This window comes from Uranotaenia lowii, unplaced genomic scaffold (assembly GCF_029784155.1).
Source record: "Uranotaenia lowii strain MFRU-FL unplaced genomic scaffold, ASM2978415v1 HiC_scaffold_34, whole genome shotgun sequence".
In the NCBI taxonomy this organism is placed as follows: Eukaryota; Metazoa; Arthropoda; class Insecta; order Diptera; family Culicidae; genus Uranotaenia; species Uranotaenia lowii.
The window spans coordinates 609-144,787 of record NW_026598245.1 but is presented as its reverse complement, the minus strand read 5'-3'; the positions used below and the strand labels follow the sequence as shown (position 1 = coordinate 144,787).

The 144,179-nt window shown below is 34.5% G+C and overlaps 4 protein-coding genes and 2 non-coding genes across 7 annotated transcripts; 2 read left to right on the top strand and 4 right to left on the bottom strand.

Annotated features, from left to right (window-relative positions):
- Nucleotides 1-37,749: 37,749 nt before the first annotated feature.
- LOC129759951 (acyl-coenzyme A diphosphatase NUDT19-like) lies at nt 37,750-39,651 on the bottom strand. Its single transcript, XM_055757535.1, has 4 exons — nt 39,400-39,651; nt 39,131-39,342; nt 38,725-39,076; nt 37,750-38,324 (listed from the first exon to the last, which is right to left on the bottom strand). Exons 1-4 carry the CDS (start codon nt 39,496-39,498, stop codon nt 37,896-37,898), a joined length of 1,092 nt encoding a protein of 363 aa, XP_055613510.1. The 5' UTR covers nt 39,499-39,651; the 3' UTR covers nt 37,750-37,895.
- A 13,071-nt stretch (nt 39,652-52,722) lies between these two features.
- Nucleotides 52,723-54,050, bottom strand: LOC129759952 (uncharacterized). Its single transcript, XM_055757536.1, has 2 exons — nt 53,705-54,050; nt 52,723-53,648 (listed from the first exon to the last, which is right to left on the bottom strand). Exons 1-2 carry the CDS (start codon nt 53,868-53,870, stop codon nt 52,879-52,881), a joined length of 936 nt encoding a protein of 311 aa, XP_055613511.1. The 5' UTR covers nt 53,871-54,050; the 3' UTR covers nt 52,723-52,878.
- A 254-nt stretch (nt 54,051-54,304) lies between these two features.
- On the bottom strand, nt 54,305-54,411 carry LOC129759954 (U6 spliceosomal RNA). The gene has a single exon (XR_008740261.1). It is a non-coding gene; the product is annotated as a U6 spliceosomal RNA (small nuclear RNA).
- Nucleotides 54,412-54,496: 85 nt separating this feature from the next.
- On the top strand, nt 54,497-54,603 carry LOC129759953 (U6 spliceosomal RNA). The gene has a single exon (XR_008740260.1). It is a non-coding gene; the product is annotated as a U6 spliceosomal RNA (small nuclear RNA).
- Nucleotides 54,604-61,318: 6,715 nt separating this feature from the next.
- LOC129759950 (uncharacterized) lies at nt 61,319-143,144 on the top strand. Of its 2 annotated transcripts, XM_055757532.1 has the most exons (4): nt 61,319-62,103; nt 92,001-92,316; nt 92,425-92,700; nt 141,721-143,144. In XM_055757532.1, exons 2-3 carry the CDS (start codon nt 92,039-92,041, stop codon nt 92,639-92,641), a joined length of 495 nt encoding a protein of 164 aa, XP_055613507.1. In that variant the 5' UTR covers nt 61,319-62,103; nt 92,001-92,038; the 3' UTR covers nt 92,642-92,700; nt 141,721-143,144. The 2 variants fall into 2 exon arrangements, with proteins under 2 accessions (XP_055613507.1, XP_055613508.1); XM_055757533.1 differs by lacking the exon at nt 92,425-92,700 and having other exon boundaries at nt 61,359-62,103.
- On the bottom strand, nt 72,696-79,704 carry LOC129759949 (uncharacterized). Its single transcript, XM_055757531.1, has 2 exons — nt 73,370-79,704; nt 72,696-73,305 (listed from the first exon to the last, which is right to left on the bottom strand). The coding sequence occupies exon 1, from the start codon at nt 78,761-78,763 to the stop codon at nt 73,430-73,432; it is 5,334 nt and encodes a 1,777-aa protein (XP_055613506.1). The 5' UTR covers nt 78,764-79,704; the 3' UTR covers nt 72,696-73,305; nt 73,370-73,429.
- Nucleotides 143,145-144,179: the final 1,035 nt, after the last annotated feature.

Sequence of the window (144,179 nt, the reverse complement as noted above, 5' to 3'; positions counted from 1 at the left end):
CAAATTACCTCTCGTATCTGACAATTATATTTTCGGAAATGTTCACACACAGACGCCTAAATAACAAACAACAAAAGCGATTTTTTGAATTATGTGTTCAATAATTGGTACCAAAAAATTCTTGAATAAAAAGGCTTAAATAAAGGTTTTCAAACAAATTTCCGCTAGAAAACATATCGGTTCAAAACTTTGGAACAAGCTAGTGTAGCTATCAAAATTTCATCCAAAAATAAGTCGTTATTTTTTGTGGGTTACAAACTCGCTGAAACTCAAAGATTATTTTCAATATGTTATGTTCTTAGGCATTAATTAAAATTTAACAAGATTTACGCACTTGTCATTTTAGAATACTGTTTTTTTTTGTATCTGGAAGAATACAAAATCGCTAAAAGCATCAAACTTTTTATTTTCAGTTAATATACATACACCAATTACACTAGTTTACAGCATTTTATAATTAACTTAACAGAATTCTAATGTGAAATCGGGCGCTGAATCCGAAAATGAAATAAAAAAAAATCTCAGTAGAACAGTTTTTCAGTTATGCTCCAAATATGAAATTTTGGAAATTTAAAAAAGTACTTGTACTCAGGTTCAAATATCTCGGAATTCATAAAATTAATTTAAAACCTCTTTTTCGCATATCAAAGGTGAATAAATTTTCTATCGATCATTTGAACTTCAATTTTGCGTATTAAAAAAAACGTATTTTTCCAAAAAATATTTCGTTTCAGCGAATGTTTGAGACTCGAAGGTAACATTTCAAAAACCTGATTATCTGTTGGCCTTAATTACTAATTCAAAACGAAGATTTCAAGTGGATTTTTATAAATATCGGTTGAAAATTGAAGAAGTGGTGTACTTATCATAGTATAGGAAGAATTAAACATGGTAAATCTCACTCGCTCCAAGTCAAAACAAATTATTAGCTTACCAGAAGGTCACATGTCAAATTTCAGAACGATCTGGCCATGGGGAGGGGTTGCTTGAGTCTCATACGTGAATAGTATTTCAAGGTATTTTGCTCGGGAGGAACAAAAAATACTGGTTTTTCATTGATCACTTTTTTCTCCACAAGCCGATTGCTTTTTATGAATATTTTTTTAAAGTCTAACTAAGACAAATATTTCACTTGAAGACTGCAACACGCTTGGACTTAAATAAAAAAAGTTATTGCGGTTCAAATATTGTATTTTGGCAGGAAATTCTCGTATAGAAAGCAATGCGTGAAAAGTACTCATTGCGTGTTAAACGACAATTTTCGGCTAAAATACAATCTTTGAACCACAATAACTTTTTTGTTTCAATTTCAATCGTGTTGCAGTCTTGGAGTGCAATATTTTTCTCAGTTTAGGCTTTAATAAAATTATTCATTAAAAGCAATCGGCTTGTGGAGAAAAAAGTTATCAATGAAAAACCAGTATTTTTTGTTCCTCCCGAGCAAAATATTTTAAAATACTATTCACGTTTGAGACTTAAGCAACCCCTCCCCATGGTCAGATCGTTCTGAAATTTGGCTTGTGACCTTCTGGTAAGCTAGTTAGTTTAAAAACCCGGAAAACTCGAAAATTTCATTATCGGATTTCGCGCCTGATTTCACATAAACAACTATAGTTCAATCAGTAAAGTTCACGATTTTTCAAAATTTTGTAAACTTGTGTTACACGTATTCGGAAAAATACACTTTTGTTGCAAGTTTGACAACTGATAAAGCAAAATGTTTCGGGATGAATCATTCAATAGGATATAATATCCTCAAAAATTATCGGTTAAAAATGACTACAGAGGACAACTTCTTCATTATGGAACAGTTGAACTTACAAATACTCCAAGCCTGATCGGTCCGGAGTATGATTGAAATTTTGATAGGAGTACCTATGATTGAAATTTTGATTTATTGGAATATTGTAAATGGAATACGTTCTTCCATGTGCGTATTTTACTCATTCTTCCACCTGTGGGATTCAGGACAAAATTAAGTTTCGTTCAATAACGCTTATGGCCCCATACATGACTGATTCACATAATATTATAAATAATACTAGATATTTAATACTATCTTATCAATGAAATATCTTTAAATAATGATTTTGTTTAAATTTAAAGGAAAACTATCGCAAAAATTTGTTGTATTTAGTGAGTGTACCAGATACGATACATAGAATAAAATTGATTAAGGCAATTTAGGGCTCAGAAGATCTTGATGAAAATATATCTTTCCAGGGTAATACATTTTTTTTAAATATAATAGTGACTTTGAGTAGTCTCACAACATATATCAAATCTGCAGGAAACATTCCTTAAAAAACCATAATAATAAGAAATATGCGGGGAATTTGAGATCCATACGAATTGAACTAATTAAACAAGGCCAAATATAAATTTGTTGTTTTGTTGTAAAAATTTAAGAAACAAAGCAATTCAAAAAAAATAAAGTTTTTGTTTTAAAGTTGCCACTTGTAATCATTTTTTAAGTTTCTCATAGATTAACTGAAATATCATTAAAAAATGATTTAAAATAAGGCCGGAACAAATTTCAAATCCTTCTTTTGTCACTCGGAGTTGGAACATCGCGAGGGGGGGGACAAAAAAAAAATAATGCGAAAAACAAATAAATTGGAAAAAATTGCACGGAAACTTGTATGCAACAAAATTGCATACTATATTGTTGCTCAAAACCTAAAAATCCAGTATTTTTTTTATCGAATAATTCAATGAAATCAAGAAAACAAAAGGTGAAATAACTCCCATCTTCTTAAATTTGTTTTTTAGTCTTGTTATCTTTCAGATATTGAAATTTTTTATTGGAATTTACATAAATTACTTCAAATGAGGGGGGAAATACCCTCGGGTTTTTGGAAATTTCGAAGGGGAGGAGGGGTGACAAAAGAAGAAATTGATATTTGTTCCAGCCTAATGAAAATACGTGAAACGTTTATAAACTTTCATATGCATTTCATAACGTTTATAATTTCAAGCTCTGAATATTTTTTCGCTGTCGAATAAAATCTTGGGTCCTCACAAGGACAAAAGTTTGGAACTTTATTTTCTAATTAAAATTAAAAATGAAAATGTTTTCAGGAAACAAAAATTAAGAATAAAAAATCAAAGACAAACTTAATATCTAATAGCTTACTAAGAAATACGATCAATTTATTTGAAAATTTAAAAAAAAAATCATACAATAATATTCTGTGAATCCATTTGAAAATGCAAAAAAATATGATAATCAAACACATAAGTTTTTTGAAAGCAATTGTTTCCAATAAAAACTTCTTACAATTTAGAAAAATTATTCATAAAATTCATAGCTCAAGGTATGCTAAAGGAAACAGCATTTTAGTGCCTATGTTATTTGAATAGATTCCAAAAACTTCCTGATCTCGAATCTTTACACAGATTTCGTCTATCGCCTCTAGTTTTGGTGATATATAGATAATAAGATCAAAGATGAATCAGTGATAAATCAAATCAATCATTGATAACAGATAAACTAACAAATCTACACGAAAGTAAAAAAAAAAAATATCCGGTTTTTTTAAATACTTTATTTGCATTTGGAGGAAAAATATTTTGATCAAGATAGTGATGAAAAATCTTAAAAGTTTAATTCTACAGTTTTTAAAATTAAAAAGATATCGTAACAATCATTGCTGAAATTACTGGAAAAAGTTTCCAAAAAAGGTTGTTGTTTCAAACCGACTTGTTGATGTCTACAATTTTATTTTGGTTGAAACTTTATTAAAAATTCGTCGAAATTCTTTTATAAAATAGAATGAGGAAAAATTAACAAAAAGAACACTTGTTTAACTTTTTTGTAGAAGTCATAAAAACATTGATTTAATTTTTTTTATGTTTTTAAGTTTTTTGAAAAAAGTTCCGAAATCTCTTAAATGATTTTTACATATTTTTAAATGTTATTTTAAAAAGATGATAGAAGAAAAATGATTGCTTAATTGCTTAAATTTTATTGAATTTAACAAAAATTAACTCAAAAGTTCTTTGCACCTCGAAAAAATGTTAATTTTGTTACCTTGTGTAATTTATAAAAACCCTTTTGAATGCAGAATTGAGCTGAATGCTGAAGAACAAAAAACTCAAAGTAATATAGTAAACAACATTTTTTATAATTTAAGTGTTCAAAAACAAAAATTTGCGATTTGGGATTTTAAGCTAATTCTGTTGATTCGTTAGTATCAAACGCTTGTCATATGGCTACCAATTTGTTGATGAAAAATAAGTATTCAATGAATGAACACTGTTTTTAAAATGTTACCTAGTTTTCCCTGAAATATCTGAAGTTCAGAATCACAAGTGCGTAACCGTTTGCAAATCCTAATATTGCTTTTCTTTATGTTTAGGATTTCCAGTACATCCGCTGAAAAATGAAGTCTGTGAGAACTTGAATGCTGTAATCTTATGTTATGGCTTCTAAAAACATATTTTGGCACACATCAAGTTTATGCTTTACAAAAACAGATACGGATTTTCTTATTACGAACGTAACAGGTAGTCAATTTTATAAGAATGGGCTCAGCACCTGAAGGTCCGGTAGTCTTGAACGAAATTTTGATACTCTTCTTCTTACATGGCGACCGTCACAATTCGTCAATTCGATTTTGATGAAATAGCCTCAGTTATCTCCAAAATGGCTCTTAACAAATTCAATAAATAATTTGGTTTTCTCACTAGTTTTCGTATCCGGTTATCCGTTTTTTGTATAGGAAAACACATCAAACATTTGGCTGCGATTTTATTGTCCCTACTTGTCGCGAATACCAAGTTAAAAATTACTTTTTTAATTATTCAAGGGAAATTGTTTTGTTTTAATATGAAATAAACTTTTTTTTTGCTGCCCGCTAAATGTATGAAATTCACGCAGGTCACGAGAGGAAATCCTATCGTTTCCTCCAAAAGTTCGCCTCTGGTCCTGCCTTCAAACGGCTCAGCGCACTCTAACCTTGCCTGGTTACTCCTTACTCCTCGCCGTTCGACGAATGTCCGTTGCGTCGGTAACGATTCTTTTTTTTAGAAAAAAAATATCTATCTAGCGAGCTAGGTGCTACCAACCCGAGAATGCCGAGGCGGGTTGTGTAGTATGTAAATAAAAAGACGACAGGCGAAAAAAAGCTGTGGCTGTGTGTTGTTCGACATTGAAGAGCTGCTAGCTGGCTGCTGCTGCTGCTGCTTCTACAACACCATCATGTTCTACTCCTCGTCGTCGTATAGTTCTCCGGCATCGGGCTGCAGCAGCTCCCCAGACTTCTCCTCCTCTGATGGCCTATGGCAGCTACTTGATTTGGTTCTGGCCCGGGCCGGGTTGAGGGTCCACGGGGGAAGGTCTGTCGAGGGTTAGGTTTTGGAGCAAAGTTGGCTGGCAGCCTGCCGGTCGATCAGTCGGTCGTCGGGCGTCGGTGTGGGAGAATGTGGAGCAGAAAGCAACGCTAAAAAAAATCGTCTCTCGGTAACGAATTTTTATTTTCTGGGAGAGCAAACGCGGTTTTCACTCTTTCCATCCCAAATCGCCATCTATTTCAAAAAAATAAAACATATCTATACCGCCAGGTTTGGTTGGCAGACACAGTGGGATTCGATGAATCACATGACAGTACTAACTAGTCGTCGGTGGTTGACATACGCTGCAAATCATTTGAATACAATGTCACCGTACAACGAGGAAATCAGAGCTGTTTTTCTAATTCAATGACAGTAATAACAGTCGGCTCATGGATGCGTTTATCAATCTATTTGAAATTTTCATGTTAAAGTACCTACTGTAACTGTATCTTGGACTGCATAACATTTATTTTAAATTTCTTTTTTGTATAGTGAGGGTGAATAACTTTTCTATCGATCATCTGAACTTCATTTCTGCTTATGATCAACAGTGTTGTTGATATAAGTGATGTAGTAATAGACAAAATAATAAAAAATGCAGTTTTTCAGAGAACATTTTGTTCTATCGACAATTTTAGTCTCGATGATAACATTAAAAAAATCTGTGTGTTTCTGTGGAACGTAAATTTTAATTTAAAACAAAGATTTCAAGTGGTTATTTATCTCAATCGGTTGAAAATTGAAGAAGTAATGGTAATTTAATTAAAACTGTAATATTTGCATTTTTGAATAATTCAACTTTTATGTATGTTATGTATCTTAGTATAGGAAGTTTTAAATAAGATAAATCAGACTTGCTTCTAAAATTGATCATTAACTTAACAGAAAAATACATGCCAGATTTCAGTAGGGTCTGACCAGTTGCTTGAGTCTCAAGCGTGAATGGGGTTTTAAGGTATTCTGATCGAGAAAAGCCAAAAATACTGGTATTTCATTAATAACTTTTTTCTTCACTGACTGATTGCTTTTAATGAATATATTTCTTAAAGCCTTGATTAAGACAAATATATCTCCCGAAGACTGCAATACGAGCATAACTCAAAAACTGTTCTACTGAGATTTTTTTTAAATTTCATTTTTGGATTTAGCGCCCAATTTTATACCGTCAACTGGGGCAACATGCAACAATTTCAACTTCAATAGCTTCTTAAAAACTTATGTTCACAGTTTATCCTACCCCTTATGCCTCAAAAGTTTTAAGGATGATGAGACATCAAATTGGCGTAGTTAGAAAAATTATTGGTTTCTTTAGTAATTTTTAATTTTCTAAAAACATGCGACTTTCACCCTCCTTAGAAAATGAAGTAACATGCACAAAAAATCGTTTTTAATGAAAATTCTTATGAACAGGTATACAAATTTATAGTTTTCAATGTATTGGCGATGCCTTACAGACCATCACGCATGAAAACACCAACGGCATTAGTTTTTTTGGTCTGTAAAATCTAATTTTCACATTTTTTCTAAAAGTAATGACGCTGCATACATTTAGGGGTTAAATAATACGACGAAAAATTCTAAAAGCTGAAATCATAAAAATAAATGTTTGGATGAATGAAATTTCAATGTTTACAAACGCGTGATGCATATTCCAGCACATGGAAACGAGATTTACAAGGTGTTTTTTTTATTTGCATTTTGTTGCATTTTACCCCAGACACCTAACTGAATTATAAGAATATTTATTTAATAAAGTTTGGTGATTGTTCGAAAAATATTTTAACACCAACAGTGATGTTATAGCATGAGGAATCCATTAAAAAGTTTGTAGGTAATATTATCAAGCCAATCCGTCATACTGGGTAAAGTTTTTTTCGGCATCGAAAAATGTTAAAGTTCGACATTTATTGCTCGATTTTTCAAATTTTATATTAAAAATCTTTAAAAAATTAGTTTAAGATGGGAGAAATGATGTCATCATCATTTTGTATGTATGTATGTATGTATGTATGTTGGTAATCCACCATGGGTGCACGGATTCACCGCAGTTCCTGCCAAAGTATGGGTTCACATACATTCCTTAGATTATTAGGTTCGACAAATCTCCAATGCAGCGCGCCACCATACCCGGACCCCATGGCTTCGTATGAACTGTTATGTGGTGAATGTATTGCGTGTGTTGATGTAGGTATATTTTGGAAGAACGAATCAATCAGGTGGGCTAGTTTACTTACAGGTATTCCGGCATCCGTGTATATACCTGGCCAGCTGGCAACTGATTGAACATTCCAATTATATAGTCAGTTATATATAATGAAAAACATCTTACCTGTCGGCCCGCTTATGGGATTCGAACCCAAAAGTTTTTCTTGCCGATACCGGGAATCGAACCCAGTACGCCTGGCGTACCAATACCAGACTCGCGCCAGCCTATCCACTAGACCACATCGGCGCTGATGATGTCATCATCATTTTGTTATCATTAAAAGGTAACTTTTTTACAATTCATTTATTAAAGAATTGATTCAGTGTGGTGGTATATAAATGTTGCATCAAACCTCGCTGTTGCATGATGCCCCGTTTGACGGTATTTAAAATGTGGGTCAGTCGATGAAGTTCATGATTTTTTTTAAATTTTGTAAACTAGTGTAGACCAACTACACTATTGGTTAACAAAATTTATCTTGCAAAAAAAAATCGCCATATTGTATACTCTTGCTAAATCTTTCAGCCACTATCCGGCTGGAATTTAAAAAATCTAATAAGTCTGAAAAATAAAAAACACATTGTCAGCTTTTTTGTCAAATTTATGCTAAATAACCTACTGACCGAATGATTCGCTTTAAGAGATTTTTTTCTATTGGACAACATCAAACTACGAATTTTTTTTTAAGTAAACTCTTAGAAATAACAAAGTTCCGAATCTGACAGGTCGATTGTTGCTTTCCAGCAATACGGATCAATTGCTGGAAAATTTCCAGCAAAAAAGAACAAGGAAAAGTCAGCAAAAATTTCGATTGCTGAACGTTCCCAACGTTGTTTTTTTGCGGAAAATCTAACGAAAATTTTAGTGTGTACATTTTTTTATCACCTCCTACGTTGAAAATCAGAAAATGATTCACTTTATTTGATTAAGATGACAGCTCTTCTATTTTTTTTAAATTGCAACATAGAGATTAAAATCCTAATTAACAGTTTAAGTATATGATGAGTAAATCGTTTTTTTTTTGGTATCAAGTATCAATTATACATGAGTTTCGTTTGAGAAACATTGAAATTGATCTATCACATTATGTATAATTTACTTCTTATCATCTATCCGGAGAGTTTTGTTTGGTTGTTTCGATAATATATAATTGTTTTACTTTATCCGGTACCTACAGCTGTATTCAATTTTTATTCTTGGGCTTGAATTCGCGGACATCGGAACTGAGAGAAATGAGCTATATCACATAATCCATCCAGAAAGATGATAATAGCATTTTGTTCGTTTTTGATTTTCTGCTGATACTACAGATCAGTTTGAAAGTTTGTTTTTATTCGCTGTTATTTGTATTTCCAATTAATTTTACACGGATCACCTTTTTGCTCTAAACGTTCAAAATTGGAATCTATGTTAATTTTGCTGGTACAATGCACAAGATTCAAATTCAGATTTAAGGTTTTACAAAACTAAGTTTTGAAGTTATAATATCAAGAAATCCTTTTTTTTCTACGATATAAGAGAATTTTGATTACCGATACTTAGGATAAGCGTTTTCAAAACATATATGTTTGTTTTGTTTTTTTTTTATTTTATTTGGGATTTTAAACAAAACATACAGATATTATTAAGGTTTGATATAGGTATTAATAAACATTTTCAAAAAATGTATGGAAAATGGCCAAACACAGCAACTTAAAAGCGCGTTTTTCTTTTAAATTAGCTTTTATGCACTTAAACCCCTTTGGCTCCATGTGTTCTGAAAATGAAATATTTTATTTAAGGAGTGTATTCGAGCAACAAATGCCTTGTTCCTTGAATAATTTTTGAATGCATGCATGGAAATTGATAAAAATGTCAGAGAAGCTACCTAGTAATGTAGTTTATACGAGTACAACATTTTTGTGACAATCTGTCAAGTGGATTTTGAGATAGAATCCAGCTCAGAAGCTCATAGGAAAAATTGTTTTGGGTAGGTTCGAGAAAAGTTCAGGAAAGTTCCAGTGGGAGATTCAAAAACAGCTGGAAATCAACTTTTCTACCAAGATTCAAGTGATGAAGTGTTTTAGGAGTCCTAACAGTCTAACAGTGAGCTAAAATTTGACTGAAAGTTAAGATGATTGATTCCATTAATTTAAAGGAATTTGAGATGTTTTATAAAGCGCAATTCGAACATTTCAATAGGGAAAGTGATAAAAAAGATATTTTTTTTTGGAATGGTTCGTTTAGCTTGCTTAGGTAGCTTAGCTTGTTTGACTACTCATATCCACCTTAAATCATTTAACCCGAAATGCTTCACTTGTATTACTTTTCAAACATTGTAATTCTTTGATAAATTGAAAAAAAAAAAAACATATTAAATTCATTTAGAGCTCCATGATCGCTGGCGTGGCTAAGTAGAACGAGTTCCACATCGCCAATGGTTGCTACTCCGTGATTGATCGAGGCCATAAATTTTGTGCAAGGCCAAAAGAATGCAGCTTGGGATTAGCAATTCGTTCTCAATGGACAAAACTTATGCTCTCCCTTTAGAAAATGATCAATAACTGCGCCGGCCACGTCCTAGTAGTCAATGAGGGATGAAGGAAGGATTGTTAGTAAGATACTTTTTAGGATCAACCATAGACCTGTATTCCAGTTTTCTTCAAAACCATGTTTTGGAAAATTCTGAAACAATGATCAGTTAGTATCACCAGCTATAGAAACCGTCTATACGTCTGCGAATCTATATTCAAGTATCTCAGTAAAGGATTGTGTTAGTAAGGGAGAGGTTATCGATCAGGAATCATTTTTGGAAAATGGTGCGATCTTAGTTTTACCTACATCTCCTATGCTCCTCGATTTTCCTTAGGAAACTCCTATTCTATCTTTTATTAGTTTATTATTTATTATAAATACATTTCTTTAGGAAACTCCTTTTAACATGTGCATAGCATTTTTATTTTAAAAATTTAAAAAAAAATGAACACTCAAATCATTAAAAAAGTGACCAATCAAATTTCCACCAACCTAGCTATTTTCCTCACTATGATCTCTCACACACGACAGATTATCAAAAAGACTCTTGAAAAGATATAACAAATACACACCAAAAGAAAACATGGTATGAGGAATCAAAAAGTTGCAGTTGACGCAATCTGAAAACACGTTGAATTTTGAGAAAGGTTTGCAGAAAATTGCTTTGAATATCTTTGCGATTCGTTACCAATATATGTCTCATATTTTGTAATTCAGAGTTTAATTTTTCAGCCTTCATTGTAGCCTTTCTACAAAGATGAATTTAAAAATATTTTCTTTGGAAGAAAGTTACTTATTTATGTCAGTTGGATATTATATGAAAAAAAAAATAGAAAAGATAGGGTTTGTTGTAATCCGATTCAAAAGGTTATTTAAAAAAAAACATCTAAAAACATATCTCCACTGAGTTTAAGAATTTGGTAGGCGGAAACATTGTCGATTCTTCTTCATCTACATAAAAATCACCAATAAATAAAAAAAAAATCAATGAATATTTTGAATGCAATTCAAAATATCGCTAAAACGAAAGTTTTGATCATGTTCCTTCATGACATTACAAATTTTTATGCACTTCGATATTAAGTGATTCCTGCAGATTTCGAATAAAAAACTTCCAACGAAAGGTTTCAAACCAATTTGACAAAGTTTTACCAGGTTTCAACTTTTTAAGTAAGAAATATGATACTTATCTGTCTGTGATTACTTCTGACTTCAGTCGATACCATCCGATTTCCTGATCCATAACGATTTCACCTGAGAAGCTGTGATCCCTTATTTTTATGCGGCCGCCACTTGAGGAAAATCTTCGCTCTGCAAAGCTTTGTCCGATCTGCTTTACCTTAATTTATAATCCATAACTTATAACTTAGAATTATAAATTTTCAATAAAGTTCGGCTTGAACAATTTTGCTGTCAAAAGAACTTCGTCTAACTTCTACGAGCATCGCCTACCGAGTCTCTTTTGGTATGGTTATCAGATATGACTGATCTTCTAATGCGGTTGCCGAATCATGCGCAAAATAAATAAGCTTTTCATTTATTTGCACAACATTCTAAATTCAATTTCATAGTTATTAAAATGTTTTTTTTTAAATAAAATTGCAACTTTTTTTTAATTTGAAATCTTAATAATTTTGTTTTTAAATTAGTATTTTAATCCTTTTTATTACTTTGAATGACTTCATAAGTTTATAACTTAAACCAAAAATGTTATTTTATATATGAAATCTTCGCTGTCCCTTTTTTAACGTGGAGAGGGTATCAAACTGTCTTAGAAACTGTTTTTGTAACTAAATAGCGTCACGGGACATTTATTTTACCTATCCGTTCTCGTGTTATTGTACAAAATGTGAGAGATCCCCCCTCCTCCATTTCTTCTTTGCTCCTAATGGAAGGAAGGGGGGTCTCATAACATCAAAAAAAAAACCCTTCTTTTATACAAATACGATCCCATGTCATATACGGCTCCATTCTCGATAAGTTCTCGAGTTATTTTAAAAATGGATGACCCTCTCCCATTTAATATATCCCCTCTGGCAGGAGAAAGGGGGTTTCAAACCGTCGAAAAACATTGCCCATACACAAATGTGCTCCCGTGCAAAATTTCCATTTTCTCGCTTAGTTACCGAAATATTAAAAAAAATGTATGAGTGACCCTCTTCCCACTTTTATCGTTCCACTGAATGGAAGGAGGGGTGCTAAACCACTGGAAAAACATTTCTTGTGCTATCCCCTACGTGGTAGGAGGGAGTCAATATAAAACATTCCGTGTATTCAAATACACTCCCATGGCCAATTCTGTTCCCGTCTTCTCTAACTGTATTCCCAAATGAAGGAGAAAGAAGTCTCAAATAAGCAAATAACCATTTTTCGTATCCAAATACTTTCCTATGCCAAAGTTGTTTCCATTTGCTCGATAAGTTCTCGAGTTATACGATAAATTGTGAAGGACCCCCCCCCCTCTCTCCTTCCTATCACGCAACTGGAAGGAGGCAGTAGTACCAAATATTCACTGAAACATTCCTTGTGTTCAAATACCCTCCCAAGCCAAATTTCGTTCCATTTGCTGGGTAACTTCCCGAGTGATGTAAAAAAAAGTATGTGAGCAGGCTCCTTCCTCAAGATGTTCCGACTTGAAGAACGGAGGGTTCTCACAATATCATAGAAACATTTTTCGCTATCAAATACTTTGCCTTGCCAAATTTGGTTCCATTTGCTTGATTATTTTCCCAGTAATGGGAAAAATTGTGAAAGAACCCCCTCCCCACTTTCTGTCCCTTCACTGAAAGGAGAGAGGGGTACCGAATATTCATATAACTGTATATCGTACCCAAATACTCTTCCTAGCCAAATTTGGTTTCGTTTGCTTGAATAGTTTTCGTGTTATGCAATGAAAAGGAGTTAAAGACCCCCCCCCCTCCTTCCTGTTTTTCCAATGGAAGGAGGAAGGGGTCTGAAATAACCATAGAACCATTCCACAACCCCCCCATGCCAAATATTGTTCCATTAGCTTAATTAGTTCTCCAGTTTTGTAAAAAATTGTAAAATAGGCCCCCGCCCCCCTTCCTATCTCCCCATAGCAAGGAGGGAGGGGTACCAAATATTTTTAAAAACATTCCTCGTACCCAAATACCCTTCCATGCCAAGTTTGGTATGATTTGCATAATCTGTTCTCTAGTTATGAAGACTTATTACTATTATTTGAGAGACCCCCTCCCCCCTTCCAGGAAGAGGGAGGGGTCCCAAACTATAATAGGAACCTTCCCCGGCCTCCTATACCCTCATATGCCAAGTTTCACGCAAATCGGCTCAGTAGTTTTCGAGTCTATAGGGAACAGACAGACAGACAGACAGACAGACAGAAATTCATTTTTATATATATAGATTAGAAATTGTATTACCGCGACTGCGGCTATTTCCGTGCAGCTAAGCGATTTTTGTTTTTCAAGGCTGTGTAAAAATTGAAATGAATGATTTAAAAGGTCACAAACCCACCATTAGTTAGGATTTTGTATGTACTTTAAAGAAAAAAATATCGTAGTTGATGATATATACGAAAAAAGTTTGGTAACATGCATCTGAAAAATGTGTTTCGTGCACATAATTCCGTGCACTCAATCTTGCATGTTTTTAATTCCGTGCACTTTTGCACCTAATTCCGTGCACTCTGAACTTTGTTATTTATCTACAGTTTGTGTTGATTAAATAAATGCGATGACTTTCAAGCTATAATAAACCTGGTAATAAATCTGGTTACACCCCAGCCCCTCCCTTTTAAATACTTTTGTAATTAGTGAATGACCCCGAAGAAAAATATAGTGAACAAAGTATTGCGGACTCAACTTTGCCTTAACGCTTTGCAACACCAGAAAGTGACGTTTCAACCGAAGAGTGCTGGCGTTTTTATTTTTTCTGTGTAAAGCATAAAATGCTGTAGGTATTTGACAGCATTGTGCGTAAGTTCAATGTCTACACGATAGCATAAAATTATGTTGGATATAAATAACTTTTCGCATAGAAAAAAGCATTTTTTCAGGAAAATGCACGGAATTATGTGCCGCACGGAATTACCCGCAGTCACGGTATATATTTGTTGTATCGCTAAAGAACTTGTCAACCAATTAGACAAAATTTGATATGGGAGGGTTTCTGGGTTCAAAAAATGGCATGATTAAAGGGCGAACACGAACTTATTGCGACACATTCAACAAGGCCTAACTTTTTTATCATTGGGACGACGAAACGTATATAAAAGCCGATTTTAAGCCGATTCCAGGGTTTTAATTTTTCACCAACAAGAGCAAGTTTGATGTGGATGACAAATTTTAGAAAGAGAAAATTTCGAAATTCGTCTCAAAGTATGTCGTCTGGCAGGTCATCTGCTCTTGCGGACTGAGGAGTGAGCCTTTCGTGACAAAGGGCACAGTTACTAAATGGCGAGATCAACAAATCTGAGTGAATCGAGAAGCGCCTTTTGCCGTTCTTGCAGCAGCACGACGAAGCTCCGCTATTTTGACCAGATTTGGCATCATGCCACTATTCTAGAAGTATTCTGCAGTGGTATGAGGCCGATTCCGTCTATTTTGTTCCAAAGAACATGAACCCGTCAAACTGTCTGGAGCTGCGCTCTGCACAGCAAAAATTATTTCCTGTAAAATTTCGCAAATGTCCTGTAACAAAAAGGAGCAGGACATTTACCGTAATTTTTAAGGTCGAAAACATGATTACGTGACATTTAATTTTAGTGTACTACTTTTTGACAGGACATTTGCTGTAACAATAAATGAATCTTCGTTTACCATTAAGGAAAACAATTTAAAATTACAGGTTTTGTTAATAACAGGTGATTTATTTTAAAGGTTGCAGTTTTCAGTGACACATAATAGTAATTTTTTTTGTGTGTGGAGCAGAACTGGGCAATAATGAAGCGGGAACATCGGAAGAGCGAGAAGACAGTCAAAGACGAGAAGGACATGTTAAGAAAATGAAAAATAAAAACTGAGAAACTGGTACCGGACGAAATTGTTAAGACTTTGATGGAAGTCATCAAGCGAAAATGCGTTCAATTTTAAACTCAAGCCTCCATTTTCTTTTGGTTTTTGAAGTAAATATATATACAGTACCGTTCATAATTGTATAGAAATTGGAAGCACGCGAACTGTCACTTCGACATAGAACTTCGATAACTTTTTACTCTAATGATATTTTTTGATCAAATTTTCTGCGTAAGATAAACTATTACATAACAAAATTAGAGATTTCTAAAGTTTGTGTGGCTTGAGATACAGTAGTTCTACGAAAATCGGACGTTTTGAACTTTTACCATTGCATTATCTCAGAAACTACGCTACGCATTTGATTAAAATTTTGCAGAGTGATTGTTGAAATATTAAGTAAGCATGTTGAAGTTTTTGAAAAGTTCTTTCGATGCGATCAAAAGTTACGCGAGGTACAACATTTTAGGCATGAATTAAAAAAATGGCATGGGAAACGAAATGTTGTGATATAATAGTGTGATAGTTTTTGATCAAATTTTCTGCGTAAGATAGATCATACGCAGAAAATTTGATCAAAACTATCATCAGAGTAAAAAGTTATGGATCTTCAAATTCGAATTGACAGTTCGCGTGCTTCTAATTTCTATACAATTATGAACGGTTCTGTATATGAAACTACTCTAAAATTTTGGTTTGATTCTAAACATTATAAGAAAATCGACATAACATTTTCGGTGTCGCAATAATTTCATGTTCGCCATTTATGATAGACGCCCACCTCCTTCAAGTAGTGGGGGATGGTATGGTATAGTGCATGAGCCCTCCCCACTTTGAAAGCGAGAGGGTGGAGAAGGGTGTACGTTCACATATATTTTTGCACAATAAAAAAAACATGAAGCTTATAAAATGATTATAATTTTAATGGCATGTGCGGCGGAATGAAAACTAAAGAGAATTTATTTTATAGAATTTGAAAGAAAGGTGGATAGACAGGCATTAGTGCGCCATTAGGAGAAAGCTTGATAGGTGTTGAAATTTTAAGGCTAGAGGGCATGTTGATGAAAAGCTCGAGCTCGTTTGAAGTGTGCGTAAAAACACGCTCTCAAACCATTGGGCTCGCTATACATGGGAATTCTCTTTCTGGGTTTCTCATGTATAGTTAGATAATGCAGAGCAAAGGCGGGAGCAATTCATGGGAGCTTTTCATCAACATGCCCTCTAGCCTAAAATTTCAACACCTATCAAACTTTCTCCTATTGGCGCACTAATGCCTGTCTATCCACCTTTCTTTCAAATTCTATAAAATAAATTCTCTCTTGTTTTCATTCCGCCGCACATGCCATTAAAATTATAATCATACAAATTACGGCGATTAAAATCATATAATGAAGCTTATAAAAACAAAGAAAAAATTTCAGATCTTGAAAAACCAGTTTACAGATCAAGTATCACTGAATAGAATGAAATTATCTTTGGATTGCGATTCGAAACTCCAGCTGCAGTTCCCATTTCATTATGGTTGCTTCTGATTAATACTGAAATTTATTTAAAGTATTGCATACAAAAGTAATGCAAAATTAAACATTTTTTTTACAAATTTCATTTTTTTTAAAAAGTCAGCTAATTCTTTGTTTCAATGAAATAAATATGTAGATAAATTGCAATTTGAACGATAAACATCAAATTTTAATTCATCCAATTAAATTTGAATTTGGAAGGAATAATTGATTCATTATACGATTTTTAGCTTTTCGGCAAGTTTTGTGAAACGTGTCAAGGTCGTAAAATGAGGTTTTAGTAAATTATTATTCAAATCAACTTTCAGTTAAAACTAAACTTTTTAAATTCTAGAACACTCTCGCTCACTGTGCCGTGCTCGTTGGGCGGTTAGGTGGGTGGTTTAGTATTGACCTCCACCACACTACTCTCCTAATGTCTGCGGGCTGGTTGGCAGTTTGGCGTGGCCGCATGCACACCCTTTGATCGAAAAAAAAGACATCTCGAATGAGCAAAATATAGCGAAAAAAGTCCCATAACCATCAACTGGGTAGCTACATGAAACCACAGTGTCTATGCATAGTAAATATGTGATAATAGGCTGAAGCCTCAATCTAGAGTTTGGTACAGCATTTGGAAAGTTTGGCCCGGGATTACCGGGCAGCAGCATTCCCTCGGAACTTACCGTGCAAATTGACCGTACAGGTTGTGTTGTTGCCACGATCTAGAACCACTACGCTAGTGGCGGCCATAATCGATTTATTGTACTGGAATTTTTCCTTTTTCTTCCGAGGTTTGGCCTGATCACACATATACGCCCGGTTTTTGTTCTTACGATCGCACCGCGGAAAAATTTCTTAGAAACGTGTGCCTTCGGGGTGGACACAATCCCAGTTGGTTGAGGCGTTGCACCGGAAGTAGGCCGGTCAGCTTTCGGTTATCCCACTGCTTCCTAATCCGGAAGGGTCACTAAGCTCCTCTGAACTGGTGAAGCAGGTAATCCGTTTGTGGGTATCCTTCTAGTATGCTGCTGTTGTTCCTTTCTCCTCCGGAAAAGTCTAACAATTCAACATTCACACTCGCGGCGGGCCCAATTCCACCGAAAGGGGTGGCCTACGGACAAGGACTTTCTAATTGTAGAGCTGCAGCCGAAAAAAAACGATCAACCGATTATAGACAACAAAAAAACACGGCCCCGATAGAGTGTGTAGGTACACAAACTGCTGTGGAGCAGCACTAGCAGCAGTGAAGGAGCACGAGAGTCACCGCAAAAAACGCCTCGAAAACCACACGCGCGAATCGCGAACTGTGCGTCTGCACTGGAGCACAACACCGGACAGAATGAAACGCCAAAGCCGGGAGGAATTGGTTCTTCTTGGTTCCTCTGAATCGCGCCGAGCTGACTAGCTACATGGCTACATAGCCTGTGTTTCGGTGTGTATAGTACGGTAGTAAAAAGGTTAGGTCTCTCGAAGAGTTCGCTCAGCAGTTTTTTTTCTATTGCAATAAAAATGCTTTGGAGAGCGTTCGTTGTGAGAATAAATAATATCAAATCGGCGGCGGCGACGTCGATGATGGCGATGATGATAGTAGGCCAATAGTAGGCAACATGCTGACAAAAACACATGCTTTGCAAGTGGGACGATCGAAGCGAATAGGTCCTACGCTGTGTGTGCGTACGGCAACCTAACCTAATGTTGTCCGCCGGGAGAGGGTTGGTCAAAAATATTCTTGACAATCGACAATTTCGGCATGCTGAGGTTTGCTTTTTGAATTTGCATGTTAGTACCACGTGGTCAGTTGAATATCATTAGATTATACCGCATAATTTTATACCAGTTGAATATTATATTTTTGATAGATGACTTCTATCATATAGTGTGAATAAAATGGACAAATCTAGTCTGAATAAATTAATACTAAACTTACTTCATTTTATCACATGGCACATTTTCACTATGATTAACATGGAAAATTTGTATGGAAAATTTCAATTTTCTTTTCACAACCAAAAAATCTTGGTAAATCTTGAAAGCGATCCATTCATTACTAATTTGGCGCAACGAGTTTATATTTTTAATGGGAATTGGCAAGAAATAACATTTTTTTCTAATGAACGTAACGTACTCCAAAAACGATAATCGATGTTTCACAAAAAAAAAATTCAAAACATTTTTGGTTCAAAGCGTTTCAAATTGCGAGTTTAGAATTTGAGTACTTGGATTGGACTCGTTGGATTTGTAATTTATATTCTGACATGATAATATCTTTCTCCAGGAAAAACTAGTCTTCTTCTCATATCAAAAATTTCTTTCTTCGTGGTTCAAATATCCGGTTTAGACCCAAATTCCGAACAAATCTAACGAACCGATGCACACTGGGGAAAACGATACAAAAAGGTGATCAAAATTATTTACTACAAAACAAAGCGTTTTAGACCGATCATGTCTTGAGAACAATTTATCTACATTACAAGTACTTTAAAATAAGCTTTTGATAAAAGTGTTTGAATCAACTATTAGTGAGATAGAATAATTACTTTTTGGAATTATCTTATTAGAGCTACTATGTCTTCAGCAAGTATTTAGATTGTAAAAAGTGTAGTTATTTGGTTGAAGACGTCAACATTGTAGAAGCTTACCATAAAGAGTTAGAAGGGTTAAAAAATTGAAAATACTTTTTTTCAGTTTTTTTAACAATATCTTTCCAGGTAGAGCTTATATAGCTGTTAAATAAGTTAGAAAGAGTTTTAATTTACCTAAAATGGAAAAATTTTGAAGAACATGAAAGTTTTTAGACTGAAACGAGATAGGTATATTTAAAAAACTGAGAAAATAGCTGTTTTCAAACAACTGTATTTTCTTAGTTCGTTTATAAAAGTTTATAGTTTTCAACTTAAAACTGTTTTCTTTGTATCTTCATAATTGATTTAAGCTAGTGATTTTTAACGGTTTTTAAAGAAAAATATTAAAACTGATAGATATATAAAACATTTAGAGCATTATTATTATTGTTATTATCTTTCCGTTTGTTACTATTCTTATTTTTATATTTTCATTAGAACAATTTTAAATTTTCTTTTATCTGAAATTAAATTTGTACTCATAATTTTCATAAATTGTATTAATTACTAATAATTGATAAGTTTAAATCCATTTTTAATGAACAAAAATGATCATTTAAAAACAATTGAAAAATATTTCCCTGAAATAGTTGAAAACCACTAGCTTAAATCAATTATAAAGCTACAAAGAAAACGGTTTAATGCTGAAAACTATAGATTGTTATAAACATTAAGTCTGGCTATTTATTATGCAATCAAAACATTAACCGAACTCACCAGAACTAGGAAGTATTGTGACTACGTCTATTCGATGAATTAGGTAGAACCCACATAAGAGAACAGATTGTTCAGTAAGCGAATAAGAGCAACTGACAGATTTAGGGAACCAGCAATGTATTGTATAGGATTGAATAAAGTTGTTTTTCATCTGAGCTATCAACCGAACCAGACCAATTTTCTTGTTCTTCTGGAATCCCCGAAAATCAACCCATAACAAGTGGCGACGAGAAACAGCACGTTTTACTTTTTGGGTGTGATAAGGTTTTATTATGGCGTGGAATAAGCGGAGTTGCTGTTAACTAAAAAGCAAAAGTGTTAATTTTGAAAATTTATTTTGCTGTTTCTTGGTGTTTTTGCTGCTGTTGACTAGCTGTTGAGTTTGTATCATTTGCCTGCTGTAAGATTACCGCTGAATCGGTGCCATTTTCATAACCACGTGTTTTTATTTACTGGGCTTAGAAAGAGCCTTTTGTGCAGTAGGTTGATAGGTTTTTGACCTACTTTTTACGCTGATTTTTTAGTCATCATGAAACAGAAATGGCGCTCTCGACGACCACAGAGCAGTTTATACCGGGAAGCATTCCTTTCAGTCAATATGTCTAACAACCGAAATATACCTGAACCGAAATATAAGACATAATTTTTAGCTGTATGTGGCACCGAAGTCTATTCGCGTGTCAAAGCTTTATTTCCGGAAAGGGGCATTGAGCAGCTTACGTACCAAGAAATAATTGATGAGCTAAAAAAGTACTTCGACAAAAAAGACTCTGAAGTAATGCAGAGTAACGAATTCTGTACGAGGCGTCAGCGTCCTGACGAAAAAGCAATAGACTTTATTTTAGCTATAAAACAATCAGCTGAAAATTGTCATTTTGGGGATTTGAAAGACCATTTCATAAGCAATATGTTGTTTATCGGAGCGTACGACGAACAATTACAAACAAGAACGTTTCATGAAAAAAATCTTACTTCTAGTAAAGCTGAAAAAATTCATTTAAATAATGAGCAAACTTTGGAAAAATTACGTAAACTAAACAACAGTGAATCAAGACCAAGTATTGTAGCTCGTTTGGGTCGCAGTGATAGACCTTGAATGATAGACCTTTTCATCATTCACAGACTCATTCAAAATTTCGTAACCGTAGCAGAAGTGACAGCAAGGATCGTTACGTGAGATTTGAGACAGGAGTGCAAGTGGAGATTAATCAAGAAAACAAATTTATGTACATTCATATGTTCATATTGCAAAAAAAAGGTCATACAATACATTTCTGCTACCGGTTAAAGCGTCGAAGTCCGAAGACATATTCTTCTAATCATCGGTCGAATTACAGATCTTCAGTTAATTTCATAGATTCTCCAAAATCTTCCGGATCTAATTCCGGCTTATTTAAGCGTTTGAAACATTACTAAGCTTCTGATTCTGATTCTGAGGAGGTATCTTGTTTGATGACATCTACTATAAATAAATTGAACAGACCCTGCTATATTGAAGCTTTAGTTAACAATCGTAAAACGACATTCGAAGTGGACGAAAGTTCAGGCGAAAGCGTCATTTCATTTTTTAAAAAGAATTTCCAAAAAATCCATGTCAACCCCCTGTAACATGCGTTTGGTAGGAATCGACGGGAAAAAATTGGATGATTTAGGAAAATTTTAAGTAGAAGTATGGTTGAATGGTTTGCTAAAACAGGTTAACCTTGTAGTGCTGCAGTGCACAATTGATTTTGTGCCTTTAATGGGTCGGACTTGGCTTGACGTTTTCTGTATGGACTGGAGAAATGCCTTTAATAAATCATCTGTTCCGGAGAAATACATCAAAATGCTGAACGAGGAGGAGATAGTTCAGGATTTGACGAGTACTACTCGGAGGAAGAATCCTATTCACCGAAGAAGACCTGACACCCTATATTAGAAGATCTGACGAAGCCTCAGATAGAAATTCTTTTTTTTTTCTTTTTTTAACGAATTGTCACCGTTGGTTATTTTTTATATGATAGTTTAATGGCATTGCGGTGAACGTTATGCTGAAGAATTTTTGATAGAAGAATTAAAGATCGGAAAGAAATGACGGATAGATAAAGCAAGAAAATTTACAGATGTTGAAATTGAGCCAAGAGCATATTTTTATGCTTTATCTATCCGTCATTTCTTTCCGATCTTTAATTCTTCTATCAAGAATTCTTCATCATAACGTTCACCGCAATGCCATTAAACTAGCATCTGTCAGATAGAAATTGTACGGTGATGGACATACGCGGGAGTAAGACGAATAAGTCGTACAGAAATTGATAGAATAAAGTAAACAGTATATATTATCCTAAGGATAAACTGTCCCTCCCACTTCTAAAGATGCGTATGGGGTGGAGGAAGGACCAAAATGGGCCTGTGGGACCATCACAAAAAAATCCACTTAAGGATCGTTCGGTAAGAGAACAAGAGCAACTGTCAGATTTAGGGAATCAGCAATGTATTGTATAGGATTGAATAAATTTATTTTTCATCTGAGCGATCAACCGAACTAGACCTCATTTCTTGTTCTCCTGGAAACCCCAAAAATCAACCCTTAACAGGAAGTTACAGATGTTCGAAAACAGCTATTTTTTCTCAGTCTTTTTTCAATATATCTCGTTTCAGTCTAAATACCCTTAGAAGGCATGTTCTACAATACTGTTCTATTTAAAGTGGCTCAAAACTCTTTCAAACTTATTTTACATGTTTAAGTTCTACCTGAAAATACATTGTTAAAAAACTGAAAATTTTGAATTTTTTTTGTATGTTTTTTTAACCCTTCTAACTTTTTATAGTTAGCTTCAACGATGTTGACGTCTTCAACAAAATTACTACACATTTACAATCTAAAAATTGCTGAAGACATAATATCTCTAAAATGAAAATTACAAAATATATTTTTTCTATCTCACTACTAGTTGATTCTATCATTTTTATCAAAAGCTCATTTTAAAGTACTTGTATTGTTCCCAAGACATGATAGGTCTAAAACGCTTTGTTTTGGCGTAAACAATTTCGATCACCTGTTTGTATCGTAATTCTATGTGTGCAGTGGTTTATTAGATTCAATTCAACTTATGTAACTATGTAAAAATGTTTCTATTCTTTACTGTTTTGATTGAAATATTACAAACGCTTGTAAAAAATGAGTTAAGTAATTAATTTCATTACCTCTGAATCAAATTAAAAAAAGATCAAGCAATTTCAACATCAGTTATTTCTACAAAAACCTTGAATGTTTCAATTTTTATGGAAGTTAGTTTTAACATGAACCTTAAACTCTTTATTGAAATTATTGGCTAGTTTTATTCTTTTGATTGGAATATTTTATACAAAAAGAAATCACAACTTATATAGGATTCCAAATTTAAAAAAAAAGAAAGCAAAGTGTTTCACTTAAACATTTCTACTTAATATTCGAGGCGTTCTTTCTCATCAAAACCGTAGAAAAATAATTAGTTCGTAGTTTCTCAAAAATTGAACACACACTTACGTGAGTATTTCCTTAGAAATCAAAACATAAAATTGAAAATAAAAATCGTCTAATTCCCTGATTCCTATAAAGAGAAAGAAAGACTACTGGAAAATGCAAAAAAACTGTGATCGAACTCATTGGAATTATATTTTGACTACAATGTTTTTTAACTAACTAAATTAACGATAAGCATTTCAAAAGATCATCAACTAAAATTCAAGATGATAAAATTGTCATTGTCAGAAACTATTTCCCTCTCAACTTTCACAGTTAACTGATGTATTCATTAAAGTAATCGTTTGGAGGAAACGAGGAATGAACCTTGGGCTAATGATTTGTCAATCTTTAGAAAAAAAATCAATTTTCTAATCAAAATTAAGTTAAGTTAACTTTGAATCAACTCGTTTTAACAAAAATGACCATCCTCAGTTCGGCAACTAATACAAGCTTATTAGATTGACCCCCCGAAAAAACGGGAACGTTGTTGGCAGAAAAAAGTAGGTGCTTTCGGCTCGAAATCATCCGAACAAAGCCCCAAAAGGAAACCGGCAAGAAAAAACTAGACTCTCTCTCTTCGGTGGAGTCATTCAACCAAACCACCGACAGCAACCACTCTCCCCAATTGCCCCGTCGTTGTCGTCGTCGTCGTATGACTGGGTTACCTTGAAAATGCTCTTTCATAGAATTTGGCAGATTTCAACTAATAGGTACAATTTCCATCATCAACCCATACAGAGAGGGTCCGTTTCTTCCGAACTATGATTTCAGCAGGTGGCTCCGGTGGTGATCCTTTGAGGAATCACTGGCTGGGTACCGAGTGGGTGGGTGGATGGTGGAAACTCTATGGACCAAGTATAAGAGAGGAAAAACACACATCGAGAGAGGGTGGCTAGGGTTAGATTCTGATGCATCTCAACACATACTCATACAGCCGTTGTTGTTGGTGTGGCGAGAACCCGGAGCAAAACAAAAACCCGTGATGAAAAACTAGGTGAAAAAACAAACGAAGCTTTCGGCATGTGCGGGCTATTCTCCGCCCCTTTTGCGCGAGATTGTGGAAAATCGCACGAGAGGAGCTAGCGAGAGCTTGATGTGGGAGCGATGCTGTCAGCTTGTGCAAGCACAGCGTGGAAAGTTTGAAAAGTATGCAGCCAACAAGATGTGAGATTGGTATTTGAATTGATAGTTTTATATTCATTATTTTGTTGTTCAATTTAACAATATTTTAAAACAGTTTTAAATGGATTTTCTACGAATACAGTTTGAAAAACTGTATCATAACATTTAATGACTCCTACTAAATAAACCCTCTCGGTTAATCAGATAAACCTAATATGAAATTCTATTTTCTTAATGTTGGAAAACTGTGTCAATATGTTTAATAAGGTTACCTGTAGTTGATTCCGAAAGTCCTAAAAAAGGTTTCTTATGTAAAATGCTTGTAATTTCAGACTACTATGCTGTTTTTAGCTCAGTATATCTAATCAGTCCTATGTTAGTGAAAAACGCATTGATCACATGGCATGAACAAATTTTAATCTATATATATAAAAATGAATTTCTGTCTGTCTGTCTGTCTGTCTGTCTGTTCCCTATAGACTCGGAAACTACTGAACCGATTTGCGTGTCACTTGGCAGGTGGGGGTATTGGAGGCCGGGGGAGGTTCCTATTATGGTTTGAGACCCCTCCCTCTATCAATAAGGGAGGGAGGGGCCTCCCAAACAAAAGACAATTTTTTGCATAACTCGAGCACCCATCAAGCAAATGGTATCAAAATTGGCATGGGGTGGTATTTGGGTACAAAGAATATTTCTATGAATATTTGGTACCCCTCCCTCCTCTCAGTGGGATTATAGGAAGGGGGGAGGGGAGCTACCTTACAATTTTTCATATAACTCGAAAACTAATCAAGATATTGGAACCAAATTTGGCACGGGAAGGTATTGGGATACGAAAAATATTTTAATGATTATTTGAGACCCCCCCCTTTTTTTGCTGAAAGTGGGAGGGGCCTCTTTCATATTTTTTTACATAACTCAAAAACTAATAAAGCAAATGGAACCAAATTAGGCATGGGAGGGTATTTGGATACGAAAAATATTTCAATGATTATTTGAGACCCATCCCTCTTTCCAGTAGGGAAAAATAAAGGGGGAAGGGGCCTGTTTTATAATTTTTTACACATCTCAAAAACTAATTAAGCAAATGTAACCAAATTTGGCATGGGCGGGTATTTGGGAACGTGACAAATTCTAATGATTGTTTGAGACCCCTTCCTTCTTTCAGCGGGGAGAAAGGAAAGAAAGAGGGGAGTTTCATACAATTTTTACTGCATAAATCAAGAACTACAACAGCAAATGGAACCAAATTTGGCATGGAACGAAATTTGGGTACGAGAAATGCTTCTATGAATATTCGGAATCTTCACTCCTTCAAAGATGTGGATGAAAAGGGATGAGAAGAGGTCTCTATTACAGTTTTCAGTATAACTGTTGAGTTGATCGAGCAAATTGAACCATATTTGACATGTGACGGTTTTTGGATACGAGAAATGTTTCTATTATAAATTTAAGCCCCAACTTTTTTTTGAGCTGAAAGATATAAGGGGGGCTTCCATACAATTTTTTTGCATAATTCGAGAATTAATTGAGCAAATGAAACTAAATTTGGCATCAAAAAAAATTTGAGTACGAGGAATACTTTTTCTTTGTGAAGCAATTCCTTTCTTGCAGTAGGATGATAGAATTGGGAAAATAGGAAGGGAAGAGAAGGCTTACATTTAACTTTTTTTTATTAAATCCGAGAAATGGAGAAAACTTAACATGGAAAATCATTTTGCTATGATTCTATGCATATCTGACACACCATCCTCCTTTCAGTTAGTAGGTACATAGGAGGAGGGAGTTGAGCCCAATACACTTTTGTTACCATAAGTTCTCAATTTATGCAATCAAAACCAACAAATGGAAATAAATATGGCATGGGAAGGTACTCGGTTACGAGATATGTTTCTACGAATGTTATAGATCCTTACGCTTTACAGTGTAGAGAAGGGAAGAAAGAAGAGGGCTCCTTTTAAATTATGTTGTAAAGCTTAAAAACTTATCAACCAATTAAGTTATAATTGATATAAGAGGATTTTTGGACACGACAAAATGTGTATGATTATTAAGGACCACGACCTCCATTCAGCAGGGGGTGAAGGGAAGGAGAGGAGAGGCTCGCTTATCAGTTTTTAGCATAAATCCAGAGAATATCAAGCAAAAACAATCATATTTTATAAGTTAGATTGTTTGCGTACGATTAATGTGAGACTCTCCAGACAGATCAAAATTAACAGATCTTTTACACAAATTTATAGAGCAAGATTCAGAATATTAGTTTAAGTTATCTTTGTGTTGCAATTCGAAACTCCAGCTGCAGCTCTCATTTTATAGCGGTTGCTTATGAATTATGTTATAATGCCAATAAAACAATAAAAATTTGAAAATTTTTTGAAAATATCATTTGATTTCGGAAGGTGTAGCAAAGCACACCGGGTCAGCTAGTGGAATATAAAGTTCCACAAATAAAAAATCAAACAAGAGTTTGCGACTTTACAGAATCTCTATACTATTTTTTTGTGATTTTTCTTTCAAATCCCGTTGAAATCAGAAATTCAACAAATTGATGCTTTTACCAAAGTTAATAATAATAAGAAATTTTGAAATTAGACGGGTTTTGAATGCTAATATCAGGCAGGTCTAATGCCTCTTCAAATATCGATATACAGTCGAACATGGATAAGCGAGAAACCTCTTTAAGTGAGAATGTTAAACCTCTAGAAGCTAGACTTTTTTCCTGGTTAGACAAAGAAAATTTATGAAAAATAGCTGACCCGGTAAACTTCGTTTCACTCAACTAAACTAAACTTTTATTTAATAAATCGTTGTAAAATGTTTTACTTCATCTAAACGCTTTTAACTTCTTCGCGCTCGTAAATCAATCTTCATGAAAATCGTCATAAAATTGTTCGAGTTGTGTTCCCTTTCAAGTTGATTTTGATTGGAATCCCCCTTCCATAAAAATTGAGATTCTCGAAACTATTATACAAACCATCTCTGACCCGAAAAACCCTCGGATACCGAATTTCACTTCATTGCGACCGTACGTTTATACGTTTTACCGTCGTGGTGCGAAAGGAATCTGAAATTTAGCCAAAACGATAAGAATGAATAACCCAAGTAACATTTAAGATTTTACAAAACTATCGGTGTTTCTTGGATTTAACTTGTGCATCTTTGATCAGATTGAATGTATTTTTTTTATATCAGATATTCAGAAAATATTATACGTGTATGATTTTCTCTGGTTTATATCTATGTACAACATCAGCATTTATTTGCTCAAACCCTCTATGGTAGAGAACCTGGATTAGTGAGAAACGTCTATTAGCGAAAAAAAAAGATTGGGCCCCTGGACTCTCGCTTATCCAGCTTCGAATGTATATATGAATGGATGTCTGTCTGTTTTTTCCTGTCTGTTCCCTATAGATTTGTAGACTACTGAACCGATTTACGTGAAACTTGGCATATTGAGGTGATGGAGGCCGGGAACGGTTTCTATTATGATTTGAGACCCCTCCCTCTCACAGGAAATGGGAAGGGGTCCTATAAAACGAAAGACAATTCAGCACCAACATGAGAAAAGGGTATAAAAGACAAAATAAACAAAACCCGTTTTCAGTGGATTCAAATAGCCCAATAGGAGCTCTACTTAACACAAAAACCGTTTTTAGCTTTTCAGTTTTCGTAAGATTTTTAATGCAGTTTGAGCAAAGGATCTAAAAAATTTAGTGCCATAAAATGACATTATCCTCACACAGATTGTTTTTTACACCCTTTACTCCACAACAAAGCAAACGGTCTAGATGCAAAACATTAAAAGGGGAAAAATGCGGAAAGCTATTCACTCACTCCTGTAGCGAGAACCATAAGCCTTTGTCAAAAAATAGGGGAAATTTTATCTTCATCTCACTCACACATATGAGACATACAGTACAAAGCAAAGGGTGTAAAAAACAACTAGGCGAATTTCATACTCCAGCTAGAATATTTAGAATGATCCTACGCATCGTTTTGACCATATAGACTTGGAAGATTCCTCGTGAATTTTAATTAGCGATTAAAAAAAGATTGCAAAATTTTCAAACGCGTTTTTCTCGAAACGTCATAAATGAACATAGACCCTTTTCACGTGTTGGTGCTGAATTGTTTGCATAACTCAAGAACCGATCAAGCGAATGGTACCAAATTTGACGTGAGAGGGTATTTGGGCACGTGAAATATTGTTGAGATACCTTTCCCTTTCTAGTAGGGAGAAAGAAAGGGGGAAGGTGTCTCTCTTACATTTTTTTTACATAATTCAAAACTAATCAAGCAATTGGGACTAGTTTTGGTATTGGATTGTATAAGGATACGAGAAATGGTTTCATGATTATTTGGCCACCACACCTCCTTCCAATGAGGAGATAAAAAGAGGGATGAGGGCTCCCTTACAATTTTTTGGAAAATTGGAGAACTAATCGAGTAAATTAAACCAAATATGGCATGGGAGGATATTTGGGAACGATAAATGTTTTTATTTTAAAGTCCTTCCTTGCAATGGGGATATAGGAGAGGGACAAGGGGCTTCTTTGAACCTTTTCGTACAACTGATAAATAAATGAAACAAATGGAACCGAATTTCACATGGGATGGTATTGTGATATGATAAAGACTTCCCTGAATCTTTGGTATCCTTTTACCTTTTAGTGGGGAGATAGGGTGATTAAGGGGGGTTCCTGCTATATTGTTCACATAACTGGAAAACTATTCAAGAAAATGGAATACGAGAAATATTTTTATGATTATTCGAGACCCCTCCCTTCTTCCTTAGGAAGATAGGAAGAGTGGAGAGAGGCTCCTATGCATTTTTTTGCACAATGCGCGAACTTATCTAAGGAATGGAGGGTGTTTGAATACGAAAAAATGGGTAAGGCTATAGGAAACGCTTACCTCCTATAAATAGTGGTGGATGGCAATGAAAAAGCGAGAGGGGAGGGCGCCCCTACAGCTTTTTTTTCTCATAAATCGAGAAGGGACCAGAAAGGTTGTTTGTGTACGAATAATTTTGAACGCTATCTTTTTTCATCCGCATTTCCTCTGCAACGAAGAGGATTTTTCGAAAGGTTGAGCCAAAGTCAGCCTAAAACTCGATTTCTTTTTCCAACTAACCACCATCGGTGACGGATCACGGAAATAAGTCAGCAGCCCATGGGCCCGTAATCGGAGGCCCGAGTCGCCATAGTTGGATGCCTGAGTGGCAAGGATCGGAGGTGCAATGAGACCAGAGTCACTGTTTGTCAGGAAATCCGTAATTGTTATTAGTTTAAGTTATCAAGGTTGAAAAATACAGTCCAATAAAGTTTATTTTTTGAAAATATGTGTGTTCGGTTTTAATTCATCAAAGAAAGGTCTGATATTATCGATTTATGCCATCAGGGGTGATCCTGAACACCATTAAAATTTCAGATCTGTTACCGTTGCGATATTCAACTCATTTAAGTTTGGCTTAATTTAATCTTTCTTTACTTTTTCCTTTAAAATAAATATAAATTGGTAATTGTTATATGTTATTTGTTCATTTATAAATATTATCAGAGCAAGATAGTTTACTAGGTTTAAGAATGCAGGACTCACAAGAACAAAACTTGTTAACAGAGGCACACTTAAACAAATACACGAAATGGAGGTACTAGAATGGAACGACAGAGAACGCAAAAATAAAAATATTTTTGTCCAGAATTAAGTGGTATAATTTGTATGGGTCAAGAGGATCTACCGATAACAAGAAAAAGAAGATTTCTTTCCGCTTTAGCCGCCAAGACGTAAGGATCGTGATAAAGATCGTCATTTCTTTAAAATCTAACCTAAAAACACAAAAACAGGTTAAAAGACAAAGTTAAAAGTCTTACATATCTAACAAGAAACGTGCACAGCGGAAAACAAGAAGTGATTGTGCGAGAGTACGAATCAGGTAAAGCGCGAGTTAAAGGAAATCCCGGTAGCCCTCGTTGAAGACTCATAATTTGTCATTTCCACTAGGACCCAAAAGTCTAATCTGGTCCATGCATTCTGGGACTTCGTCGAATCGTCGAGGTCCGCATCTGGTACTGCCATTGAGACCAGAAGAACAGGCGCCCATCCGGGACTAATTGCATTCCGTGCGCCATCGGTAGGCTGAGCGGATTCAACGGATCCGTTCCGGCCTGAGGAGCTGAAGAGGAATTGGCAGAGTTACCGCCAATTCTCGACAGTTGCCTAGCCACATCATATCAAGATCCCAGAGCGTTCCGAGAAGTACCATCACCAGCGAAGGCCGGCCCAACGAAGTACACGATACACGACACACACAGGTATTCTAATAAAAAAAACTTTAAAACGCTAATTTTGCAGAGATAGTGTGTTTAATTACTCCGAAGAGTCCGCGATCAGCAATTTTGTGAAAGCCGACCTTGAGGAGCTCCGTTCCTGCTCAAGATCGAGCTAGCCAGAAAAGAAGGCCTTGTGTGCCCACCCTCCACTGAGTCTCCAGAGGAACGACCAAGGACTCGAGGGCTTAGGTTTGGCCCCCTCTGGTCCAGACAGTAATAGATCTTAAAAAAATGTCTAGCTAATACTTATAACTATTTATAACAGATATACATTTTTTTTCCTGTAGGGGAGAGCCCACTGCGACCAGTAGTTGATCTATTGTGGTGTTTACCCCGCGTTACTATATGCTGTCAGGTTCACCTGCACTATTGATTGGAGTGACAGTTGATTGCTGACTAAGCATTTTATCACAATCGGGTATGATATCAAAGATGTATGATATAACCTTCTTAGGGCTGATATGCAACCATATGTCTTGTGCGCTTATTAACTTTGCCCCAAGTACACGCTCTCTCCTATTTAGGAGGGCGCAGCAGTTGCATAGAAGATGCTCTGCAGTTTCTGTTTCGAACCCGCAGAACCGACAGTCGTCGTTTTGAATAATGTTTATCCTTTTGAGATGCTGTTTTGTTGGACAATGTCCGGTCAAGAGACCTGTGTAAGTACTTGATTCGTGCTTACTTAAGTTCAACATGTTTTTTGAGAGTCGTGCGCTTGGTTCAATGAATCTTTTTGCCTTAGTTGCTCCCTCCGCTGTTTTCCAGTTGGAAACAATAGTGGTGCTTTTCCAGTTCTTGAGCTCCATAGTCAAGGCACTTCTCGATACTCCGCAGAAAGGTTCAGGTCCAATCAGCAGTCCCTGAGATCCTTCCCTAGCTAGTTGGTCTGCTTCTTCGTTCCCTAGGATACCACAGTGGCCTGGTACCCAGAATAAAGATACTCTGTTCCTTATAGCCAGGTTTCTTAGTGCAACTATACACTCCCAAACTAGTTTGGAGTAACATGTGAACGTACTTAGTGCTCGGAGAGCAGCCTGGCTGTCAGAGAACATGCAGATACTTGTGTACCTGTATCCCCTTTTCAAACAGGCTAAAGTGCATTCTAGAATTGCTTGAATTTCAGCTTGGAATACTGTTGGTCAGTTTCCCATAGGAATTGAGATCCTGAGCCTAGGTCCGAAAACCCCTGCCCCAGTTCTTTTATCCATTTTTGACCCATCAGTGAAGAATAGGATCGATCTGGAAGGAACCGCAGGTCCACCTGACTCCCACACGTCCCTATCATTGATAGTTACATTGTATGGTATGTCTAGATTGAAAATGGGCTCCATCCAGTCATCATTTTTCACAATAAGTGAGTTTAATTTAAATTTCTTTAGGATTTTGAGGTGTCCTGTAAGATCTCCTTCATAGAGAGTTTTGTGTTTGGAGAGTCTCAAGGCACTACGTTCCGCCTCTAACTCAATGAATTGATGTAGAGGCAGAATATTTAGTAGTGCATTTAGAGCCTCATTCGGTGTGCTTCGCTTTGCGCCAGTTATAGCTAGCGTTGCTAGTCTTTGGAGCTTCGCTAGTTTTTTCTGGGCAGTAATTTGCATAGTTTTGGTCCACCATACTAAGGAGGCATAAGAGATTTTGGGTCTTATAATAGCTGCAAATATCCAGTAGATAATTTTCGGCTGTAGTCCCCATTTTTTCCCTACTCCTTTGAGGCAGACCCATAGAGCTGTTGTAGCCTTAGAGATTACATGCTCTATCGGAGGGTTCCATGATAGCTTTGAGTCTAGTACTATGCCTAAATATTTCACTTGTGATTCGAGGTTTAACACTTCCCCATCTAATGTTAGAGGTTTTAGTGTAATTTTTCGTCTCCTAGTGTAGGCTACCACAGTAGTTTTGGAAGGGTTTATGTTTAGTCCCTCTTCCTTGCACCAAAATAGTGCGTAGTTGAGTGCAGTTTGCATTCTATCAGACAGCACATTCTCATGTTTTCCCCGAACTATAATAACTACGTCGTCTGCAAAGCCAATAACTTCGAATCCCATGGATACAAGTTTGTTTAGGAGGTCGTCCACTATCAAGGACCACAACAACGGTGATAGAACCCCGCCTTGGGGACATCCTTTCGTTGGTGTGGCTTTGATTGTAAGTCCTCCCAAGCTTGCATAAATGGTTCTGTTTATTAGCATCGCACTAGTCCAGTTAACAATTGCCGAGTGGCATCCTCGTCTTTTCATAGCTGTTTCGATTGAAGTGTGAGATGCGTTGTCGAATGCCCCTTCAATGTCTAAAAAAGAAGCGAGTGCTATTTCTTTTGCCTCTACAGTCTTTCCTAGTTTTTGTGTAAGGGTATGTAAGGCCGTAACCTTGGACATACCTTTTTTGTAAGCGAACTGGAAGTTGTTTAGCTTACTTAAGCTAAGATACTGCGATTTAATATACTCGTCAAGTATCTTCTCCATTATTTTCAAAATAATGGACGTTAGACTAATAGGTCTGAATGCCTTAGGTTATACATACTAGTATATCTGGCCTTTATTAAGAAAAAGGTGGTTAACCATATAAAATTCAAGTTTTTAATCATTGAAACCTTAAATCAAAATCTTACAGAGAAAATATGAGAGCTTAATACTCATGTGGTAAAAAATATCATATGAACGGAATATTACCATTAAATGCATCCCTAACTTTGTTTTATGCTTTAAAATGTGTGATATCTAAAATTTTACAACAATTCACCTAAGACGTTCGTCCATCACCAACTTCTACCATTTTGAACGAAATTATACGAAAATATTCCAAGTGGAACTGAAATATTGCTCAAAGCATAAATATGCGCCTTCTACCCGCCTGGTTTTGGAAATCGGCTTTTTCGACTATTTTTGTTATAAGATCATTATTCCAAAACAATAAGAGATGTCAACTTAAAAATTGCTCTAAACTATAGAAAACAGATGCCTGCTCAGGTCAGACACCTGAAATCACTCATTTAGTATTTTTTCTGGAAAATTTGCATGAAGATTGCTGGTACTTTTTATGGTTCTGCTCTTCGCTGTTAGCTTTTTTTCGTTCTCAGAATGCTTTAAGTTCATACAAATTTCAATTTCAGTGTATGGAATTATACATCCGTCCATAGGAATGAAATCGCCTGCTACCCCGAAACCAACCTTATATTCTAACCGCTTCAACTTTTGATCGTGTTGATTGATTTTGATGAAATTCGGCCACATACTAGAATGTACCTTTTTACATAATCTCACCATGTTTTAAGATGAACACGTAAAATTTGACAAATTTACAGCTGATTTTATGAGGCAATTTTTCTTAGTTTTACTAGAATAGCTTTATCTCTCTTCCTAGTGTCAGCAAAATATTCAAAACTCATTGAATGAAAAGTTTTTAAGTTGATCTAGCTTCAGACAAACTAGATCATAAGCTTCATCCAAGAAACCAAAAAAAAAAAACTGGTAGGGAAAAAGCATTCTATCAAAGATGGATTTCATTCTTTTTCGAATGAAACTGTATATTACAAAAAAAAACATATGTTATAATAATTTCCTAGAGAATTATTAGGAAGAACTGAAAAATCAAAAAGTATCCTAGGAGTATTTAAGCAACAAATTTACTGTGTAAGTTTAATTCAAACTTTGAAGGACATTCTTTGCTTTAAAAAAAAAGCACTGCAGTAAGATATGTTCACACTAAGTGTTTCCAATTTCTAGCAATTGCTGAATGCGATCTGCAAAGTCTATAAATCTATAAATACGAAATATAAAATATGGTAATCAAATGTTTCTACGATTTATTGAATAAATATGCTGATATCCTGCAATTGAGTCTGCTGATTTTCAGTAACCGAGTTCGTCTTTTTCAACAGTTCAAAAAACTAGAAATCAAGCTGAAAAGTCAAAATTTTGCTCATTTTCCTTGAAAAATTTCCGTTTGTATGTTCGTTTATTGGTGTATTTGTCCTTAATAGGCTCCGTTGTCTTAAGACCTAGAGAGTTGAAACTTGGCAAGGCGCATTGGGATTCGGAATGATGAAAAATGTTTTCACATTTGAAAATGAAGACGTCAATACAAAGCGAGCGCTGTTTTAGCGATATTGAAGTTATAATATTTTGAATTGAGATGAAAATTTACAAATGGCTGTTTAAAGGACAAATTAAGGGTTGAGCTTAGGCCATATTTACTGTTAACTATATTTGCGAGTTGAGATAATAATTTGCAGAGGAGGAGTTTTAAGGGAAGAGGTTCTGATTTTAAGTGACAAGTTTTGGGTCAGGGGGCGGTCAAAATTGTTCGTCTATAATAATTGTTCACTGTTGTAATATTTTCCTGATTATGCATCAGATTGAGATGAAATTTTGTACATGAGAAATTGAAGAACAACAATTTCGGACCGGGGGTCGGAAAAGAGGCGTCTACATACGTTGTTCATTTCATTCATTTTGATGAAAATTTGCATTTGGGGGTTTTGCCCCAATCTATTACTGGTATCATATAATTTCTGAACACGGACAAGGAAGTTAGAAAAAGATGAAAGAGATTCGTCCATGTAAAGAAAAAATATTCCTGCAATAATATCATGATTTTGCAACCGATCAAGACGAAAACCCTCTCAACGGTTTTTTAAGATGGTCAAGCGTTTCTTCTGAATTTCAGGTAAAAACACAAGAAAAGGGTCGTCTTTAAACTCTCTAGAAAGTTTTATGCATTACTGTAGAGAGTGCATTGCATTCAATACCCAAATGCAAACTCATCTTCTCGTTTTAGTGGTATAAAGAAAAACGAAGTTCGTATAGAATCAGCTTGTTATCTTAAAAAAAAGATCGGCTTAAAGCATTTGAGGTGTGCGAAATTTATGAGGCTCACTTATTTCAGGTTCATTAAGACGGTCCTCGTCTTCACAGTACGAAAAACGCTTCATTATTTTAGTTAAAACATTTTTTTTTGTGTAAAAATCAAAACATCATTATAATTTTTTTTAAATGAATATGGTGGGATGTAAGTCTGTAGGCTATTCTCGATTCGCATGATTCCAGCAAGCAAGTTCCTTAGAAGTTTTTTACGTGGAAAATGTCATGGAACGCAAAAACAATTCATTTTGATAGACGATCAAATAAGGTTTTCCTCGTAGATATATGTATAAATAAGAATGCAATCCAATGGGTTGACCTTATATTCTCTCTCGTTCTATCTAATATTCATTCTGCTAAAGCATGGATCACTACAAATCTGGACGCACTATTTATTTTACCATAGTGCTCCTAGTTGTCGGATCTGGAATGTTTTGGCAGCACTTTGTAGATTAATGTTTCTTCTACCAGTGCTGAAAATTTCATTACGATTCGTTTTGTTTCAAAAAAGTTACATGTGATGGAAGCCGCGAGATGAAAATAAATTTTGAACACCCACGTCAAAAACCCGACGTGGTCGGGTTCAAAAATCGCGAAATCGTTAAACATTGTCAAATCAACCGTGTGTAGCGTTCTCAAACGTTTCCGTGGGATGCGTACTATAAATCGGCAGGTTCATACCAAGCGTTATAGTGGACCTAAGAATCAGAAACTGCATTTGAAGGTGTTGAGAACGATCAAGGAAAACACAGGGTAGTCGGATTACGACATTGCCAAGAAATTCAACGTCGACCGGTACACCGTCAGAAGGATAAGTCTGCGCGAAGGAATATGATCCTATCGGGCCAGTAAGTAACCAAACCGGACATTGAAGCAGAATTTAGTAGCCAAAGGACGTGCCCGCAAGTTATACAAGAAGATTTCAACGAAGTTCGACGGATGCATCCTCATGGATGACGAAACGTACGTGAAGATGGATTTTGGGCAGCTTTCTGGCCAAAAATTATGTAAAGCCACTGCAGTGGTGCACTGCACTGGTCATGGTGATGTCCCCGGCAACTTCAAATTCGTTTTTGCTGATAAGTTTGCAAGAAAGTGTTTGATCTGGCAAGGTTTTTGTGAAAAACAAGACCATGGACTCCGAAATTTACAAGGAGGAATGCCTGAAAAACTTTTTTTTTCGTACATTAGATCTCACAAAGGACTAGTTAAGTTTTCGCCAGATTTGGCAAGCTGCCACTACAGCTAGGAGGTTCTACTGTGGTATTGGGCCAACGGGTGGATTTTGTCGAAAAGGACATCAACCCACCCAACTGCCCTAAATTCCGCCCTATCGAAAAATTTTTGGCAATTGTCAAGCAGAAGATGAAGAAGAATGGTAGGACGACTCGGGAAGCAACAGAGATGAAGAGATTGTGGAACAAAATGGCCGCTGAGGTCAGCGAATAGGGTGTTCAAACTATAATGAGTGATACTCAACCAAAAGTTCTAAAATTCATCAAAACAACATCGGAATAATTTTTTTATTATTTTTCCTTTAAAGTGCAATAAAAACCCTACATTTCAAGTACAAAACATTTTTATTTCGTTTACATAGCTCCGAGATAGACCCGTTTTAATGCGTCCAGATTTGTAGTGATCCATGCTTTAGGGTAATATTTTTTAATGGCTTATTTGCATTGTATTCAAATTTCGAGTTTCTTTATACTGCGGTGAATTCATTCATTAAAAATGCCTTTTTCAATTTAAGAAACCTCTATAGTTCTGAGACCATAATATGAGTTTGTCTTGTAAGACGGAATGTTTGAATCATGGCCATCTAATGGTTTTTAAAAGATGGTTTCATTCAACTTCAATACGAATTTTCATTTTGCCATTTTGAAAACCCCAAAGGTTCGCTGGTCAATCCAGGATCACCTGATTTTATTGGTAAAGTGAAGTAGACTTTTATCAAAGACTGAAATCATGCTCAAGTAGAATATAAAAGGACTGTCGTTGAAAAAAAATCAACTTCGGGAGAGTTGGACTTCAAATGAAAAACAATTGTATTCCCAATTATAAAAGGTTTATGTATATATTTTCTACAAAGGTAAACAAAACACCGAGAAATAAATCATCTTTGAATCTTATTGCTTCTAAAATTGGTTATCCACGTCGACAGTTTGTAATGCCCATCGTTGTTGTTTTCAACATACTGAAGATTACAGTTTTGCTAAATGCTTGTTATCCCCGTGCAAACTCAAATGCCCATTGAAAGGAGTTACCGTTTGGAAATATCGTTGCGCATGCAACCCAGTATGTTCCGTTCGATGCAAGTTTTGATTTTGGGACCGAAGTTGCTCGGCTGTTAGATTTTTGAACTTATCCAGCTCCTCCTTGTGCGGGGTAATGTAGTCGTAGTCTTGAGGGTAGAGATCATCGCCCGGCAGCAAGAACACTGCCGCATCCGAGCATTGAAGCTGCACCGGGCAAAAGAGTGGACTTCCTAGGTTGTTTCTGGCTTTGGCAAAGCTTACGATTTCATCGATGTCATAGATATGGCTCAGTCGAGTCATTTCGTAGCACTGCGGCGGAGCAAGCCATATTTTCTCTTCTCTGTGCGCTTGTAGAAGTCCTTGGGGGGTATCCCACTGTAAGGATATAAATTAATATGTAGACGGATATGAGGTATTGAAAGGTTTCTCAATTTTATGAAGAGATTAATCACCGTAATTTAAGATTGTTACTTAATCTATCGGCCACATCGGTGAAAATTGATCTCATTTTAAGTTTTTGTTTGTTAACACTACATTCTGCTTGCGGGGCCAACCATGGCTTGGCCTACTAATGTGTTGTGGTAGATGCAACTCTATTTATATTTACCACTTCAAAGTAGTTGGCGAGTAATAAAATTCTACCCGCTCATTTTCATCATCTTTCATTTCTTCTAACTTTTACCCGTCTATAAAATTTCATAATCTTAAGATGTTTTTACAAAACGGACATCACTTTTCACCGATAAGGCCGATTGAGTAACGAAAGGTTACTTACAAAATGCTCTTGAACTTCATGGGCCTCAGGAACAACTTCCGTTTCCTCTTCCAGTGCTACTAGATAAAAGACAGTTTCGAATCTTCGTTTGCGAAACATGGTCGGTGTCAACCAAACAGACCATTCGTACATGTTGAACACATCCGGCACAATGCTTGTGCTTTCACAAAGCTCCATAAATGGTTTCTCGTTATCGTGAACCCATTTTTGCCAGGAAATAATGTCAAAGTTTTTTACAGCCTTGCTGTAACCATTTGCGCTAGGTTTAGAGTTCTCTTGACCAGAATGCCCTAGAAACACTCCGAGCTCTTCGAAGGATTCTCGCAAGGCAGTTAGGCGTAAGGACAAATTTCTGAAAAGTAGATTGAATTTAATTTAAAATCCTGAATTGGTATACGACATTCACCTGTCCAAAGCATCTCCACTGTCATTTTCGAAAATAAACGGTCTTGGGCCAGCGATATTTGTCACGTTTTTCAACAGGTCATCGGAAATGCCATGTTTTTTGAAGAACCCATTCCAATGAGGTGTTTCGTCTTGTTTATCGAACGCTCCCCCAGGGAACACTATACTATTCGGCATAAACGATGTTTTCTCGGTACGTTTGAAAACCAACACCTGATAAGGGTAAACAAGATTAAAAAATATGACCTTTCAATTTTTGAATTAATTTACCTTGTAGTTGTAGTTGTTTTTAGTCCCTGCGTGAGTGCCATCTCTAGCGAGAATCAGTAAACTTGCCGAATCACGCCAATATTTAGCAAACTTTCTCATTTTTTAGGCGAGTATTAAATAGGAACAGAATTAGGAACCATAAAACTAGTAGATGAGGACTTATCAGTGAGGTCACGTAACACACTGTACCTGGATCGTTTGTGTACTGATTAAAACTGGTTCGCATTTATCAGAGACATCAGTATCGGTGTATGCGTGTGTGTTTTTGTTTACGTTTTCATCAACTGTTTTGCTCTGTAGAGATTTTAACTCTACACAAATGAACTGCAGACCGAAAAGCTAACGAGCCTATAGTAAACTAAGAGACGAAATGTCACGATTGGAATTTTTCCTTTTCTGTCAGTGTCATCCCAATCGAGCAGAACCAAGCAGTCTTAAAGGCAGCCCTACAGCTGGGTTGAAAGCTCATTATTTGGAAAGGGATGAGATGGCGCCTCTTTGTTTACAGTCTCTTTACGAAAAGCCAACCGCTTCCAGAATTGCTGGAACAGCTTCATTCTTGTCCTCTCGGTATGATATCAAATTCAATTTTCATCGCCGGCAGAATCCTTTGATTTAAAAGCCAGCTCGACCAGAGATTGTTTTACTTTTTATTGAAACAATCAATCGTTTTTTTTTTTTCAAAATATCATACACAAAGCCGACTATCGGCACTGAGATTTTCTTTCTTAGCTCAAACAGGGCTTATTTGACGTTTGAATGTCACCTAGCCTATTGACATTGGTAAATATTCTAAACAGCTTAAAGGCACTGAAATGCTGAAATAGAGCCCAGATGCAGCTTATAATAGTGTTTATTGGGTGGCCCTACTTCCTTAGACTGCCCGTAATACGAGCGCTGTCCATCATTAGAATGAAGAAGAAGAAGACCAAATTATTATATGGCACTAGTGAGTATTATAAAAACTGGCAAGAGCTCTTTAAAACTTCGTTATCAAATTCAGCCAACTTGTAATTGACCCATTCCAAGCACCCCTCAACTGGAGAACCGATTTTTATTTTTCATTATTCAAAATTAAATTGCATAGCGTTAGAAAGTTTATTTCTTGAGTGTCATTTTCCATTAAAAGAGTTTCAGCTACCTTTTTGAGGAATTGATTATGTTAAAGCTGAAATTTCAAAATTTTAGTATAAAATTAAATTGATTTTTGCAAATACTCTTTATTTATAACATAACTTTGTCAAAAATCTAGCTATGTCAAAAAAAATATTACAAAATGATGGTAGAAAAGCCATCTTTTAAGCATGATATAAGATAAATAACAGTTACTGCAGGTTTACGCTCTAGAATCGTAAATAAAGGTATCTATTTTTAAGCGTTGTGACGTCACGAAAATTCTACTGTTTTAAAATTTATGATTTACATAAATTTCACATATTGTCGAAATTTGGAGGTCTCTTCAAACTTTTTGAGTGCAATTTTATGCAATTTTTAGATTGAAAATCGGTTTAGCAGGTTGTGTGTTGCACCCGGGTAAAGAATGCGTTGTGACGTCACGAAAATTTATTTACTTTTTTTCGAAAACGTTCAAGACTTTTTACTTCAAAACTAAGATAGTATTTCTTCAATACAAGTTCAACACAACAATGTGCTTCTATAAACGAATTCTATTATCAAGTTTTTAAAGAAAATATTTTTTTTTTGCATTAATTCAGTTGTTTTTAAACATTTCTAATAAAACATATAAAACAGCGCTTAAAAACTCTTGATTCAAGAATAAACAAAGCATCAAACAAATGAAATCCTCATCGATTTTGTAAAAGAATATTTATGAATCATAAAGCTGGTAGTTATCTGTGATTTGAATGAAAATCTTGCAAAAGATCACGTTCTTCATATATCTATGTTAGAATGAAAAAACACCGCTAGTAACTTCTATTTCTTTCTGGCATTATGTTCAAACAAAATAAGTTCCATGAAATAAATGTAATGAGATTCAAAAAATCTTTCAACATGGTAAACTTAATAGATCAACTTTTTTTTATTAAAAAATTCATAAGATTTTCATATAAAATTAATTAATCAAATTAATTAAATTATTTTAATAAAAAACTGCCCTTATTGAAATTTCCACCTCAAAGAATGTCACTAGAAAATCCAAATCGAACCCCGTGTTCACATAAAATCTCACAAAAGAGACTTTGAACTGAATTACAAAATTAAATAAATTCAAATATGTACATGGTCTCATCCAAAATTTGGGTCAAATTATTCTAAGGAAAGGGGTTGCGCAACACACCTGAAGTTTGTATGGAATTATGAAGATTTTGTTCGGCAGGATATAAAAAAAACCGTTTTTCGTCAATAATTGAGGTCTTTATCAACCAATTTTTCTTCTAATTTGAGTATTTTAAAGCTTTGATTATGACAATATTTCATCTGAGGAACGCGTTTCGATTAAAGTTATCATAAAACAGCTATAACGTTCAAAATCAACGATTATTCAAGTATTTTTTGTATTTGACCCACCAGAAGCTAATTTTTGAAACTCATAAACATTTTTAACTAAACCATTGTCGAAATGGGATCTTGAGATAAACTATTTGTCATACTGAAAGTTTTGTGAATGACTATAATCAAAACAAATCAACCGATAGGGACTTTAGAAATTGGTGCATAACTTGGTTTTCATGTCCTTCAAAACCCAATTTTTCATAATTCCATTCAAATTTTCGGCTCATTGTGCCCTCTTTTTCCATGGGCCAATCCCCAAATTTGGCACTGGACGTTGTGTTAGGCCTAGGATCTATTTAAGCTTGCAATTTAGAAGATTTTCATTAGATGGCTAATTTAGGCACTCTAGTGTCGATTAACTATCTTTGAAAAGATCGATGGCTTTGAAATTATCATTTATTTTTCCTTTCCTTTGCAACTAAAGATTAAAAAGATTCAGAAACATAATTCAACGCTTTTACGAATAAATATTTCCTAGTTTTAGTATTGTCCTAAATAATATTCACATGATCGCACAAAAAAACTTCGAATAAAATTGATGTGAGCAGTGTTGCAAACCTTATCTACTTATAAGGGCCTTTGAGATTTATTTCCTTTTAATTTTTAGGAATAAATGGATCGATTTCATCATCAAATCACATTATTTATTAAGTTTTTAAGCATTTTATGTAAATTAAGCATTCATTTTAAGATTATACTTTGATTTATTTTATGTAGCTAACCAAAAAATTTCGTGACGTCACAACGCTTTGCAAAACCCTCCTTTAAAAAAATGGTGCGATGTGACGTCACGAAACTGAATCTTTCTAAAATAAATTGAAATCAAAATTTAAAAAAATCAAAAACAGTGATTTGTTGATTGTAATGAATCGATACTTTCCTGAAATTTTCATAAAATTTGATCGAATAGAAGAGTAGAAAAATGCGGCGTTGTAAAAAAAAACTGAAAAGTGGAAAAAGAGGCGCGTTGTGACGTCACGATTTCTTTTGCTTATATTTTGTTAACTATTTATTCTATACAAATACTTTTGGTTTCAAATTGTAGAGAATTAAATTTTGACCTTATAACGTACAATTTTTAACAATGTGCGATATAACCTGTAAAACTTACATACAATATACCAAAAAAGTGTTTTGCAAACGTTGTGACGTCACGCTGGAATGGGTCAATTACTTCTTTACTAAATTTATATATCGCTTTTGGGTTTGATATCTTCTCTCGAGAAGGTTCTAGAGAGAAAAGTATGTTAGACTTGATTGTACTACCTTCCTGTGTGAAATTTTTTTTTACATTTTGTTGTTTGTATAATTTGAGTTTAATATTATTTTTTCATTTTTATTCTGCTTATATACTATCAATTTTTTGCTCAAAACTAGTGAAACTGCATGTAAGAGAAGCTCTATCTTGAAATGAATGTTCAAAATCTTAAGTGAACGTTCAGTAAATCCAACAAAAGAACATTGAATTGACACATTAATGATTTGAATTTTGTTAAGAATCAAATAGTTTTCTTACTACCAACACGAACCACCAGAGCAGTGGAAAAAAATGCTCCTAACCATTAATTCATCTGACGAGCTTTAAATTATTTGTTTGAACTACAACAGCACAATTCTCTCCTTGGTTGAGTTTTCAATTTGAAAACTTAAAGCTCTACACACTAAAGCTGTGATAAGTGCTAATGCCGCATTTGTTTTTACCCTGGTGGTCCACTAGTTGTTCACTAAGTGGTGTCAAAGCGTGAACACAAATAAGGCATAAGAATGCAATTTCCCCCTCAGGATATTGACTCTCTGAACCACAGGGAACTGCTGAAGTTCAAATAAAAACCCTCTCGAATTCATTTCTTCTGAAAACCGGTATTACGAGAGAACTTCAGCTGTCAACCGTTTTCTGTCGCGCCTTTTACTGTCTATCTTTTTTCATCTTGTGCATATTGTGACGCAGCGTTTCCGCTTGTGCAATGGATTAATTTTGGAAACTCGAACAAGTTACAAAGAAGATAAAAAACGATTTAGTTATCGGCCATAAAAACACTTTCCAAGTAACGAGCCATAACCAAAAGCATCATTAGAAAAATTAGGGAAAATATGACCTGTGAGTTGTTTATTTTCTTTTAAGGAAAGATAACTTTCACAGCTTGAATTATTTCTTTAAAACTTATATTCCGATTTCTTTTCTTGCATTGATACCATGGATACGATAACGTGTGGCCAGATAAGTTCGTTCGGCCAGAAACAGCAGGAGTGACTGAAAGGAGGTGGGACGAACCGTTTGTTCCGAAGGATTCACCGGTGAAGTGAGAACTTGAAAATAACCGCTGGAATCAACATCATAAACTTAACCATGTGCAGTTGATATTTTTTAAATAACTCATTACTGGTTGAAAGTGTTATTTTCTGCTCCACAATTCTGTATTTTTCAAGCAAATATCGAAAGTGAACCCGTCTTGAGCCTACAGGAAAATTAGGGAACTTCCTGCAATCTACAGGAGAAAACCGAATCGAACCTACAAGTATGTTTGACTATTGATTTCCTGTACTGTTTTGTTGTCCTGAAATCGTTCTGTTATTTTCAGCTGCCCAAAATACATAACGAAATCGTCCCGACTACAGGAGAAAAGATTAAGTGTGTACACACTAAGATTGTAATTATTCCGCTCGGAGCCCCAATCCTCTGAATATCGGGAAAACAGCTCAAAATGACACTTGATTTGTCAAAACAAGACGTTTTACTGGGGCACGGAGAAATTGCTAACCGATTCTCGTTGCACTCATTTTTTTTTCATGAAATTCAAAAGAATTCTTTTTCGAATATACAGGAATTCGTTCAAATTCATTGGCAGCGATTCCCTGCAATATGTAAATCGTGAGAAACTGTCACTGTTTTGAGTTTGTTTCGGAGCATTTATTCGCAGAAACGATTTTTATCGATTATTGATTAATCTTTCATGAAATGGTGTTGCAACCGCAAAAACGGCGCAAAGTCGTGCAGCAACATTCATTGGCAAAAGTGTCGCCAAAGTCAAAAGTGTTGGCGCGAAACTGGCAGTACAGTGTGACGCTTAAAATTTCATTTTCATGATCGCTATTGATTTCTGCAATGGACTTCAAGATGCCTGATCAATGAGATTTAAAGTACAGTTGATTTAAGAAACATGTATATGTTGCTTGAGCAGGTAATTTTCTATAAAAAAAAGTATGATTGACAAAATAATTAATGTTTTGCCTGTTTTTTTCATGATTTCCAGGCGAAATATCCTGCAAATGACACCAGAGAGTGCAGACACAAATTTGCGCCTGATGGAGAATGAGTTCGAAGCTGGAGTTCATTGCTGAATAGAAAATAGAGCCTCCATGAAAACATTGAAAATTTTGATCCCGATCAACCGACACCTCAGTGTTAAGTGTACAGCAAAAATTGAATAAATATTCCACTTTCTAATTTGAATTTTTTTTGTTATTCCTGAAAAAATATCTAAAATCTTTGTATATAGCGAAAAGAAGTCGATTTGGCCTACAGGAATACTTCAAAACTTCCCGCAAATTATAGGACAAAACCATTTCGACAATTCAGGGAATTTGGCAGTTGTTTTCCTGCACGTTGTTGCTATCCTGAAATAGTCCTGCAATTTCAGCCGTTGAAAATAAAGGATGGAATTGTCCTGATCACAGGAGAAAAGATTAGGTGTGTACACACTTAGATTGGAAATTTTCCCCTCGGGATAATGACTCTCTGAACCACAGGGATATGGATGAATTTATTCGAAGTTCGTATGGGAACCCTCCCGAATCTAGGGACACTTGATTTCTCCTGATATTCGGGACATAATAATCACGAATTCACAGGCATCTAACTTTTGTCCTGTATTACGAGAAAACTTCAGCTGTCAAAAGTTTTCTGTCGCGTTTTTTATGTAGTTCATCCTTTTCTATCTTACGCATAACGTTCCGTATAATTTTCCCTTTCTCAGTAGAAGTCGTAAAGCTAAAGAAGTGCGTGTGGCCGCAAGTCGTGCGCATGGATCATTTGTTTTGAAGGATCAACCGACGGAGTCTCAAAGGAGCTTAACTGTATAGCTTATTTCGTATCAATGTACCCCTAAAATCAGCTAGATGAACGTGGTGCAGAACCTGGTAATTTTCTTCTAAATTAAATAAATAGTATAAACAATGACATTTTTGTTGTTTGTTTCCAGGTAAAATGCCGTCCAACACCATGGAATGCTAAGATCAGCAGCGACGTCGTTATTTTATTAACTTAACTACTTCTCATTAAGATTTATAAATATTCTAGTGATTCAAAATAATAAATATGTTTGAAATTTTATGCATTATTGAATTCAATGTAAACATCGAAAGAAAACAGTCCTGAGCCTACAGCATAGTCCTAATAATTTCCCTGCAAATCACAGGAGAAAGCCGTTGCAAGCCTACAGGACAATTTGACAGTTGTTTTCCTGTAGTGATTTTCTGTCCTGAAATCGTCCTGTAATTTCAGCTGTTGAAAATACACGACGAAATCCTCCCGACCACAGGAGAAAAGATTAAGTGTGCACACATTAAGATTACATTTATATCGCTTGGGACCATGTTTCTCCGTATCATCTCCGTTTCTGCTCAATTTAAACGAATTTCGAAAGAGAACTCACCCGAACTGCGGGATGTCTTATCTCTCCTGAAATCCGAGACAAACTTGCTACGAGAGTACAGGAGCTCTAACCAACCCCGTGAGTTCAGGACAGTGTTCTCCTGAATCGCTGTAAACACATTTCCTGTCAAATCTCTCATCTCTTTCTATCCTGTTAAAAAAACAACCGGATTTCTTTTTCTTTTCAACCAGTGCACAAAATAAAAGCCCGCGAAAGAGTTCAGTTTGCCTTTTTTCCTTGCGGTATCCGTTCGTTGCTGTTAATGAGAAATAGTGAAGAATCATAGTGAAAAGTGAAGATTCAACGCAAAACTTGCGTTGACTGCATGGTCGGCATATTCGGGTGCAAGATTTTACAATCCGTTTGCTGACATGGAACGGATCACAAAGATTAGAGCCCCTGCATGGTTCTCACGGCGCATCGGTAAGTTTCGCTGCCATGCGGCGTTTTAGTAAAAGTAAAAAAACTTTTCTTTTTGTTTTTCAGATTGACAATCTTGTTTGAGTGATAGTGAAAATAGCACCTTACCAAATATGGCAAATAAAAAAATCGTTAAATGGGAAAAATAAATTAAAATACTTTAAACAAGAAGAATTGACGGTGCACGATATACCACAGAGAACAGACGTACAAGCTCGAACAAAAAATCGTCAAAAAAGTGTGTAAAATTTCAAATGTTATCACCAAAAAGCACGTTAGAAATCGACTACAAACAGTGTCATCTATTGCGCCGTTCAAAAGTTGCAAATCAACTTTAAAATGCCCAGTTTTCGAAAAGGCGTAATCGCAAAAAATCAATCCAATGTCTCAGTAAAATGGACGGCTTTTAACTGGGCGAAATTTAATTTTCTTTATTTTTACACTATTACGACAGTTAAGATAACTAACAGCTTTGGTATAAGTATTCGCACTTCGCACAGTAATTTTTGTTAAAAAATGCATCACCTAGGTCCAGTCAAATACAAGAACATTCTTGACGATCAGTCTCACCCAGCAGTACTGTTTCTAGGCATATCAAACCTTAATCAGCTTTGTTTTGACAGTCTTCTTTGGTCTGTTTGGAGACATCTGGTGGCCCAGCCAAAAAACAAAAATTTGTTTAAAAAGGGTGTTGGAATTTTTACCCAAGTTTCATGGGCTAGCTTGTACGTCTGTTCTCTGTGGTTATACATATACTTACAAAAAAAAGCATAGTAAAACTATTGAATCTGTGGTTTAAATGAACAACAGGCAACCATATTTTTGAGTCAAATATGTTTTGTTGTTTATAATACCTTACGCATAGCTATTTTACTATGAGCTCAATTTGGCTGCGCGTAGTAAAATCGACTGCGTTTTAGCGTTTTAGTAAAATTGTCAATGAAATGATGCATTGTTTTACTTCTTGCCTAGTAAAATTTTTATGTTACATGATGAAACTAGTACGTGTTATGATAGAGATTAGTATGCGCGAGGAGCTTGATTTAAGTAGTAAAATTACTATGTATGTATGTATGTTTGTTTATTTGCATGCATGCATTAAAAAATTATTTAAAACATTAATTTTATCGGCTATATCGGTGAAATTTTATATTACCAATAATGTTTCATGTGCACTTTTACAAAATTGATGTAATAATTTGCGTGGTTGAAAATACTATAACGCAGAAATGGTAAAATTATCATCACAACGTCTTTGGATGTTGAATAATGTGAATTCAACAAAGAAGTCATTGGTTTTTCTTAATAAGACATTAATAAATGTGTATTCGTCTTTCAACCTTTCCTGAAAAAAGGAGTTTCAATTGTACTTTGTTTCAACAGGAAGAACGTTTGGTTTACCTAAAAATCGACCCAGCAAGATGAAAGCAACGGCGCATAATCGGAATAAATGCAAAGTACGGAGAACAAGGCTTGGCTATTATTAAAAATTTAAGTAAGTAAATTGTGGTCATTGAAACTCTGTTGTCGTTTCAGCCTATGACAAAAGAACTTTTGAGAAAACCCACAGGAGTCTAATAATAAATTTTGTTCCAAATCAGTCAAAAAAAAAAGCCACCTTGAAAACAAACATGTCATATTGACTCAAAATTCATATGATTTAAGTTTGACAAACACTTAAGAGGATTTAAGGGTCAGAATTCTAGATTTATATATATAATTACTAGCAGACCCGGTAAACTTCGTCTTACCATTTTAAACTTGGCGTCTATTTCATTTTTTTTCGCTGTTTGACTTAAAAAAAGCATCAAATCTTGAGTTGTTAATCGTCTCGCTTTCTTGAACATGTCCTAGTTTTTAAACGTATCAATCTTTTCCGTTTGCTAGAATTGGCCTGCTCAATTATATCGGAATCAAATCTAGGAATTTTAACTCAATTCTACGGGTCTTTTAACTGATTATTCAAAAAATATCTCCAATCAATTTTACATACATCTTACATGAATCCTTTTAATTTACATTTCTTTGATTCGGATGCTTTGAATATTGCCGAATGATATCAGGTATCAGCTTCCCGTTGCAAATTCAATTTTTTCAGCACTCAACGTTACCATCAAACTTGGTAAATCTCATGCTTAAAAAAATCCACTCTTTATAACTTGTTCCATAAATAACATATGTTGATTATCTATGTTTCATTTATTGTATACAATTTAGTTGATTGACTCCGCTTTGCTCGAGTTCACTTTAAGGTTTAAATCGAAATCAAAAATTTCTCATTTATTGGAATTTATTGCATATGAAACTTTATGGAAGAAGAATTTTGAATATCAGGACAATTTTTGGAGTGTTTGCTCAATATTCTGCCTAGCGCAGCACTTTTAGCTCCCGAGTAGCTTTTGATGGTATATTTTTTAGAACTGAAGAAATAAAAACATTAGAGATGATTTTTTTCAAACCATTTTCAAGCAGCTTCACTTTCCTCACATTTGGAAGCAGTGGTTATTTATATCCATATTTTCATCAAAATCATGTCCAAAAAAAAGGTTCGCCTATTTTTTTTAGCAAAAAATGCTAATTAAATCAAGAAGTCTTGATTTATTGGGTTAATATTCAAAGAAATTTTATTTGGTTTTGAAAGGAGAAAAGATATGATTAAATTTTTTGTTATTCAACCGAATTAAAGCATTTTTATCTTCTTTTTCATCCTTTAATACATACCTGCCAATATAAACCATTGTTGTCTGATTTAAAATTTTCCTAAACAGTGTTAAAGGTGATTTGCTATTCTGTTTAAGATTATGTGATTTTTCAAGATTCAATAAGATTAAATTGGAACGCAGGTTTTAAAAAATTTAATACATAAAAAAAAACTAATCTTTTAAGGCCACGATGATTTCATGAGTTCATTCTTTTTTTCTGGAAATTTTCATGTAAATTTACCTCGACATTTAAAAATTTTAAATATCCGTTCAGATTTAACACTCGGGATACCCTATCTGACTATTTTAGAGAAAAATTGGAATATGTTTCATGACTTAAAGGCGCATTGCCACTTGTTTCACCGTGCGAAATGACAGGAGTTAATTTTATTTTCAACATTTTTAGATCATAACAAAAACTTATAAAAAAACAAATTCAGCTTCTGCTATCAAAATAATTATGCTTCTGGAATATCAATCACAAAAAAAAATGTCAACAAAAAATCGGATCTAAAGTCTCACCTACGTAATCAAAATATGTTAAACACACATTTATGTAAAGTACGTACTTGAATTCTGTGTAAACAAATAGGGAACCTGTAAACGGTTTTTTGGTGAACGATTTAAAAAAAAAGTTAAGTTTATTTAGTCAGATTGTTTATTTGGGCCCAACCATTTATAAACTTAGAAATCATGTATACATTTTTTGTAAATGTTGAACGTTCTCACTTCATTGCATTCGGCCTTCAAATGAACATCAATCTTATATAATCCATTTTAAAGGACAGGCTCTTGTTCAATTCATGTGTCTGTTCATTTGCAACGGATTTTGTGGTTGTTTTATAAATTTAATGGCGCATGATACAACTTCTGTGAAGCACATTTGTACATGTTTGAAAAATATTTCTAGCGTTTTGGATTATAAACCAAGTCTTTCCACTTTTCTTTTTTCAAATGTCCACAAAGAGTCATACCATTATTTCATACGTATCAGTACTAAATTCATATTATTTAGACAACAATTCTTTCTTGAAATAACACGAATTGAAGTTTTAATTTTTTCAAATAGTTTGAATGGTTTTGATTTGATCGGCAAAATATTAATCTGGGTCACATATGGGCGTCATTCATTACTACATATGTGCTGTACAAATGATCTAGGAATCAAGAAGAAAAAACACATCTAGGCTTCATGTGGTCACCACATGCATCGAAATTATGCTTGGTTGAGAAATGCGCGCCCAAAATTTCTCACTAAACAGTATGCTATGCCATAGTTACTAACCTCCTACGACGTTTGCTTGCGACGCCTTGACCATAGAGACGAAAAACAAACCGCCCACCCGGCGCCCAAAGTAAAGAAAATCTTGATAAAAAATGGATGTCATGACTTTTATTTGATTGAAAAAACTACAAATTTAATTTTTACGGACAACTGAGGTGACTTTTTGTTAATTTTATTCGATATAAACCGATTCGCATGGCTACAGAATATTCTAAAAATAATTTCATTCAAATCGTTTTGGTAATTTCGGAGGAGTAGTACTACAAACACCGTTACAAGAGAATTTTATATAATAGATTTGTTCTATTTCACAGAAAAGATTGGAGCTATAGAGAGACCGAATGCTTTTTTTTTAAAGCAAAAATTCAGAAAGTTATAGAAGATAATATTTGCCTTATAGGTGGCTTCTGTATTGCGAACCTGCAAAATTTTACAGAAAATGCCCTGTATGAAAAATGTACCTGTTTAGCCCGATTGTATCTTAGAAGTTGCCTTTTTTTAAAGTTGGGTTACACTTTCTTACAGGGATAGCATTTCTGCAAATCTATCGATGCGCACTCTGGAATCGATTCCGATTGCGTACTGTTGGAAATATTATCCAACAAACAAAATCGACTGTCCAATCAGTATGGTCAGTGCTCATAACCTGCAGCTTGTTGTATACGACGTTACTAGCTAAGAAAATCCGATTATTCAAATGTTGATCAAAGTTGCAAAACTAACGTGACAAATAAAATAAAAAAACATTTTTTTTTTGTTCATTACGGTGCTTGTGGCCACCCGTTGGAGCGGAAAATCAAATTAGTAAGCAGCTTCATCAAACATGGAAGCTTCTACAACGATTAATTCAAGCAGTTCCCGAATTTGAGTAAACTTTGTTAATCTCTTGCTATTGAATAATTTAAGATTAATTGTTTCATTGGTGTGGCACCAATGCCTAATCCAGCCTTCAAGGGCTTACTTTTTTCGGGGAGGTCTTGATATTTTTTTAAAATAGTTTCAAAATAATGTTCAATGGAAAATTTTTATTTAATTTTTAAGCATCAACAGAAAATTTAAATTATGTATTAAAACAGCATTTTACTTTTCATTTTAGAATAAACGAATGAGCTGTGTCAATACGTGAGAAATTGTCTTCAAATCTTTTTATCTCATGACCGAAGAAACGCAGTTCAGTTTTCAATCCTTTGCAGACTTTTTCACACAAAGGCTTCTCACTTCAAGGCATATAAAGAATCTTACCGGAAGCAGGTTTCAGAGCCTCTGTGTGCAGTCCTGGCTATTTATGTTGATTCAAGATACAATTATGTGGGGTCCACAGCTTTTGGAGCACATCAGAAAGACAAAATTTACATAAAACATGGATGACACTAAGAAAGAACTTAACAATTGCATTATAAGTTTTCTCTTTAAAAGCAACATGCCAATAATTTCTGGAGCAGAATGTAAAATTTAAGACATGTTCACAGGGATGTTTGGAGGATCCTTAAACTCTTTAAACAGTTCAACTTACTCTGTAATATCAAGTTTACTACAACGACAGCAACAGACAGACCAAGGCTCAAGAATTAAAACAGCGCCAACCTCACAAAATTAACGTGTGGAACTAATGGGTCGGAAAAAACCCTCAAAAGGCAGCAGAAGCTTTAGTAGCGCTTGAAACACCTTCAAATCAAGTTTTTGTGCTCTGGCGCTAAAATTACACAAAAAAATCTTTCAGAAAAATAACGACAACCGAATGACGATAGACCTTAATTTTTATTTACATGATATACCACCTACTCCAGGGTAGAGCAGTTCTATAAATATACTAAAAATACACGGAGTTAATCAATATTCGTTCAGCACTTGAGATAAATTTATGTCATTAAACAGAAAAAATGGGCACATGTATCAGCAAGCCCTTCTAACTCTGTCCCTGCTGCTGCCGGTTGACTAATCGCTGCAGTTGATCCTTTTTAATACTGGTGATCGCTTCACTGAGAATGATGTCAAATTTCAGTGCCAGATCTGGATCGTTCTCCTCCAGTGCGTACATTGTTTGTGCAATTCGTTGTCCCAGTGTTTCACAACGGGACCAACTTTGCTTCCGACGGTCGAAATCTTGCAACATCGGGATGAATTTGCTGTCTTGTCGGTTTTGGTGGTTATTATATAGGGGTTCGTGGACGAAAGCTGAACTTCCAGATGCTTCCATCTGGCGATGATCATCGGGATAGCTTTCGATCCTTTCCACATCATCTGGAGCAGTTTCAGACCCAGCATCTCGATTCGAAGGGGTGTTGTTTGAATCAGGAAAACAATCTGAGCTTTCGTTAAAGTGAGCTTCACTCGATTCGTTCTCGGATGGATCCCCGGAGAGCTGGTAGCTAGGCGACGTTGGGGAAGAAATTGACGAATGCAGGTTCGACTGATTGTGCAGATCCGGATATTCAACTTTGATTGTTGATGCCAGATCTTGTTTGACCATGGCCATTAGAAGATCATTATGTCGTTTGAATAACGTTTTAGGTTTGGCCCATCGGCGATCCCGGGAAAACGAAACGGTATCGAGAAACTTGAGCTTCTCGTACAAGCGCCAGCTTTCCGCTTCGCAGATACTTTTTGTCTCTCGAAGTTTTTGCTCTCGTTTGTATTTTTCTCGTAAAGCGACAAATTTTTTGTAGGCTTCTTGCGCTAAAATGAAATAGCAGTGAAAAATACATCAAGACGAAAACTTGACTAATTATTACCACTTATATTGAAGGCGGCACCGATTTCAGCCCATTTTTGATGCTTAAGCTCCTTATTCCGATAGCAAGCAAGATGAAGATTCCATAGAATCGGAGTTTCCTGCACCAGTTTGATGAACTGCTCATTGACGGTCGAATCTTCTGGTGTATTTATTGCTATACGCATTTTGAATTTTGCTGAAGCGGACACTAACTAATCGTCACATGAAAGTTTTACTTGCCGAATATAACAACTTGTAATTTTTCTTTTATTCCGATGTTAGGTACAAATAAAAAAAAACTAGAACATTTTATGATTTTCTATGTCGAAAACAGTGCAAACGCAAACGAAAACATTGCAGGTAAAAAAAATCTGACAGGTTTCAACTCAATCTGTCAAAAAGTCTCCACTCATTGATTTTGTACATGCAGGGCAGCACAGCAGGCCCAGAGACCAAGAACGAATGCACTCTGCCGGTATTTCTTGTTTGTTATGGTTACCTGCGGCTGCGAAGCTTCTAGTTTGAAAAGAGTCGGTGATTTTAGTATAAATTTCATTTTGATTTACATTAATCTGAATCTATTTTTTAGATCATCCGGTGAAGAAGCAGCAGCCACCAAAAAAATGTGGAACGCTTCACGATTTTGCGTGTCATCCTTGCGCAGGGGCCATGCTAATCTTCTCTGTATCGTTCCAATTTTAGTATATGTTCAGCCGAAGCTTGAACGATTTTAAACGTTGATGAGTAGAAATCGCTAGAACCAAAACCGTTCAACGGAAGTATATAACGTCGTTTTCCTATCCAAGGTATCGTTCAAGCTTCGGCTGAACATATACTAAAATTGGAACGATACAGAGAAGATTAGCATGGCCCCTGCGCAAGGATGACACGCAAAATCGTGAAGCGTTCCACATTTTTTTGCACCTATCTGTTCCAATCCAAAGCTTAACACCATAACTTCTTATCCCACTGACCAATTTCGAATTATTTTAAAAACTGAGAATAAATCTTAACTGTCTAAATTTATCGAAATTGGAATTAAGAAAAAGTTCAACCACTCTTTATAAATCGTACTTGGAAAAGATTATGAATGTTAAATTCAGCACCTTGAACTGAATTAAAAATCTGAATCTCTTCATGGAAAGGATGATAAAAATGTAAACTCCCTTTAAAAACTAAAGGAATTATGATATAAACCTTAATTTTAGAATCACATGAGGATTTTATTTAAGGATTTTACACGAGAAAATATGATTTCAAATTTGTCCCGTTTCTGAGGAGTTCCTGTTCTAGGTTCAGAATTACATCTATACACTGTGACTACTTTCTATAACCACACCCAAATTTATTGCATTTCCTCATATTCCGATGTTAAGTAACAATTTGCATATGTCTGTAGGTGAAAAACAAGAACTTTACATGGTTAATTTCGAATTTATGGTTAAAGAGAAGCATAAATTTTTACATTATTGGATGTCCACTTTCTAAAACCGCTCTTAAATTTTTGTACAAAGTTTGTAGGCTTATTTGATATTTTTGGCAGTTAAGGTCAATAACAGTAAGTTTTGGCCAAAACCAACGAGGGATTCAGAAAATTCCTAAATTTACTCTCACAACCGAAATCTACTAATTTTCCGTTCTATAGGATGGCTATGAAGATAGCTCAAAAGAATAATTTCTTGTGTTAAATTTTCTCAGCAATCGAATCTGTCGTCTATTTTGGTTGAAACATTTCGTTACTAACCTCAACTGCCCTAAAACATAAAAGAAGCCTAGAAACGCTATACAAAATATGAGTGTGGATTGAAAAAGTGGACATCCAATAATTTAAAATACTCGTGTTTTTTTAGCTCGCTGATTTAAACCACAAATTAGAAATAAAAATTGCCAAGTTTTTGTTTTCCAGGTACCACATGTACATTATTTTTTAACATCGAAAAGATAACTGCCACGAAGAAATGCAATAACTTGGGATGCGGTTATAAAATTGGTCACAGTGACGTGCTGAATTAAATTTGAAAAAAAATCATGTGAATGTTGAACATTAACTTTCACCAGAAATTTCAATCTTAGGTTCCGAATCCTGAGATTGAAATTTCTAGCCTGATTTGGAGGGTTTTCCAAATAGGTTAAATCATTAGAAAATTGATATTGATATTAGCGCTTAAAAATTTAAAGTAATATTCATTAACTTCTTGTAATACCACTGCAAATTGCTATTTCTAAAAAAACTGACAGAAGATTACTGTTTCCATTTGGTATAATTTGGAAATTATGTCGAAATTTTTAAGGAACAAAAGTATTGAATAATATTTTCTTAACATAAATCAAAACATTTTGCAGTACTTAATAGAGTCGTTTATAAAATAAAATTTTTAATATCAACATCCCAGAAATGGTCTTCACTAATGTCAGAAAAAAACGTGTGTTTCTTTTGATTTTTTTTTTAAATTTTTGAAATTTGAAACACTGTGAAATAATATGAATCCTAGATTATTAAAATTAAAAATTTGCCGGAATTCAAACTGAAACTTGCTCTGTTTTAACACATTTTTCATCTCACAGTTGTAAAAATGTGGCTTAAATCATTGAATATGCCCAATAGTCTGGTAGATTTTCCATGAACCGAGCTATTTTGAAGAAATATGTTCATCAGTTGATGTTGTAAGAATACTGAATAAATAAAAAATCAAGTTTTATAAGCTTTTTTGATATGAACATAAAACAAGCTTTTTTTAACCTTCATTAAAAAAATGCTTTATCTTAGCTCAAACCGAAAATGCCTAATTTATCAAACTGTTGAGCAACTTAAAAAATTCCAAAACATCGATGAAAATCAATTAAATTTTTTAAAGGGAGAATAAACAGATTAAAATTACGCGGTTGAAATCTGAATCTTGAAATCTTCACCCAAATTAAGGATGTTAGTTTGAAATTCGGCTTTCGAAAAACTGCAATATTGATCATGTTGAATAATACATCAAAACAATATGAATTCCCTGGAAATTATTTTCTACAAAATGACATGTGTCATTATCAGGTAAAAGATTTCATTAAAAATCAATTCCATAATTGAAACCCTGTGTATTTATTTAAAAAAAAACATCGGGGTTTCTTAATAAAAAAAAAACTAAAAAATAAACTCAAATTCTACACGTATCAAATTTGTGATTTTCAGCTGAATTGTGTATAAAAACTGGCTTTGATTAGAAATATGAATTTTTTAAATCGTATTATCAATCAAAAATATAAATCTGCGATCTCTTGCGATTTGAAATCTTCAACAAAAGAGTAATTTTGATATTTTTAACTTGATTGTAAAACTCATTTACGGGCTGAATCTGAATCTGTATTACGAAAATAAATTCTAAATCCGAATTACACACCTGGATTCAAAATTCACATTTTTAATCTCTTTTCGAGTTTCAACACGATTTATAATATGTATAAAAAAAATGGTTCAGAATAGAAACTCCAGATCAGAATTTTCAGTATGAGCTAAGAGATAAATTTGGTTCAGAGCCCTTAATCATGAATCTACAATTTAAATCCTGATGTTGTGGGTTTTAATATTCATTACCTTAATACTTAGAAAGTTTATATTCGACTTGTGAATCGGAATTCAAATATGAATTTCAATTGATGAATCTGATTCTGAGTTTCAATTCTAGATCACAATTTTGAAGCCTTGATGTGTTTGAATTCCACATAAGAATTAAGTTTGAGAGCTTCCAATATGAATGTGTAACAAAGACTCAGGGAGGTTTCCTTCTTCATAATTCATATGAGTTTAAAAAAACGGATCTCATTTTGAATTAAATACAAAACCAAATTTGAACCAGAATTGGAAAACAGCTTTTTATTTCGACTTTTTTATGGTGATTCAAACCAAAAATCAAGAATCCTCAACTTGATACAGAATCCCAAATAGGAAAATAGAAATGAAATTTTGATTTTGGTAACTTGGAAACAGAACCTCTGAAATGGTTTAATTCTCATCAAATAAGTGAAAAAATTTGGAAAATTGTAGCAGAATTGTACACCTGGGATTAGTTTTTGAGGTAATGATAACATTTCTTTTTTAATTCATTTAACGACTGATTTGTTTCCCTGTTAATTTGGAATGGTATTTCAGTCGATGATATTTTTAATTAAAAATACAATCTAATTTGCATTATATCCGACGTTTCGGCCCCATATTCGAGCCTTTTTCAAAGGAAATCTGGAAATTTGTTTTAAACACAACAAATTTCACAACAGGACAAACAAACTGGAGCATTCATAACAAAGACAACAACATAAATACAGTACAACGCATAGTTAATGAAACACCTTTTAAAATGATAACAATTTAAAAAAAAATAATTTAAAAAAAATCCAGATTTCCTTTGATAAAGGCCCGAATCTTTAAAGATATAATATTTAAAGATATTATTATATTTTATTTACAAAATACATGGCTGAAGTTAAAGCAAGAATAGTTTGACATCAAAACACACAGATTTTCACCAATTTCAAACATTTCAAAGTACATTATAGTTTTCAGCAAAATTCCACGTCAAATTAGGTTTTTTTGGTTTTGATCACCGCACTTTTCTATGTTTTGATGGTTTATGTAAGGCGGCATTAAAACTGCTGTTTTTTACGTTTCGGCCTACTGGACTTCATCCATCTTCATGAAAAAAGCTTGTTTTGCCGCTTGTTTTCCTAACGGCCGTTTCTTGATATTTCAATTAAAATATATAAAAAGACGTTAGGGAAACACGCGGCAAAACATGTTTTTTTTTCTGAAGATGGTTGAAGTTCTGTAGGCCGAAACGTAAAAACAGCAGTTTTATTTTCGTCTTACATAAATCACCGAAAAATATCAATCAAAGAAAACCATACATCAAACTACATATTTAAATTTCAACTAATTGATTAAACAAAGAGTAGTTGCTAATACGTGCTAATGGAGAAGTTATTCAACTTTATGAGTGTCATTTTTTGTGTTTTTTCATTAAATTTTGCTTTTTTACCGGCTATTAGTTCTACGAACGGAAGCTTCGTGTTTAGTGTGGGATCTGTTTGAAAAATAAAAAAGCAGTTCAATGGATCTTGAATTTTTTTTTACTTTAATAAATGTAATAACAAAATGTAATTAAAGAGCTATTTTTTCGTTTTTGTCTTATTTAAGTTTTTTTTAAACTCGTATTTTTTGCAGAAGTCAAGCTAAACTTTTTAAAATGCTCAGTGAGGGGAATAGTCTGCCATCTAGCTCAGGGTTACCATACGTACTCTTTTAAGAATACATGTACTTTTTTTCGGTCGAGAAATGGGCGTACTCTTCTTTTTGTGAAATTTTACCAAATGTACTCTTTTATTTGTTGAAAGACATTTGATCTGAAAAACCTACGTATTTCTTCTATTTTATGACGTTGTTTCACATCTTATGCTAAAACTACGAAAGGAATACGACTTACAACAAATTACATTAACATCTTGTTTTCATTAACATGCATTTTTAGTCGTAGTAAAGTCAGCGCGATGAACGCCTGTGAGTATGCAAACAATAATCAATATATGTATACACAATTAAGGTAATATGCTTAAATGCGCACAAATCTTAATAATTTTTTTAAAAGTTTTATTTTCGACACTTTACTAGCGTTATGGAATTAAAAAAAATTATTGTAAAGTAAATGTGCAGGTTTTATAATGCATTTTTTGTGGTTTGTCAGAATTACATCTTAATACTGCTATCTCTTCCAATAATCCAACTTTTGCATAACCTCGACAAATTGACAGAATTTGACCGAATTGAAATATGTCGGTTTCTAATAACAGTAGAACCTTAGTAGGCTTATTACAGATAGTAGGGGCCTCCTCAGATAATACGACGTGTACATCTTTTTCCTTCTGTTTTGCATATCATCCGGGAGCAAAGCTCGATAATAAAATGGATCTTGTATCAACCTGATGGCTGGAAGCTCAGAAAACCGAAGTTATATAGTTTCACGTGACTTTTTTAGTGATTGGTCTCAATGTACTCTTTTTGGTGTTGCGGGATCTGGTAACCCTAATCTAGCTATATGGAAGATTCAAGGAAAAATTCAATAGCGCCCATTAAATAACTATTCTAGGGTCGACTTTAAATTTTCTCCCTATTGAAAAGTGCTTCGATACCAAGAATTAACGTATATGAATTGAAATTAAGTGCGAAAGGTATTTGAAAAGCAGGTCTACATAAGCCTTAAACTGCTACATTTCTTCTGTTTTAAAGCCTTATTTTTCTTTAGCACTGAATAACGACTTAAAAAGGATCGAAGCGAAGAAATGAATTTTGTAAATTGTTATAAGTATAATAAAATAAACGGTTTAACCACAGACAAAATAAAACAAAACAGATAAATTATTGAAATAGAATAAAATTTCAATGATTATCAAATTTTTACAGATATTTACTTATATTAAAAAACATACAATAAAATACTAAATAAATCAGAACTGTCATCACTGCACTTAAGACTGCTTCTTTTTTCGATTCAATCATACTTTGAAAGCATATCTTTGTTACAAAGCTTTTTTGTTAATAGAGTTGCCGAATAAATTTATGATTTTTACGCTAAATTTATTTTTTCAATACAGTGTATTGTTCGAATCCTAGATTTATTCAATTTTTTTCTTCTATTGCATGAAAATCGTTAAATGTTTGCAACTTTGGTTATCGTTGAGTTTCTAACATTTTTTCTCAAAAATATGGAATTGGATTTTTGGGAAAATTAGGACGTAAAATTAAGTGTTTTTACACAAAACTTAGAGAAAAAATTGTTTAGAACCACCTGTTGGATTTTTCTCGCCAATTGTGTGTTCGATAGGGTATTGTCTATTTAATCATCAATGTAGAAAATTTTCAAACATGTTATTTTTTTTTTGTTTTGGAGATATTGGTACCAAGCTAAGGTGAACAGATCATCATTTTACCGACGTATTTTTTCTGTTTTGCACTGTTGGAAAATGAATTGAAATATTTAGCTAGAATATTACCAATAAGCCGACAAGATAGCTTTTGTTATCGCGAACATTTCATCCGAAGACATCTAACCGAAGACATTCGATGTTATGCAGAATTTTGTTCAAAAAGTATGATGCGTCTCCTTCGAAATATTTCAACCGTCATCGCGTCCTTCTAAATAAGCATTGCAATCTTTGGTAAAGTTCATGCGCCTTTATTGCCGCAGTTTCCTAGTTGTGACAACATCGCTGTAATCCTTTCCAAGAGCCTATACCTGTAACTAAGCTACATGTATTTAATTGCTGCAACTTCCTGGCAAGGGCTCATATCCTGTGAATGGGTCTAAATTGGTTACCGTGCACCAGGTATACTGAATTGGCGGTTCCACATAAACAAACCTGTCATTACAGGCCGGTTCATTGCGGTTTGTTAGCAACCTGCCTAGGTATGGTTGGCTGTTGCTTTGGTTTACTGTTCGTGTTTTGTTGATGGTGGTTGATTTGTCGAACGCAAAGCAGAATGAACCACGCTCGATGACTAAAGCAAGAAACCTAAACTCGCACCCAAACAAAACTGGAAGGAAGCTTATGTTTTTTTCTCGTATCTCTTGCGCCTCAGTCTGCGTCCAGACGCGCACTGGCTCGGTATTGGTGCCGTTGAAATTAGTTTTACCCGTAGGAGAAAAAACTGCAAATTACGCCTCAGTTTTGTTTTGGTTTTAAAATCGATCGGAGCACCGATTAGATTTGGCATCTTACAAGTGGGACATCGTTGTTATCACTACTAAGTTTGTTTACGTTAGGTGTAGACGATTACAGTGAAATTGTCCGGCTGTAGCTGGAATCTAGATAGAACTGAATTCCAGCTGACACAAAGTCCTTTCCTACTGCGGAGAGCTGAATGTTTTAAAAGTTGCTGACGCCTCGAGATTTCCACGCGCAGTCATCCAGCGAACAGTCAGTAAGGCAGCCGTTGTCGTCGCCGTCGTAGAGTGTATAAAAGTGCTATTTTAAGCCGAGTCCCGTTTCAAGTAACGTCCATTCAATCGATGATTAACTGACAGTGTATACATTTAACAGCAGCAGTAAGTCAAGTTACTTGTACTCCTCGAAGAAGACAAAATCGAAGGAATATTTGCACAATCAATTACCCCAATCATTCGGAGAAATTTGCCTCCGGCCCGACTTGACCTGAAGAACCTGAACAATAAAGTGCCTGGTGTCTGTGATAAGATTTCCAATTTTAGCGACTGGTCTTGTTGCTACGTTGTTGTTTTTAAAGTGATAATTTTGGTTGTTGGTCGTTTTGCGACGATTTAAAGGGGGCTGGTCTTTGTGTGAATCAATCGTTCTGTGATAATTATTGAATACTTGGAAAGCTGATTTTTTTACACTTGGATTGCCACCGTGGAACAGTTTCCTTAGGTAAGTAATATTTGTTTCTAAATTTATATTCCCTAATATTGACAACCACCCAAGAAACCATATGCACTAACGAATTGTCAAAATGCTATCCAATAACAATTTTAGAGCTTCTCTGTCCTTTCTTAGCACTGTGAGCCAGTTCTGGCGAAATTAACTGCTATATTAGTGCTTATGGTTACTTGGGCACATTCCCCCACATCGAACTCATTTCACCCCTCTGGAAAAGGATGCTTCGGCTACCATGTCGACAGCACTAGAAAGTAACAAACGCAATAAAAACTCTGCTCATGCTGAGAACCATTTATTTTATGTAAGTTATGTGCTAGGGAAACCGATGCCTCATCCTTTTTTCCTATCCTTTGACAACACTGTTTAGAACTTTCAAAACATTCACAATTTTATTGGAATCGCTTCACTTTGAATTCTCACTAATTCATTGCTTCGAAAATTGTATATTATGAAAAACGACAACCAATTAGAAGAGACTACTTAGGCATACTTGATCTCATTTTTCTTATTTTCATCATATCTGTTTGGAACAATTTTGCAACTCGCCATCTTTTGCATTTTCTGACAGCGTGTAAATTCAAGTTTATATGCTTTAAAAGTAAGAACGATACGTGAACCCGCGCAAGAACTCTACGCATTTTCGTGAGACGAAAAAAAATTGTGATTTTTTTAAGTTCAAGGAAATTTGACGCCTATTTAAAGGAGACTTGATCCTTTATTCTGGGTTGCCTAAGCCTTGGCAAAAATCAATCAAAATCAAAAGTCCAAGACAATTTTTGACCGTATTGGTTTTCATTTTACGATTTATAAGTGTCAGACAAAGAAAGTTTTTTCGCAATTTTCTTATTTTGAAATAAATGCATTTCTTGAGTCCTTTTTATCAGCCAATTATTGGATAGGTATTATTTATTCAAAACGTATTAATCTGATCTATTCAGAAGGAAAATATATCTTTTTGGACTCTTGAGATCAATTGAAACAACTCAATAAAATACATTAACACTAGCACAACAACAAATGTTCGGGTGTCATTACATTTGCCCAACACTACGGAACAGGTTCGAATATAATACGTTATTTTTGGTAACTCATAAAAGAGAAAAAAAAAAACATTTCTGAAATTGTTAATTTGTTCCAATACAAATGTGAACATGTTTCAAATATTGTTCATTCAATTCAAGAGAATCTTTGTGATTTGATAAGGCTAAACACATTTTTTGTATTTCTTATCTGTCAAAAAAGAAATTTCGAAAAAATTCTATGAACATATTTGATTTTGATATTTGGTAACTGTTTTGCAAATCTTTTCAACTGTCTATCTCTCATAAAGACTCATTATAGACTTTTAAATTTATGTGTCATGTCTAGTTTATTTGCATTGTATAGACTTAGGTTAGTTAAATAGTAGTATTAATAATTGTCATGGAGACCATAAGTTGTCAGATGATGTAATAATAAATCAAATAATAACAAATAAGAAGGTAAAAACCACAAGAAGTTTTTTCCAATCTTCAGCCACATTTATGTGAATTTTTTTTTTTTTGAAGCAAGTTCTGGCGATTTTTTTTTAATGTTTTTATCAACACATTGCATTCAAGGGTATAAATTAAATAATTAAGTCATGATGTCTTTTTAGAACAATTCAAAATAATTCAAAATAAACTATTTGTTTTGATAATCTGTGAATGTGTGCATTGCTGGATTGCGGAAAACTCTTTTTTTATTATGAAATAAATATGTTATCTTGATGTATTTCATTAAAAAAAATTCCGTTCAACATCGAATTTCCAGTTTAAAGAGTGCTTTAAGCATGTTATTTTTTATATAAATCACCGTGAATTGTCATAATGTGTTTGATAAAATTTAAAAAGAATTGTTACGTTTCTATAAATCTTTATTCCTATTTATATGGCATTTGAATTTAAAATGCACATTACTTTTGTAGGACCAGATTTTTTTTCTTTGAATCTGAGAGGACGCTCACTGCAGACCGCCAAAGAAAGTGAACATTGTCAAACACTCAGTATTAGTATTTTTTTTTATCCTAAATAAATTATTTGCTTACACATAGAACCTCGTCACTTTTTTGGAACCTATAAATCCAGTTGAAAAATCAATTTTATGAGGAACAATATGTAGCAGAATGTTGAATTGTAACGTTCTTCACTCAACTCAAAACTTCACCCTATTTTCGATAGAAATGAAAATACAGAATAAATCTTTATTATCGTGGGGGAGAGTGGGTTATCATGGGCCAGTTTTATTCTTTGCTTCATAACTTCTTTATTATAAAAGATAAAAAGAAAAAAAATGAAAGGTTTTCTACATTTTAAAGGTATCATATGGCTTTTTTTAATTTATTTTAAATACATTAATTTCCTGAGTTCTGACTGTTTAAAAAAAAAAGATTTTTTTTTGGGATTTGAAAAACTGTGGAGAAACGTAGGCCAAAAGGAAATCCAAATTGCCCAAATTGACTAGACAACGTACAAAGTTTATGAGTTGAAAAATTGAAATTTCATAATTCATTTCTCGCTAACTTTCAGCTACTCAGTTCAGAGTGGCGGTTACTCAGTTGTCGCCAAAACCGCACCTACTCAGTTCTGACTAAACTGCCTTTACTCAGAACTGACTAACAGCCCTTTTCGCGACAACTGAGTCATGGTTACTCAGAATGCGCGAATAATTCTAAAGCGATTTTTGGCCGCTTTTTTCATGCTAGAATAACAAAAACCTGGATTATTATTCAGACAAATGATGGATTTGTTGATTGATGAATAATAAAAGTCAAAATATTGTTCATACACCTTTATTTGAAAAAAATCCACAAACTTTTTGAAATTTTTCTTGGCCCGTCGGGTTTTGTCTCCCGGGCCGGGACCCATTATGCCGTACTAGATGGCAAATATATTTGGACCATCGTCACTTCGTCGCAGAATTCTGTAATATAAATAAAACCGTATCAACATCTAGAAATTACCTTTAGAATCAATATATTTACCATGTAAATTTTCAAGTTTTTGCTGCACAAAAACCAACCAAGTTCAACCGCCTCGCACAAACTGATCAACATTTACTCAGTTGTTGCCTTCAAGCACTCGAGTTCTCTGAGTGCCGAATTTTCTGACGTCTGAGTAATTTTTCCGCTGATATCTGAGTTCATTAAGAACAGCCGTCGGCTGCTTCATACATGTGGCGACGTCTGAGTAAAAGGTAGCCGGGCTTTGAGTATTTCAAATTTAGCGAGTTAGTTATTTTAAAGCGATTTCAGATGAGGAAATAAAAAAAAGAGTTGTGTACCAAAACCTGGCTCGCGAACGTTTCGGAAAAATCCCTTATATGGGATTTATGTTCGTCTCCATCACATTAGAAAAGATGGACAAAACATTTTTCATAACTCTCCATTTGGCATTAGAAAACTTTACAGATAGTAATAACGTATTTAAAGTTCTGAATGTGTATGAAAACACCAAAATATAGATGGCCCAAGATACCCCACACAATGTGGCCCACGATTCCCCACAAGCTATGATTTGCAAATTGGTTGCGTTTGTGTGACTTATTCATGTTCCATAAAAAAAGCCTTTATCACGTGTATGGTTGGTCCGCACTTCTCGAATCCGACAGTGCGCTATGTAAATCGCACCGTTATCTTCTACGATTTGTAGAGCACCACACTTCATTCCGAAATGCTCTACACTCGTTTCCGAGTACAGCCGAAGCCAAGTGCCGAGCAAAACCGGTGCCCGAAACACACAACACAACTGAAGTGCATTTTTTTCCTTCTCTTCCTACCACAGTAGGCAAACAAACGGCACGGAACGATATTGCTTCTTCTTCTTCCTTTTCTTGTTGGGAATGAACCAAGCCAACTGAGTTGCTTTAGCGCTGCTCCCCTACACTTAATGTGATGATTTTTTTTCTCTTGCTCTCACCCTGGCGAAGCGTTCTCTGCTCTTTGATTGGGTGTACGCCCGGCGTCTTAACACGTTCGTCGCCACGTCACCCATATTCGGCAGACGGGTGTATTTCCTGGGGGGCCCCGTCACATCAAAAAGCAGGTGACGCTCTCTTACTTGGGTTTACCGCTCAGCTTCGCCACACGTTTCAAATATGGGAGTTCTCCCTCTTTGCTTTCTCTCTCTGAAAATTTCTTTGGGCCCGGCTAGCAAAACTACCAAAATGAGCGTGGCGACGAACGTGTTAACAGAGCAGGGCAAGTGTTTCAGAACGAAAAGTTCACTGAGTTGCATTTTTCAAGCCGCTCGGGGAGAAATGGATAACTATGATCACGTGAAAGAGCATGACAAAACTAAGATCATAAGCGTAGGTATGAGCATATTTTTGTTATGTACTTTAGGTCTCCCATGCATGCAATTTTGCGAGTGCTTGTTTAAATATGTAAGTACATTTCTCTAGGCTAGTTAAATAAAAGAAGCATATGATACGTACATGAGTCAACAACATACAGAAAAACATGCTTACGCAAAGTGACGATGATGACAGTTGGATTGAGATTTTTATCTCAACACACAGCTGAGATATTCAAAGTGGCTCACGTTACCCCACTCTCTCCTATTATTGTTTATTTGCTACATTTTTGTCAGTTAAAAGATTTCACACTTCATATTAATAAGAATTCAACATTATCCAAACTCCATCTCAGTTCAAACCGAACGTGTGAACATAGTGATACGGATTAAAACTTTTACGTTCCATCCGTTGAACTATGTAAGATAATTTTAAATTAATGTATGTATTAACGTGAAACATATAACAAATTTACATTTATAACAAACATGCAGCAATCAATGAACTCCTAGCTGTTTTATTGATACGATATCCACAAAAATAATAGACAGCAAAGTAAGTTACACACAACATTTCATAAACTATTAGCAACGCTCATAACAATAATTTATAATAAAACTTCTAGTTCCCTTGAAAAAGACCAATAAAACTACGGGTCGAAACGTCGGGTAATAAAAAAACCTCCGTTGTTTGATCTACTTCCAAGACCGAAAACCCCGAATTAAAATTACCATTTTTATTTCTTTTTGAAAAAATCTAAACACATTTTAGCTCAAAAAGGGAAAATTGGATGTTCTTAGGAAAAATTATTTGCGAAGACTTAAAAGTTTTGCTCGTGTATTTTGTTCGCTAATCTTAAACAAAGTTTTTCTAGACTTGGATCTTGGATCAATCTCCGCTATATCGATCATTTTAACTTAAATTTCCGATTTTACGGATCGATTCTTCAGCCTTCGAAAATACGATTAAATCGGTTAATTTTCGATCCGATCTTTTAATCTGTTAATGTTTTTTTCCTTTTAATTCTGTAGATTTTGAGATTTTGTTTCGTTCAGAATTTTTACACGGCACCATAAAAAAGACTGATTTTCATTATTGGTGCTATCATGCCTCTAATATTATCGAGACCGACATAATAGATTGCATTTTTTACCTCTTTACTTTTGAGGATCATACATTCCTCAAATTAAAATTTTAATTTCGCTTCTTTTGTTAATGAAAATACAGTACTCGCTCGTTAATCAGACGTTTTTAAACCGGACAAACTCTGTAATCGCATTATTCAAGTATCGGATGTAAAATGACTCAATATTGCAAATTTTTAAATCACCGATCGGACGCTTTCCTGGTCGTTTATGGGTGATTTTTTGAGCTTGGCTATGTTATCAGGTAACGTTGTTGTTCTTATATACCGTAAAACGGGGTAACTTTGATCACCGGGGTAAGTTTGACCAACAATAAACTTTTCCACATTATCATCAATAACTTAGTCTATAGTTTGAATTTTTGAAAACTGTTTTCAACGTTTGAAAGCCTATATATTGAGTTTCGAATAGGAAAAATTGGATTTGTATTTGAAATTGTTTTTCCGTTAGTAAATATATTATTCAAAAATCTTAAAATATCTATTTTTCCAAGGCTCGCAAATAAACAGCTCTCCTTATGATACCAAACAGCATTTAGAAGCAAACGGGATGTTTAATGTGAAAGAACAACTTATTTTCTTTGTATATGATTCGTTATAGTGCTATTTTTATAGTCATTTAATGATAATTTTTGATATTTAAAAAATAAGGACATTTTCTAGGAGTAAGCCCGTATTGGACAAATGGATAGAACCTTATCAAGTCGTTAACTTTGAAATGAAAATGGAAATAGTGGGAGGGCCTAGGGGAACGGGTGAAGGTAAAATTTCATTTGTATTTTGAAGCTCAAACTTTTTAGCAATTATTACAATTTTTGCCCCTAAATGTAGGCAGCATCATAGTTCTTTTTTAAATTACAAATATTTAAAAAAAAAACATTAAAAATCAAGGTGTAATTGATAAACTAGCAAATGTTAATATTATGAAGGTGTTTTGTAACCTTTATGATAAAAAAAATTCATTAAAACCGTCAAAATAGAGACTGATCAATGTTACCCCAAATCATCAAATTCTGAGCAGAGCCGAAAACGATTTTCAAATCAAATTTAAAGTAGCTTGATTAATTTCTGCACCCATGTTTTACGTTCATAGGAGTCCAGTACTGGTTTTAAAAATATAAAACATACCACATTCCCCTTAACAGAAAAAATAATCAAAATATATTGAAAAAAGTGATCAATCTTACCCCGGATTACGGTACTTGTTTTCAAATGTGTGTAACTTTTAAAACTCATTAGATCAAGTTTTTCTCTCAACCTTCAATAAAATATCAATTATTGTGATAAAAATAGCTATTTTGGTCAAATTTTTTTACCAAAGTTATGTCTCTGTTAAAGCATGGACGCACCCTTCGGTGCCAACAGCGTCCAATCAACGAGCGAGTAATGTAAAATTATTGAAAAATTAGGTTGCTTGAAGAATTGAACTTGAGCCTTGTGGATTATAGCTTGAATTTTCCAGATTGCCCAGATATTTTATGCAAAATTTGGGCCCGGGTGTTTTAAAAATAGATTTGGTCCAGAAAAATGATTTTTTTTTTATCAATTTTCATCAAAATAGTAACAAACGGTATATTGGAAGTCTAAAAAACGATTTAAGGGGCTGTTCACTAATTACGTAAGCACATAGGGGGGGAGGGGGGGTTTCACATTTGCTTACGATCTCTTACTAGGGGGGTAGGGGGGGTTTCCAAAAATCTTACGTAAGAAATGTTACATTTAAATTTAAACACAGCCACGAAACCATATTACTCAGGTATTTTTTACTTTCTACCTATTTGTTGGTTATTTTTTATGCAATGTGATTTATCTTTTAATGTCTTTGAATTAATAAAAAAAATCGCAGGTTCTATAACCTTATAGAGAACCAATTCAAACCAACATGCCATCAAAAACACTAAATCACATTATTAAAAAAGATCGTCGCTTTTCGAAACAAAAAGGAAAATGGCTCGTTGTTACACCACGATTTGAATCCATCATGTTTCGAAAATGACTTCAACCAGAATCAATATAAGGCGCTTTAAATAATGAATTTCTAAACAGTTTTTTCTGTAATAGGCACTCTAAATAAAACAAACGATTTACCAAAAAAATCCTAAAACTTTATCGCTTACCGCTGAATGAGTTTGAGCTTTTAGGTTAGTTGACAACGTGATTGTCGTTAAACATTCTTGCCCCAATTGTAGTAGTATAGAATGATAGTTTTTTAAAGATTTTTATGATTTTTGAAATTATGAGTTAATCATCGTAAATTTATTTTCTGAAATTATTTTATCGGCTATATCGGTGAAATTTTATATTCTCTAAGAAAGAATATTTTAAGAATTGAAAGTTAATAGAAGGATTGAAGATTAGAATAAGGTAAAAGATGTTGAAAATGAGCGGAAGGGTAAATTTAATTTGAAGAACTTTTCAGCACATTTCATTGTTAAGTTCCTCACGGGCCTTCTACCTTGCATTGTGTGGTGGTATCTACAATTCTATCGTTTATAACATTTCATCTGTTGTTTTGTAAAAATTGTGCTTTTTAAATACAGTTTTTTAATTTTACTTAAAAAGGACTTTGCTTTGAAGCATGTATGTAACATTTTTAATATTTCCAAGCTATTTTTGAAAAAAACGTGTCAATTTCTCAAAGAATAAAAAAACGTAAGATCTTACTAGGGGGGGAGGGGGGGTTTTGAAAAATCTTACTATGTCTTACCAGGGGGGGGAGGGAGGGTTGAAAATTTCCAAAATCGTGCTTACGTAATTAGTGAACGGCCCCTAAATTTGCAGATGTGTTTCCATGAAAAAAAGTATGTCAAGTTGTTTACTTCATGATTTTTGATGAATACATTTTTCATTTCGACCTTATTTGTCCAGATATTGCTAGGATTTTTTGCTGAAAGTTTTGAAATCAAAATTCTGGATTCACCCGGCCAGATGACGTTGATGAAAAATTCTGACAAACTTATGAAAGCTGAGCGTGTTACCGTTGTATCATGACCTGTGGCTAGGTTGATGGTATTTTTTAAATGTTTTAACTTAAAACACCAGCGTTCATAAAAATCCTAGCTGTAGACTTTTCAAAATCAGCATTTTACCAAGTGAACTGACAAAATGATTTGGTTGTTTTAATCAGCCTTCTGGCAGCACCCTTTAAACAAATTTAAAAGACCGTTCCTTTTGTTTTGTTTTTTTTGTGTTGATCGATCCTGGAACGATTCTGCTGAATCGATCTTTTCCATAAGATCGATTAATCCTATTCGAGACATCCCGATCGATTTGTTTCCTGAATAGTGCGTCTGACAGGGGAGAGTTTCCTCTTATATGAGGTAAATTTCACGAGAAGCCGATTTTTTTTCTTTTTAAAGGTCAAAGAAAAACACCGTGAGGTTGATTACGAATATTTAAATTAAAATATTGATGCTTTTCTCTGATATGAAAAGTCAGAATGCTGAATCACAGTTCTTAAACGAGATTCTTAGAACCAAAGGAAAATATGTTTTAAAGAATCATATGAAATGATACTATTCATATTCATTTTTCTTTAACAGGTATAATTTTCGATCAAAAAAGAGTATGAAAATGAAATTCAAAAAATCTCAAAATTTCTACGAAAATAGTTGAATATATAAAACATCGTCTGGCTTTACTTACTTAAAATTGACAATTTTTACATTTATACTCTTTTATCCTGAGGCCATCAATTTTAGCATTCGGAATCAGAATTATGAATGAAAGATCCACATGTAAATGCTGAATATCAATTCTTAATCTGAATCTTTAATCTGTTTTAGTTCTGAATTAACTTTCAAAACTAGAAATGGGAATGTGAGGGTTCTGAGGAGTGGTTAAATTTGAAAGCTGACAATTATGTTGATACTCTTACAATACAAATCTCTGTAGATTGATTCTCTCGAGGAATGAAAAGGAAAGGCAGCAAATGCAACTTTACTATCTGCCTGCTGAACGATAGTTAAATACATGAATGTACGTAAACTAGCGAGAATCCGTGGGCAGACATTATCAACGTTTGCGACGGATGGACTTTGTACCTCTCATTCATCGGTGCTGTTTAGTTTCGGGGTCAACAAGTTGGACGGTTGAAGTTTCTCTAGCCGATTGATTCATGAAGAGTACGATAAAATAGCTTAAATGTTTGAAAATCAATTTACTTTTCTAGTTTTGGTGTTTGTTTTATTCGATCGAAATGGTTTTACATCTAAGTTTAAGAATTTCATTTCTTCAAGCATATTGATATAACTTACTAATACTTTTGAAAAAATTTGTCAAGTAGTGAGCTTTCCTATAAAGCAAAAAGTGCTTGATAAAAAAGTAGCGTATTATTTTCTATGTTGACGATTATAAGTAATGCACATTCTGATCATAAGCATAACAAATAGTAGGCTATTTACAACAAGTAAATTAAAATAAAATATGCACCTATCAACACCTATAAGAATATTTAAGACCTGATGAGAGACAACAAACGAGCAAATGAAAATTTGTCAAATGGTCTCTCGTCGAAAGTATCACATCACAACAGCGCATTCAATTTGGCACCCAATTCGCTGTGCATTAATTATTTTAAATGGCGCTACCCCATCACGGGTGGTTTGAACAACACAGTTCTAATCAATTATTTATGACAGGTTCCAGAGGGTGGAGCTCGCAAATTAATTCACCCTTCAAAGCAATTAATTTAGCACACATACCCTCCTTCGCCCAGTAAAACATTTGTGATACAAACGAATGGAGAATAGAGATGTTTTTTGGCTGGAGGCTCGCTCGTAAACAGTTTTGCCCCCCCCCCTCTGGGGTTTGATCAAATTGTGTTTGTGGATGTGAATGTGCGCCTCTTTTTGTTTACGTCCGTGTTTTTGTGGCTGACGTAAATTGTAAAATAAAATATTTGCTGCCCGCACATCACAGCATCCAAGCCACGGCAGAATCGACATCGCCGTTCCGGTCCATGGCATTTTGCAGAAGTGCGAAAACGTGTTTTTCGAGTTTTGCTCTATGCAAATAAAATAAATAATAAACCGAATCAAGCTGACCAAATGTGTCCGGTAGATTATGAAGGAATCCTTGATAGGGATGCGGCATTTATTATCATAGTTTTACTGACCTGTTTGTCGAGGGCTCAGGGTTGCAGTGGGTGATTCCCAGACATTAACTGATGCGGACACCTCCCAAATTGTCGGGTAAGTTTCTTGATTCACTTTGCGGTCAAATGATGACACAACTAGTACACAATTTAAACAGTTTTATTGCACTATTGGACTACACATTTATTTTAACTTCAAACGACTTTTTAATAACTACTTATTTATTCTAAACACTTAACATTTAACAAGAATTATAACTTTGAACTTGCGGCCTGGCCGTCTATTCGTCGTGCTGGAACAATCTGAAGTGATGGAGAATGGCGATTCGAAGCCAAGCCAAGCTTTCTTTTCGCTGGCGAAGAAAGCGTCCTTTCTTCTGCCAAACAATTCGCTTGCAGAACAATAATTTGAAAGCGGTGAAATATTTCTCGCGCCTCGCGCGCCTTCGCGTACTACGCCGTGTCGAATATCGATGCCTCGCTCGCTGCTCGATTACCATGCCGGAACATCCTGCCACCTCCAGAAATGGCCATTTCTGGATACCGCTGTAATCGCTCGTAGGAAAATGCCACCGCTCGTTCGGTAACATTGGATCGTGCCTGACCTTGCGGCGCTGATGCCGTAGAACCATGGGTTCCGATTCTGGGGAAAAATAAGACCCGGTAGACCCGGACAATAGCAGATAAACTAATGGAATGGTCCTCACCTGGGACCCACCATTTCAGGGGGCCTTGTATTTTATTTAAAATCTGCTATCCTCGTTCGCTCATGCTGATTTTCTTGCGATTTCGCTGCTGATTGATGAATTCTTGCCTTCATTCATCTCGCCATCCATTGATGCAATCGGCAGCAAACAGAGCTTTGCAACCGGTCTGTCGATGAAGCCTTTCGCTGTCTGCAGTGTTACCACCCGAGTCACCCCATCAGCCCCGGGATGAAGCTTATGGATTCTGCCTGTTGCCCATTGTGTGGAAGGGAGATTCTCATCCTTGATGAGAACGAGACGGTTAATTTCTATTTTAACAGGAGCCTTCAACCATTTCGATCGAGTTTGCAATGTAGCCAAATATTCAACATGCCATCTTTTCCAAATATCTTGCGCCAACTTCTGGGTCAGCTGCATTTGAGTCAGCCTGTTGGTAGGCAACGACTGTAGATCGTCATCGGGCACTGCCTTAAGCGCCGATTGAACGAGAAAATGACCAGGGGTGAGGGGTTCTAAATCGGTGGTGTCGTCACTCAAAGGGGTGATAGGGCGAGAGTTGATACAGCCTTCGATCTGCACCAAAAGCGTCTCCATTTCATCGAAGGGCAGTAAGTGGTTTCCCAAAACACGGACGAAATGCTTCTGGGCCGAGTTGATCGCTGCCTCCCATAAACCTCCGAAATGAGATCCCCTCGGTGGATTGAAATGCCATTGGATCCCATTCTCGGAGCATTCCTTGGCTAGATGACTCTTGTAGTCGTTGCTTCGGAGGAACCTACGTAGCTCGTTTGCCGCACCAACAAAATTGCGACCGTTGTCCGTGTAAACATGGGCACACAGACCACGACGACTCACAAATCGCCGGAACGCTTGGAGGAATTTGGCTGTAGTGAGGTCCACCACAAGTTCAAGGTGGACGGACTTCGTAGAAAAACAGACAAACACAGCCACGTATGCCTTGCCTGGGGCATCTCTTCGGTGTCGTGGTTTGATCTGAATCGGTCCCCAGTAGTCGATACCAATAACAGAGAACGGCCGTGTGGGAGAAACTCTAGATGCTGGTAACTCGGCCATCAGCTGTTCGATCAGCTGGGTTCGCGCTCTCACACAGGCAATACATTGGTGGACAACTTTCCGAGCGGCTGATCTCACACCCAAAATCCAATACTTGAGCCGGACCATGTTTATCAACAGCTGGGGAGAAGCATGCAGCAGACGATGATGATAAGAGCGGAGCAAAAGAACGGTGAAGGGGTGGGGTCCTGGGAGAATTATCTGGTGTTTTGATTCGTACGGTTGCGCTGATCGATCAATTCTCCCACCGATTCTAATGACGTCATCACGCTTGCTAAGTATTGGGTAGAACCACTTTAGCTTCGAAGAACTCGATACCGGCTCGCCTTTTTTCAACCTTCTCCACTCGTCGGGGAAATGCTGCTGTTGGATAAGTCGGACAATCGTGTGCTCTGCTGTTCTCAGTTCGTCGGTCGTGAGCCACTGAAATCTGCGCTCGCTCTGTGGCAGACGGAAATTCGTGCTGAGGCGCAACGCATATGCGGTGAAGCGTAGAAGCGCATGAAAATTTTCAAATTGTTTCAGGAGGTCATCAATGAAGCTCGGTTCTATGTTCGCTGAAGAGGAAACGATTGCGGATTTTCTCAATTCAAAATCAGTGCTGGTTACGATATCAACGTTCGGAGTAGGCCAAGAACTCTTGTCTTGGTTCAGCCAATCTGGTCCCTGCCACAATAAGGAATTGCGAAGAATGTCCGACGGCAAACAGCCTCGGGAAATGACATCAGCTGGGTTTTCTGCGCCGGTTATGTGTTGCCATGAGCATCCTTCCGTCGCAGTCTGAATTTTGGAAACCCTATTTGCCACAAAGTTGGTCCAAGTTGATGGAATAGCCCTCAGCCAACTCAGTACCACTGTCGAATCCGTCCAAAATTTAACACTCATTTCAACATTAATTGATAGCCGAATTTTCTCGTAAAGTTCGGCAGCCAGAAGAGCGCCACAAAGCTCTAGGCGGGGAATGCTAACTTGCTTGAGGGGGGCAATTCTCGACTTCGATGTAAGGAGAGCCACTTTAATTTTGCCGCGATCATCAACAGATCGAATATAAGCGCACGCACCATACGCTGTTTCGGATGCGTCCGAGAAAATGTGTAACTCACTCTCGACTGCCTTGCGCAGGAGAACGTACCTCTCTAGCCGAACACTGTTAAGCAGGGGTAGTTGAGTATGATAGTTGGCCCATTCATGTTTAAGGTAGTCGGGCAATTCTTGATCCCAATCCCAAATTGACCCATTTTCGTTCTTTAACGTCCAGAGCTTTTGCATGAATGCCTTTGCCGTGACCAAAATTGGACCCACAAGTCCCAACGGGTCGAAAAGTTGCGCAATGCAAGAAAGAGTTGCCCTTTTAGTTAGTTTCGCATCTGTCGGAGGTTTCAAATTGATACTAAATTTCAGTATGTCAGTGCCCGGTTCCCAATGTAGCCCAAGTGTTTTTAGTGTCTGATCATGATCGAAATTTATCGACTGCTGAAGCGCCCGTCGCTCAGCAGGAATGCCATGCATAATCGCTTCGTCGTTCGAAGCCCATTTCTGTAGCGGAAAGCCAGCCCTGAGGCACATCGCTACCAGCTGGTCTCGCAGCTCGACTGCTTCTGCCACCGTCTGTGCCCCGGAGAAGATATCGTCCATGTAAACATCCTCTCTGATAACCCTCGCTGCCTTCGGGAAACCCTCCGCCTCATCGATTGCCAGCTGTTTGAGAACTCGAGTTGCCAGGAAAGGGGCCGAAGCTGTGCCATACGTCACCGTCTTGAGCTCGTACGTTTGTATCGGTTGATCGGGAGATGAGCGCCAGAAGATTCTCTGTAGTGGGATATCATCAGGGTGCACGAGAATTTGCCGATACATTTTTTCGATATCAGCAACCAAAACAAACGGGTACAATCGAGAGCGCATCACGATCGCTCGCAAGTCTTGTTGTATTGTGGGGCCCATCATCAGCGCATTGTTGAGCGATACACCCGTGGAGGATCGGCTTGACGCATCGAATACGACACGGACCTTGGTCGTAGTGCTGCAATCTCGGATAACGGGATGGTGAGGGAGATAGTATGCCTGTTTGGTAGTATGCTCGCACTCGGTCACTAGTTCCATGTGACCGAGCCGAATATACTCCGTCATGAACTCCCTATATTGCTCTCCTAGCGAAGGTTCCTTTTGCAGTCGATTCTCTATCAACTGGAAACGACGAACAGCTGATTTGGAGTTGTCGCCCAGCTGATTGATGACGTCACGTTTCACTGGTAAACAAACGATGTAGCGACCTTCGGAATTGCGACTAACGGTACGGCAAAAAAATTCTTCGCATTTGCTTTCTTCGGGGGAATACGATGATGATGGGAATGCACTTTCGTCTATTAACCAAAATTTTTCTATTTGGTTTTCCAATCGCTTAAGTGTGGCAACTTGACAAATCATTGGGGTGGTTTGTGGAATGTTTGCGTTAGAGGTTGTTTTTCCCGAGACGACCCATCCGAATACGGAATTGATTACCGACGGCAACGATTCACCCAAGTAGATACGACCGGGGGGTGAAAAGAGATCAAAAAATATCTCGGCTCCCAGCACGAGATCAATAGTGTGCCTTTGATGGAAATCGGGATCGGCAAATTGTAGGTTCTTGGGGATTGGCCATTGGGAAATGTTTACGTTAATAGTGGGCAGATCGATGGTGACTTTTGGCAGAATTAGGAATGGTAGTGTTGTTGTGTAATCTGATGTGCGGGACTTAATGATTGCATGAAATTGGAACTTGACTTTCGTCGATGAGCTTCCAATTCCTGCTATGGGAACATCAACCTTGGTTCTTCTGACCTTCATGAGATTGAACAAGCGACTGGTCGCAAAACAACATTCGCTGCCAGAATCCAGCAAGGCACGAGCTAGATGTTGGTTCCCTACGTCATCGACTACCACCACAACTGCTGTGGCTAAGATTACTCGGGATCGATCGGAGGTTGGTGAGTGGCAACTGGTGCTGGTGCTGGTGATCCCGGAGTGAGCTACGTTGATTCTCGGAGCAGAAGCTGGAGCTGATGACGATTGTTGTTCGGCGCTGACTGGTGGTGTGTTGGCGATTGTTCTAACGGAGTTTGAATTGGTGTGGGTATGTGTGTTGGGGCAGAGAAGCGTGTGGTGTCTCGATCGGCAATTCTTGCAGCAGTTATCCGACGGACATTCGCGCGCATAATGTCCTCGTCGGAAACAATTTAAACAAAGTCGGTTTCGTTTCGCGAGTGCAGTTTTTTCATTAAGTGGTAATTTTGTGAAACTGGGGCAATGAAATATGCTGTGATCTTGGGGGCAAGCGATGCATTTTCGCATTCTGGGCTCTGTAAATGTTGTGTGATTGGCTGAGCGGGGATAGTTGGGGCGGCGATTTTGTGATTGTGGCTGGGAATGGGATTGGGATTCGTTTTGTGGCTTGGACGATAATTGTTCAAGGACATTTACTCGGCGCTGGATGAAATCGGTAAGTTCTCGAAAAGAAGTGTTTTCTAAAGTTGCCGAATGCTCTTCCCAATCCCGACGGGTGATGGGATCTAAACGGCTAGCGAGAAGATGGATCAAAAGCAGGTCCCAATGTTCGGTGGCTTCTCCTAGTTGCTTTAGAATGCGTACGTTGGCTTCGAATTTTTCGACCAACGAGTGTAATTCATTTTGTGATTCTCGGCGCAATATGGGGAAATCGAAAAGGGCTTGAACATATGTTCTTTTTAGCATTCGCGAGTTTTGGTAATGCTGTGATAGCAAATTCCAAGCAACGGGATAATTTGTGGCGGATATCGGGATAGTTTGAACAAGTTTTAGTGCTTCTCCTGATAGTGATGAGCGCAAGTAATAAAATTTTTGAATGCTCGATAATTCTTGCGACGAGTGGACGAGTGAAACAAATAAATCGTGGAAGTTGAGCCAGTTCTCAACATTTCCACAAAATATGGGCAGTTTAACGTCGGGCAATTTAACGTGCGTGTTATGGGGCTGTGTAATGTGAGATGGTGTTTGTACTGTGGCTTGTGAGGGGCATTTTTGCAGCAGAAATCCCTTTACCCTGTAGTATGCTGTTTCAAAGGCAGTTTTTTGCTCGAGGTACTTATCTAGTGCTTCAGGTGTTTCGTCCAGGGTTTCCAACTCAGACTGGACCTTCGCGTACTCGGACCAGATTTCGACGACTGCTTCTAGTCGGACTGGTGCCTCTGCGGTGTCTCGGGGTTCTTGGAAACCATCGACGAATCTGCTGATGTTGAGGAAGGATGCTGATAAACTGCGCCGACGGGCTTTGAGGCTGCGCAGTTTTCGCTCGTTGGCCGACATGATGTTTGATGTTGGATCTAAAATGTCAGACCAAGTAGCTCGGCAAGCAACAGTGAAATTATTGGAATCCTAATTACCTGTTCAAGGCAAGGAATTTGTCTTGTATTTTCAATAAATCCTGCTGCTACTGATGTGTCGTTTGGGTGTTTCTGTTGTGTGTGATGGTCACAGCTGATTTGGGGTGCTTGACCGAAGAAAGTTGATGCTAATTGTTGATGATGATTTGTTCCAGGCACGGATGTGACTCGAATCGATCCGCGGTGCTCCGACGGAGATGAGATGATGATTGTAGCCGAGTGTGATGAAAGGTGCAACAAGAAGAGATCCGGTAGGGATGATCACGGAATGTAAGTTGATTGGAATGCTACTAACCTTCTCGATAAAAGAAATCTGCCTTGTATTTCTTTTTATCGAGTTGAACTGCGTTCCTCAATATGGCGCTTGGCGTCCGCGGCTGCGATGGCGTTGGGGCTATCGGCACTGTAGCTTCCGAATAGGTCTAATCCGGATCCGTTCCGGATTCAGGGCCTCATCCGGCTCGAAGGACCAAATGTCGAGGGCTCAGGGTTGCAGTGGGTGATTCCCAGACATTAACTGATGCGGACACCTCCCAAATTGTCGGGTAAGTTTCTTGATTCACTTTGCGGTCAAATGATGACACAACTAGTACACAATTTAAACAGTTTTATTGCACTATTGGACTACACATTTATTTTAACTTCAAACGACTTTTTAATAACTACTTATTTATTCTAAACACTTAACATTTAACAAGAATTATAACTTTGAACTTGCGGCCTGGCCGTCTATTCGTCGTGCTGGAACAATCTGAAGTGATGGAGAATGGCGATTCGAAGCCAAGCCAAGCTTTCTTTTCGCTGGCGAAGAAAGCGTCCTTTCTTCTGCCAAACAATTCGCTTGCAGAACAATAATTTGAAAGCGGTGAAATATTTCTCGCGCCTCGCGCGCCTTCGCGTACTACGCCGTGTCGAATATCGATGCCTCGCTCGCTGCTCGATTACCATGCCGGAACACTGTTTTCACAATAGGTTTTTATAACAAGGCCAAACTTCCCAAATAGTGTGTCAATTGACTTAAGATTTAGAGATATTTAAAGTGTTTCAAATTCATAATATATATGTAGATTCGAAATCCACCATTCGAGGAACTAAACTCTTAATTTTTTTTTTAGAAAAACCAACACACACATTTAAGATCTCAGTGAAACTTCATGTTTCTTTGAAAATATCCAATTAACATAACACTTAGGCATACATCTTTGAAGGATATGATGGCTAGCATCTAACAAATGTTAAAACCGATCTCATGACCGCTGGTTTAGAAGACTTGAATGCCATCCTCTAGCCCATGCTTGGCGGTCGGCGCTTATACATATAACAGATTTAGGTTCAATGTATAAACCTAACTGTCGTTTTGCTTAAACAAAGGTTCAATGGATAGTCCTGTGTTGGTAGATTTCCTTTTAAATTTATTTAAGTAGGCTTAGGGTATCTCATTATGTCTAGGCACGGTTTTGATACAACCCACCTTATTCCGGTTGACGTTTAAACTACTGATTTCTGCTGAGTTGAACTGTATTCAACTCAAAACTCTGTGTATCGTGAGTTTTCATAAATTTCGTGATCCCGTAGGTAAGAATTACCCTGGCAGTTTAACTCCTTTAAAAATATAATTAGTGAAAATGAGAATCCCGTTCTCGGAAAAGAGCCAAAATATCGAAAACAAATGGTGTACTATCCCCAAAATTTAGCTGAGTCAATATGAGAAAATGGAAGAAGTAAGCTTTGCGGGGACCCAAAATGCGATTCGGAAGTATGGAGAGAAAATCAACTTCGTGAGCAGAACACAATCTGGTCAAAGACCGGATCCTGTGGACAAAACTTTGAACTGAAATGTCATGATTGCTTACGCCAGTAGCCCTCGTAGCTCCGTCCATCGTGCCAAGGTAAGATTGTGTATAAAAACATATAAGAAGCAAAAGAAACCGAAGATGCTTCTTGTTTTTACACAGAAAATTTATTTGACTATTACGTGTCACTGAAACTGCAACCTTTAAAATAAATCAACCTGTAATTAACAAAATCTGTAATTTTAAATTGTTTTCCTTAAAAGTTAACGAAGATTCATTTATTATTACAGCAAATGTCCTGTAAAAAAGTTGTACACTAAAAATTTAATGTCACGTAATGTTTTGCTCATTTTTGTTATAGGACATTTGCGAAACTTAACAGGAAATATTTTTTGCTGTGTACGTCCGAGAGTGCCTGAACTGACGTCTGCTTCCCATGATCTACAAGCATAATCATTCAGTACTGTTTGACCGGATTTGGCATCAGTTCATTACTCAAAAGACACAATGGCTTAGTACAAATCCAACTAAGTCCAGATCGTACCAAAAGAGATGATACCGACAGATTGTTCTCAAGAAATTTTTGGGCCACAACATGTGAAGCCTACAGATTCTATATGAAACTTCGCCAAAGACTGGAAAAAAGTTTAACCTCCCTCCCCCTCATGGAGATTGTTTCCAATTAAAATTTTCAGTTAAAGAAATGAATATACTGTAATAACGTGAAATAAGTTGATCCCGAATGGTGTTTAAATCAAGTCTAAACAAATAGGTTAGAAAATTGACTCGCCTCCGTCAGTTTTTAGTTCTAAATCACTAAATAACTCAATCACTAAATGACTAAATCACAATTAGGATATATTGACAGTTCTACACGAACACCACCTAAGCATGAGGCCTCAGCCCTAACCTCAAACCATGGGAGAACATAATCGATTTTTGAAAAGGGCGCACGATAAACGCGATTTTCCGGTACTTATATCAACAAATTCGCCCTGTGGAAAAGCGATACACAGATGTACATACGTGTTTTGATTTTTTTGGTGTTCAGGGATTGTAGTATCGCACCCAATTGTAAGTCAATAAAACCATTCGAGTTATTAACAGAACTCGAAAGGTTTTGTTTTCTTCTAATGTTTTCTTTGTTCTTTTTATAAGTTTTCCTGGGGGAAGGGAATTTGGGAACACTAAATATGTTTTTATTGTTCTTCTAATGTTTCCTTTCAAGAGCGAGAAATTCCTTTAAAGGAGCTATATCCAAGGTCAATGACCAGAAATGATAGTGCGTCGAAATCCAACACTCTAAATTACTATTACTATTCACGATAATAAAATACTAAAATCGTAATTTAAAAATAATAAATGTGAAAGGAGAAAATTAAGGAAATTTGGAAGGAAATATTGTAGTTTTAGATTTCTGTGCAGAAAAACATAATTTCCATCCAAAGCACAAAAAAAAATTAGCATATGTGCTTCCAACATTTAAATCTTAGTTATAAGTAGCCATGAAAACGTATGGTACTGTTGTCCACGTTTCTTCTTCCCTGTGTTCCAGTTGTCTCTGTGTCCAATACTGCACAGTGGGCCCGGCCTAGTATGTATGTATCATAAGCATGAGCATAAGCAGGCATACTCCATTTTTGTGTGTGTTTCTGGTTCTTCAACTTCACATTCAAAAGGGTTGAAATAAATTACACATGGCTACAAAATTCATATTAATCTGAGCTGCAAAGAAATTAAGTGCTTTTGGTTCCCTGAAACTTTTGAAAATATATTAAAGTTGTTTTAGAAAATTCTGCACTTTCTGACAAAACTTAAAAACATTAAAAAATTAAAAAAAAAGGTTTTTTTTTCAATTTTCTTCACGACCCCAAGAAATTTTGACATCTACAAAAAATGTTATACAAAGATTTCTTCTTATTTACTTTACCCATTTCTATGAAATGATATTAATATCTATTATTTCATAGAAATGGGATAGAAAATATAGAAATAACTTTTAAAGAAATATTTACTAAATTGAAATTCTGTAGACTGCAACGAATTTATTATATGATTTTTTTTTGAAACTTTCTTCAGTAATGTCAGAAAAAAAATCATTTATATGATCTTGAAATGCTTTCACTAAAGCAACATAACATAACTTTTACCGATAAGGTCGATAAATTGAATTAACATTTTTTTATTATTTTCAAATAAATTGATGGTAATTTAAAGTCAAACTAATGAAAATATTTTTAGAAATATTTTGAAAAAGTTTGCCTTCGGTTTTCGATCCTGAATTTTAGTGCTCTGTAAATATTTTCTTGAAAGCCCATAAATCTAGATTTCAATAAGAAGAACCTAGTTTAAACCTTTAAATATTTCCCGACCCAATATTTCAATGGTATAACGCAATTTATAAAAAATCTAACTTTTTAAGCCTTTCATTCCGATAACTGGAAGAATTTTAATATAAAAAATAACTTCATCTCTGACTTTGATCTCTGACATTCTTGAAATACATTTTATTTTTTATTTTTTATCAAATTCTATTCAATCATCGTCTATGCGTGCTTATAAATGGATGTTTTTTCCTTATCGGAAATTCACATTTAAATCCTGATTAAATTATTATTTTAAATTGATGAAAAAAAGTAATTTTTCAATAAGCCCTTCAATTGAAAATTAAGAAAAGAAATGATATTTAATATGGTCTAAAATAAATGATTTATGCTTGACATTTTTTAACCATGGTTAATTATCGACCTGATCTGAAATTAAGCTTAGATTAGCTTGATTGACTACTCATATCCACATGGTATCATTGAACCCGAAATAAATCATCAAATTTCATTATTAAAATTAATCTTATCAGTCATGATTGGTTTCAAGATTGAGATTACAAACGTTTCGAATTCCACGATCGCAGGCGTGGCTCAGTAGAACAAGTTCTACATTGCCATCAATTTTGTTCAATGGTTAAAAGTATGGTGTCTGAGATTGACAACACCTTCACAATGCCCAAAACTGATGCTCTCTCTTTGAACATCAACAACGGCGCCAGCCACGTCCTAGTATTCAAATGATAGATTTGAAAAGGGAGAAAGGGATGAAGCATAATGTTGTGCTTTGAGACTGAGATTACCTCTGCATCCTAGCAAATAAATTGGTTGGTGGAATGGGGAAAAGATTCGATCGGGATACACTTTTGACTAGTGTAATGATGATAAAATAAAAACTTAATTGTAATATCAAACTCTCCTGTTATTTTATTTGAACTCAAAAGATGCATTTTGTTTTGCTTCTATGCACCTAAAATTTTTATGTTTCGATTGGATTTCCTGCCTCCAGTTTTCATGACTCATTTAAAAAGCGAATAGTTAATCCAAAACTAATTTTCAAGTAAAACTTCAAATGACATACCATTATTTTCCCGTGGTAGTTAATTAAATCTCTATCAGTATTTAGGGCTTGTGATATAGCTCAGTTGGCAAGTCTGTTGTCTCCTGAGCCGATGTCCGCGAGTTCGAGCCCAAGAGTAAACATCGAACGCAGTTGTACCGGATAGTTTTTCAATAACGATCCGCCAACTGCAACGTTGATAAAGTCGCGAATGCCATAAAGATGGTAAAACGACTATAATCGAAACAAAAAAAAAAAAAACCTATAAGTATTTAGTAATGTGAATCAGTAAAAATAACAGATAATTCAGCGCTATGGTAATCCATAAAGCTTAATCATGAAATTTTAGATTGAAAGATAATTCCGTAAATTTGTTAACGAGTTATGATAACCATTCATTAGGGGAGGAGCGGGCTATATGCAACTATTAAGCAGAACACTGATTTAACGAAATATCACATCGAATATGTGTACAAAAACTATATGAACGTGTGCAGGCATCTGTTTTCTATACATTGGAGTAATTTTCATGTTAAAATTTTCTTCTGTTTCCAAGAAAATGATCTTATTGTAAGTGTTGTCTAAAATGTCGAACCTCAAACCGTGCGGGCTAAATGCGCCTATTTGTGTTTTGAACAAAATTTCAGTTTTTGGGCAATATTTCTGTATAATTTCATTGAAACTGCTAGAAAGTAATAATTTCCGTACGACAAAGCTGAAGTTTTATAAAAATCTATGTATATTATAATTTTATGGAATAAAACAAAAGTTAGGGTTGCCATACTATGGAGGCAGTTCATCCATGAGAAAAACTTTATCAAATCTGTTTTTAGATATTCAATTTTCTCTTAAGATGTTATTCAGAGCTTATATTTGAAGGTTCAATGATAAAAATCATTTATTTATTCTATTTAACCTGTTATTTTAGGATGGGGGCATTTTACAAACATGATGGGGGCATACACAAACACTCTATTATTCCACTATATAATCATTATTTAACCTCCACAAAAGCTGAAATATGTTTAATTTCAAAAGTTCATTTCAGTAAGAAACAAAAACCATACTAGTTTTTGTTTTAAGCTTCTTTATGTATAATTTTTAAAAGTCGGAATATTACATCAAAATGTATCAAAACCTTGTATGATTTTTTAAATTTTTTCGAGTTTGTAAATTCATAAAATTCTTTCTTGCCTTATGTTCTAAGCGTATCACCCTCAAATGCATTGGTCAGATAAGCTGTCTAGTCAGCCATTTCATCAAACAGCCATAGGGTCATTTAACCCGATAGGCCCATTTAGGAAACCTTTCCCCTATGTACTACCGATTTCTTAATGTATGCATATCTCTAAGCAAAGTTTGGGCATATCTATCGACATCTACCACATTATTGATCTATTTATATAATCTATACAATAAGTCAGGGCCGTAGGAATAACCGACTCATGGGGGGGGGGGGGGGGGTTTGGTGACTGATTTTTTACCTATGATGTTTTGGTCAACAATGCACGAGTACAAAAAATTTAAAACAAACTTTGTTTGAAACTATATGAATATCAATTTTTAAGTACTTAAACATTGAAATTTTTCGTAATTAAATCGTAACTTTAGAAAATTGGTCCTTAACCCAAAAGGTGAGCTAAATTCGTTGTCATCGATGGTTAAAATAAAAATCTTTGAATTTTTTTAAGAGTTTGGTAGATCAAACATAGTTGATTTAGGCATAAAATAAGCTTTTTCTAGGTGAGTCTTCCATTTCTTTAAAAAAAATTTATTCTTGACTCGAATCAAACAAGCATAATCTTTCAAACTATTTTGCAAATTCAATAAATTTGAACCTTTAATGAAAAAAAAGTGCAATTAAAAATTATCCGATTTTCGGAGCAAATTTCTCGATGCAAACCAAGGTTGCCGAAATCACAGAAAAATTTGTAATTTCACAGAATTTTGAGCAAATTTTCGTCACAGAATCTGTGTCACAGAAAACAGAATTTTGAAATATTTTTCACAGAATTTTTGAATTTTGAATAGATTTCAAAAATTTTAATTTTTTTGGCCGATATAAAATTTAGATTTCTTCCTGAAATTTAGTTTGAAAAGTATGATAAAGTTGGTAATGTTAATTGATTTTTCCTAACTAAATTGTTGAAATGACCTCATTTAATTATTATGAACTTCCAATGAACTTAAAGAAAATAGCATCACAGAAAACCATCACAGAATTTTTGGGTAAAATCATAGAAAGTCAGATTTTTTTTTCTCAAAAACACAGAATTTTTTTCGGCAACCTTGATGCAAACTTGAACCAAATGAATGGTTTTAATATAAAATATGGCTTTAAAAAAACTGCAATATTAATACCTTGCGGACCAAATTCGAAATATCTCTTGTTTTTCGCTTGTTCGCTTGTTAACCAATACATTGAGAAAATATAGAATTTTGTGCAGATTTTTTAGATGAAGAAGACTTGAATTCTACTTTTTATTTGTGATTTTCAGCTGAATTGTGTCACAAACTAATTTTGTTTAAAAAATTGAAATCTGGTAATTGAATTGACAAGAAATCTTAACACATAAAGGACCGAAAAAATATATGACGAGAAACACCGAAATTCGGCATTCTATATCTCTTCTGGATAAAATTTTACAAATTTAGCTTAAAAAGTTACCGCAAATGTTGTGTTTAATTTTGTTGAATAAAGATTAACACTTAAATTCAGTCCATTCGAGTTATAAATACTTCGAAGTAAAGCACACTGTTGGCAAGCGAAAAAACGAGATATCTTGTATTTGGTCCGCAATGTGTTAAAATGGTGATCTCTTAAATTCCTGAACATGCCTGATCTTTTTTTCAATTTTGAATCTGTATTCTGAACCTGAATTAAAAAATTACGCTTTGAATCTGTAGCCAAATTTCCAAACGATTTCTGAAATTTACAAAGATTACGATTTCTGAAATGTACAAAGATTACGATTTCCGAATCTTATTCCAGATCAGAATTTTATGAGCCAAGTTTTAGAGCCCTCATTCATGAATCTGTTAATTAAATTCTGTAGTTCAGATGTAATCTTAATTCACTGTTCAAATTATTTTTTGTTAATCTTTATTGTGAATTTGAATTAAAATATGAATTTACAAAGATCTGAATCTGACTTTTAAATTTTGGATTGCCATTTCGAAGCTTTAAATTTTAGAATTTTGTATAAGAATAGGTCTGAGAACTCGATCTCGATGATCTCGAAAAACATGATTCAAATTTGATATGGAATTCACCAAATGTGAATCAAGATTTCGAAAAAACTTTTAAATTCTAATTTCTTATTTTTATTTGAACTGAATATCAACTACAGAGTCGGAAATACGAGAAAAGGAATACAATTTTTGTTTTGGGAGTTATGGAATCAGAACCTTCAAAATGGATTTAATTTGATTCAAAATTTAATATTCAGACCTGAATTTCGATGAACAAGTAAGAAAATTTTGAAAAAGTTTAGCAGAATTTGGACTTGAGATGAGTTTTTGAGGTTTTGGCATAAGTTTTTAGTCTAGATTGTTACTCTTGATTGGCCTTACTCTATTATCATAATTTGGTTCTGAACTTAAAATTTTGAGAGTAGAATAGAATACCTCGCTTGCCGTTTTGGATCCTCAAAAGGGGGGGGGGGGATTTAGCCCCCCCCTCCCACCGTTCCTACGGCCATGCAATAAGTATTCAAATTAATCTTGCAATATGTTAATTATCGACCTGATCTGAACTTTATTTAAAAATTCGGATTTAACTTTTTTTTAAAAATCTGATGGTATATTTGATGTATTCTATTTATTTGCACTGATTAGTCATATTAAGATTGTACTACTAGTTTTAAGAATATATATGTAGCCTACATGTTTGGCGAAATAAATAAATAAATAAATAAATAAATAAATACGATTCGTATGCTCTAGGCTTTAAACTCTAATTTGAAATTTTAATTCACACTCGTCTTCTGTATTTCGAAAATATTCTCTTAATATATCCAGTTCAGAAAAAGAATCATTATTTTGAATTTTTTATTAATAACTTACCGGAAATAGCATTGATTTGAAACTGTGAATCTGATTTATTTTGAATCGTATCAGTAAAGTTTATTATTTTTTCTAGTTTGTGTGATGGTCATGAGTAAGAAAATGGTTAAAGAAATAAATTTCCTTTTTAATGGTATATTTTTGGAATTCTTTTTACTTCTAGCTAAATTTGAATTACGAAACCCCACCCTTAATCTAGTCATTGGTAGGGTAGGTGTACCCACCTCCGTCGTATCCCTCTGATTCGTCTTAATTCATCAATGCATGTTTTAGAGCCGAAAAATCACTTTCCACTTTAATTGGCTACTTCACATGATAAACTTACGCCTGTGAATTTATTTTCTATCACAAGTTTGTCACTTTTGAAACTATTTTTTGAGATATTTGATTTTGAAATCGCGAAGTGAAATTAATTATTAGCGCACTCCGCCATATTGAAAGACGAACTTAGTGATCCCCCCAACATGTTTCTTTGTTTTAACGCTTAATGTCAATGCATATAACAATCAAAATCATCAAATTCAACAGAAAAGTGCTGAAATAAAATTAGAAAAATGATTTCAAACTAATCTGAACTATATAAATTTGTCAATTTCGATTGAAATCGAATCGCTCGGCCCCCATAATTCGTCGTAATTTTGCGACAGGAATAGGAAACCGTTTTGCAAGAATTGGAATTAGACCGGTCCATTTTTACTATTTTTAGCTGACCACAGTTGGACTCATAGAGAATGAACATAATTGATTTCTAAGTAATCACAATACAATAAAGTAATTTTGTATATTTTGAAGCTAGAAACTTGATGCGCTGGGAGATAAGTGCAAAATCTCTATTTAAATTAATAAATGACTTAAATGTATTCAGCATTGCTTATAATGTATGGTTTTGAATGAACAAAGAATTGTTGGCTTTTTAGCTAAGTGGTTTGTGTTTTACAAATTATTTACTAACAGTTCCGTGCATTATTTAATAGACGTTTGAGTGCACGCAAGAATATCTCCAACTTTACATATTTCTAACGTTCAACTCCAATGACATTGTTTCTTCAAAATTTTATATTTCTCGCGTGAGCTTTCATTACGTCGTATGAAAAATCTCAAGAATTCACAGAAAACTGCTGCAAAAGTTATCAAAACAACTTAAAAATTTGTATCTGACATAAAGAATATGTTGTCCAGGCTACAAATATTCTAAATAGAAAGAAGTTGCGACTAGTTTGTGTCAGTTTTTGTAATTTTTCGTAATAAAACTCTTTGTTTACATTTTGTTTCATACGATGTAATGAAAGCTCACGCGAGATTTTTAGATTTGTATATTTTTGGTTTTATTATCTGATGACACTAAACCTTTCTCAAGTATTTGAAACATGAGATATATCAACTATATGAAAATTAGACTTTTTGAACTTCTTTCATTGCAATATCTCACATACGACCAAACGCTTTGCTCTACAGAATGATCACTGAGAGATCCTTGATAAATAAAACTAAAACTTCTCCAGTTTTCAGAGATTCTCTAAATAGTATTTAATAACTACTCGAGGAAAAAAAATCAATTCCTGGACCGAAAACCTCGATTTCTTTGCGATGCATGGAAAAACGATGCAAAAAAACTACCGTTGAAGGTCAAAAAGACAAGAGAATTTAGATGAATGAATAATTTAAACTTTGAAATAAGAGTTCACGAGTCTCTGGTTTGGATCTCGATGCAAGTTTGGATAGAAAAAAAAACGGTAGATATGATTTTTCGTAAATAAAGTCGTCAAAATTCAACAAAATTGAACCCCTTTTATATGCTGATTCCTACCACATAACTTTTAAAACTTGACTCATGTTTGCTTCATTTTTTATAAATTCTCAGTGGATTTTCAACAAAAGATGTTTTGTAATTTTTGGAGTATTACAGTTTGAATGAAAAAGTCGAAAAGATTAACTTTAGTTGAATCACAAACATTTTTGCAAAAACTTATTCGCTCTTAAAAAAACTCGAATAGATGAGCTGAACCAGTCTAATGCGCATTACACGCATCAACGTGGCGTTGCTTTGTTTCGGTTTCGATATCCTTCGCCAGGGTTCCCACATGGATAAGAATACAAATGTTGACAAAACGCAAATGTGATTCCGCCTCTCCTCAAATGTCTTACTATTCAGTCTCATTACGTAGAAAAACATATAGTGCTATTAAAAAGCTGATGTTCTTTAAATACTATCCATATCTATGTAAATTTGTGCATTGTAATTTGTATTAAGTGTCTGTATGAATGTTATGAAATCTTATTTTACAGACAAATCCTGGATCATGGCAGCCCTGTCCGTTGGAGAGTGTGTTGGTAGAAAATACATTTGCAGGGTGGATTCAATTTGTAAGGTCTAATATTGTGCTGCCTGCAATTGCCTTACCCAAGCAATGGTTCCTAGATACAGTAACGCTACCTTGAGATTTCTTGGCAAGACCATTTTATTGCGACTTAGATCTCATTCGAACTTTGCAGTTATCCTGTGCGGTTGATCCGTGCGAAGTAAATAATAGCATTTGCATGAACCGCAACCGCAAAATTTCAAATCTATCCCTCATGAGGGAGGAAAAGTTTGAGACAATTTCGGTAGAATTGAATAGAAGGTATAATATTTTGCTGCCTGCAGATGCATTACCCAAGCGATGGTAGACCTGCTTACAATAAAGCTATCCTAGTTTCATGGCTTATTGCGACTGGTTACTAGAAAGAACTTCTGCTGTTATCCTGCGCGGTTGATCCGTTCGATGTAAGCTAATGCAAATTGCATGAACCGCAACCGCAAAATTTTAAATGTGTTTCTGAAGAGGGTTGAATAAATTGAGACAATTTCGGTCTCCTTGTACGACGGAATTAGGAACCTGGTACGACAATTAAGGAACTTGAATGAGGAAAATAAATCATAAATTGACTCAAAAGTACGTAATGAATTGATCTATTTCCTACACAGTTTCATAAAACAGAATTGAAAATATAGTTTAATTACTAAACATCAGTTTTAAATCAACATAGAAGGCAATTCTATTTAAATAATGAAAACAGCTTCCTTAAGCTGTTGTCTTAGGGGCCTCTACCCTACTTAAAATTAGATATTTTTTGTGGAATTTTTGTCCGCAGATTTCGATACAATGAGATTGGGTGCATTGAAACGTCCATTTTTAAAATTGAAAAAGATCGATCTATCAATGATCGACCCTCCAGCTCAGATTTTTTAGGTGGTTCGATTCTAGGAGATCGACTTTTTCCTGAGAGTCGAACAATCCTAAGTGGGACACCCTTTACCAACCTACTTAAAAATCGGTGCAGAAACTTGAAATTTTGTCAGATGATTTGCCGCAGCCCGTGGGGTAGAAGGGTAGTCTTCTAAGCCAGCGTGCATGAGATCGATTCCCGGTCACGGAATACCATCATATCCTCGAAAGATGTACGCTTAGAGTTAAGAAAAAGGAATCTCTTCGAGGAAACATCAAGTTTCATTGAGATCCTGTATGTGTTTGTGTTAGTTTCTAATGATAGTGTGATTGGTGTGAAGGTCAATTTTTGAAAGAATAATAATGTTTGCTGGGATATAAAAATAACTTCCTAATTCCAATAAAAAAAATTAAGCAGAACTGTCATGTTAAAATCCGTTTGCATAAATCTGCTCGCATTTCTTCAACCAAGGTTAAGAAGGATTTGATGTTTTGCATCATCCAATAAGAATTTAATTTTGAACATACATATACTAGCTACGTACTAACACAATTAATCATCCGTATGATGTCCTGATTAGAAGGAAAGATGGGAATTGATTTCAGAACACTAACCATCCCCTCTATTAGCCGCTCCATGTATCATTTAGTCGGTGACAAATCATTTTTCTTAACCATTTTTTTTCACTTTTTTTCCTTCTCCCATCCACAGGAGTACACACCCGACTGGTTCCCAGAAAACCATTTACCATGGATAATTTGCGCAACCTTTTCGGCCAAGTAACAACGCTGGCCTCATCCAAGTCGGGAAGCTGCCCCGGGACTGGAAACGGCTCGAGCAGTGGGCCAACCGGCGGCAGTTCCCATCATGGGTCAGCCGGATCCGGGGGTCTCGATGGGCTGCTGGGATCAGGAAGCGAACGGCAACGGTCCATCAGTGGGGACTTTTCGACGGACATGGCCACGCACCAGAACCGGGCCATGAAGCAGCACAAAGCGGCCGACCGGGATAGCTATTACTATATTATGTAAGTACCGACCGAGTGTTTTGCTTGAAACCTTACCAAGCTAGGCCATGTGGTGTGTGAGAAAAATGGTTTTATGTGATTTTTCGCTAGGGTATATCCTTTTTCTAGCCATACCAAAGCCGGTAGGAGAGAGAATAGAGATGTTTTCGACAATGAAGTTTCCTGGACCCGAGAAAGATGCTATCTTTTAAATGTGGTGCCATTTTATGGGCCTTTTCTGTGCCGTCGCCGCCGCTGGGAAACGGATGATGAGGATGTCATCCATGACGAGCTTGCTTCCTTTGCAAATTGGCTGATTGTGCAGAACAAAACACGGGCTTGGTAGGCTTGGTCCCAAGCTTCTGGGCTGGGGATCCGGTTCCGGTTGCTAACCGGTACTAAAAGGTACTTGCTCATTTTAAGAGGAAGGGTGAAGTTTAAGTTTCGAATTTTACGCTGTGAGCTTTCAAGCATCGATGTAGGACAAAAAATTGCATTGATGGAACAATTTTTTCAGAGATTTTTAAAAAGGAGGCTTTTTGATACTGGGCTAATTAAACTCTTAACATGCCGAAACATTGTTTATGGGCCATTCTATGTCACATGTGCACAGCGAGAAAAAAAAAACCTTTTTCGAAATTTGTCAAAATTAGCCGATTGACTTTCTAGGGTCTACAATACAAAATCTGAAATTTTGAAAATGACCCGCATCTAATTTGTCAGGATTAGAGGCCGAGAAAGGTTTCTATTATGGTTTGAGACCCTTCCCTCACACAGGAAGAGGGGAGGGGGCCCCCTAAACAATAGACAAATGTTTGCATAACTCAAGTAGCGATCTCGTAAATGGTATCAAGTTTGGCGTGGAAAGTTATTAAGGCACTTTCCCCCATTCCAGTAGGGAGATAGGAAGGAGAGAAGCGGCCTCTCTTACAATTTTCTACATATCTCAAAAATAATCAAGCGAATTGAACCAAATTTGGTTCAATTCACTTGATTATTTTTGTAGAAAATTGTAGAAAATTGTAGAAAATTGTAAGAGAGGCCGCTTCTCTCCTTCCTATCTCTCTACTGGAATGGGGGAAAGTGCCCCTAATAATTATAGAAATATTTCTCGTGCCCAAATACCTTTCCATGCCAATTTTGGTACCATTTGCAAGATCACTTCTTGAGTTATGTAAACATGTGAAACCAAATGTAGTATTTGAGTACGAGAAATGATCAATGAATATTTGGCACCTCTTCCTCCTTCTAGTGGAGATATAAAAAAGAGAGAAGAGGAGCTTCCTTACATTTTTTTTTGCATAACTGGAGAACTTATCGAGCAAATGTTATCAAATTTGGCATGTGAGAATATGTGGGTACGATAAATGTGTTTTTTATGATTATTTGAAAACTCTTCCTCATTGCAATGGGGAAATGGAAGAGTGGATGGGAGGCTTTCGTACAATATGTGTTTAACTGAAGAACAAATCGAACAAACGGAACCAAAATTGGCATGGAATGGTATTAGGGTTTGATAAATCTTTCACTGAAACGTTGGCATTTCTTTACCCTTCCAGTGGAGAGATAGGGGCTCCTGTACAATTTCTTACATAACTTGAAAACTATTCAAGCAAATGGAACACCAAGATATATTCATATGATGATTTTAGACCCCTCTCTTCTTCCTTGGGAAGATAAGAAGGGAGGAAGAAGGCTCCTATACAACTTTTTACACAACTCAAGAACTTTACTAAGAAATGGAATCAAATTTCACATGGAAAAGGATTAGGGCACGTGGAATTGTTATTTGAGATACCATTCTTCTTCTAATGAGTACATACAATTTTTCTGGCGTAACTTGAGAATTTATCAAGCGAATGAAGCCAAATTTGGCATGGAAAGGTATTTGATTGTTAGAAACTCTTCCTTCTTGTGGGAAGGAGAGGGGATGGAAAGAGGGGATTCCATATAATTTTGTTGTTTCGTTTAAGATCTTATACACCAATGGAACCAACTTTTATATGAAACGGTTTCAGGGTACGAAAAAATGGGTCTGATTATTAAAAATACCTACCTTCTTCAAGGGTGGTGGATGGGAAGAGGAAAGGAGGAATTGGGGCATCAATACAGCTTGTTTTGTATAATTCGAGCACTTATCAATCAAAAGGGACCATATTATGTAAGAGAGATTGTTTGAGTACAAATAATTTTGGACTCCGCCTTTTTTTCAGGGCGGAGTACAGGAAAGGAGACAAGTTTTTTTTTATTTTTTTTTATAACTCGAAAACTTTTTTAACAAATGGAGCAAAATGAGAAATTTAAATTTATTTAGATACTAACAATGTTTGCATAACAGTTCATGAGCCCTTCCCATTTTAAAAGAGGGTGGGAAATCCATACCAACAGAACATACTTTTCAACATTATTAAATAACCCACGAAACTCACAAAAAAAAGTAAAAATTCAGATCTTCAAAAACAAATTTAAAGATCAAGTTTCACTATATAAGATGAAATCATCTCCAGCTGCAGTACTCGTTTTAAAATGGTTGCTTTTGATTTTTTTTTTCTGAAATTGATTTAAACGATACCTCTAAAAATTTTTAAATAATTTTCAGAAATTTCATTTATTTTTGGAAGCTAGTTTAAAATACCTTTTTATCTTTCATGATTTCCCGCATCTAAAAACCTTTGATGTGTGCCAAACAAACCTCTTGTTCGTGTGTGTAGCATGATTCTTATTTACTGTTATTTATTTGTTTATGATTTGAAGTTAGAGAACCCAAATTTACGTCAAAACCAATAATGGAAAGGTTTAATTGAGTATATACATATAATTTTCACGTATTTTGTCAGAAATATTGCCTTCTCGCGATCACGAGATTTTTTTATAATCAAAAAGTTCACATACTATTGGCATAATTTAAATGTTTCTACATATATCAAGTTACTCGATAAACAAAAATAAAATCATGAAAATGTCATTTTTTCAAAAATGCCAATGTACATTTATGTGAAACAACGCTTAAGAAAACGAAATGTGAGCGTTCCACACATTATGCAAAAAGCGTTTAAAACGGCAAAATGTGTGAAATTTTGAGGCGCTTAGAGAGAAAAATGTGTAAAATCAAGAAATATAAAGTGGGCCGCTAATTTTATGAATGATTGAAACCGAATAAAATGCTGGTGATTTTTATAGTGCTCTTATTTATTATAATGAAGATTCTAAATATATATTTTTTAAACTCCTCTTCAGTTTCTGGCAAACAATTACATCAAATGGCACCGACGGCAAGGAGTTGGCTGAATCCAAAATCTAGAAAAAAGAAACAAAATAATTAGATTGATGTTTATAGATTTAAATAACGGCGGCAACTTACATTTGACTCGTTACGACGATCCAGACGTGTGTGGAATATTTTGCAAAATGTGTGAAATGATTTATCAGTGTATAGCATTTCTGTTGAATTTTTGCGACATTTACCACTAAATATTTTGTAGAAAATCAGAAATCAATATTTTTCTTAAAAATAAGTGCTATGAAATGCTAGTTGATTTAAAAAGTGGTCATTTGATGTATTGAAACTGTTTCGGCTAATTTAAATACTACATCTATTTCATTTGAGAAAAAAGGAAGAGTTAATATGCACAAAGAAAAACAAATTAAAAATAACTTCGACCATGTTTAAATTACACAAACATAATAGGTAAGTGTACACCAAAATTTAAAACTCTCGAAAAAATCTTTTTTTTTTTAATTTTTTTTTTATTTACTGAGTGACCTGATGTGTGTATAAACATTTGAATCATGCCAATAGTGTATCAACTGTTTCATTTAGCAAACTGATAAAAAATATTTCAATGGGGAATTCTCGGGCCCGGGTAAAACAATATTTCGGTAACATGTAGGTGTACAGTAGGGTGTCCCTAAACTGCATAAAGTCTGGGAATCTGGGGGCTCAAACTTCAAGTGATAGACTAGAGAGTGGAGAACAAACTTTTGTATGGGCCAACTTAAAAAATCAAGCCTAGAGGTTCCGCAATCGCGATCTTTGAAAAACGTCCACTTTTCAAAGATTTGATTTTAAAAAAATATCTGAGTCCTAAAATATTCACAAAATATAAATATTTGATTTTTTTTTAAATTTTGTTTGAATTAAAAAGTACATGTCATAATAATAAAAGGAACCAAATTTGTATCGAAATCGAATCGAATTTTTGAGCGCTCACACTTTGCTGAACAAAGTGTGTAGTTTGTATCATCTTATGAAGGTCAATCCTTTTTAAAAAATAGCAAATTATTTTTTTAAATAATTTATCAAATTCGACATAATGAATACCTACTTTAAAATGAAAACACTTGCAGTAAAAAAGTCTAAGATGATTTAAAGAAATCATCAGAAGGTCATATGCCAAATTTGAACTAAATCTGACAACTGGAAGCAGTTACACCAAATCTCAAGTGTGAAAGGGATTCAAAGACTTTGTGTTCTTAAGATGCATAAAAACTGATTTTTCATTAATTTTTTGTTTACCAATTTTCGAGTCAATCCTTTTTAAAATCACCATTTAGATTTTTTTTTTATTTGAAACTTTGTCAGAGCGCTAAAGATATTGCATACTTTCAGGCGCTATTTTCTTTTATTAAGAGAAAACTAATTATTGTAGCACTTTTCATCAGACAATTGTTGGATAAATATTAGTTATTGTAATATTAGTAATCTCGTTATCAATGATCACTATCAATTCAGAAGAAGCATATATCGTTTTTAACTCTAGGGTTCAATTATACCCATATTAAACATTTTAGAAAACTTTTTCTGAAAAAAAAAATTTGAAAATTTACCATTGCTTTGAAAATATGATATTAAGAAGCAGGGCCGTAGGAAAAATCGCCTCAGGGGGAGGGAAAGGTGGTTGGTGACAATTTTTTTTCTATAACATTTTGCTTGAAAAAAATGCATGAATAAACAAATCTGTATTATTAATAGTATCGCATTATTATGGTTTAAGTTCTTTTCTATTTATGTGTATTATTCATTTCAAATCATTACTTTCGAAAGCAAAAGTACTAAAAGTTTCCATTTTTTGAAGCTTTAAAAATAACTGAAGGATCTTGAAGGCTTCATTTGAAAGAACAACTTTGGTTAAAATGTATAAAATATTAAGGAATAAAAGTGGAAGAACAAGTTTGGGGTTTAAATCAGATTTACGAGAGTTCAACTCTTGTAAACTCCTGAACCTAAAAATTAAGTTTTTTTTTATCAATTATTTATTTTATTAAGATTTTTCAAAGAACGCCATCTTGAAAATGAATTTAGATCTTATTGGTTTTCTCCTGCTTTTTGTTTTTTTAGGCAATTTTAAATTGCAATTCCGAATCAAAATTCTGTATTTTGAACCTGAAAAATTCTGATTCCTAATTGGAAATCGTTTTCTGAATCTATATTCTAAAAAAGATTTTTAAATATCCCAATTAGGGGATTTTATAACAAAATCCTTAACCAGGAATCTTTTTTTTGAATTTTGAATCTTAGATTTAATAGTTGAATTCTTTCAACAATTTCTTCATTTGTTTATTAAATGTATTAACTACTAGTATTTAACTAGTAAATGTATATGAAAATGCCGAATTATGCAACTCTGATAATTCAATTCTTGTAAATTTTTATTTTTCGGCATATCGGTGAAATGTAGTTGTGAAATTGATAAAGATGGATAGAGAAGTGAGGAGAAAATTTACAGATGTTGAAAAGAGCGAAAGAACATTTCTGCGAGGAAACTTATTAACGTACACCATACTTTAACCCGCAACATTTCATTATTTAGGAGAAGTAGTACCAGGATAGAGGTGGCACTATCTTAACCTATACAATGAAATCTGGTTGGTCCGAAGTCTACATGTGGCGAACACGTATACCCGTCCGGAGATAAGCTGTTTTAAGTTTTCAAATTCTGCATATGATTAGGAGTTAAAATTTCATACAATCCAAATCTTAAAAATGGATTGTAATTCTAAATGTTTTCTTTTAATTTGATTCTTAACTCAGTTTCAAATGCAAAATCAAGATTCGGAACAGGATGTTGTACCAATGATGAACCGAACTAATAATCGAGAATAATAAGCAGGATACAGATTCCACAATCCGATCACAGGCCACAAATATTGATTTATAAATTATATTTCAACCAAAACAGCGGAAACGAATCAAACCTAAGCTATTTTCTTCACTAATCCAGGCAGGGCAAATTGGGGCTATTATAACTAAAAACCTTGCAAAATCCGAGCATTTGATTGCAAAGTTTACAACCCAACATCTAGGCAATATCCAGGAAAATTTGGAAATATTTCAATTAAAATAAAAAAGTACTAATAAAACTCGAAAAAAATGTTTTTTTTTATCGTAACACATCACACAGTTTATTTGGATAAAATTAACTTAAAAAATTGCCTTGAAGGCAAAATCCATAATATCTAATGATCATAATTTTGAATATAAAGTGAAAACATTCGGGTAAAATCCGGGTAATCTTGCAACTTTAGTAAGTTTAATCTTAATAAAAATTTGATATTCGGGACCAAGGACTGTTAAGTTTATACACCAACTTATTTTACTAATTACATTTGATAGCATTTTTTGAGTACGGGCTTTGAATGTTTATCAACAAGTGAGAATTTTTTTTAAATAACTGGAGGAGAATTGTGAACCTGGGATAAGATTTCGAGGTTTTGATCTTTGTTCTGAGTCGAGACTGTTACTCTTGATTCACTTCAGTCGTTCATCAAAATTTGACTAAGAATTTAAAATTTTGATTTTAGAGAAGAACATATTGCTTGACATTTTTGAACCCTCATGGGGGGAGAGGTTTAACCCCCAACCTCCCCCCCTCCCCATTCTCCGTCTAACCCAAACCACCAATTTGATACAAAATCGATGAAAAGTTTTTGCAAGTTTTAGTCTGAACTTGCGATTAAATAGCATAACTAAATCCAAGTATTTACCGAGCCATGCGCCTAGATGATATGAAATACCATAGCAAAAGCATTGATTTTGTCACTACACGTGTAATACGAGGTTTCACTAATCCGAGGTTGTCCTTCCCTCGACTAACTCGGATAAGCGGGGTTCTACAGTAGCTAAAATTAACTCAGTCAAGGGCAGTGATTTTAAGATACCTAAATTAAAGCCGCAGTTCATGGCGTGAAGGATAGCCTTCAAATCTTCTAAGGCAACGGTCATGAGATCGAATCCCGGTCACGGCATAGATAGTACACTTTCTGTGGGTTGATGGTTTTAACATTTGTAAGATGCTAGAATCTCTTCGAGGTAACATCAAGTTTCATTGAAGTTCTGTGTATGTGCTCGTATAAAAAATGCGAATAAAATCGTAGCAAAATGTTTTGTTACATGCATTATTACTCATTATTGTAGGTTCCTCACGTGTCTCCTGCTATTTCAAAATATGAAAACAAAATCATTTTTTTAATACTTTCTGAAAATCCTAATCTGCCGATAGTTTAGGCACATTATGAATAAAAACCTGTCTGGAAAATGCTCAATCTTCTTTTTTGTGTTTTGTAACTTATCATACCCGTACAGTGGATGTTCCTGCAAAGAATCTGGGATTGCAACTTCCACGCAAAGAAAAATTCCAAATTGATACAATTCAATATTCACGTGATGTGACTTTTTCACTTCGAACAAGAATATTAAGTTCAGATGAGTTTTAAAACCAATTATAGCCAATCCGTGCTAACGTTTCTAGCTTGGGTTGTTACTTACGTTAGCACTAAGGTGAAATTTTTCATATTACGTTACGTGAACCCCAGAAAAAGCTCCACTCATAGGACAAGTTGGCAGATAAACGGCCATGCTGCGCTTAAAACAACTCGATTCAATGGAACTTATTATGCGAATCGCGTGGCGGGAATGCTAATTTATACTTCGTGGTGTTGACTCCAGTAATGCATCTCGGCTAGAAATGTTGGCAATCTGCCTCCAGAGCTCATCTGTTTCTCCTATTTATTCTTGAAGAAATTTCATGAGTTATGGCCCAAAATTAATGTAATAGCAAACTTTAAGTTGATTTTTCACTAATAGAATACGTATTTCCGGTCTGTGATATTAATACCGCACACCCTTAACCGCAATCACTCACAGTCAGTCAGTGAGCGCTTGGGTTTCGCCTGGCGTGTAGGCAATCGTACGGATTAGCACGCCATCGAAACAAAAAGCTTCGACGCTGCCTGCCTGGTACGATACGCGTCACTGCGTGGCGTCTCTTCTTAGTGGGGGGAGGCGTCGCCATTCATGTTGCTCTGCATGCCGGTCTCTGTTGATTTTGCGGCAACAGCGGTGAATGAATGCGGATTTAACTGACGGGCGGAAAAACAGGAACCACACCACACTATGGAGGGGTGAAGATAGGTACCTTTAGGTATTTATAGTTTTTGCTAAGAGGATGACGGATTAAATTTAGTAATTTCAATGTCATATTGAACAACTGATGTTTGTTATGATCTTTTAAGCTTAAGGATTATGTTTGAACCCATTAATTACATTTTGAATGACGTGTCGGTGATTAATGGCATTTTTTTTTGGGCTATCATCGTGATCATTTTATGATAAGTGGTTGGCTAGGTTTTAGTTGATATCTGATTATTCGAATCTTCATTGGATTGTTAAAAATCATTCAAATTGGGTTTTGGACTTACCGTAGAATGGATTAATAATTAGAAGCTCAAACATCTGAAAGAAAAACAACTCAGTTTGAAATCCTGGATTCACAATTTTGAATAGTTATCCATTTAATTTAATTTAAAATTCCTTATAGTGAGATTAAATATACACATTTTTAGCTTTTTTTTATTTTTTAATTTCTATTTCATTTACAAGGTAGGTTTAATTGTTACTTTTATAAACCATGTTTGGTTTCATCCGTTGCTCAACTTTAGAGCTGATCACAAGCGCACGATAATGATGCGCCTGCACATGGCCCCAGTCACGGTTATCGCTGAGGTGCTTCTCAATGAAAAATTCTAATATGTGCCTTCATCCCTCGCACGTCAGTGTGACGGCCTCTAGTTTACGTTTAGAGCAGCTGTTCAGTTTGCCGGTAGTCAAACGTTGAAGCTTTGGGGAAGCAGCATATACAGAAAAAAACTCGTACCTTACTCACAGCACGTTCATAAAACGCCAGACACCACTGGGACAGGAATGAGTTTGGCGCATATGGTTGGTTTGCAGAAATGTCGACGACGACGCTTCCTCTTCTCTGGGTTGAGCTGGTCCGGAGTACACCGACATCGACCGGATGAAGTGAAGTTTTGTTCCGGTTAATAGAGCCGTTAGACAAGTTTAGTATTATTAGGACCGGCTGCTGCTAGTAGGTACCGAGAAAATTGCACTCGCGTACCTCTTGAGTGGTTGAACTTTTGCTACACTTAATTTCTTACGTGGTTTTATTGCAGTTTTATGAGTGAGCGTTTTGTTTCAGAATAAGAAAATTCATTTGATTTTTTTTAAACTCTATCAGAAAGATGGTTATACATTTTTTTCCATGACTTCTTTTGCAGCGTTTTCAGAAAAAATAAAAAAGATAATCGAAACTGATTATTGAATCCAGCATTAAATTAAACCAACAACACAGCTGTCTTAGTACATGATACATGAATCACTGACTCCTGAAGGGGAGGCACTTAGAAATTTGAATTTAGTAAGCATAATTAATAAGGAAAATTATTCCAAAAACCAACTTGTCACTCATGATCATTATTCAAATTCGAACACAACTGATTTTATTCATCAGAATCAAAATCAGCATTCTTAATCTAACTAAATACAAATTCAATGTTTAAGATATTTTTTTTGTTTTCAGCAAGTCATTATTTAATTACTTAAAATGAAGTTACAAGTTAAAATTTGGAAATGTATTTTAAAGCAGTGTTACTAACAAAACTCAATCCAATATTAAAGGACAAAATATCAGCAGAACTAGAGCACAACCGGAAACCTGAAAATGAATACAGAATTGAAATCGAAATTAAAAATGCCAAAAAAAAATTCTTACTCAGTAATGTCAAAACTAAAACAAAGTGCACGGAAACAAAATAAAGTTGCATCAGAGCTTAAAACAAAGAACATCAGAGTCTTCAAAAATAAGTTACATTAGAGTTTTTTTTTATTCAGGTTTGAAGTTAGCGTTAGTATTATGGTTTAGAATAATCTTTAATACAGAATGCAAAATCTTTCGTTCGTATTTTCGTGTGGGAATATAAATTTAATTTACCCCACCATGAGAGTCTGGAAAAGCAAGCGAGGTTTTCTTTCCTACACCCAAAATTTTGAATTCTCAATTAAACAGTTTTTAAAAACTTTCAGTTGTTTATAGAAATCCAGTCCTTAGTATTAAATTTTAAATTAGATCAAACTCATTTCAGAGGTTTCGGTTTCATACTACCAAAATCACAGTTGTATTTCTGTTTTCATATATCTTATTCTGTTTCCAGTTAAGGATTCTGGATTTACAGTTCGAATCCTTATTTGAAATTAAATTTAAAAAAATATTAAAAAAGAAAATACGCAACCATCCTGAGTTTTTATTTCATATTTAGATTCAATATTATTAAGTTTTATTATTATACGGGATTCAAACATAACGAAGCTAAGTGGGGAAGTGGGGATCCAGAGTTGAAAAATCAGAATTAGAATTATTATTTGAATTCAGTATTTAAATTCATGATTGATGGGTTTTGTATAATTTTTAATAGTTGTCATATGAAAAAATCAGATCTGGACTTAAGATTCAGATATCGTTCTTTATTTTTACATTTCAGAAATCAAATTGAAATTCAAAAACAGAGACAACATTCAAATTTTGGACTCATGTTCAAAATTCAGTCAATTAAATTATATACCTATATTAGCTATATAATTACTACAATCAGGAAAAATGGAGAGGAGATCAAAATGCTGAGTGACCTTTTCGTTTCGAATGCAAATCTGAAGAGATCTCAGGTTTGTAAATTTAATTGTTAAATTTCATGATTTCAAATTTTTGTTCTAAGTCAGTTAGTCTTTTTGCACAATTTAGCTGTGAATCACAATTATAAAGCTGATTTTTGATTTTTTTGTTCTATCTGGGATTATAACAAATATGAAGCTAAATTGGAGTTTATTTTGCAAGTTTTGTTGAGTGGAAAAATAACTGGATTTTTGATAAAAATATTTGCAAATAATGAAACATTTAACTATTGAAAGTCTACAGAAAACTCAATATTTTCTTGGTGAATTGTATAACATTATTAATATGGTAGTTTTTTTCGAAAGCCAAATTTCAAACTGAAATCTTAAATTGTTCTAGTTGCAACGTTTGAAGAATCAAATTTAAACCGCAAAATTTCAATCTTTCACTTTTAATTTTGACAATTTGTTTTATTATTCGTAGGGTAAAGTTTTTGGAATCGGTTCAAGAGTTGATTTGAGCACCACAAAAGAATTTTGTTCAAGAAATCAAAGAAGTAAAAAAACTTATTCAATGCTCAAATCAAATGAGCTGTGTCTAGCAGCTTCTTGAGCGAATTTTAACCATAGATAAAAATGACCAAATTTTAAAAAAGTAAAATAAAGAGATTTAAATATTGCAGTTCAAATCGGATTCTTGAAATTTGATCCAAATTTAAGATTTTAGTTTTAAATTTGGCTTCTGAATGAAGATAAGTTTCCTATTTTTTGACTAAAGGCTTCATTTTACAAATGTAGCTTACTATTTTATATATTGTAGGACGTATTTTCAAAAGTTATTATATATGTAAAACTAAAAACTATTAGTTTAAAAGAACTTAAAGTCTATTTTCAAAGTTTTAAGTCTTTTTTATTTACGCCTTGTTAGAAAATAAAATTGTATAAAAAAATTGTGATGTATTTTGTTTCATTTATGCGTAAAAACTGAATTTTCCTAAGCAAGTTTTATAAAAATAATCATGAAAGGTTTTTTGGAAGCCTCAAATACGATTTTAAATCTTCTGATGGGTTTTGTTGAAAAAAAAAAACACTACTTGAACTTTGCTGTGTTCCAATAAATTCCATGGAATTTTTTTTATCTTTTTTCATCAGTATGATCCTCATTCATGAAAACAAAGCATTTGAAAACAACAACAATAAAGCAAGTTACAAAAAATGTCGTTTATTTGACATTCATTGTACTTTTACTTTAGCTCCAAACACATGCACTTGTATCCTTTGCAGGGATGCCAGGTGGTTTTGTCAAAAATCAGGGTAACATGAATTAAAAAATCAGGATTTTTCAGGACACCACTAATTTTGCAATAATTACATGAATAAAGGTTAGATAGATCAACTATCACACTATTATATCACAAAATTTGAGCTTTCTGGAGTTTGTGTAGACTGAGATACAGGAATTCTACGAAATTCGGACTTTTTGGACTTTTCTTATTCAAACTGTAATATCTCAGAAACTACGCATCCATTTTTATTTAAATTTTTCAGAGTGATTGTTGAAATATAAAACTAGCATGATTGAAGTTTTTAAAAAGATGTATCAATGGGATCAAAAGTTACGCGAGGTACAATATTTCAGGCATGAACCTAGAAATGCAATTTCTGTAAAATTTTGGACGAATGTTTCCATAGAAAAATCCTATTTTAAGTTTAATGACCAATAAATCTATTTCAAACAAAAAATCAAAACAATATCGCTAGATTCTGATTTCAAAACATAAATACATCGTTTATTACATTTTTTAATTTCTTCATTGTTTTTGCCAGACATTTTTTGACTGATTTGTGGATGGAAACGAAAATGTCCTCATAAATCGTCCAAAATTCTATATAAATCGCAATTCTAGGTTCATGCCTGAAATATTGTACCTCGCGTAACTTTTGATCCCATTGATACAACTTTTTAAAAACTTTAGACATGTTAGCTTTATATTTCATTTATCACTCCGCAAATTTTCAATAAAAAATATAGCGTAGTTGCTGAGATATTGCATTTTGAATGAGAAAAGTCCAAAAAGTCCGAGTTTCGTAAAATTACTATATCTCAGCCCACACAAACTCCAGAAAGCTCAAGTGTGATAGTTGATCTATCCAACACAGAAAATTTGATCAAAAAATATCATCAGAGTTAAAAGTTATGGAAGTATAAAGTCGAAGTGACAGTGCGCGTGCTTCCAATTTCTATACAATTATGAGCGGTACTGTACATCGGTTTAACAATTTTATAACAGACTTTTTTTATATGCCCTCAGCCGGTGGCGTAAAGGATAGCTTTTGAAGTCTTCTAAGCCAGCAGGCATGAGATCAAACCCCGATCACGGCATACAAAGTACACTTTCTGTGGGTTGATGATTTTAGCATTTGTAAGATGCCAGCCCTCATATCCTCGTATGATTAACGCTTAGAGTTGAGAAAAAGGAATCTTTTCGAGGTAACGTCAATTTTTATTGAGATCCTGTTTCTATGTGTTTGTGATCATTAAAAAAAATAGATACTTTTTCAACAATCAAGACAATTCAGTACATTTTAAAGAAAATTTTTCAAAAATCAGGACAATTTAAAATATCAGGACGGTCTCTCAAAAATAAGGACAAATCCTGATTTAACAGGCCACCTGGCACCTCTGATCATTTGCTACCAAATAATTTCAATTAAATCCCTTTGCCACCAACAGAATTTTAAATGCAGGTGGTTTGGTTTTGTTGAAATGGTTATGAAAACATAAACTCTTATTTTGGTAAAAGTAAAATAATTTCTGTATATATATCTTGTTTGCTGTTCTAATGGGAAATGTACTTTGGTACGATTGGTCGAGAGATTTTATGACTGATTTACCTTAATTCCTATAAAGAGAAAAATAAATTTCATGGATGAAGATCGACCTATTTTGTTTTGTCAACTTAACACGTTCGTCGCCACGGCACCCATATTCGGGTGACGGGTGTATTTCCTGGGGAGCCCCGTCACATCAAAAAGCGTGTGACGCTCTCTTACTTAAGTTTACCGCTCAGCTTCGTCACGCGTTTCAAATATGGGAGTTTTCCCTCTTTGCTTTCTCTCTCTGAAAATTTCTTTGGGCCCGGCTAGTAAAACTACCAAAATTAGCGTGGCGACGAACGTGTTAAAGTCAATCCAATGAAGTACCTACACTTTTACTAAGGTGGCGTGAGAAGTACACACACTATTGCACTATTGAACATCCGTTAGAAAATAAACATCAACAAAGCCTGCTTTGCGACACGTCGTTGTCAGGGAGTTCTATTTATCCTAGGCCATATGCCTCCAGATCCATGCACCCTAATGGAAGACATATGGAGAACATCTCTCAGATTTGAGCTTTTTTGTCATATTGAAGATTTTTTTTATCACATCCAGGCTTTCATCTAAAATCCTATCAAGGCAAAGAAAAGTTTAAATTTGATCAAGTATAGCTTTAAAACGAGATTCACTCATACTTACCAAAAAGATGTTGGTCACACGTTTTATTGAGTAATCGTATAAGGTTGCATTCTCCTGTATACGTCACGTAAATTGTCTGAAATGACGTCACTTTTTTCACGTTAACGAAGAAAAACTTACTAGAGTAATGGACTTATTTTGGACCAGAGGACCGATTTTGGACCACCTTGTCTAGCTCTCTTATAAAACAAAAAATCATTAAATTTTCAGCAAATATTTTTGAAGCCCGGGCACCTCATGTAATGCACTTATTTTTTTCATTATTAGTTGCATTATAAGGGAGCTAGACAAGGTGGTCCAAAATTGGTTCCCTGGTCCAAAATAAGTCCGTTACCCTACTACCTTTCAAATGTTCCTTTCTCTTCGTCTCTCTTTCCATATTATTAGAGTCAATCTCTTCAAACAATTATTTTCCATCGGGATAATTATTACAATAATTCTTCAAAGTTTAATCATTCCATTTAATGAAACCACTGTATAAGAGATATTCACATACCGATATTTCGATAGCAATTTACTGTCTTCTTTAGTGAGCGTTTTCGATTGATGGATGTGTATTGTTTCCTTCCTCCTAATTATCCGAATAAGGTTAGCTACCGACACTCAACTTTCAAACGCCAGGTTGTCTCCTGTAGTAGAATGTGAATACTTGGGCTCCGGAGAGGCGCAAGATATGGGTTCAAGTCTTATCGGAAGGCAAGGCGATTTTTTCACATGTTTAAAACATCAATTTTCATCAAATTTATTGCTGTGAAATTTCTTCGCAAAACGTTTCGCTGACTGAATGTTTGAATCTTTGGGTACACGGTGAATAATATTTATTCCACATTTTTCTTATATTTTGGTCTCATTAAAAAAAAACTCGCAGTGAAGCACTTATAATACCCTTCTGCCTCCAAACCAAATATAATTTTTAGTTAGAAACTTTTTTTTTCAAAGAGAACAAAACATTAGAAAATTGTAGAATAAAGTTATTTATAAATAAAACATCATATGATGAATGGCGACCAAGGATTTATTTTAGATGCTTACCTCAGTTTTTTTTTCAATTTTGTCACTTTAACCCTTTAGCTCCAGGGGGTTCATTTGGTATATTTGTACCTTTTAGGTGTTTTAATGAATCAACATTATTAGAACTCTGAAGATGGCCAAGGGGACTGCTTTAAGTTATATCAAAAGAAAGTTTTAGGTAATCAAGCGGACTCCATACAAAATCATCACGCCTAAGGCCTGTTTGACATGCCTGGTCAAATGGGTAGGTTGAAACTTATTTTTTATCATCTCTGGAAAACAAAACCTTTCAAAGCCTGATGTTTTTGGAAGATTTACTTTCAGAAGATTTGTATAGAGAAAACTGAGTTTAAATAACCATTTACATAATTAATCAAAATAACAATTATTAGTCTTGAAATACCTTTGAATATATACCACTCAAATAAAAAAAAAATAAACACATTCGTTAGATGCAAATACGAGACCCTTCCACCGCATCTGTCCGGAAAAAGCTGCGATTGATACCGAGTAGCGCGAACATTCTGATTCGTCGCACATAAGCCGTTTACAACATGCATTCAGAATACGCAATGTTCGCTCCTTCATTCAACCGATTTGTCGACACAATACAAATCGACGCAAAAGGCGATCGCCACGAGATGAGACGCGTAATAGTAAACAACTCGAAGCTACCAAACGACCAACCGGCCTTCTATCGGCCAAGGAACCACAGCAGCAGCAGCTTCGCGATGCGGCTACACGCACACAAAACGACTTCAGCCACCAGCCAGCCGGATCACCGTGATCTGATCTGACGGCCGGCTGGCTGCCTAGCTGCTAGACTTATTGCCATAGGTACCTACTCTATACGGATCGCTTCACGTGAGCTCTCGATAACTTCGAAAGAGAACTAGCAGGTGCATTTTCAAAAGGCTGTAAGCGCAGTTCTAAAACAAACGACTCATAGTTGAAGCGTTGACTATTGAATTAGTCCCTTACGGAGAATCAGGCTAGATCTACAACAGCTTGAGTCTAGCTCCAGCAAGAGATCAGACAGACAGGGGGAGTTCGTCCAAGTTCTGGTTGCCTGGACACATGCCTACGATGAGTAACCGACTGGAGTCGAGATTGGTAGTCAACTTTCAGCGACGGTAGCGTTTGGTCAAGCTTCATAACATCCTCCGGGTGTGGATGTTCAGAAGGTTGTAGGCGCCTAAACACAGTGAGAAAAAATAAAGAAGTTTCAACGGTTCGTCTTGTCGAAAAAAAAAGCGAAACGGGAAACCTAAACTAAGTTCTCCAGATCCCGGACTAACTAGGGAGCGGAAAATAAAGTTCAACCGACCACGACGCTTCGGAGTGGAAATTTATTTTCCGACGTTTTAACTATCGAGCATTTACTGCGGTACTCGATTTAATTACCTCCTCCTGGAGAAAAGTCGTAAAGCGCTCGGTAGAAGATTCTGCTGGAATAGTTCAACAATAGGTGAAAGGTACCTTCCGGGACCAACGTGAATTTATTACCCCTTTGCCGTTTTACACCTTATATCGTTGCTCGTTTATTGCTCCAGAGGGAAGTTTGGCGGAGTGAAAAAGTGCAACTGCAAACTTGTGTGTGCAAACTGATGTGTGAGTTTCGTGCATCCAGGAGAAAGATTCGAGCTGCTGCACCGTTTGGTATTACACAAGGTCGCTGCAAGGCAGATTCCAGTCAGAATTTACTTCAGAACCAAAAGCTGCCGGGAAGTCAATCCGAAGAGTGTGAAAGTCACTTGTTCATCCGTGCCAAAGCTGGAAAATCGAGTCGTCTGAAGTTGCTGCAGCTGTGAAAAAAACGTGCGTACCTACCTACATATATCTATTATTTTATCCAATTTGATACACGATATATTGAGATAGGTTTCCTTCGGTTGCTCTCGTTCAAACGAAAGCAGTGCAAAACGGGCGAGTCGTACTCGTACATAAATATTTGATACCGCACTTTTACTTTCTTTGCCGACCGTTTAGAGGTTGTTTTCAAGCTTCTCTGCTGTTTCTACTCTTGGGGACTCGTCTAACCAGTTCTACGTTGTTGGAGAAGCAAAATAATAATTCAAATTAATATTTCAATCATAGCTTTTTGGTTTGCCCGGTTGGTCTAGAGGGAGTTCAACATAAATTTCTGTAAAATGATTTCTAAAGCTACTAGCAAACAACGGGAAACGCTTTGAATAAGTTGTTAATTGAAAACATCGTAGTTAGTTTCACCCCGTTTCGGAGAAGTGTTTACAGTTATATGAGATGCATTTGAATTTAATTTGAATAATGGCTCTGGTATTGGCTTTGCTCAGTTTTCATCAAAATAGGTCAGCCAGATTCCTTGAATTCATTAAATCGGCGTAAATGACTGACAAGCTGTGGTTTGTGATTACCATAGAATAGTTAAAATATTGATTAAGTTGATATTACACAGGTTAAAATATTGTTTATACAGGGTGTGTGATTTAATAAAAGCCCTAAAAACTGTTATAGCTTTACAATAATATGAATCTGATCGAAATTTTTCCATATTTCTTATAGTTTTTTAATGGAAATTAACAATCAATTTATAGATGATTTGTTTTCCTTTTGAACATTTCCTTTAAGTATACTTTTTAGATGCCTCTCGTCAAGTTTGTTATCAGTGCAATCAATGGAAAAAATCTCAATATGGAAATTACTTTGGCTTAACATTTAAGGTTCAATTGTTTCCGATTTTTTGATTCAAAATATCATTTACGAAATATCACGGCAGTACAGAGAATTACTAATAAATGTATGCTTGTAACCTACTAAAGGCTGGCAGAATTTTTTCCGTACGTAAGCTTGGTAAATCCGTGCTATTTTTTCTTTAAACCTGGCAAAACCCGGGCTCATGATTTCTAAATTATCAACTCAAACCCGGGATACATCCGGAGATATTTAGGCAAAATTCTAAACTTATTCGACAGTATTCCATTGATCCATTATATTTTTTCATAGAAACACATCAGCGGGCTTTTAAAAGCGATTTCTCGTTTATTCTTCGTGCTTATGATATGAACACAGCAAGATGTAGTCAACATCCCGGTGAATAGTAAAAAACATTTTAATCTTATCTTGGCCAGGCCTTCTGTGCAGTATTTGACACAGAGACAACTGAAACAAGGGGACGAAGAAACATGGGCAACAGTACCGTACGTTCTTATTAGGGGTTTCCACACATAAATCTGAAATAATGTGAAAACACATTTTTTGGTTTAAACTAGAGTTTTTGGGTTATTTCATTGCATCGTTCATGTGAGTAACTGTGTGAGCTATCATTATTATTTTATCAAAAGTCGGATTTCACGCTAAATCGACACGAAGTTGGCATGACCCTATCAGAATTCAATGAAACTTTACGGGCATAAAGATCTCACCTAGTATAGCAACTTGGCATACTTATTAAGTTTTCTCAAAAATTATCTAGACTAACATTTGAAACTATAATTTAAACACAAAAGTGGGTCATGAGAGAGTATTGAAAAAATTATTAAAAATTTATTAAAAAATATTGATTTTTTTGAACCCAGCACTAAGAAAAAGGCATTTCGAAAACTAAAACTCAATTTTCCAAAACAAAAAATCATCTCAGAATTTGATGATTTTTTTTTTCTAAGCCGGGTCTACAAGTCGTCCATACATTGCAAATTGTGCATATTTAAGGGAAAAATGTTTTTAAACAAATATTTTTGAATGATGTTTTTGAAAATCATGTTATTTATTTTTTCAGTGTAGATTTCAAACCAATAATTCAAAAATTTATTCGTTGTATTGATTGAGCTGATTTCGAAGAAAAATGAGCTTCGATTGTTATAATAGATTGTAAAAGTAAGTGGAAATCCCAAACTGAAAAAATACAAACTAAAAACTAAAAGTCGATTTAAAAAAAATTTAACAATTTCAGAATCCGATGATTTTTTTTTTGGTGGCGTGGAATAAGGTGATCTAAATCTCTTCTGAACATCGCAAAGTGAGCACTCTTAAGGGGGAAGAAAAAAAATCCAACAAAAACGTTTTTTTAAATGAAAAACGAAAAACAAATGTTTTGGTTGTTTAATGATAAAATTTAATTAGAAGCAGATCATTTAAGTAATCTATTGACTCTAGGCATATTAAGAAATAAGAACTCACATTAAACATATTATCTCAATAATTGTTGTTTGAGGGGAGGAGGGGGTGTTAGGTTTTCCGTTTGATTGACCTTTATGGAGCTTCTGACTAAGTCTCAATAAAATTATGGCCAGATGCTCTGAGTTCACATAAACATTTTATTCTATTAATTATAATAATATTAAAAATCTATGTATGCATTTACTTTTTTTGTTGCCTTGTCAAATTAAATTCAAAATATTAGGGCCATCTTCAGAATTGAGAAACCTTTCAGCAGCAATTTGAGGTTTATAGATAGGTACAAACGAATGGAACTTTTGTGTCCCGGCAATCGTTTTGGTTATTTTTAAATAACTCTCAAGCAATAAGAGGGTTGGTGCTGTTTTATCTCGTACGCCGTTAAGAACACTTCTGTTGTTCTTCGCTATAAATATTTATTTCAGTATGGAAGTTTTTTTTAGATTTTTTTCTCCTTTAAATATGCACCAGTTGCAATGTATGGACGACTTGTGGGCATTATGACTACCCATTTGAGAAAAAAATTCATCAAATTCTGAATTTTTTTTGGGCGTTTGAGGCGTTATTTTGGAAATTGAGTTTAAGTTTTAAAATGTATTTTTCTCAGTGTAGGATTGAAAAATATTGTTCGTCAATTTTTTTTTTTTGAAAATTCAAAAATTTTTCTAAGAGTCTTCGTAGACCACATTTGTGCAGGAATTGTAATTTTAAAGCTAAAAATTTTTATAGAAAATGGCCTGAAAAATTTGGCCCTTTTCAAATGTTAGTTTAAATCTTTTTTGGGAAAACTAAGTATGCCAAGTGCCTTAACCCTTCATTTCATGATTTTTTATTTTTTCTCGAAAAAATTCTCAATAGTGCGCAATGATGAATACATGAAGGGAAAAATAAGGAAAAAATATTATTTTCACATATTTCGGTTATTTAGCAAAAATATTAATTGTTGCAAATATGCAACAACATGAAACGGTTACACCTTTTTTTCTTCACACTCGACAACTGGAAATAAATGCTTATTCCTAATTTCTTTTGCACTAATCATAGTTTTCGCACAGGAACTTCGCAAATCTAGATTTCTGGACACCGGAAAGTTAAGAATTTATCTGGGAGTAGTTATGTATGTTGGTTTTCCACCATGGGTGCACGAATTCACCGCAGTTTCTGCCTAAGTATGTGCTCACATGCATTCTTGGACCGACCCCATGGCTTCATATGTAGGTATATTTTGGAAGAACGAGTCAATCAGGTTACTTAGAGGTATTCCGGCATCCGTGCATATACCTGGCCAGCTGGCAGCTGGTTAAACATTCATATAATCAGTTATAAGAGGAAACACACTACTTGTCGGCTTCTTATGGGATTCGAACCCAAAAGTTGTCTCGCCGATACCGGGAATCGAACCCAGCCTGGCACATCGGAACCAGACTCGCACCAGCTTATCCACTAGACTACAAAGACTCTCGAGAAATTAGCTAAGAGTAGTTATGCGATAATATACCACCTACTGAGGAAATTATTCCTTACGTTTGCTTGAAGGTGCTAAAAAAACGAACACACACATATAGGATCTCAGTGAAACTTCATGTTTCTTTGAAGAGATCTAATTTACTTAACTCTAAGGCGTACATCTTTCAAGGATTTTATGGCTAGCATCTTACCACCAGACCACGGAAAGAGCACTATATGTGCCGTGATCGGGATTCGATCTCATGGACTCTGGCTTAGATGGCTGGAACGCTATCCTGAAAGCTTCTTACCTATACAACTTTTCTGAACATAACCTTGAACAAATCAACACAAATCAATTCCGAAAACGTATTTAAATTGGTTCTAATAAAGATTCTTAATCTTAAATCATACCATAACTATATGCCAGTTTTAATAAACAAACTTGATATTGAAGAGCAAAGTCTCAATTTAGTTTTGAAGGAATGATCCAATTACAAATTACATTAAACTATTAAATATCATTTGTTGGCAAAATTAAAAGAACAATAAAGATTTCTTCGGAATGAGCATTAGAATTTGGAACATGATTCTAAAATTAGAATTCAAACTTGAAATCAGTTTAAGAATAAAAAAGAAATAAAAATAAAACTAAATTCGAGAACAAAAAGTTTCAATTTAAAATCAACTTCCAGAGCTTCCAGGAAAAGGTTGAATAGTATAAATAAAGAGCATTTTTCGTCGATTGATAATAAGAAACGGCTCATACTTTAGTAAAAAATAATGAGCATTGTAATTTTCAATCAAATCATTCATTCATCTCTAAGAAAAAAAAAAGGAAAACAATACTTCAAATCTCGGTTATCGAATGTTGGCAGATAGTACTGAATTTTCAAGTGGAAAAATAAAAAAGCGTATTCGTTGTTTGTTTTTAGATTTTTAAACTCTCTGGATAAAGCCCTGTTCTTGAGTTTGAATCACGTTGAATAATATAGAACTTTTGAAAATTGGTGTATGCTTATTTTGCAAGTTATGAAGGTATCCGACATTTTTTTTTATTCAAAATATGTATTTGTTATACCAATGGGCCGCGGAAAAAAAATCAAAATAATGTGTTTTACATACGCTGAATTACAATCCTAAATAAGTTAATTATTCGGACCCGTCCTAGTTTAAAGTTTGATAAATTTTGAACTTTTTATAATATTTTTCTAGTTTTGATAACGGTTTAGAGCAAAACTTTTATTTTTTTCACCTCGGGGGCCCTCTTTATTCAGGGGGGGGGGGGGGGCAATTTTTCTCATCCCCCCCCCCTCTTAATACGGCCTGAACATGATAATAAATCATTAATAACGAAAACATTGTCATCGGGAAACAAATACACTGTTTAACGATGCAAGTTTCGAAAACACACTATGGAACCCATATAACTAGCTAGGGTACTACCGTTGCATGGTGTTGCATATTTGCAACAGTTATTGAAAACCCATTATATCAGAGAAAAAACAAAAAAAAAAATCTCAAATTTTGTTTATTATGTAAATTACTTTAGTGGGAATACGAAAATATTTTTTTTGAGTCGAAAAAAAATTCTCAATATGAATTACACTAGGCCAAAAATTTGAAAAATTAGGCTTTTTCCACATTCCATATTTTTCAGATTCAAGTGGGTTTTTTTGGTTCCTATAAACACTAAAAATTTTTTTTTTAATTGAACGTGATCTTGAAATTATAAATATTATTCCCATCAAAAAAAAAAATTTACTTTTTAACTAAATGTGAAGTTTAGAACAGTTTTAATTAATTGTTGCATATTTGTAACTTTATGAAACGAAGGGTTAACTACGTGAGGACTATACACACACAAAGTTTCATTCTGAGAGGGTCATGCCAGATACTGTGTCACGTTGGTGTGAAATCCGTCAATATTGATCTTGATTATAGCGCCATTATTCGCTCTTGAAAAACTTGATTGTTAAAAAAAGTTTTTATCGTAATAAAGCTCAGTTCTTTTATAAATGGGACAGTTACGAATGCGTGTATCTCAAAAACCATTCGTTTGATCGAAATAATTTCTATGAAGGAAATGAAGGTAATAATAATTCATGGAATATTAAAAAAAATTATTTATTGTTTTTGTAAGAAAAGTTTCTACTTTATTCTTGCTACCTCCCATCGACCGGTGAACACCTTTTTCAGTCATGATACTAATCAGTTTCTACAATTTTTACATCGCCTAATCTGTATTCTAGGTGGCTGCATCCTCCTCCTTCAATTTCTGCTACTTTTTGGTTCAATACTTCTCTTCTAATAGAAACTAAGGGCAATTTTGTGGATACAGCTGCTTCGAAATTGACAAAACTTGATTATTTTTGGGCCACTTAAAAGCGTTTTTAATGGACCTAAACCAGACAATAACGAAGTAAAACCGTCATGAGATACATATTAAAGTATAATCGGTTCGTACAGATTGTAGGTTGCGAAGATTTCTCTTTTTAGGCTTTTAGAAACAACGAAAATCTAAGTATTCGTTTTGAAAATTGTTCTTCTTTTCACAGGAGCAGAAGTTTGGTAAATCATTATATTTCGTATAGAACAATCAGCAAATACATACTTTAATATGCTAGGGACCTTGCCACGAGCAGACATGTGATGGGATCCAAACGCTGGAATTTGTTTGAAATAGAGATTTTCATAAGTTTTGTTGTCCATAAAAAATTATCTGTTTATTGCCTTGGTACCTGCTATACAGCTTACGAGTTCTGGAACTAGCAAAAATTTGTTGTTTGTGGTTAGGTTTGCATGACTCATAACGAGGCATCACTTTCAGTTTACCGCAAAAAAAAATTGCTGGACATTTAAGTGATCTTCACTAAGATTTTTGCTAATTTAAAATAAAAAAATTTGGTAAGACTTGACCTTCCCTGATCACCCTCAACCGTAATTGCCGATCATGTGCTTCACTCCAATACTTGATTTGAACTTATTGGACATTTTTGACAGTGTTTGCATACTTTTCACAATATTTTTTTGAATAATCAACGGTTTTGTCAGCTATCAAATTGATAATGATGGATTTTGAAGGAAACTGTGCAAAATATTTCTTTTTCTCTGGCATCGTAAATATCTAAAAAACGCAAAAATTTAAAATTCTGAAAAAATAGGACGGTTAGTATTTTTTACAGGCAGCAAAATGCTATCAAAATTTTGAATGGCCGATTACTAGCAGAAGAGCTATCAGCAAAAAAAAGTGTCCCATTTCTAAAAGAACTAAGCTTTATTAAGAACTAACTGATTTTACCCGGCCTTGCTCGGGTTCACAAAAGATATTAATCAAAATGAGTCGTTTGATTTTTCGAAATATTGGAAGCTTTATATTCATCATTTTAAGAAATTGGGCCCATGTTTGGCCACGTAAGTTTTGTAAGTCTTTTAAAAGTTTTTATTGAGATTATTCACAGTGTTTATCGATTTCATTTTTTTAGAAGAAGCTTATAGTTGGATTATGAATTGAATTTCAAAATAATTTCCTTCTTCTCTATCACAAAAAACTTTAATCTCTTTTGGAGACTATCCCACTTTTCAAGATGGATGATCTCCCTGTACAATGGTATATTTAAGTTTTATTTAATTTAAAATTTCTAAAAACACTTCCGAAACTTTTTGAACCATTTTTAAGACTCATTTGGCATGTTTTCAATTGTACGTTTGCTTTTTTCGCTTTTTTAATTTAACTCTATTTTTCTTAAATGTTGAAAGTTGCACTAAAAGTTTCTTGGAGTTATCGAAAAGAAATAATCTCTGAACCGAAATAACCATTTATATGTTATAAAAATGGTCTTATTTGAGTTCCATTAATTATTTTGAAGAGTGATCAATGTTAAAATTCTTTGAAATGATTTGTTTGAACTCGCAGTACCAAACGGTTTTTTTCAAAATTGGATGGTAGAATTGAACACATTGATGACCAAAAATAAATCAAAAAGTATAAAGAAATTGGCCAATGAAATAGGATTGTATAAAACTAAAAACCTCAGATTGTATTATCTAATCAATTTTCTAATCCCCCATTTAGATTCCCCGGCGGCTATCAAAGCGTTGAAATTGCAGCCTTCAACATACATATATGTAACTCTGAATCTAATAATTTTTTTATTCTCTATAAGGAATCCTAAAAATTTGAAATTGGTTTGTTAAAAGCTGGAGTTTATGAAAATCGGTTCATTAGTTTTTCAGCATTCAGTCCAAATAGTTATTCAGCTGAAGAAGCCAATTCACTGTTGACTGTTCAGTTCACTGTATATCATTGTAAACTCTCAAAGCCCCCCAGCGGGGCGGTAGGCAGCACATTGAAAATCACTACAATTTCAGTCAATATATTCTTTACAGGATACTTGTATTTTTCAATACAAAATGTAGGCTCATTATTGCATCCAAATATCTCGTACCGGTACCACGTGTTTTGAACAGTAGAAGGAAAAAACACCCGCCAAAATTTCACCTTTCAAATCTTTGATGCTCAGCAAGCTTTGATTTGCTTTCCAGTCCACGTGAACTCTTGATGGTTGTTTCTAATGCCCGGCCCATGGTGATGGTGAAAACAACCCCGCCAAAGAGAAAAAATGGGTTCTGAAAAATGGGTGCCATGACTTTTGGTTTGTGGGAAAAAAACGAAAGTTCTATGGGAGGGTCCCTTTTCTCAGGTGGGAGGGGCTCGAAACTATTACTAAAACCTTCCCATGGTCCAAACACATAACTGTACCAAATTTCAGGCTGATCGGTTAAGCGGTGTGGATTTGTATAAGGTGCATACAAACATATATAGTCCAACTCATCTTTATATATTAGATTTCAACATATTAAAATCAATAAAACACTGCATATGCATGTGTAATTAAAAAACAGGAGGTAATTGAAAAAACTTATCTGAATTGTTGGACTGGTTCTCCTCCACGATTCCTCAAAATGATTTCTGCCAATATTTCCAATGCAGCTCCTGTTCTTGATAAAAAATATCGTTTTTGGTTGAAAAAGTACAAAATAAGAAAACCTTAATGTGAGTTATATCACACCCATGTATCTTATCGAAAAAATATTCCACACGCTCAGTGCTGCTCCCTTATAACAGCGGCTAGAATAGCTGATACACCCTCCAAGAAGTTTGATTGAATGCTCAACGTCAACATTAAATAACATAAAAAATATCAAAGCAACCGTTGTTTGAATTCGCACTGTTGGTATCAAATTCTACATGCTTGATTTTCTGAGCGAATGGAATCCCGAGATAAAAGATGATTTTTTATCGAACAGTGTCGAGGAATTACTCGAAGAATCTGCTAGTAATTTTCAACTCTGAAAGCATGCTGTTCAAGAAAGATTTTTGTTCTTTAAGATTGGTACGTTAAAAATTGGCTTTTCTACTTATTTTTCTATAGAATAGAATAGACTATCGAATTTCGAAGAAATGATGGATTTTTCCAACTCAAATATGCAAAACTATCACAAGAAATTACCGTAAACAATCTTTAAAAAGGTAATTTTTTAAAAAAATTTTACATGTTTAAGCTTCTAGATGACACTGCATTCCATAACGAAATAAGAAATAATACATGATGCCATCTTTAAAAGGCAAACAAGCTTCATAACAAAAGCAAAATGAGGTCTTTACAACTCAATAAAAATTAAATTGTGATTCATTTGAGTTCTAAAACACGTTTTGCTTTGAAATTTCTGCCATTCTCGAATAAATTTTCGATAAAATCGTGTTTTTTGACGTCACCAAAAAATTTCAATATGGCTCTCGGCCTCACCTTTATCATATATTTCTTGGAACAGAGTAATGTAAGAAGCTGAATGCTGGTTTCATTAAATTTCTTAGCGGTGCAGGCTCATTGGACTGCCGACACTCGCTGAAAGGAGAATTCTTCTACAACGTTTGTTCATTTATGATCTTTTGATGAGCAACATAGATAGCAGGGAGTTGCTCGAGAAACTACAGATCAGTGCGCCGTCTAGAACATTACGCCATTACTATTTCCTAAGACTCCCTACTCATCGTACACAATATGGTCTTAATAACCCTCTGGAAAATTCATGTCGCCATTTTAATAATGTTTACCACCTTTTCGACTTTAATTTAAGCAAGTGTTCATTTAGATTAAGGATTAGTTAATAAGTACACATCTGTGCGACATAGTCGAAGGTGAAATAATAAATAAATAAATAAATAAACAAATGGTTTTTTTAAAGGCATTTTACTTATACAGTTTTTATGTGTCGGGAGTATTTTTCCTAACTCTGGGTTAGTGAAAAGGGGGATATCAAGTATTTTACAGAGGTCATTTTTTTTGTTACCCATCCGTTTTTAACATAAACCAAACTATATCTTAACCATTTGAAGTATTTTAGATGTCTCTGCAGTACTGACTGTTTAAATTTTTAGGCGTTGTTCTTTATTACGTCACCTTTTTCTTTAATTTTTTTTTATTCTACATTTTCTTAGTTGTTGTTTTGACATGTTTTTCAATTAATCAAATAATTTTCTGTGGTAAATGGTGATTTCTTTTTAGAAATGTTTTGATAACGTAACAAATAAAAATGGAAATGTTTCTTCAATTACGTATGAAATCTTTTCAGGCTTATAAAATTAAAGCAATTTTTGAAGAAACGACAAACATAATTTAGCCTTCCACTTAATTTCAAATTAATAATATTTTTTTTAACAACTCTATTATTTTCATAAAGTAAAAACCTTCAAATTTTCCAAATGATTGTGAGGGACCTTTTGAATAATCGTTCCATTTGTTCGTAACAATTATTCAAAAATTCGTTGTTATCGTTTCTAATGAGGATAATTTCAATCCTTATAAAATTGTTCTAATATTTGCTTTCAGCAGGCTTGGGGAGGAAAAAACAAATACGCAAATATAATACAAAACAATTTAGTGAACCGAAAAAGCATACAATGGTCGTTTTTCAAATATTTTTTACGGGTTGCCTTCAATTTTCATTGAGATGTCACCTACAGGAAAAAAAGTCACTAGCAAATAACTGCCATCTTTCCTTACAAAGCGATTGTAAAGACCTCGTCCTAGTAAAAATAATCTTTCAGCAGAATTTTATAAATTAGCCTATTCCGACTAAAATTGTTTCGTGGGATATCAAGCTTTGAATTTGTGTAGGTACTTTGAATTTGTTCTACAAAATGTCTCGAAACATCCTCGATGTAGGTACCTCATTCAATACCACACAATACCAAAGTTAATAATAGAAAAATTTCTTGGAAAGTTGTTAAAATATTCGATTGCCCGATTGCTAGCTTTGGGAAACTAAGGCAAATCTGAGCACCCATGGTGAATTTGTTTTTACCCCTCCACTTATTAAACGATCTTAATCATTACTTATCAGACTATAACAAATGTTTCATATTCAAATTAGGGACGACAACGACGTCGTTAACAAACAGAAACATTAAATTTATTCAAATCAGCATACCCAATTTTACCAACCTAATTTTACCAAAGATAAAGACACCGACAGATCAATATAAACATAACATTAAAAACAAACAACAGACAGTGAATAACAGTGCAACGATCGCTAAATAAAGTAAGTAAATTAGTTCTTGTGAAATTGGAAATTACACAATTTATATCTAATTTTAAGGTCCACAGAGGAGGACCGAAACGTCAAAAGTAGATCGAAATGTTTGGACCAACTGGCAAGTAATTTCGTTGTAATTCTTGCCGAAAAAGGTCGACGAAAACAATAAACAAACACTTTTAAGATCGTGTCATACTTTTTGAGGACGAAGTTGATCATAGCGGTTTGACAAATGACCATTCCCAAATTAGGAAAGTATTGTATTGTGTCGTTCTAACTCGATTTATATTTAAGGGGGTTTCATTCCGAACAAGGTGGTCAAACTTTTTTAGAAGATTTCCTAAGTTTAGACGTCAAAGTTTGAAAATCTACTCAGTTTATTATCTGACGTGAGCTTTTTCACGTTTGATGGCTCTACCTGATTACCTGATCCTAATATAAGTTTACACCAATCGATTATTAGATGAGGATTAATTAAGAGAACCTGTTTTCGTAATTCAGTCAATTCTGAATTGATTTAATCGCTACTGTTTCATTTGAGAGCTAACAGCCATACAATACAAGGATTCGCTCCAATGAGCTCATCACTATTTGGCAGTATCTAGAGCATTCCAATCGCGACGGAGATAATTAATGACATTCAGCTGGAGAATTTTTTAAACAAAAAAAAAAATATTGTTGGAAAAGGTTTTTTGAATGACTCATTTTTTGAGTTAGTTGACTAGCTCCCAGCAGCATCGTTGATGATTTGCTATTAGTGCTATAATAATAAAACCAGTTAGCCGATGGAGCGAAGCACTTACTTTTTTTTGCTATGGACTATGGGATGATTTTCGGAATCCTTCCTGCTCTATGTTAGGTCATCAGTGTCTGTAAAAAATAATGGTTCATTATATTGTCGAGATAAGTTCCCCATTGAGCTAACAATAACAAAGAAAACATTCTAACTTCAGCTGGTTGTACCGATACAGTCACCACTTGTTAGTTTGGGTAAGAATTTCTTCTAGGAAAACAATCTCTGGATTTTGGTTCTCAACTATGAATGAAAGATTGATCCAACTAATTTTTACTCCAAAGTCCAAAGATCTATTTCAAAAATCGTTTATCTAACCATTAATCGAGCACTGCCAGTTCCTAAAGATAAACTTTGCGGAAGATCCTTTTATTGCATGGTTGTTCATTAGCTAGCTCCCGCGTTATTCGCGCTCGAATGTGTGTTTCAAATCTAATGAAGTCTTGAGGTTTTTTTTGCTGCTGGTGCTGCTACCTACCAACTTCTTAGAAAGAGCTACGAACTTCCTGGGGGTGAATGATTTTGCTGTTTAGTTGTTTTGGTTTGGTGAACAACGCTGTTTTTGTTCTACTACCAGCTATTGAGATCGTTTCCGATAAACGGCGAATGATTGTCTTTGTCTGAGAGTTGGGTTTTTTGTCCGTTCCAATATTTTTCGCTAAATGTTGTGATAGAAAACCTGTTTTAGATACTTATAAGGGTATCCCCGTTATATTTGAATGTTACTAAACAGGAAAACCATTTTTTTGTACTGTCACTTTGATTGGTTTTTAAAATCTTTAAAAAAAAATTGATTATTTGATAAATTTTTAATCCATCCATGAAAACTATCTAATCAACAAATATTTTTTGTGATATTAAATATTCATTCAACATTCTGCAACCAAAAAATCGATAAATATTTACTAATCACTGTTCCATTTCATACAGTTTCAGCACCATAACTAGCTTCTGATAGCGGATGAGCTGTTCAGTTCCGGTAAGGCATCAATCCGCTTTAGCCTGATCCGGTTGCTCCCAAAAAGAGGGTTTCCGAACTTTCATCGGGGGTTCCTGGCCGATAAACTCTTCTGTGTTCGAATGAAAATTGATGATGTGCCAGTTTTATTGAACATTGTTAGCGGTTGTTCAGCAAGTTTCATTCACATAACATCACGGTGTGAAAAAATTCAATCCAATTTTTTAAGAGGAATCTTTTTTAGTAAATATTTTAACAGGTGTTTTTCTGATTTTGTGTCGGTTTTACTTTACCATCGATAATCACTAATGATTAATGTCAACAATAACATCAACGTCTAAGCTAGTCTAGACTTAAATTTTACGCACGCTTCTGGGAATTCCCCAACTCATAAGTTCGCTCAATCTCGAGCAGGTTCGATTCAAGGTTGTCATCCAATTTACTACTACGCTAGCGTTGGTTGATCATGACGCCACCATTTTTTTTAGCTGTCAGTCAGTGCCCTCTTCGAGTCTTCGACTGAGGCTGTAGCCTGCTGATGACAGACAGAAAAATGGAGAGACAAAAAAAAAACAAACCAATACCTGTTTACAGCTATGTCAAGTTCGAGAGGGCTTGCCTCATTGCCTGGTGCTCTTGCTTACCTTCCTTTGAACAAAAGCAAACTCGCAAATTTTAAAGCAGGAGGTGTTGCTATGGGGCATTAGACTTAATCGACTTGGGATCATTTTTGAATTTCTCAAAACTTGGGGTCTAAAAAGCTTCGTTTTCATTCAAAACTCATCCATGATTTTTTGAAGAATTTTTCAAGAAATGATTACATGAGAAAATTTGAACTTTTAGGTATATATGGGAAAATTGAATATTTTGTACTGGAAAAATCACATCATTTTCGTTTCTTCTGTGAAAACGAGCCTGCTTATGGTTTTTGTGCTAATTTATAAATTCTCTTAACAATTTTTTCAACTTTGTTGAAACCGTAACTTCGTATCTTAAAAGGCAAAAAGTAATTGGCTGTTAAACAGGGGTATGTCTTTTGGAATTTAAAAACCACAAATTCAACTGACATCACTGCTGGGTGCCTAACAAACTATTGCATGAAAAGTTGACATACAATACCTCGCTAGCACCCAGCAGTGATGTCAATTGAATTTGTTGTTTTTCAATGCCAAAAGACAAACCCCTATTAAACAGCTTATAACTTTTTTGCCTTTTAGGATGTGAAGTTACGGTCGTGGACAAAAATTTTAAGCGGAAAATTTCCTTTAGACAATTTAAAAATTGGCACAAAAAAATAAGCACGGTTCTACAGGACAAATACAAATGATGTTGATTTGTAATACGAAATATTTAATTTCCTCATACAAACCTAAAATTTCAAATTTACTCATGTAAACGTTACTCAAAAATTCTGCAAAAATCAAGGATGAGTTTTGAACCAAAACAAAACCTTTTAGACCTCAGGGTTTGAGAAATTTAAAAATGACCTCAAATTGACTCAGTCTAATGTGTCATCAATCTACCGTATTAATACAGGAACCAATGTAAGTACTTAGCAGAATTTTACGCTGCATTTGCCATGGTACTTTAAGTTCTATTCAATAGTTCCGTTTGAAAAACTGAATAAACAATGATTTTAAATGAAAAACACTGATTTTCCTTACAAGAAAAAGTGCAAATACTAAAAAAAGAGGATATTTCATTTTTCAACAGTCGACGTGCGTTCATTAATTGAAACTAATTTTTAATTATAAATTTCGAATTGCAATGCCACAAACCCTTTGTTTTGAAACTTTAATCTTGATCCTTATAAACACTACCTCTTCTTTGGGATGGAGCTTCTTTTAGAAATGTAGCAATTTAACAATTTCAGAATTTGAAACCAACGACTTTGACATCAGATGAAAGATATTCACGATAGTTAACAGAATTTGCAAAAAAAAAAGTTAAACTCAGAATCCATTAGTTTATAACTTATCACTACGATTATTAAAAAAATTCTTTTATGGCATTACAAATTTTATGCTAATATGAAATATTCTTCAAAAAAATTTAAGCCTCAATTTTGTTTTGTGTTTCTTGTCCTTCTAAATGTTCAATTCCACATTCAAAAGGATTTAGAATACATAAAGCCAAAAAAATAACATTTTTTGAGGTGCACAGAAACAGGTGCACAGGGTGCCCTTTTTCCATATCACAGTTATTAGTTTTTTTCTATTAGCTTTTGATTTTTTGAATAACTTTTGAAAATAGGTAAACATTATTTAAAAAAAATTTCTGCACTTTTCTGATAAAACAGTATAACGTTACAAAAATCGTAAAAATAGAGATTTTAAACTATGATACACTTTCTAGAAGCCCGGTAGAAATTTTGACTTCTACAAAAAAATGTATGGGAGAGTGGGGAATCATGGGCCACTTTTTTTCGTTCTTCCATAACTTCTTTATTATAAAAGATAAAATGAAAATAAAAAATGGTATGGTTTTCTACATTTTCAAGGTATCATAAATTATTTTTTTTCAATTTTTAATAAGTCATTTTCCCCAAATTCTGACTGTTTGAAAACAAGCAATATTTTTTGGATTTTGAAAAATGGTGGGGAATCGTGGGCCACCAAATCCATATTGACCAAATAACATGCCAAGTTTATAAGTTAACCCAAAACTGTGATTTCATAATTCATTTTGTTATTTTAGAGCAATTTAAAATGATAAAATAAAAAAGAGAGCTGTGAATGATCGCATAGATTCTAAAAGCTGGCTCGCGAACGTTTTGGCAAAATTTCTTATATGGGATGGACAAAATATTATTCATAACTCTTCATTTGGCATAAGAAAACTTCACAGATAGGTAAAACGTATTTTAAGTTTTGAATGTGTATAAAAACATAAAAATATGGGTGATTCAAGATGTGTGGCCCACGATTCCCAACAAGCTATGATTTGCAAATTGGTTGTGTTTGTGTGACTTGTTGATGTTTCATCAAAAATTCCATTTCCATGTGAAAGATCACGACAAAACTAAGATCATAAGCGTATGAGCATATTTTTGTTATGAACTTTAGGTTCCCCATCGATGAAATAAGCGGGTGTTTTTTTTAATTATGCAAGTAAATTTTTTTAACTTTTTTTAGTTTGGTAAATAAAAGAAGCATATGCAGCGTATTTCAGTCAACAACATATAGGAATATATGCTCACGCAAAGCGACGACGATGACAGTTGGTTTGAGATTTTTATCTCAACACACATCTGAGATATTAAAAGTGGCTCACGTTTCCCCATGGCCCACGATACCCCACTCTCCCCTATAATTTTTTATTGTTTTCTTTTACCTACTCTGTAAAATACATGAATATTGACGATTTTTTTTAATAATTTTAAACCCAATTTAATTTTGCATATGGTTGAAACAGAAGTGAAATCGATTTCCAGTCTTCAACAAATTTGTAAAATATAATAAAACTTTAGAAAATCAGTAATGTCAGAAATCCTTGTAATGATATCTTTTCGAATTTCTAGAAATTTTAAAATTGACCTTTTCAAATCAATATTCGCACTGAAGTTTGGAAAAAATATTATTGTTTGATTGAATGGAGAAGAACAAACTAATTCAAAATCAGTTTTTGATCTTTCATGTTGGTTTGTTAGATCACCATTTTTCAATGATTGATTACATACAGATATGATTAATTTGGAAACTAATAAATAGGCTAGATATGAAAAACAAAATCTGACAAAGCTTCGAGTTCAGGAAGCTCAAATCTTTCAGATAACAATAGACACATAGGCACATAGGCACATAAAATGCTGTTAAATTTAATAATTTAGATTTTAAATTTGTAGGACTTTTTTAATTGGAAATAACAATTCCTCTAAAAACAAATCTGTTCCATCTACATTATGTTTCTTAATTTTTAAACCAATTTTCCCAATTGAACTATCTCACTATTAAATTATTTGAGTTTTTTGTATAAATTTGTTTTTGTTTCTCAATCTTGAATTTTTGTGTTCTGGAAAGATAATTTTATGAGAAACCATTAAAACTTAATTTAAAAAGAGAATATTGTTTGTTCAATTTATCATTTGAGCTGTTTTTTTTATTTTCGCGTGTTTTAATCACTTGACTTTTGCAGGATGTTAACAATGCACTATGAACTAAATCCACCCACATTTTTATAAAATTCTACCCAACGGTTAAAAAGTTAGAGCAATTTCAAAGAGTGGCAATTCATCGAAAGCACCCTTTACCGTTTTTGAAAAAGGGGCTCCTGTACAAAACTTTTGAAAAATTGATTAAGTTCGAACTATTGTCGAACAAATATTGTCAAAATTTGATAAATATAAGCGTTTTAACATGATAAGATGATTTATTGATTTTGCAAACAGGTTTTGATCTAATTATATGACAATCTGTATTGAAAGACCCTTCCCACTTAAATAATGAGGGCACTCATTTAAATTTACAAAAATGAATGTTTATCTGTCTGTATGTCTGTTTTTTTATAGATTTGCTAACTACCGATCCAATGAATTTTAAATTTGGTTTCAAAGAGTTTTTTGACTTAAAGAATAGGGGGAGGAGGGGTTATTCTCTCATACAAAATAAATAATAATATGACAAAATTCAAACAATTTCCGGAAAATACTGAACCGATCAACGTGAAACTTGGTGTGTAGCCGTTTTGAATACTCGAAATGGTTTCTATAATACTTTCATAGCACTTTGAGCTTAGGAAGGAGGGCGGTCATACAAAAATTACAAAAAATGTCTTGATGCGATCAATTTTCGAAAGATTTTTGTTGAATATTTACAAACATTTTGACATTTTGACATGATCGAACGACTCATTTTATTGTCAGATAAGTTTTGATAATAACAGATTACACGTTGTATTGACAGACCCTTCCAATTTTGACGAAAGAAATCTTTCATATTGAACAAAAATTACATATATATTATCAACAAAATCAATTCCGAATTATTATTAAATTTAATCAAAAGAAAGTTCCATTTAGTCAAAATAATATTACAAACTTTTTTGAAGGGCTTGCAAAGCACACCGTTTTAGCTAGTTATAAATATAAAAAGTCAATATTGTGCACTGCAAAGATATTATTGATAACTGGAAAAATCTAATTTAAAAAATAATCAAAGTCCGAAATTTGAGCACTGGCACCCATAAAACAAAATTTAATATAAACATCGTTTGATCAAATTGAATTGAATTAGCTACTGGGTGTGAGTTTTGAATAAATTCTCTTAAAATCCAAATGTATATTTTTTCCCTTATCCAGAGTTTAAATTTCAAATTGTGAATAAATGATTTTTTCCTCAAATGATCAACATGATTTTTTTCAGATTTCATCAATTTACACCAAGTCTAACTATATGTTTAAATTTGTAGATTTAATTGATCGGCCTAGCGGTGAAAAGAGATGTCCTTTTTAGATTATGAATTTTTTTTATAGGTGGATAGAAGGTTAGATGAAATGAAAGAGGTTGAAAATATGCGGGTAGAATTTATTTAGAAGCATACCATCACATTTCAAATTCTTGTTCCTCACGGGCCTACTACTATGAAGAGGTAGAAAATCAGCATTCTCTATCTCAGAATTCACTGGACCAAAAGTTACAAATTTAGTATGTTTAAGCCAATGAAGGTGGTGTGTTCAATTTTGTAGAGTTTTATGATAAATTTTAAATTGTTTGAGTTATGTCTCTAAGAGTAGCTCATTCGCAGAAATTAAAGAACGAGAAGTCTCAATTATGCTCCGCAATTTGTTAATAGATAGCGTTTTCGATTTTAAGCAGTGACAATCTAGTTCTCCACGAGTTTTGCTCTAACTGCTATCATTGTGTGCGTTTATCCATTCTGAATTCCATAGTACTTTGAAATACATAAGGTAGGCTATTCAGCGCCTTTTAAACATATTGGTAAAAGGAAAATAGTTATGAAAAAAACTGGTACATGTATCAGCGGTATGAGAACTAATCCTGGTTATTGTTGAATTGGTTATTATTAAAAACGCAGACTTAAGTGGTGGAATAGGCTTATCTTAAACACTTACCTTTTACATTAGCGATAGCTATTTGTCACTTCCCTCTTCTCATATTCCCTAACCGGGAAAGTACTCATTTCTCAATGAGTACTTTGATACTCTTACCCAGAATATCTGGCAACACTGTTTGTGTTACCACAAACCCAATTTGAGTAGTCTCACTTAACCGTGTGATGATGTAAACATTTGCATCGCGTTTATCATCATCACCTGTCATCAGCAATCATTGATCTGTTGTTCTCGATTGCGAATTGGACAAAGCCAGAGGAACCAAAATAAACAATGTTTTGGTTCTACTCGGGGCAGCAGAAGTCTGCTGAGAAATAGGTTTGATCACCGAGATAAACAAAAAGTCATTGAAGACTTGAGTCCCACATATATGTTAAGCGTTCATATTATTTGTTTAATTTAGTTTAACATGTCCTAACTATTCCGAACTGCCTAAGCAATTGATAAACAAGCATTTGTTAATATTATGAAGGTGTTTTGTATCCTTTATAATAAAAAAAAACTCTTTAAAACCCCTAAAACAGAGACTGATCAATGTTACCCCAAAGCATCAAATTTTAAACAGAGACTAAATAAATTTTAAAATCAAATTTGAAGTGGTCTAATACATTTCTGTAACCATGTTTTACGTTCATAGGAGTCCAGTTTTTATTTTAAAAATATGAAACATGCACATTCTCCTTGACAGAAAAAATAATCGAAAAATATTTAAAAATGTGATCAATCTTACCCTGGATTACGGTACCCCAACCAGTCATTCTAATTAACAGTTTTTGTTTTTTTAATCATGAATTTCGATGTTTTTTTTAATTAAACAAGAAGTGGGCTAATAGGAACTACCATCCCAAAAATATGTGTTAGTCAGTATTCGGCTAAGGAGGAAAGAAAAATTAGATGTGTTATTAGTGTAATTTTGAAAGATCTTTCAAATGGTCTCATTTTTCTGGTGATATTCAATTTCTGATTAGGATAAACTTCAAAAGTGTGTGTGCGCTTATAGTAATTTCTACCACTCTACGTATACCGTGACTGGAATTCGATCTCATGACCATGGGCTTAGAGGACTTGAATGCTATCCTCTACGCCCCGAGCTACGGTAAATATTGGTGCTAAGAAAGCATACATGGAAGAATCAGCATATCAACATGCATATTTTTTAACCAAACACCCTCCACCGAATACAATTGCGTTAACGAACAGAGCTCCTGTTAAGGAAATGTTTGAATTGACGCAATTCATGATAGTTTCTCGTGTTTTAGGTGGAAAACAACAGAATTCAATTTTGAGAAAATGGGTTTTTGAATACTAACACGCTTTATAGGGACTGTTTTTCTCGATAAACAGATTTTAGGATTTAAAAAAATCTATGTTAACAAAAATGTGTTAGATGAAAATATCCTTTAGGATAATTCATCAAACTAAAATCTAGGATTTGATTCCACATTGGACATTGTAAGGAAGTATTTACGCTACACCCGTTACGTGAATCATATTTTTTTTATCTGAATCCCTCCCATGTGAAAGTAAACGTGCCAAACGGCACACTTTCCTTTACTGTTCGACGCTTATCGTTCCATTCCAGGCGGCCCGCTTTTCCCATTACGGAACACGTACAAATTATCCATCTGGAAAATTCGAAAATAGCTCCACCGAGGCTGGATGGGTGGATGCGTAAGTTTTTCCGACAATCGATTGGTGGGTATCGATTACCGGTGCCAATTTACAGCCATCGCAAGGCAGCTCCTTTTTTCATACGTTGAGTTGAGCTGGCTCAGGTCGTTTTACTCTGGAAAGGTTCAATCATTAAGCGAAAGAGACCCGAAGCGAATGGAATGCTGCAAATCCACCAGCGCCCCCACAAGCCATGAATTATTTATGAGATCAGCCTGATTGTGATTGTGATTGTGGTTCCTTAACTCGTGACTAAATCGATCGGAGGCACAGTGCCATTCTTTTCGAGTGTCCATTGCCTGGCTGCCGGAAGCAAAAGCTAATCTACTGAATAGATCCCAAATGACCAGAACCGGTTGAATGGATCTGTTTCCTAGTGGCTGATTTTGGGGCAATAAAATTCCAAAAGTGACACAAAGCTCATTAAACTAGTTTGCCTTTTTTTGCCTCTGTTGAGTTGATGCTTAAAGCGCAGTGAATGGTCGCCATAACTTTGCTTTTACTGCTTAAGATAGCGTTGTCAGGAGTTTATCAGTTCAGTACTTAATTATAGCTGTTTCTCCACAAAAAATATTCTTGACTCTGTTTTTGTTAGTTTAAAAATAAGAAACAAACCAGATATGAAAACAAACAAATCTTTTTTGCCACGGAAATGTTGTCGTTTATTTTAAGTAGAGAGTTTGAAATTAAAAAAAACTAGCTCAAATATTTAAATTGATCATATCCAAAACGGTTCAGTCAATCCCAATGTTCAACCCAATTTAATCCCAATGGAGGACCGCCGTATATAGAACAGACGATATTTACCGATGGGAAAAAGGTTCTCCGATGATGAACTGGAACTGAATGCAGCAAGTAGGTATTTCTGCGTAACCATGACGTTGCAGGATGGAATTTTTACCCAAGGAACGGTAATGAGAATCCTATCATTTCAAGCATTCAATTTGTTGGATTATCCCGGGTATTGATTGAATCCAGAGCATGAGTTCCGTTTGATGCTGATTGATGGTCTCGTAGTATGCACATGGAAAGACGCCTATACAATGGAATTGTTTTTTTTTACTGAAAATGCTTCGATTTAAATTTTTCACGAACTCCAAGGAATGTTCGTGTTTTAAAAGTATTCATCGAAAGCAATACAATCCGAATTCTACAAAAAAACGGAACTTATATAACAAAAGGAAAATGTTCTCAAAGCGTTATTTACGAAAATTTAACGGTTTGCTTAAACTTAGCCCCTTCAAATTCAGAAAAAAAATAAATAAAAGTGATTTGGTTCAATTGAGTTTAACACAAAATTGATATTATAATTTATGCAAAAAAAAATGTGAAAAAGAAGCACACAGTGTTTTTTTTAACTTAATTATGAATACTTTAAAGTTTTACAATGGCAAGATGCAACCTGTTTCTTTAACATTTATTTTGGTAATGATGGCTTAGATGTATTTTTTTTTTGAAAGATTAAATAGCCTTGGTCATTTCAAATAAAAGATTGGAAAAAATGTAAAGCTAGCCTTTTTGCAACTCTTTTTTTTCGAAATATCACAACTTCTTTTATCTATAATTATTTCTCCCGCGGTAGATTTTCTTGACCTCAAAGTAACTTTTTCTTGTCTTATCAAGATTTTCTGAACCGTAAATTGTTCATTCCTGAACATCCGAAAACCAAATAGCACATTATGCAGCTATTCATGAAAAACGTCGGAAAATTAGGTGGAATCGGGTTTTCAAAGCAATCTGATCTAAAAATGGTTTAGTTAATTCAATTTCTAGCATTTTTTCAACATAAGAAATGACGGTTTATAAGAATTAACACCGAGCGGTATGCTTGAAAACGGAATAGATATGAACCTTTTTTTTATCGAAAATCCCCAGTGTGCAATGTTTTGAGTACCGTTACTCGAGAACTTATCAAGCAAATGTGGAATGAGGCGTTAAATAGATACGATAAATGTTTTTATGGTAGTTCTACTTAGAGAGGGATACCATTTTAATAAAACATTAATTTGACCTGGCACACAGATTTTCATAAGTCAAGAAGAGTATAGTTTAAAATGATATCCGCTGTAGGAACAAGCGGAAAGAAACAAATTGCAAAATAGCATTTTTTAAAGCCTAATTTTACATTTTTTTTACTGTTTTGAAGCATCAACATAGAGATCAAGTTTTAATTTGTTATTAACCGTAAATGCATAGAACAACTGTTGTTTTCAAACAACAAAAACTAAAATCAAATTAAAAAAAAATATATTTCCAAAACGATTATATGTTTTTGAATCAATCGAACACAAAAGTTAAGCTGTTGCTAGCAAGGAAATCATAGTTTATCATTCACAAAAAAGTAGTTCTTAGATAGCCTCTGTTTTGTTATTTAAAAATGTAACCCTCGTCAAATTTTATATTTTAAGCACTTGTAATCACTTATTTGCTTTCTTTCACAACTGGTCGGGATTCGACCAGACCGAACTGAACGCCATCAGCATTTTTCGAGACACTTGAACTTTATGTGCAAATATTTTTATCTAGGCACAAAATCTTAGATGTTTATGAGCTAGAATGAATAGTGTATAATTCAAGGAATTCATTTTAGTCAATGGTATTCAGTTTTGCGATCTAAGATATGTATTACTCGAGATTTAGTTTCTGTTGTTTTTAAATTTTCTCATGGCGCTCAGTTCGGTCTGGTCGAAGGCAGGCCAACTAATCAGTTGAAATTTTCAAATCTTTTTTCCTTAAGAATCAATCGTCCATTTTGAAAAATATTTACAACTTTGACGCGTAAAACATTAAAATATTGGAAAAAGCACCTCAATCCTATCATATTTATCTGAATAAATTACTATAATTTTAATGTGCCTGCATATTGATACCTCAATAGCATTCCAGATTGCCCGGTTTTCAGGGCTTACCCAAATTTTCATAGAAAAAAAATAGGGTCGGTTCGGACGAAATTCCTTATGTTCAACTTGTAATAGCGAAATAAATTCGCATGCAATTTTTCGAAATTGCAAGATAAAGTTTGCTGCTGGTGTGCCTTGGTAAAAGTCATTTTTCGTGTGTTTATTTTCCAGCTTTTTTCTTGTTTTTTTTAATGAAAAACACCTAGATTTTGGCTGGATTTACCGGGATTTTACCCGGTTTTGAGTGTGAAATCCCATATTTGCCGGCCTCAGAAAAATTCTAGAAAGCCTACTTAATATATAAAGGGTTACAAAAAATGAATAGTGTTATCTTATTTTGATCGCCGCTGGGATATATTCTTATCTAAGTTTGTGGCATATCGGCAAATTGAAAATCTAATTAGAGAGCAATTATGATAGACATGAAAATTGATAGGTGGAAAGGTCAAAGCTAGAGCGCTTTGGGTAGAAGAAACGAATAGATGGTGAAACTGTGAGCTTAGGGCATTGTTTTTATCGACAGCATGAAACTACTTGTGTGATTCTTTACCGCGCACCTGCTGGCTGTTTGTAGTAAGTGACGAAGAAGCCACATTGCTACCCACAACCAGCCCAGATGGGTCGAACACATGATATTGCGTCCGACCGGGCAAAAAATCACACAAGCAGCGCTCACAAGTGCTGTTTTGATTGCTGAACCAATTCTATCGATGCGTGCTACTTGTTCAGGTACATCAGATGGTTGCTACTTATTGTTTTTCGCATATTATCCTTCTACCCAAAGCGCTCTAGCTTTGACCTTTCCACCTATCAATTTTCATGTCTATCATAATTGCTCTCTAATTAGATTTTCAATTTGCCGATATGCCACAAACTTAGATAAGAATATATCCCAGCGGCGATCAAAATAAGATAACAAAATCAAATGGCTAAAAAAGAAGGGGGGAAATGGGAAAACAAATACCAACACGATTCAACACGAGGCACTTGGCGAAAAAGTAAGGCAGCGGATGGATAATATGCGAAAAACAATAAGTAGCAACCATCTGATGTACCTGAACAAGTAGCACGCATCGATAGAATTGGTTCAGCAATCAAAACAGCACTTGTGAGCGCTGCTTGTGTGATTTTTTGCCCGGTCGGACGCAATATCATGTGTTCGACCCATCTGGGCTGGTTGTGGGTAGCAATGTGGCTTCTTCGTCACTTACTACAAACAGCCAGCAGGTGCGCGGTAAAGAATCACACAAGTAGTTTCATGCTGTCGATAAAAACAATGCCCTAAGCTCACAGTTTCACCATCTATTCGTTTCTTCTACCCAAAGCGCTCTAGCTTTGACCTTTCCACCTATCAATTTTCATGTCTATCATAATTGCTCTCTAATTAGATTTTCAATTTGCCGATATGCCACAAACTTAGATAAGAAAAAATGAATAGACACAAAAAGTTCAAATTCATAATTCCAAATCTAAGAATTGAGCATTACAAATTAAAGCTGGACAGCTTTTCAAACTCAATGCTAGAATGAATGAAAATTTCAAATCTGAAAATCTATTTGAAAATCACAGGCTAAATACAATTACAAAGCCATTTTTTATAATTAAATTCTATGTATCGAAAAAAATGTAAACCTTTGAGTCTTTGAACACATTCAAAATTTTAATTGTGATGCGTGCATCCAATATTTACCAAAGGCACACAAATTTTAAACGAAGTTTCAGTAACGGGAATATTTTTTTTTCTTTTTCGAATAAGAGTTTATCATCGTTGATTTATTTTTATAAGTTTTGTTTGAAACTTTAAAATATCCTTGAACTGATTTTGCAAAGTAAAAATTTTATCCTAAAATAAACTGTTTTTTTTTATAATTTGTCACGAATTTTTATGAAGGCTGCAAAATCACATTATAATAGATTTAACTTGTCAAGTGGCAGCAGCTTTAGCAAGCATTGATGAATAATATACAATGTATCTAATTTCATTTTTCATTCAATTCGACTAACAGTACTGAAGAATCAGAAGTGACATAAAATGAGATTTTAGAATTTTCCAGATACATAAATTCTGAAGACATGATCGCTTGATGACATGAATTTTGACAGTTTTACTAGTTGTCTGGAGCATAAATTTTTAAAAATAATATTTTCGGATGCATAAATTTTACCTCATACTTGTGGATTTTGGAAAGGATTAGCTAAATCTTTGAAAAGCTTGATAATTTTAAGAAAATTTATTTCCCTTTACTTTGTTATTTTAAAAGCTTTTCTCTGCCGAAAAAATTATAAATAATCTGCTTTTGTAAATATGTTCAAATCTTTCACTTTAACATTATGCTTAGTATTCATTTATACTTAATATGGATTCAAAATTTTCTTGACTCGATATTTGCAAACGTATTGAAATTGATATACAATCAAACCATGTTAGAAAAGATGACGATCCAGAAGAATATCGATGTACTTAATGGTTATCAGAAACCGATTTCAGAAGAAAAATAAAGGAGTTAGAAAAAAACTCTAATGGTTTTAAAGTAATTTTTGTAAACCTAATGTTCTTTGATCATTCATATATTTTGATTTGTTTGTATTAAAAACAAGTACAATTAATCTTTAATGTGGCTCTTTCAAACTCTAAAATTTTGAAAATTTGAAGTTTTTGGCTCTTCCGACTCAAAAGGTTGCCGATCACTTGTCTAGGGATTAAATTAAACAACTTAGTTTTTTTTAAATGCCCGACGTTTCGAACATTTTTGGTGGTCTTCTTCAAGCGAATTATTTGTCCGATGTTATTGTCAACGTTCCAACGTTTAGCATTCCAGTGTTCTCTACTTTTTGGTTTTATCGGAAAAAAATTTTCCTGCAACATTCTATGGTTGCACTTCAATTTCAACATACTTTTCAAACGATTATAACTAAGTTGTCTGACTGAATCCCTAGACCGAAAAATATTCAAAAACATTCATAAAATATCTATCACGGTCGATAAAATAAATAATAATTTCGACGTGACTAAAAACTCATGAAGCAAACAAAAACGGGTTCTTAATCGCAGATTTGAAACAATTAGGGAAGAATGAGGATACTAGATTCCATCGCAATATCTCGAAAACGGAATGTCTTACAAATATCAAATGTTTTAGAAAAATATGCCAATTAAAACAAAATAACAATGCTTTTATTTCAACAAATTTAAAAAAAATAATTTTCGAGTTATTGAACTATGTTTGAAATACTTTTCAAAATGTCATTTGAAGATCTTTCTGTATCACGTTGAAATGTTTCCCACATGAGAAAATTATAATTAAAATATTTATTCCAATATGTCACTCAATAGAGTATAACAAAAACTTCATAATTTCATATTTTTAAGGCAACAGTAAACTGTTAATTTATTAAGAATTTTTTTTTCTAAAATGTATGTTATAAGTATAATAAATCCCTAGAGTCGAAAAAGAGGTATTTTTCTTCTAAATGGGTCGTGAATATTGATTATCAAGAAATTACTAATATTTATCTAATACTAATATTTGTCCAATGTAAATCTAGAAAGTTGCGCCTAAAAGTATGCAATGGCTATAGGGTAGTATACAAACTTATGGAATTCACTTTGCCTGTTACTTACAAACTGTGAAACGCGAACTAGTATGGCAACGAATCGTCTAAGGACCTCTCATCATTGGATTTTGAAAAATTTAAGCCTAGGGTCAGGGCACTCTGAAGTCAGAATCAAGTATCCTTGAATAAAGGATCAAGTATCTTTTTACTTAAAAAATATCACATTTTTTTTCGTCTCACGAAAATGCTACTTGTTGATGTAAAACTGGTTTTGTGAGATCTAATGTTTCAAATATATAACTGGACAAAAAAAAATAATGAGAAAAACAAATAAATTGGTATAAATTGCACGAAAGCTTGTATGCAACCACATTTCATACTATATTATTGCATAAAACCTATGAATCAAGTATTTTTTTATCGAAAAATTTAATAAAATCAAGAATATAAAATGTGAAATAACTTGCATCTTCCAAAAGTTGGTTCTTTGTCTTGTAATTTTTTGGATATTTGAATTTTAATTTGAAATTAACTTAAAATACTTAAAAGATGTAACCAAGCTCGAACAAAAAACTGAAGGTTACGTTTGTCTTATGTTTCAATAGCTTTCTTCTAAAGAAGCTGATAAAATTGACGAAAAATAGTGTAATCTATTGCTTGATTTGTAACTTTTCAACGGCGCAATAGATGGCACTGTTCACAGATAGCTCTTTTTAGAGTTACAATTTTTCTTAAAGGCGTAATCGTTTATAAATTCATAAATAAATAAACCTGTATTCTTTAATACATTGTACAATATCAAATTTTCGACAATTGCAGGAACATCAGAGTAATGTAAAATCAAATAGGAACATTGAAGACGAACAATCCCTCGTAGCAGTACTAATTCTCTTTCATGTGTGACTTCTGAGTTTCTTATTGTACATCATTTAGTTTTTCAAGCAAGTTCGAAGAAATAGAGAACAAATTTAAGACAATTATTTATGATTTGCCAAATCGTAAATGTGTCTCGAAACTCAATCAGTAATTTTATCGAATGTCGTCAAGTATCTCAGTAAAAAAATACTGTAACAATTACCTCATACAACCCGTTTAAAACTGACTAGATCTTTGTTTTTGTTTAAGCTTAATTTTCTTTTTGACAGTTCCGGTGTTTAAGGAGCCACCAGATGCTCAACCAAAAAGCATTACATTGATTTTAAATGGTTGTTAGGACTCTACACACTTTCCGAGGCTTAGTTTGTCCATCTATTCATCTGTGCTATGAACAAAATCAGTTTGATACTTATTTTATATTTGAATCAAGCACTTCTAAATTAGACAAAATCTGTTCTGAGCTTCTTGGCCCTGGTATAACAGTTACGAAATGTTAATTAAACAATCTGTAATTTTACTCAAAATTCTGTGACAGTTTTCTGTGATGCTTTTTTTTTATTAAATTTGTTCTAAAGTCATGTCAAATTGTATCTTTTTCTAGAAAAATCAATTAACATTACCAATTTTATCATATTTTTCCAATCCAAAGATAATAATCCGAAATTTATGTTCACATAAAAAATTAAATTTTAAAAAAGTTTCAAAAATTTTAAAGTTTGTGAAAATTGTGAATATTTCTAATTCATCTATGTTCTGTGACACAGATTCTGTGATGAAAATTGGCTGAAAATTCTATGATTTAAAGATGTTCTGTGATTTCGGCAACCTTGAATGCAGCTCTAACTCGATTCGACGTTCACCTTTTTTTCAGATCGGATAATGGATTTAGAAAGATTTACCTATATGAAAACTTTTTCATGATTTTGGGAATAAAATGATTCTTATGATTTGATTTTATGTTCACATAAATGGAAAAGTGAAATCCAATGTTCCGAAAATTACTCAATTCTTATGAGCGACACTGAAACGTTTTCAACAACGAGAAAAAAACCGAAATGGTCTGTTGGTTTCTCTCCCAACAGGGCAAAGATTACACTGAGTAACAAAAAAAGATTTTTTGAAAATAGTTCAGGGTTTTCCAACTGAATTAGACTAATATTGACACCCTGAGTCCGAAAATGACCATGGTTTTGTTCAATCAGGTCAGGACGGAGCAAGTTCAGCTCTGTCTCATGTATGATGTTTTATACGAGCTGCAGCTTAAATTACTAGAGCATTGATAACACTGAGTAACAAAAAAAGATTTTTTGAAAATAGTCCAGGGTTTTCCAACTGAATTAGACTAATATTGACGCCCTGAGTCCGAAAATGACCATGGTTTTGTTCAATCAGGTCAAAACCCCTATTACTAGCATATTGAAGCGTATATAGCCATATGGCTGTATCTCAAAAAGTTGACCTGATACAGCAAAATCAATGTGATATTCTAACTCAGGACACAAAAATAAGTCTAAATCAGCTGAGAAACCCCAGACTATTTTTGGCTGTCACTCAGTGTTATGTTTGATAGCCAACGTTGCCAGATTTACGAATTTCTCCATAGATGTACGGTTTTTGAGCATTTGTACCAGTGGACTGAGATAAACGGAGAATCATCGTCAATGATGAAACAAATTTTGCAGCCAATGATTGAATTTGTAGTGATTAGTGGCAATTTGGTAGAGAGAATTAGAAGGTTTAAGTTAAAATGAGAGAAACCGGTGCTCAGAGAGAGTGGAAATGTGCTAATTGTTGCAAATTGTTGCAATTTGTTAAGCAGTTGTGGAATTTTGATCATTACCATTCCAAATGCAAAGAATTCTCTCTCCTCTGCAATCCCTCGATTTCTACGGATCAATGTTCGAAATTCGAAATCTACGGATTTTCAGCATTCCCTACGAATTTTGTTTACGAATTATTGAAAATTATCACGGAATTGCATAAGTTCTACTTGACGACAAAAAAGGTCATCAAGTTCAAAATCAGTGCATTTTTCGTTTTTAGCCAAAGGTTGACAGGTTTGCAATCCGAGAATAAAAAAAAGATTTGAAAGAGAGGCGTTCCTCCTCCAATTGATTCTCAACTGAGTGAGGAGCTACCCGACTTTCAGTTTTTTGTTTCATTCAATCACTTTTCTTGAAAGATGATCGATTTTTGATCGATGATCAAATCTCGCGCGACAATATATTCTTTATGTAAAATAAAATTTTTAAAATTGTTTTGATAACTTTTGCAGCAGTTTCTGAGAATTTTTCAGATATTTTATACGACGTAATGAAGAATTTTTCAGATGTTTTATACGACGTAATGAAAGCGAGAAATGTTGTCTGCCTGATTTATCTTGCTTTGTTGCTGCTGTTATTTTTTTTTTAAAGTAATAACCATTCAACCACACAAGCACTGACATCAACCTTCCAGATTTTGTCTGTATCTTCCAGACATTTGCGCCTTCCGTCAGACATTCACTGGACATCACTGGATTGGATCTATTTTTTTTTGGTCTAATTCTTGTATAAGTTAGAGCACCTGTATCCGTGGTCTATTCTTGGGTCTAATTTATACAAGAATTGATCCAAAGAAATCCAATCCAGTGGAAAAACTGGCAACCTCACACGTGTTCCATTAACTGTCAAACGGATTAGAACTGCGTCAAATTGTTTCCAAATCTCATCAGTTTTGGATCAATCTTTATACCGGTTCTAAAAAATGTTGCGATGAAACTGGTATAATAGAACACGGGTGCGCTTGCTTGAGTCGAAATTTGGGTCCGGCTGTTTGGACCACAAATACAGATGCTCTTAGACCCAAGAATAGTCTACGGATACAAATTATCTAAGGTGGCGCAAAAGCAAAATAAACATAAACAAAGAATGCGCCGCGATGCGTCGTTGTCAAGGAGCTTTATTTATCCTAGGCTAAATGCATCGCGGAAATTGACGGTTGTGACGTTACTTTTTCCATGGTAACTATTTTTTAAAGATCACCTACACTTATGAAGTTTCTTCCTTTGATGATGGTATTTGAAGGGATCTGAATAGCTTATTTATGATGAAGGTTCACATGGTAGATATATTAGGCCATATAGATAAGTATCAATATGAGAGCGCTGTAAGAAATTCTCAAAACAGTTTTTTTATCTCTATTTTAATTCCATAAACCTAAGCTACAGCAATGTTTCAAATTTTATTGTTTCGTCAATTTGGATTTTCTGAAATTCCTTAAAAATCATGTTTGCGATGTTCAAAAAAATTACATTGGCTCCTTTTAAAATCTTCTTTTCTTTTTGGCTATCAAAGCTATATATAAAAGTCAAGATTATACAATAGATACTCAACACAAATTCTCTCAGCAATTATTTAATTAAAAGCTCACGAAAAGCGTCAGATGATTTAGCTCCATACATGCATGCGGCCATAAGTTATCACACTCCTTCCCTGGGGGTGCTCTCAAGTTCACGGTCGCCAAAAGACCTCCACAACAAAACCCTAGCACGCTGGCTGATGCTGGCAAATGATGCATGAAAGCTCGATGAGATATGTCGCTAGTGAGAATAAAGTAAACAAAAAACTCCCCTCTTTTGGCTGCTGGCTATCTGAACCAAAGTTTTGCTCGTTTGCTCATCATCAACACAGCACCCGGTCATCTAGTGATGCTTCTGGTGTGAGAGATTTATGGTGCAATTGCATCTGACAATGCGACGGAGTGCAAAATAAATTAAATGAAAACAGCAATAAAAATTGTTTCGGGTGCTGGTTTTTTTTCGGATGATTGGATTGGTTTGGAATTCTGTATTTTGAAGGGAACTTATTGTGGACTTTGACTCTTTATATTCGTATTATAAAATGAAATTATGAAAATATTTAAAGTATTTTTACTTTATCCTTTCAGGTGGCGTTCCTAGGCGACTGCATCGAGAGCCGTCTTCTGAACGAGCAATATTTTTTTTTACACAATAAAAGCTGACAAATCGAGTTACGCGTGTCCTATTTTGGAAATCTACTGATTCCTGGGTGAAAATCTACAAAACCTACAAAAACCATGATGATGCTTTCGGTGATCGGTGCCCCCTTCCTGTGGTTGATCCTGATTTGGGTTGCCCTGCTCCTGTTCTTCAGTCCAGTGTTGTTCGTGGTGGGAGTTTGTTTGCCGGAACTTCCTCTTCTTTTGATTAGACGCCTACATTACATCCCCTTTGATTCTGTGTAGCACCCACGATTTAAAAAAAACTGGAAAATGTCAAAAATCATGAAAGCATAGCTGGAACGACAATTCGCAGTTGTTGTAATCAGTTGAAACTCATACTTTCAGTAAGATCTAGTCTCAAAGTTTTTCTTACAGCTTTACTTAATCATACCAAATCTTGCCGAATGTTGCAATTCTATTTGATAATGTTGCCTCAAATGATCTCGACATCCAGAATTTGGACTTATGCTCAACAATTTCGTAGGAAATCACTTTTGAAAATGTTGTATGATTTTTGAAGATAGGTCAACTGGGGCAATATTGATATACGCATGATCTTGATTTCTTATCTAGATGATCTGCATCCTGTGAAAAATGTATAAAAAATAACAACAACAACAAATCAGTAACAACTTGAATTAAGGGACAAGTGCATTACAAGAAAAAAGGCATAAAAGAAGACTTAATTTATTTCGTTCATGAATGTATACAATGTGATAAGATAGCTATAAAATACCCCTCAAATCATGCTCATTATTCTACACTAAACGAGAACAGAAAAACCTTTCCAGGAATCAATCTTTTACGCTAAGTCATTGAAGCCGTTTAAATAACTTCCCTCAAGTGAATGAAAATCACTCACAAAAAAAACTTAAGTGGGGCAAACTGCAATCTAGGAAGTTGCAAAGAAGACAATCACTCGAAAGCATCACATAGGAAGCTTATTTCTGGAGAATCTAGCTACTAGCTACAACAACTATAAACAAGAGCATTAAAAAATCATAGAAATTGGACAGCTACAAAAAAGTTGACAAACCATTTTTAGGCTTAGGTGCAAGCACCATTTTTCGGTGGCGCACACCACGGGTACCAAGTGATGCATTTATAAAGTTTTGTTTTTTAAAAGGCATCGAGCATCGGAATTGATGTGGATAAAAGCAATTGCTGTTTGTGTATCTAAATTTCGTTTTTGGCGACGCTCTTTTTTAACTGTGGTAGAAGGTTAGGGTAAATTTAAGCTAAACAATCTAAGCGGAAGATTTTTAATAAAACTTGACATTATTCAAATGTGAATATTTTATACGGATGATAAGATAAAATGGCAAATATATGTATTTTTACATAATTCATGTTAAGTGTTCTTTTGAGTATCCGAAAAATCCAGATTTTGTATTTTTTAAGTAATTTGGTTTTAAAGATATTAAATTATGAAAATATTTTTAAAGAGCTCGTTAAGATTGACCAAAAATAGATCTTGGAATTAGCAATTCAAAATCTTAATATGTACTTTCATTAAGGGCAAAATTTGTACTTTTCATGTAAATTTTATTAGTTGCGCAATTTTTCATTGAAATTACTTGCAATTTAAATAATAAATATCTTATAGAACGATACATATGACGTAAAATCAGGGCTGCATTAAACCTTCGAGCGGACTTGGGAAATTTTTCTCGGGGAGCCAACTGCGTAGAAGGTAGTTTCTGGTATTTGCAAATAAAAAAATCCTTCACGCGCAAACAGTGCGGAATAGTTAAGCAACATATCAAAAATGAAAGCTCTGATTAGAGCTGTTAAATGCAAAATTAAATTCGCTATGTATACAACACCTCTATTATAAACAAGAATTATCCGGTTTATAAAAATCTAAGGATAGATTTTAAATAAGTTTTTAATTTCATCATTGATCGCCAAGAATGAATAAATATTTCCCTTTTAACAAAACAAAAGTAACATGACGATTTCAGACTAAGAAAACAAAATTGAAAAATAAAAGACAAGAAAAAAATAATAAAATAAAATTATTAAATATTATGATAAAATTAAATTAATCAAAGATTTATTCAGAACAACATATAAGTGCCTTAAATTGAAATCAAAATTTTCAATCAAATTTCGAAAAAACACATTAGAGATGAAAAATGAAATCCTAATACAACAACGATAATCAAAGGTACAATTAATGCAAGAATTTGCATAATTTATGATTCATTGTCCGAATATTTATTTTAATTTTACAAATTTTATATTCTTAATAATTCTCAACATATAAAACAACAGATAACTTGGTCAACTTGTTTTTCTAAATGTGACCAGAGATACATTCACAGTCCTCAGATCCTGGATGCAGAACTGATCGATTTTGAGTTAATAATGCCAAACAATTT

What these genes read in the sequence shown, in the direction of transcription:
- LOC129759951 (XM_055757535.1), bottom strand. Translation starts at nt 39,498, where the DNA reads ATGAGAAAGTTTGCTAAATATTGGCGTGATTCGGCAAGTTTACTGATT. An exon ending in AAAACAACTACAACTACAAG is followed by an intron (nt 39,343 to 39,399) that starts GTAAATTAATTC and finishes TACCCTTATCAG; the next exon opens with GTGTTGGTTTTCAAACGTAC. An exon ending in AGTGGAGATGCTTTGGACAG is followed by an intron (nt 39,077 to 39,130) that starts GTGAATGTCGTA and finishes TCTACTTTTCAG; the next exon opens with AAATTTGTCCTTACGCCTAA.
- LOC129759950 (XM_055757532.1), top strand. Translation starts at nt 92,039, where the DNA reads ATGGATAATTTGCGCAACCTTTTCGGCCAAGTAACAACGCTGGCCTCA. An exon ending in GATAGCTATTACTATATTAT is followed by an intron (nt 92,317 to 92,424) that starts GTAAGTACCGAC and finishes TCCTTTTTCTAG; the next exon opens with CCATACCAAAGCCGGTAGGA.
- LOC129759952 (XM_055757536.1), bottom strand. Translation starts at nt 53,870, where the DNA reads ATGCGTATAGCAATAAATACACCAGAAGATTCGACCGTCAATGAGCAG. An exon ending in TGCCGCCTTCAATATAAGTG is followed by an intron (nt 53,649 to 53,704) that starts GTAATAATTAGT and finishes ATTTCATTTTAG; the next exon opens with CGCAAGAAGCCTACAAAAAA.
- LOC129759949 (XM_055757531.1), bottom strand. Translation starts at nt 78,763, where the DNA reads ATGTCGGCCAACGAGCGAAAACTGCGCAGCCTCAAAGCCCGTCGGCGC.